General features: G+C 40.5%; 4 protein-coding genes across 4 annotated transcripts in view; 2 read left to right on the top strand and 2 right to left on the bottom strand.

Moving 5' to 3' along the window:
* Positions 1 to 39,254: 39,254 nt before the first annotated feature.
* Positions 39,255 to 44,828, top strand: LITAF (lipopolysaccharide induced TNF factor). Its single transcript, XM_054271015.1, has 4 exons — positions 39,255 to 39,312; positions 43,310 to 43,489; positions 43,867 to 44,023; positions 44,332 to 44,828. The coding sequence occupies exons 2-4, from the start codon at positions 43,312 to 43,314 to the stop codon at positions 44,438 to 44,440; spliced, it is 444 nt and encodes a 147-aa protein (XP_054126990.1). The 5' UTR covers positions 39,255 to 39,312; positions 43,310 to 43,311; the 3' UTR covers positions 44,441 to 44,828.
* A 2,545-nt stretch (positions 44,829 to 47,373) lies between these two features.
* On the bottom strand, positions 47,374 to 48,261 carry LOC128933964 (uncharacterized). Its single transcript, XM_054271170.1, has 2 exons — positions 48,225 to 48,261; positions 47,374 to 48,089 (listed from the first exon to the last, which is right to left on the bottom strand). The coding sequence occupies exons 1-2, from the start codon at positions 48,259 to 48,261 to the stop codon at positions 47,374 to 47,376; spliced, it is 753 nt and encodes a 250-aa protein (XP_054127145.1).
* A 1,279-nt stretch (positions 48,262 to 49,540) lies between these two features.
* LOC128933963 (uncharacterized) lies at positions 49,541 to 119,773 on the top strand. Its single transcript, XM_054271169.1, has 67 exons — positions 49,541 to 49,601; positions 50,052 to 50,102; positions 50,732 to 50,892; positions 51,839 to 51,909; positions 53,906 to 54,071; positions 54,634 to 54,771; positions 55,533 to 55,722; positions 56,738 to 56,865; positions 61,826 to 61,929; positions 63,430 to 63,595; positions 63,826 to 64,008; positions 64,702 to 64,854; positions 66,116 to 66,260; positions 67,691 to 67,855; positions 68,591 to 68,709; positions 69,753 to 69,944; positions 71,043 to 71,198; positions 71,642 to 71,826; positions 72,578 to 72,760; positions 72,894 to 72,985; positions 73,164 to 73,333; positions 73,622 to 73,781; positions 74,834 to 74,913; positions 75,426 to 75,606; positions 76,694 to 76,849; positions 78,051 to 78,184; positions 78,339 to 78,452; positions 79,023 to 79,203; positions 79,665 to 79,876; positions 80,399 to 80,587; positions 81,535 to 81,605; positions 82,921 to 83,083; positions 83,195 to 83,281; positions 84,308 to 84,427; positions 84,949 to 85,166; positions 86,816 to 87,009; positions 88,140 to 88,442; positions 89,132 to 89,361; positions 90,379 to 90,540; positions 91,190 to 91,540; positions 93,456 to 93,806; positions 94,287 to 94,418; positions 95,723 to 95,872; positions 96,332 to 96,448; positions 97,102 to 97,201; positions 98,098 to 98,193; positions 99,155 to 99,330; positions 102,032 to 102,169; positions 102,830 to 102,992; positions 103,658 to 103,779; positions 105,156 to 105,296; positions 105,752 to 105,865; positions 106,837 to 106,998; positions 108,633 to 108,797; positions 109,650 to 109,874; positions 110,207 to 110,237; positions 110,776 to 110,960; positions 111,517 to 111,609; positions 111,880 to 112,084; positions 112,913 to 113,100; positions 113,778 to 113,875; positions 114,279 to 114,463; positions 115,519 to 115,721; positions 116,144 to 116,333; positions 116,944 to 117,053; positions 118,923 to 119,042; positions 119,416 to 119,773. The coding sequence occupies exons 1-67, from the start codon at positions 49,541 to 49,543 to the stop codon at positions 119,557 to 119,559; spliced, it is 10,389 nt and encodes a 3,462-aa protein (XP_054127144.1). The 3' UTR covers positions 119,560 to 119,773.
* A 6,569-nt stretch (positions 119,774 to 126,342) lies between these two features.
* The window catches only part of RMI2 (RecQ mediated genome instability 2), a 5,623-nt gene continuing 1,288 nt past the window's right edge, over positions 126,343 to 130,677 (bottom strand). Inside the window, 3 exon segments of the mRNA XM_054271168.1 lie at positions 126,343 to 126,491; positions 127,057 to 127,348; positions 127,351 to 127,464. Coding sequence (XP_054127143.1) covers positions 126,343 to 126,491; positions 127,057 to 127,348; positions 127,351 to 127,464 — 555 coding nt within the window.

The following is a 130,677-nucleotide window of genomic DNA, read 5'->3' as shown; positions in this document are numbered from 1 at the left end:
ACAGGACATGTTTTCCAGACGTTGCTTGGTGGGTCTCGGGGCCGGCGGGTCCGCGGAAGGCTGAAGGGCTCCATTGAAGGGCCGCGCTCCTTCCCTGCGGCGGCTCAGCCCTCAGCCCTGAACCCCGCGCGGCATCAAGACGAGGGCGTGAGGGCACAGCCGCCCCCGCCAGGCACCGAGGGCGTCGGACGTCGCTGACCCAGCCCCAGCGCTCTTCTCGCCATCCCCCCCGGGCTATAAACCCTCAGACACCTCTGTGATCCTGCAAGAGGCGCCTTCTGATTTCACCGGGCAGCAGCAACAGGACGGGGCGCTGTTAGCAGAGGCCACGCCTGAGCCGCCGCGGTGTTGGTGGCACCGAGGGCCCGGCCAGCCCTCGTTCCGTGGCCCCGAGCAAACAGCGCCGGCCTCCCTGAGGGCGTCTGCCTCAAACCTGCAGAAGGGTCGCATTCCCACTATACCAATTTTACTCGGTAATTCATGCCATGGTGCTGCAGTTAGGAAATTGCTCAATACAGGGATTTGTCAGCCTTCGGCTGAGGTTGGTCGTTACTGGAGTAAAAAAGAATATCGCGACTTCTCTGGTGGGGTATAGTTAGTGGTAACAGAGATCCCAACTTGTTTGAGGCTCTTTTGAAGTCTGGCAGAATGAGTTTTGAGGGAATAGAAGATCAAGTTTGGAAGTCACAATAACTTACAGAAAAACTTATTTTACACACAGTTTATATCGTGGTTTAACTCCAGTCAGTAAACAAGCTTCCGATTTGCAGGATGGGGGAAAGAATCAGATGACTTCATTTTTTTATTCTCTTTTAATTATCAACCCTGCTTTCAAGGAAGATTGAAAACATACCCCTACACTAGCTACTATGAAGAAAACTCACTCTATTCTAACCAAAGCCAGCACGACTGCAAAATTTTCTATGGGGTAAAACTATTTTTCCTTCCTTAAATGCAGTGTCCGCCATAAGCATGAAACAAGGTGCGTGGTTTCTTTCCATTCTCGTTCACTGGAAAGCTAAATATGGCCCAGTACCCCCATGGATGTCTCACCTCCTCTACTTGCTCTCTAAGCCATCCAGACACAAGTCATCCTTTGCCTGGGAGCTGTACAGCCCCTTACCTATGTTGGTGTGTCAGGAGACCTTCCTAAGATGACAGGTAAGTCTGGACTGCTCTCAAATCCCATCTAGCCAGTTTACAGCATTAGTAGAGCAGCTGTTTCATGGTATACACTGCCCCAAGCACACCATCCTGTATTTTGGTTAATCAGAAATGTTTGGTGGCATGGCATATCTGAGATACCACAGCCAGGTAAGAACATTTTTATAGAAGTCATTGTTTAATGTAAGAATAATGGTTTAAGCTTTGGATCTAATAAGTGTAGTGCAGCATCCGTTAGTACTGTCTTTATGACTGAACTACCATAGAAAAGATGATAAAACACTACTAAACCTTAAAAGCTCATAATTTTTTTGAAAGAAGTGTAAGAGTAAGCAGACACTGTTTACTTCCCCTGTCGGTAGCCAATGGTCTGAATAGTCTGGAAAAGTACTATTGGCCATGGCTGTAACCTTCTGTGAGGGGAGCAGATGCAGAGGTAGCCTTTGGGCCAGTAATTTAATAAGATAGCTAAGTCTCATTTTGTTACTTGAATCTCCCCAGAGATGCCTGCCTTACTTACATAACCATGGATGGAGTCTCCACTGTATGTAAGTGTCCCAATCCATTCCAGGGAGAAGGGTCTTGCCCTTTTGTACAAAAATCATGAATGCAATTATGACAAAGCTGACTGGTAAAAGCCATCCAATAATAGCACAGCCTTAAGAGAAGAAGACTGGCAATCTCTTTTGGTATAATTTGAAAACTTTTTGCCTTTGAGAAAGTTTTAATAGTCATTTTGTATCTCATATTTAGTAAATGGCACAGAGAACAAAGTGGGTTCATTCACATCAGTTTCTTATCTTTGTAAAGGAACTGCTTTCTCTGTGCAGGCTTGGATGGGAAATTTCCAGTATGTTGTGGAGAAAGTACAGGGCTGTTAATCCTTCAAAATTGCTTTAAAAGCTCCTCTTACTTTGTCACCTTCACCCATCCCCAGTTAACATTTAAGGCTTTTAGCAGGGGCAAGGGTCTAATGATGTCAGATCCACACACGGGGAGCAAAGAACCCACTGTCTGCAAAGAACAGGAGCTGCTGAAGCATGCTCAGTTAAAGCCATTGAGTAATTTGATTTTCAGCTGTGCTAAGGATGAAAAAATTAAGAGTTTTCTCTCATTTATTTACTGTTGCTCCTTAGCTGTGCACAACTAATGTACAACTGTAAACATGCAACATGCTACTACAGGAGATATTTTTCTCTTCCTTGGAGAAGAATTACAAGTTTATCAGTACAATTTCTTCCTCAATATTCATAACTTACATAAAGAGATTTGACAATTTTCTGAATTTATGCTGTCATTTAAAGCACACACTTCTGCTTTGATGTTTTTATATCACAAGCACTCAAGAGTTTAAACCATTACATATGCTTATAGATTTCACTGGGAATTATCCACAGAACAATTCTGGGGTCACTTGTGGTTGCCACTGTGACAGCTACTCTGACCCAAGCATAGTTTCCAGCAGTGTTGATTTTAAGTGTTACTAATTATAGATATTCTTTGTTTCTCTTCAGGGACTATACCACTGTCAGAGAAATAAATGACTAGATTATATAAATGACATAGATTATATGATATGCCTGTATTTTTTTTTTTTTTGTTAGAAATAAATTGTTTCCATTGTTGCAAATTTACATCACACACTCCTTGTCTGCTAATGTGGCTATTTTAAAAGTACTTGGTTTTGGAGTTTCCTTCTGTCAGTTATATCCTGTGCCCTCTAAGTATATTCTTTGTATATTCATTATGCTTAAATTTTGAACAATTACTGTCAATATTTGTTCCTTTAATTAGAGGCATATGTTGTATTACTTCTGAGATGGTGGCCAGTAAAATAAATCATCTATTTCTACTCCCTCTATTTCCACTGGGAAAGACAAGAGAATATACAGCAGATGCATATTACACCCATAATATCTGTTCCATTTCCTGCTGTTCTGTAGCACTCCTTGGTGCAAAATGTGTTCAATAATCATTGTGCACTCTAGAAAGTTTATCAGGGAAAGAGACCGCACAGAACAGTTTTGCAGGTCTGTAGGGGGATTGTTAAAAAGGACAAACTGCTGCTGTCTGTATTTGAGGAGGTGTAAATAACATCTTGCACCTTTACTTACAGGTCACTGGAGAGCACCTACACAGAAAATGGGACCAAGCTGACCCTCTCCAGCTACTTGAGCAGGTTTTATATTTTCTTATTTCACCTGGGAAAAAAATGCACAAGAAATTATTAATCCAGCTCTGTGCATGAAGAGAAATGAAAGTATATGAAGAGTTTGTATGGGTCAAAGTTTAATTATTTTTAACTTTTGCAAAACCTCAGGGTAATACTAAACCAGGATTTGCTTCCTCTACCAGAGTATGCTGTAAATGCCCCCAAATCTTTTCTTGCATTCTTCTGCTATGGAACCCTACCAGCTTTCCTTAGCCTTCTGCTTAAGAAAGCTTCTGTTGGGTTTTTTACTCAGCTATTTGTAATTATGGGTATGACTCTTGAAGTGTAAAAGCCCTTTTGAGATTAGTGTGAGAATAGCCTCACTGTATATCTGAACACTAGAATCACTCCACATCTGCATTAGTGCTAGGAACACCCACCATAGCTATTTAAAAGAAAACCCTCAGAAGATAGATAGTTTTTATATGACAGCATAATTGAATGATGCATTCTCTAATTCCGATTAGTGCTGTAAGTGGTACTTCATGATGAGAGACTGGGAATCCAGGCCAGGGAAAATGGATTGTTTAAAAGCCATCTGAGCATAAGCTTTAATTTAGGATTCTGAAGGCTGAAGCCCTTTTTTGGCATCGAACCTAAGCTGGGACAAGAGGTGTTTCTGCTTGGATGCCTTGCATTGTGCCCTGAAAATACAGCTTTTATATGTAACTCCATAGATGATAAAAGATGAAAACAGTGCTATACATCATATTCACAATGAAAAGGATGATCTTTATTTTGCTGCAGTACTAGGAGATAGCTGCAGCTATATCCTATTCACTTCCACTTTAAAATATGTAAAAATATGAATTTGCTGTGTTGCACATCTTAGTCTCATGCTTTGGAGACTGTTTTGGTACTTGAAAACTGATGAACAAGGTACAAAGCATTTCCTTTGTGCAGCAGTTATTTTTAAAGCTCTCTGCCAGAGTTGTGAAGCCTACTGAGGACAGACATCTGGAGAGTGCCAGCATCTCAGGCTCACTCCGTGGATCTGGGGGCAGTCAGTTCCCCATCCCTCCAGGTTATTACTTAACATCCAACATTCATTTTAAAACATGTTATTTTAAATTGAGAACAGACAGGTTTTAGCAAAATCAAATGTTGCTCTGTAATTAGGCTGCAGGCCCAATCTGTAGGAGACAGGAGAGGGGATGGTTTCCTAGTTAAAGATTTGGCAGCGTAACAAACTTCACTTTACAGGAACAGTGTTTGCTTGGCACTATAGGTAACTGTTATGCTGAAAAACACATTCCTTGATATACATTTGGAAGGAACATTTGTTAGAGTGGTTCAGCATTTCCTGCAATTTAACTTTGCCACAAAGAGATTTACAACAAGACTGGAAGCAGAGGCTAAAAGTTTTTATTTTCATTCCTTCTCTCATCCATGGATAAAACCCCACATATTTTATGTTCCTGTGTGTAGCAGCCTTTTCCTACTCTGGATGAACTTAGAATGCTCTTATTTCCTTCTGTCATCAGTAGTGTGGCCCAGAATATGCTTTTCCTTTGGCAAAGCAGTCTCTTAGGACAAACAGTCTGCAATCAGCTTCTGACTGGTTTCTTAGTAGGAATCTGAACGGCTGCAAAAATGGAAGATTAGATAAGCACAAGCTTACCAACCTTCATAGCCTGCAGGTAGTCCAGAGGAGCAGGGACCAAAACAGAAAAATTGTCTTTAAAAATGACATCGCTGACCATTATGTGTGTGGTTAGATTTTTTGTTTTCTTTATTTTATAAAGAAACATTTAATGAAAAATTGAGTGATTTAGTGACTTTCTGGAAGAGTTGGTCACATGAACTAGTTTTATTAAGTAACTTCTTTCTTCCAGGTATTAAAAATCCAATTGTAAAGAAGTCTTTAGTGTTTCTGTATGGATCTTGTTAGACCTTGGCTGATTTGGAGATATGGATATGTAAGTACTCCATCCTGTACATTAGAACTGAAGCTTTCTTTTTCAAGTTTACCATTTCAAGTGAATTTGATCAAATTAAAAAACTGTGGCTTTGAAAATTACCAGATTTTTAGCCCTCTCCTTGTTTACTGCTTCCCCTACTGGAGCCATGTTTCCTGTCTCCAAGACATGTATTGGATGTGTTAGCTGGGGAAACCCAAAGAAAATCTGTTTAGGTTGCAAATTTGTGCATTTACAACATTCAGATTGGAGTAGGATTGTTTTGAGACTGAGTAGGCAAACGTTTAGTAACTTCTTTACAGTCTTATTAGGCTTTATCATCATAGTCCTGCTTTTTACAGCAAGTGCTTCCTGAAACTCTGTAAGAGCAGTGACACAAATCAGTGTCCCCCAGTGCATTGCATTTTCTGTGACAGATTGCATTGCAGTGAAAATCTCTCCAGATAAAGCCTAGTTTGAACCTTCTCTACCTTAGCAAAGAGAAAAAGAAGTCCCTTGTTATCTCAACATTTGTGCCAATTTGCCTGACTTAGCTTTGAATTTTAGGAGCACTTCTGCAAACAAATCACAGTAAACAGCTCAAATTGGAAGTGTCAGCTCTTGGGGAAACCAGAAAACACTACCTGGCTATACCTACCCAGAATGGAAATCTAATGAAACATTTGCTTCTGCACTTTAGGATGAACTGCCTGGTGCTGGCAGAGAAGGTAGGGATGGTTTAGAGACAAAATGGGGGTTTGAGTGATGTAAAAAGGGAAGATGGAAATAATCTGAAAAACTAATCCCAAACTGACAAATCAACTCAGACAGCTTCATCTAGTCTCTTGATAACTCTGGTCATCATATTTTCCTGCAAGTTTCCTGGTAAATTTTGCCTGGATGTTGTTTACACCTCCTGTTTTCCTGGGAGTAAACACAACCTATGAAACCCAGGATAGGAATACTGCACCAGAGCAATCAGAACATTAAATATGGGCAATATTTAACACATGAAGGAGCTGTTTTATCTGCTAGTAGGGAAGACTATTACAGCAGTCTGATTATGAGTAATTGTTTGAGTTGCAATTAAGATCTTCAGATTAATTTCCTGAATACCAGCAATTACTCACTATACTACAAGCTGAGTCATAAACTGTTCTGATGGTGTTGTTTAAAGGCCTTCACTCTCCTTCAGATTCCTGCAACTTGATCTATCTGTAACTTTCCCCTCTTTCATTTACTTCCATTGTTTCAAGTGTCAAGTAAAGATTTTTTTCTCTTGATTAGGATTAGGTGTACTCTCCCTCTCAATATCTGCAACTGGACATAATTTGGGTTTATTCTGCTACAGTAGCTGCATTATGCTGTGCCAAATCCTAAATGTCAGATTATGTGCTTTTTGCTACATTTTAATTGTTGGTAACATTCTGTGACCAGTTTAGACAGGGGAAGCAGAGATGAAGAGGGTATGAAATGGAAGTTGGTAGTGGTAGAGGATGCACTGGTCACTGTGTGAGGATCACATCTGAAGAAGGCCACAAAGCTGCAAGGATCAGAGTTCAGGGTGGGCATCTTGGGGGAGTACTATAGCTAACAACATATGCAAATCCTTAGGGAAGGGGGAGTTTGAAGATCAAGGAATTCAAGGTGTTAACTCTGCATGGTGAGCAGTGCACAAGAAGTGCATTGGTGCTTGAGTAGTTTGCAAGTAAAATTTTACATCCTTGTTTTATCAGCTATGATGCCTATTTGAGCAGTGCCAAGTCCCTCCTGGGAGGGCAGAGTTAGGAGTGCCTGTAAACTGTGAGGGGATCAGAATAGCCTTTTCTCCAGTGACCTGGCTGTTTTGTTGACTCAGCTTTTAGAAAATTCTGGTTTTATAAATTTTTATCCTGAGAAATGTGGGTTAAGTTGTATATGTCAAAAGTTCAGTATAAATGTGATTTTTTTGTGGTGCTTTTGTTTGGAATAGCTCTAGTTTAGAAAACCTTATTGCAGAATTTATGCAGTGCTAAAGCTTTTCCTACAAAACAGTTTAGAGTAGCTGTCAGCATCAGATGTTTTCTAGGCACTACATTTGCCACCTAGCAACCACAGTAGGGTAATTGTGCTGCAAGTCATCCATGTGTGGAGTCCTGTCAGATAAAGAGACTCTGCTGCAGGATTACCCACCAGTCATTAGTCATTAATGACAAGATATCTTTCTTACAGTGCAGAGTGCTCTGGAGATTCCCCAGGGTGAATGCACAGGGCTTCAAAACAGCCCTGCATTTTTCTGTAAAATAAAACCTATATGGTATTCCTTGTGGTGAGGTCTCCAGTCAGCAGTTATTCCCTGCAAGGTAACTTTTATAGGAAATATTTCAATTTTTTCTTGCACTGCATTTCAGAATTCCAAAACTGGACATGCATATTCTTTGAAGCTTATGTTAATTGCTGGAAGAAATCAGACTCACTGTGCTATGTGGAAAAAGATATAACCCTTTAAATAGAATGACACATTCTTTTTTTCCCCCGTCTGTTCTCTAGATGCTCTTACACCCCATCTGAATACCTGCTCTCCATTTTAGAGACCTCCTTGTTTTTTGAAAAGTCTCATGTCTACTGGACTTTCCTGTGAAGCTTCTCTGCTATTGCTCATTACTGCAGCTATACTAGTGATGGATATTGTGGACAGCCCAGACTGTCCAGAGTTAGACACTGTGGCTGTTCCCATTTTGGCAGCTGGCCATGGCACTGGCTGAGTGCTGGCAAGGACAACATGCTGTACTGGGGCTTGTGGGATATTGCAAATTGAGTAACAGGACTTAGAGTGAATGCTGCTGCTGGGAGAGCAGTTACTGATGAACACAGGGCAATTCCCTTCATTCCTTTAGTCCTCTGAATTGTCTGAGACTCCATGGTAAGAATATTAGCAAGAAAAACAGAGAGCAAGCAATCTGGAGGACAAGAAAAATGCTTTAAAAGCTAAAGGAGAATACAGAGCCCTGGGAGGCAGTGTGAGTATCACCCTAGACACTTGTGGGGATTATCCCAAACATTGCTCCTCTCCATTTTACTTGTTGTTGAAGCACTGTATGGACAGACTGTAGCTTCAGGTGGGATATAGGATGTCAGACATGAAGGCATTCTGGGAATAGTCTTCCAGATTTAGGTACACATTTTTTTTAACAGAAAAATCAAGAAAACATGTAGGTATTCCAACATGAAAGTATTACTAGGGCACAATTTAGATCTGCTTACACTTATAGCAATGGCTTCTCTTGGAGCTTTTTATCAGATATCTGGATAGAGATGTAATTAGTGTGATTATTTGAATCTCATATTTCTATTTTATGTAGTCATGATTACTTCTGTTTGCTGGAGTGTCAGTGCATAGCCAGAGTTCCTTTTCTTTACTTTAGTTCCCATCTCTGCAGACCTGTCTGTTCCTGGCAGAAACACTTTTGTTCCAGTGTGGGCTGGTTGTGTTCCCTCAAATAAGCTGACTTCTTTCCTTACATACAATTTTGTGTATGGCAGAAAGGTGATAAAAGTGGAAACTTTGCCTGCACGATTTCAAAATAAAAGAGGGATTTTTACATTTTCAGAAGATTAACAGCAAGATTGTGAAAGTTTTTCACATGTTTTGATAGAATCCCCTTTCCTACTGTATTAGATTACTATTGGCCATGTGTGCAGCTCTAGAGATTTGAATTTTTTCTTCTACTTCCCTCCAGACCTATCCTTCCATTGAAGCAAAACCAAATCTGCATTTGTATTCTGATTACATAATACATAGCCTAATAAAAATAATCACCACCACCTGTCACTGTCTACACAGCAGCAGCCAGTGACAGGAACTGTGGCACACACTCCTATGTTAGTTAATTTACTGTACTGAAAAGGAAAATCCATTAGTGGAAGTCATGAGAGGGTATTCCAGTGAAAACCACATTTAAAACTAGCTAGTATAAACCTGTTTTTTCTTTCTGTCTTTTTTTCCCCCCTCCTTTTTCCCTTTCCTTAACCCAAAACTTTGCTCTTACTTTGTGAGGCTAAGGTAATGGTGGCCATGCAAACAGGAGAAAGAATTCAAAGCTTGTTTGCCTGAGGAGCAGTGGGTTTTTTACTCGCAGTTTTGCACTGTCCAGGTCACTGCTTGTGGCCCAGTTTTGTTCAGCTAGAGATGCTGAACACGATGCTGCTTCAGGTGGAGTGTGCAGTGCTCTCCAAATCTTGGTTGCCAACTGAAACCTTGGAGCTATGCTTAAGTAAGGGTCCAACCAAGAGATTCCTTGGCAGCAAGGAATAGTCAGCTTGAAACACTTTAGCTGCACTTACTATGCAGCCAGCCGTCCTAGCCTGGTGTACCCAGAAACTTTATACACATTTATCACATCAATTAGGGTGTTTTTGTGAAAATTAAACTCTTCTGTAGGAGGAAGCTTGCTCCTATTCTGTTACACTCTTTTCAGGGCACATTTCTGTTCTAAATGAGTTTTTTTGCTCTCTTTAATTTCCAAGTTTTAAAGGGACTTTGTCATGCCAATGCACTTAAGGCATTTTCACTCTTTGCAGATATTACATTTGCCCTTCCTCCCAGTTTTTGCATCACCTCTCCCTTCCAATATGCAGAGAAGTGCCTATAAAAAAAAAGGGAAAGAGCTGTAATTAGGACACCAAATTACTGGATACACTTAACAGCAGAATTAGAGATCAAGAACTTGGCACCTTAAATCCATCTTGGCTCCGCTTTCTTGGTTGTTGCTGAATCAGCTTAGGGCACAGCTTTAAAATTCAATCAGCAACCTTATTATTATAAAAGGGAAATTTTGTTGGGCTTTTCATTTGGTGTTCCCTCACAAAGACCCATCTCTTCTGGAAAATACCTTATACAACACCCACATTTTCTGCTCTTTATGTGTTCTTTAAGAACAGTTCTTTTGGGAGCTAAAGGAGTCACATGAACTGCAGCAATGGCTGGAATCATCACAACTTTACAAAGCAGTGCTGGCAGAACTCGTCAAAAGGTCTTCAAATGCTCATTTCTCCTCACAGCAGGAAAGACTCTGCATAATGTGACCCATTCAAATACAGATGATAACTGGGTTTTTTGCATAAAATAACAGAAATTTCCAACTTCCATGTCCTGTAACAGTGACCTTGCCTTTACCTTGTGTCAAATGTTAAAGGTGTCCAAGCTTCTCTGGGAAAAACTTTAGTGATTTGCTGCTACAGGAACTTGAAATAACCCAGCTATTTCCAGCCATGTCTGCATCACCAGAGACTGGAGTGGTGACACATGCAGAACAAAGAGGTGGGAGAGAAGAACATACCACACACAGGACAAGTGCAGTGCCTGGAGTTCCCTTTGGGATCCAGAGACTTCAATGAGGGATTTACTAACTCAAGGCTCAGATTCAGGTCATAGTGTAGAACCCTCAGTTCAGTTATTATTGCACACATTCATATGAATGAAATGGCTTGACTATTTAATTCTAAAGACCCCAACCCTCTTCATTTGTGGAGCTGCTGAGCTCTCTTAGCTCCCCAGGCAGGCACTGACATCTCTGTGTGCTCAAATCTTCTAGAAATCCATCCCACTGCAATGTAATTCTAAACCAGAATACATCCTTGTTCTGCATGACATCAGACACAAGATTCCAGTTGTTTGGCCTCCTCTGGAAGAATACACATAAAACTGTCCCAGCCATTGCCCCGTTTTACATCTTCAAAGCAAGTTATTTTTCTTCTCTAACACTGAGCATAAAAATAACACTGAACTCTCTCATATGCTACTAAAAAGAGTGAGAGAGAAGATTAAATATAAGGAAAGTAATTGACTCCGTAGGAAATGCCTCAATTCCTACAGCATGACAGGTCTGAATGCTTGCACAATCAGGAAAGCAAACACCAGCATACAGAGGGAAAAAAGTTGAAAACCAAGATTAGTATTTTGTGGAAGGGAAAGAAATGCAACTTACTGTTTTCATTTCACCACAGTTGTTTAAACAAAATGGAAACATGAAGAAACTGTGAAATTTTTATATTTCTAAAATGTGCAATAGGATTCAAAGTGAATAGTGTCAGATTACTATCATGGGGAATGAACTTGTTGTGCTGCTGTGCCTCACAGATATGGTAGACTGCTGACATCAAACGAAGAAATGCAGTGAAAATATAGCATTTATGTGCTGGATGAAAAATGATTAATTTATGACTCTGCAGCTTTGAATGTCCTGACTCTCTTTGAACTGTCAGTTTTCAAAATGCTTTCCAGAGTGCCTCTTTTATTTATCCTTTCTGCACTGAGAAGAGTGTGGAAGTGCTTTCCCTTTTCCCTGAAACTTGCATCTGATTGGAGGTGTGAAGACCAAAGAGAAGCAAAACTGTTTGAAAGAGTCTGTAGCAGCCCAGGAAATGCCACAAGGGCACTTCAGACACTTCTGCAACCTCTTCATCCTGATAAGCCAAAGAAGAAAAGCCAACTCAGAAGCTTGAAATTTAAACTTTTCAATCTTTCTCTTCATGTAAATAATTGGTTTTTGTCACTTCTACCAGTAGTCTGGATTTACCTCCACAGCCAGTTCAAATTAACTTTATAGTTCTTAAGCACCTTATTTCAAAATAATCTAGATAGTGGAACAATGCAGAGACACTGTCTTCCATATGATGACAAGCAAAATTATTTTTTCTCATCATTTGATGTCTACATAACAAAAGGACAGATTTCAGAAAATGTGTAGTGTTTGGACTTGGTTTAGATTGAATGCCTTTTCAGATGGAAGCAGCAGAACAGGGCATTTTAGGGTATCCTCAGTGACATAATGTAGCAGACTGTATATATAAAAGAGTATCATAAACCAAACAGAGGAGGTGGTTCCTTCACTCAATAACAGACATACAGTGGCAATCATTCATGCTGTGAGGTAGCTCAGAAAGTCTCTGGTCCAACCCACTGCTGAGAGCAGGGCAGATTGCTCAAGGCCTTGTCCAGTCAAATTCTGACTATCTGCCAGGCTGGAGATTGCACAGCCTCACTTTTAATATGTTCCAATGTTTCCCCCTCACTGTGAAAAATTCTTTTTAACGATTTAACAGAAATTTTCCTTGCTGCAACTTGTTAATTCTTATATATCTGGTTTTTTCAGCCACTCTCACAGTTGAATGGAGTGTTTTACCTTGGTAGCATGTCACAGCTCCATGAATAGCTCTGTGCAAGCAAGCAGCCCATCTCCAGGTAATATATCCACTGCAAACCCTTAGTTTTTATTTATCTTACTTACCATGATCCTTTAAAAGAATGCAAAACAGGAGGGAATAATGGACTCAATAGGTTTTCAGAAGTCTGCTAATTCATTTCAAAGACTGAGTATTGCAGTTATTATTTTGACAGATGTTTCCTTGTTTTGTCCTACACTAACCATTTGATTGCTAATTTTAAAAGATTCTCAAGTTAATAGCGTGCTGACAACCTCAAGGGAGGAAGTGAGAATTGTGATTTCTTTTTCTTTGACAGGAAATTCGTCAAGGTTGACACACTGGCAGTTCAATATGGCACATGTTCTGGCTAAATATTGCTGCTTATTTCTGTTTCTCCTTTGCATGCTTCTGTAAAAGGCCCCAGCAAGTATACAAACACTGATGTTCTCAATAACTATGCAGTTATTAGTAAGCATTTAACTGATTTGGCTCCCTCTTTGGAAGTGAAGTACACATTTATGAGAATAATTTGGAGGTTTGAACTCTTGTTCAGCTCTCTCTGAACTCAGGTGGAAAGGCAGAAGAATCTGGTTTGAGATTCTGTTCAAAAGCATGTCTTGTTTAATCTAATATTAACTTCTTTTGTACCAAGAAGTAATAGCAGGGTTATTCTGTCCTGCTAATAGTGTTATTTGCTGTGTTTCTGGTGGCTTCAGAAGGTCCACACATGAATCTTAAATGCTGTAAACTCATGGCTGCCCCAACTTCTTGAAGGCAGGAGGCAACAGAGGATAGTGAGAAAAGAAAGATCAGTACGATAGGCAGTGGTGTGGGTGCAACAGCAGCAGCTGTATAGACTGGCTGTGGTTTAAAACCACATGGTAGAATTTTAAGTAAATGTTTGGCAATATCCATTGAAGAATTTTTAAAGAATCCTTTAACACAAGGAAGGAAACAGCAGGCTGCAGAGGTGAACAGTGAAACTTGCTGAACAGCTCAATATGAGCAAACAGCAGATCAGCTCTAGGAGCACATAAATTGAGAGTATGACCTGAAAATAAGGTAGGGGTAGATTAGGAAAGGTTTTGGAGAATGAAGGGAAGAGAATCAAAAAAAACATATTTCAGGCAGGTTTTGACAGAATCATTTAAAAAATAATCAGAGTAAAAAGTGTTGTTGAAGGAAGTCAGTAGCATAAAGAGACTGAAATGACAGTTTTAATTACGCCCTTAATATATTAGGGGAAAAACAAAAGTGAAGAAAAATTCAGTAAATAAAGTAAATCCAGAATGTTTTAAGACCACTGTACATGGGAGGTTTTTATAATGCTGCTACAAGGGACAAGGAAAAGAAACTGGGAGAAATGAAAACATTTGGAGCAAGGTGATTTCAGTGTTATGGGTTTATCAGTAGGACCTGAATAGTGAGATCAGCTTAGAGAGACTGTGGAAGCTCCTGTAGCAACAAAACAACTGCTAGAAGCAATTGAAAGTGAAATTGATTGCACAGAAAAAAAAATCAATGCACAGAAAAAAGACTGAGTTGTGAGAAGGAAAAAATCTACACATTCCTTTAGACCTCATTAATCAATTTCCTTCTTTGAGCTATACACATAAGATGTTATGCACTTTTCTCTGGGCTGTAGCAGTGCTTGCTGCAGGGAATAAAGGCAGCATCTGGGCTTGTATATCCAAACACTCGTGGTGGTGTATAAGGGAGTATTGAGGAAAACTTGTTTACCAGCATTTCATCTCCCTTTCCATTACCTTTTTTTTCCCCAGGAGGTGAGTCACTGTAAGTTTGACCTTTCTTCTCAGTGGCTGGTTCCAGCCAGTCCACCACAGGAGTTGGAGTGCTTTCAGAATTTCCTGCTGAACAATACCTGGTGATCTGATTACCAAGTATCCAAAGCAATCTGATTAACATGTATCAAAATTAGCAATCTTGAATGATAAACAAGTAATAGCCAATACAAAAGCATTCACTGCCAAAAACTATAATATTATCTTTGAAGCCTGAAGAATTTCCTCAATATTTAAATTTATTAATGACTTATTTCTTTCTGCTGATCCAACTGGATTCAGTTTGTCATGATCAAAGTTCTCTGGGTAAAAAGAGAATGAAAAATGAAGAGAAGCAAGCAAACACTTTTTCTTTCCAGAAATCTGATCTATGTATCTAATTTGTTTAATGTATCCTTCAAAAATGTTTATAGGCTTTTATCATTCCCCTCTGTAGACTTTTTACAGTGAAGGATTTTTCTGTCCTTATTAAAATAACAGCAAATTTATTTAAAAAAATAGGAAATTCTTCAGGGGGAGCAGACTTATCCTGGGAAAAGCAGCTGCTTTGCAATCTTTACATCATCGTCAGAAAGGCAGAAATTTATTGTATGAACAGCGAAGTTTTGTCTAGAAAAATATACTATGTCAGAGTATCTGAGTGTTATTTCTGGTCAGAGTCTTCTGAGAGTGTAGGATTTCTCTGGACACTTCCTCTACACTGGGGGAGGGTAATGAGAGGCTCTTCTCTTAAATAATGCTGTTCACTGGTTTGATTAGGTTTTTGCTTTCTTTAATTTGGGTTATAGGGGACACTGTAGAAGCTGCATGCTTGGCTCAGACAGGGTGAAGCAATGAAGACTTCATTCCAATGGGTGTTTATGCAGGATTTGGCTGCTGGTCCCAGTGAACTGGGGAAGGTGTTTTTGCAAAGACACTGCCAGGATCCCCCAAACCCACACAGAGAACACAGAAGCATGTGGCATTAGCTCTGCATTCCATGTGCTCCACTAAGAAATTCTGAGCTCAAACTGCTCAGGTCAGTCCCTATGTGCAGCAGGAGTCAGGTTTTGAAAAGTCCAGGGAAAATGATTTCCCAAAGGGACCGATGGTTTGAATGCCTCTGTTTCCAGAAGTGAATGTGATGTACCTGAAATGAACTTATCCTTCAGCCCAGCACTCCTTGTCCCTGGCCACAGGCATTGGGGGTGATGGTATTGACCCAAGCAGGGTGGCCCACAAAGGTGTGGATGTCACACCTGGATTCCAGAGGATGCTTTCCTGAGGATGTGTGTGTGAGTTCCCTTGGGTCCAGTGGGCTCAGCCATCCCCTCCCAAGTCCCTGTGCACCCACAGCTTCCTCACTGGTGAGGAGGTACAAGAATAGAAAAGATTGTTGCTCCTGCTGTAATGTTGGAGAACAGTGTGATCCTTCCTTGGGGCCTGAAATAAAAGTGGAAGTAGGTCACTTCTCTTCATTTGGATAGCTACTCATAGGCACATTATCCAATTAAATTATTTTCTTATTAAATATTTCCAAAAATTGTGACCTAAATGGATCTCATTCATAGATAACTGGAAAAAAGCCTCCCTTTTGATGTATCCAAGAGATGTTTTAACTTGACTCTCTTACAAGTGTGGCAAAAGGCAAGGACACACCCTTCCCTTCTGCTGGAGGCATCACTCTTGGCTCTTGTCTAACACTGAGGCAGAACAGGTGTTCTCATTTAGCTCCTAACACAATCTCTATGTGACCATCCATGAATTTAGCTGAAATCAGGTGATCCATCAGTGCTGCCTTTTCCTGGAGTTGTTGTGAGGTGTTAGTAAACAGGTATGTTTATTTGCATAGAAATTAGAAATGTACAAAACACTTTGTTAAAAAATACTGATGATAAAATAATGGTTATTTTTAAAGTTTCAGATTAAAAGTACAAAGTATAGGTTTACTGGTTTTGTCTTGTCAGTCTACCAACACTAACAGATGCATGAAATGTGAAAGGTGTATTCCTACTGCTTTACAGTAATTTCAGTGAACATGTATCTGGTGTTTCTTGTGAACATTAAGAATATCTTGAAACTCAAATGCTGATTTCATAGGTATCATGAGGTAACATCCTTTTATGAGCACATAATGACTGCTATGACTATATAAAATATGAAGAATCTCAATTGTTGTAAGCTTCAGAACTCTCTTATTCCTTAATGACCAGCAGATCTGAATAAATGAATTATATTGAGCAGCTCTTTATTATAACCCTACCTATGGGGATTAAAACCCAGGGTGAATAGAGGAAAAATGCCATCCAAATAGATGTGAAGATAGTTCAGTCCTGAGCACAGTAGATTAATATTTTTTAAATATTCTGCCTTTTCATGCATCATTTCCTTTGTTTTTAAGCCAATTGCACCTCAGTTTTTCAGAATATTTGGTGCAAGCAGGGAACTGGACTGGATTGGAATCCAATAAATATTGAGCTGTGTTGTTCTGATGTGCTTTCTGGTTGTATTCCCCCTACCCTACACACAGAGGGTAGGTCAAGCTATATTGGCTCTACCAATATAGATACTGTGCTCAATAGACCTTCATGCACTCAGGCAATGGAGAGGTTTTTCATTAAAACATATGATCATTCAAATCAAAGACAAACTAGTAAAATAAAATGCAAATTTCAAACACAGTTCTGTAGTTCTGTTAGTTCTTTTTTCAAGAATGTATTTTAATTCCATCTTTTACAGGACTTTGCCTTTTTGAACAACATATCTTAAAGGTTAACTATTTTTCCTTTTCCTCTCTTGTCTATATAATGTTTAATTCCAAATGTACTGAGAAGTCCAGATCACAAAGAACTTGTATGAGATCTAAACTTCTGTAATTTACAGAAAAATAACTACTTGGTTCCTAATGCTTAGATCTACCTCTCCTGTCATATTATCCTTCAGTTGTAAAGATTTATTTTGCCTGAACCAGTTCCAAACTAAACCTTAATGTTGCAGTCTCAACAGATGCTGATATTTTCAAATAAAAATTATTCATTTGTATTTTTAGAGAGCATCTATCTCTAGATTTTATATCTAAGTTTGTAAATTTGGAAGGGAGACTGTCTTGTGATGATAAGTTTCTAAAATACTGCACTGGATCTGACCATTCATTTGCAGAGTCCAGCTCTTGGTCATTCAGGTCAGGTCAGAGCTGTAAATACAATCTGCACTAGCACAGTGAAAGAGCAGATCTGAACTGTTGTTAATCAGTCTGTGACTGAAGACAGTCATCCCTACCCTGAAACTTGATGGAGGGGAGGGAAGGGCAGCAGAAATGAGGGGGAAGGAGCAGAAATGAGGGGGAAGGAGCAACATGGAATCTACTGCTAACATTGTCTATGTGACACAGGAAAAAGCCTGATTGTTCCATAAGATTCCTAGAAAATTTGGACTTGGCCAGTGTAAAAGAATTGGCTTTCCTGGGTTAATACTTGCCAAATTAACCCTAAAATATGTAGCAAACCCAAAAGAAGTTACAAAAAAATAGGTGTGAAAGAAAAATATTTCATTTTTTACATTTTTCTACAGAACATTTTAAAGCCTGCTGTATGACACTTTCACCTTTCAAGGACTGGGATAATAAAGCTATTTTTATTGTCTTCCCTCTCCTCATCCACTGCCTAAAATATCCCAGGCAGCAGAATGGATTAGCATTTTCTGCTCCACAGAAAATAACTTGATAAGAGAGCGTTCGGTCTGCAGAAGGTGCTGAGAACTTGCCTGGCCCTGCTTTACAGGAATCAGAAGTTTAGGACTAGGGGATTAGGCAGCAGAATCAATATATTTGTTCTATTTTTGCCATCCTACAAAGGAGTCTAGAGTCTTTTAAATCAAGGAGAAAATTTGCCATATATTTTTGGTACTATCACTGTGTAGTTTGCTTTCTGTGGAAAGTAATATCAGCCCTGCACTTTGCTTTCAGTCAGTGCCTAAAGGGACAATATCTTCATGTGCTCCTTTCTATTTATGGCATGGCCAAGGGCAGCCCTTTAAACCACTTGCCAAATTGTTTCTAAAATCACAGAAGACCTGCTCAGCTTGTTGAAGTTTCCTTTATGAGTTTCTAATTTTTTGAGATGTGGAAACAAAATTTAAAATTGAGTCCATTATATTATATCTTCAGCGAAATAACTTCTATGGGGAGATTTTCAACTTTTTTTCCATTAAAAACATTTTTAAAGTATCTTTTCATTTAAATGAGGCTTTCATTTTTAAATTATGTGCATAGATCCAACATCATATGTATTGCTTTTAAAAAGTTAACTTCTCAGGTCATGCCACCTGTAATAGTGCTTTAGGTGCAAATGGACTTTGGAACTTGCCAAGGTATATCCAGGATGGGCCTCTGCCTGAGAGCCTGTGGCATTCAAACTGTGAAGTGTTTGGAGGTTGTTTTGGGCCACAGCACCTGGAGTACAGATAAATGCACACTGAGTTTGGAAAGCCTCACTTCCAGCCTGACTGTCCAAGATCAGGGTGAAGCCATCTTGCACTTCAGATTTCTGACAAAACTTTTATAAATGATGAGTAGATATCAGAAGTGCTGGTGCATTATGGTATCAACTTGTTTGACATTTGAAATATTTTTGCATCCAAACCATCATAGCCAGGTTATTGTGCTTAAAGTATAAATATGAACCATCTTAAAATAGATGTATTGATATAAATTTACTCCTCAGATAATATGAAGAAGCTCATTTAGTGCAAGAGAGAAAAATTAATTGGCAGTTCTTTATGGCTCCCAAGTGGCAATAATTTCAGCTGATGCAAGCAGATAGTGGGTATCTCACAGATGGGCAAAGGATATGAAAGTTGCTTCATCTTTTGAAGAGGATAACCCTCACACTCACAGCTGGGAATAACTAACTTTTGGCATTGCTTTGTTTCAGTGAATAAACCTTTGTAGGAATGCAACAGACCAAATCACAATGAACAACTCTAAATTAGACACTTTGTACTCTACACTGAACATGTAATTACAAATAATAGCTCTGCTGCTGTTTGAATCTTTCTCAGATAAAGTGCATGTGCACACATTGTCATGGGATAATTACATATAACATTGTAAATGCCAGCTGCTCGAGGGATATTATGCCATTTTCTGGGTCTGTTTCTCCACCCGAAGCTAAGTTTACCTGTGGCACAAGCATGTTATGCAGCTTCTGTATACAGCCAATGCCACTTTGGCTGTCTTGTACTGTGGAGAATATATTTCACTGCTCTGGTTTAATCCATTACTCTGTGGAGAAAAATGTAAAGTCAGAAAAAAAAATAGCATTTGTCTTTGAATACAATTCTTACACTTCCTTTGTACATGGAAAACTGCATTTCAGGCTGGGTAAAACAATTGTCTTAGTTTCTTCCTAATTATCTTGAACTGATTGCAACATTTTTTAATTTAAAGTGTAGTTGCTTTTCTTCATCTTTTTAAGTGTCCTTGTTCCACTCCTAGAGGGAGATTTTCTGTACTCAACAAGCCTTAAAAAAAGTATTGCCAAAATGTGATTGTGGAAGATAACCAGTAAATGGCAGTGTGTGTAGCTGCAGCCTGCAGTGCTCAGGCTGGTGTGTTGGTGCTGCACTCCCAGACTGCCTGAGGCAGGAGTAGAAATGTCTCTTTGACCCAAGACTAGATTAGTTTTTCATTCTCCATCCTGCCTATTTTGGCTGTTTGGCATTAGCCCCAGTGGCAGGAGCAGTTTATCATCACAATGTCTCAAATCCAAGTTCTGATGTTAGTTGTCAGCACTTCTAAAATCTTCTGCCTCCTGAGTTTGTCACTTCCAGTATTTGCATCAACACTCTGGAGTTACTGCACAGATCATGAGGCACATAGGTAGCTGCCTCCTTTAGGCAGGACAGAGTTTATCTTGTGCTGGCAGGTCTGATACTGGCTGTAGCTGTAGATTTGGCTCTTGTCCTCAAGAGAAGGAATCCTGAGTATAATTTATAATAATAATTTCTGAAGCATAAGAATCTAGTAGCTGGTGTAGTGCAATAAGGTCTGTGCTCACAAGATTTTGTTAATCTCTTTAAGACTGCATTAGCATCCTGTTCTATATGTGTTGGTAGTTTTCAATGTGTGAGGACTTTCACCTGACAGGTATTGAAAGTGCTTTGTCAGAGTAAAACCAAATTAAAGGGGAAAGAGGGGACACTCTGTCAACTTCACCTGTACTTAGTGTGAAGCTTCTAAAGCTTCTTGCTTGGCAAGGAATTAAGAAAAACTTCACAAACATAAGGATAAGATGATATCTAAGTACATCAAACAGCTAAGTGCAGGGGATGAAAGTTCACTAGTTTTTTCAAAGCATTTTGAAGGAACTCTGAGGCAGGCTGTCTCCAATACCATCTTTTTGCTAATACTCCTGTCATTGCGGCATCAAGCTGAAGATCTGAGCAGTCGTGCAGGAGCTCCTCAGGGAGAGGAACTGCAAGACCCCATTTCCCAGCCTCTCTTTCCAATAGGTAGCAGAGATTGAGGCCTAATTTAGTGCACATTGTCATTGAACTAAACTGCTGTTTTAGTAGTGATTTCAGTGGAGCAGAACAAGGCCTAGCAGTTCTGACTGCAGTTATAATATATGGAAACTGAATAGATACAGCTGAGGGCAAAATGAATTCCACTATTTGGAGAGAGGGAGAAAGTTGTACATTTGCAATTACGAGGAACCAAAAATATTTTGAATTAGTCACAGGACATTCAATAGCACAATTTAAGACTCTAACATAAATAAACTCTGCTTGTTCAGAAATTTGTATGCAAGACAGCAGTAAAAAGGCTGAGCTAGCAGTCCTGTAGAAATATTTGCATTCTCACCAGTTTCAAAGCATTGGTCTTCTGCAATTATGTGCTTGTAATAAACCACTACTGAAGGCTGAATTTGAAAAATAAAGTAGAAGATTATTTCACTGCCGACACAGGACTAGTTGTATATCCAAAACAACATCTACTTTCTGTAAGTGCATCAAGTGTTACTGCTTTAGTAAGAAAGGGATAGAGAAGTTTGGTATTTTGAGCAAACCCTCAGCAGCATTCCATGGCTGATATCTGCTTTTGTCATACACTTTCAAGCACAAGATGCAATAAATAATTCTGAATTCAAAAGTACCCTTATCAGGAGAGAGCTGTGTTTGTTCTACTCATCACACAGTTCTTGTGTAAGGGGAAAACTCATGCTGAAGTTTTGTGGAGCTCCAAACACAATTATTTGAGAAAACTATTCCCAGCATAGTGACTTTCTTGCACAGAACTGATGTTTATTTATTTACTTTTATGATTTTGTAGATATTAAAAATTTCTGCAATTTTGAAAGAGCTCCAAGCTATTTCTCCAATTTTTCAATCACAATCTCTACATTTAGGCATTAATGCTTAATTGAGCATCTTGTGGTGGCACTTCAGTGATTTAAATAATTGCACACAGATTGTCAGCATGCTGCAATTGCTTTGAAATTCGCTTCCCATAAATGTTTTTGCAGCTAAATAGAGTTCTTGGTCTTGCATCTGTATTCAAAGGACACACAGTCTTCCTATAGCTTGTGACACAGCTGAATAGTCAGGAATTATTTAAAAATAATTATTTGAGCAATCCATTGTATGATGGAGCACAAAATAGGATCAGATCAAGAACTGAATGTGCAGTTCCCCAGTGTCCTGAAAGCCCTAACTAACAGCAATTAGAAACTCTGGCAGCAGCAAATTGCAAATGTGATTAACCTTAAATGGAAATAATTTTATTAAACTAAAGATCTGATTAACAACTGAACTGCACAATGCAGATTTTCCAGCAGGAGTTACAATACTACCAAAACCTACAATTTAATGCTGATATGAGTTAATTTGTTTCTTTGCATAAGTACTGTTGTAAAGAATTTTTTTTTTAAACCAGACATGTCCATCCTTAAAATAATTCCTAGGGGATCTATTGTTGCTAGTCAGGGAAAAAAAAGGAAGATGTGAACTCATTCCCACTGATGGGCATCTCTTGCTTTCTGGGGTAGATATAGCAATAGGTATTGATGCCTCTCTTCCACTCTCTGTAGTGATATTACAAAATGTCCACAGTTTATTTCCAGCATGTTTTCTTTCTGCCCAGCAGAATTAGGGAACAGTCCCTGTTTGAAAGCTGTAAGGAATTCTGAGGTCATGTACAACACTGTTCCATAAATTCCTTGCCTGTTTTTTATAAAGCTGTTTTTACATTCCGAACTACCCAGCCAAGGTGTGAAAAACAGAGGCAGACAGAATATCTTAGCCAATGTCTAGTGCAGTCATTGCTTTTATTTGTTCAGGCTGCATATTAGGCTTCTCCAGAGAACTCATGACACACCTGGAATCAAACTCTTCTGTAAGAATCCCCACAGATCTAAACCCACCATGCTCAGTTTTATGGAACAGGGAATGAAGGCACAGCTCATGGGCAGGGGAGCACCACAGTCTATGTATAAATACCAGTAAGAGGAGACCACCTTCATTTGTAATTTCTAGGGATGTTATTCAAGTGTTCTTCCTATAGCCATCTTCTGTACAGTTGAAGAAGAGCTCTACAAAGAAAAGATTTTACCATAAATTGGTACATCCTCACTTTTCCTGTTGCATATGGCCAGTTTTCTGTGGAGTTTAGTGTTTATGTACCAGTGTTTATGAACGTGGGTGGGTGGAAGCAAAGTCCTGTTTAGCATTTCATGTAGGAAGTGAAATGTTTCTGCAGTCCATCAGCAGAATAAAATGTATGTGCCTTTTGAAACTTCAAGGCTTGTTATCCCAGTGCAGTGATGTAGATTTTGACATACACTGAGCTTTTCTTGTGGGGAATCCAATTTTTGTTTTGTGTTTGGGTGAGAGTAGTTGATTCCTTCCAAAGGAATGAATGGAGCACTGTGTATGTGGTGCAGGGATGTCCAATCCTCACTTGTGAGACTTCTGGCATTATAACAGCCTCTTTTGTGAGGGGAGCAATGTCCCTCTGCCACTGCTTTCCCCATTCCCTGGGCAGTGCTGCAAGCCATGCAGTCTTTCTGCCACTGCTGCCATGTGTCTGCTGCCTCTCCACTCCCCAGCATTTTCTATGGGAAAGGAATCTTGTTCCTCATTCAGAAAGCTGGGAATGCAGCTCATTAGAATCTTGGCAGCATGAATGAAGCTTGTCATTTAACATCACATCTCATTATGGCTCAACAGAAGATATAAATTGCCAGATAGGGAGCAAACCCAGTACATTATGGATTTAGTAGTCTCTTTTTTTTCTCCCATTTTAATATTTTGGATATTAAATACAAGAGCTTAAACCTCTCACTGAAGTGTTTTTGAAAATTATCTCATTTCTTCTAGATCTCCAACATTACTGTGCTGCCCTCTTTCTGCCAGAGAATCCAAATGGCTTAAGGAAGTTAAGTGCTGCAGATATGATGCAAGAGTTGCTGAATGGCAACTCCCTTGACTCATTTCCCTTAAGGAGAAATGAGTTATATTTATACATTTTTCTTCAATTCCCAGAGAGTATGTCCCTGACATCACATAAAGAATGCCACACTTCCTACCAATTCTGGGGTGAAATTCTTTGAGCCTTAAGGAATGTGCACAATCCTCCTGTCAAAATCCTGTGCACATTCTGGAAAAAGGCACAATTTGCTCACTTCCCAATTGATAATCCTCTCTAGTATGTTACTGTTGAATTCCTTTGATTTTGAATGATTCCATGTTATGGTTTTAGGCCTGTTTTACACCTCTGTGTGGTGTCATCCCTACCCACATACTCCCACTCCTGTGGTCAGACTTGCTGCTGTACTTCTTTTTTGCCATCTTTTCTAACAGCACACATTCTCTGTATATATAACTATGTATATTCTCTATATATAAATACATGCATACTGCAGTTACCATTGGGGAAAATGCTGTGTTGCTTCTGTGTAGCACTTTTTCCTGATGAAAGCTAAGACTGCAGTTGGGTGGGGTATTGTTAGTGGCAGAAGATTCTTATGGTACAAACATTCATTCCCTTCCTCAATCCACGCAGATCTCCAGGACAGGCTGGCCCTCATTCCCCAACAATTCCTGCCTCTGGTGGGGGCAGGCAGCTCCTGTCTTTCATGAGTCCTGCACATGGGAGGGAAGGTCTTTTGGGCATTCCATTAGTCTTTAAAGCCTTGCAGAGGGAAATCTGCAGTAATACTGTCAGCACTAGGAGAGCTATCATTGCACATTGATGCAATCAGGCACAATCTTTCTCCTCATTCCCAAAATGAAGGGATGAGGAGAGAAAAGAATCCTGACACAATCTGCTATGACCATTAGGCAGGGGTACAAAGAAGGTACTCACTGCCCCTTTTAGTCTCTGTTGTAGCCAGTTCACTGAGTTTTAATTAATATGAGGAAACACAATCAGAATCAAGTAAAAACCAAAAACATGGCGAAAACTAGCAAGCTGAGGTTATATCATTGAGAGAGAGAGAGGAGATTTATCCCCACAGTTCAAGTTGCAGGTACGGCTATGTGATCTATATATAGATTTTAATTTCCTGTTAACTGTGTCCATTTCTGCAATACCTTCTATTTTAACAGGTATTCTTCTGCAATTATGCTGTACATGAGTCTGTACTCATGTCATCCATACTTACAGGTGCAAAGTTCACCTTTCACAGTAAATTGAAATACTGAATGTCTGTGAGTCAAGTGACAGAGCTTCAGTAGGATGTGTTTAAGCCAGTGTTGTCAGAAAAACTGGAAGATCTTTTAATGAAAAAACACCAGTTATGATTTTAGTTATTACAAGGAATAAGCTGTTTACACTTGTTCAGCTTGTAATTTTTGAGCATTTCAAGTACCAGAAGGTGTATTGATATCTATAGCTTAGAATAAATAGAATTTTGAAATTACTCAAATCATACTGAAATAAAAATTTTAAGAGTCTGAAGCAGCTTTTAATGTTTAACCATGAGTATCTGCAGTAGCTGAGCTGCAATGAGACAATCTGTAGAAATTAAATTAGCATCCTTGAAGTGATTTCCACTGATTTAACTAGATTGGATATGATTCATTTTGTTTTAATTAAAACTGCAGTTTAGACTCTGTGGCTTTCCTGTGTGAGTGAGGCCTCAGAACTGAAGGTACACCAGAATGCAATCTCACCCGGCCCAGCACATTCAACACCACTCGTTTTTAAATCACATTGTTCTTCTTCCAGGATGAGGAGGTGCTAAAGAAGTGCCAAGTCACAACACAAGACCCATGGTTAAGTCATCTCTACAGTCTGGCAGGACTGAAACTGGCAGTGTCATCTGTCTTACTCTGTTTCTTTGCAAACACACTCAGGTTTTTCCCTGAAGCAAACTGTGCTCTGAGCATAAGGCTGGCTGTGCTCTCTTCAAGGCACCTGTGTTTTGTTGGAGCACAGACTTCAAGTGCTTTTCACACCTGCCAATCATTAATTAATGCAGTAAGTTTGACTGCAAAGAATGGAACTGCTGTAGAAAAGTGTGGCTTCCCTCCTTTATTAAACAAAACTCAGAAGAACAGAGTTTGTTAAAGGAAATAACAAATTACAAAGCTGAGCACTTGCTAAAGGATGCTGTCTCTGGGCACCTGTTCTGTGTAGTTTGGGTGATTGTATTAACAGTTCAGATGCCTTAGATGCCTGAAATTAGGTGGGATGAACAGGGGGTCTAAACCTGTTTCAGCCAATGACCTGATTTGTTATGGCTTCTGCAGCTCTTAACACATCAAATAACTGTAGCAAAGAGAGAGGCTCCCACAAATAAGCCAATGTTTAAGGTTTATGTCAAATCAAGAGTCACTACCATTTTCCCTGCATGCTGGATCATTGCCTGAGGTCCAAGTGTTGGTGCAGTGTGAGCACTGCAGCAAGTGCTGTACTGTCAGCACTGATTGCTGTGGGAGGGGAATGCACAGTGAGTTCTGACTGAACAGGTACTCGAACTGCCTGAGAAGGGGAAGCAGAGCCCTGCCATTACCATGGGTTCTGTTAGTAGATGAGTAAGTACTGGTGTTTTATACAAGTGCATGCACTCACAGCAGAACTCAATCTATCTGTGCAGTGGTGGTGGTTGTGTGAATGGGGACTGATGTCAGAAAAGCTTCAACCTTTTGATGAAAAGCTTAAGTAATTTCTCTAATCTAAAAAGTGCACCCAGCCAGTAATGCAGCCTTGTGATTTCATCATATGCCATGCTGCCTAGCTATTTTGGGCAGAATCAAAAATGTTTGCAGGCTGTAACTATGACGTGGTTTATACAAATAATCTGATCATTTAAAAAAAAATCGATAAGACTTAAATTGATTTCATTTATCTACTGTCCAAGCTGTAGTGCCATCATCTGTTTTTATTAGAGCATCACTAAAAATGCTATGCCAGCAATTCCCTATGGTCACCAAGCATTTAGTAGAGAGGACAGGTTATTAGAAAAAGTTATTTTAGCTATTTAGCCTTGGGTACTGGGTTTGGAAGTGTAGCTCTTCCTTCTGCTTTCAAATGTTTTGTTGGGCTATTTCATGGAGTGTTAGTATTCTCTAACTCCTGTGTTCAGAAAATGCATATGAAAATGTTCATTTTATGGCTAAACATCTGGAAAGGGTACCTGTATATAACCAGCATAGCTGTATGAAACATAACAGAGTATATGAGATGTATATAAGACAGGTATATGAGATGTCTCTGTAGTGTTCTTTCTGGTTTTTGTATTTGACAGTATCAGCTGAATGCTATGGGTATGAAAAGAGACAACTCATCAGGGCTTTGAAGTTCTTTTTAAAAATTTTGTCAAGTCTTCCTAATACCAAGCAAACCTAGTAGCAGATGTTGCTTTTCTAGGCTAATACATATCCAGCATATATTTTTGTCCCTACTGATGGCAGCAGAGATCCCTCATGGTGTGCTGCTTTCAGTGAGGTAGGGACAAAGGACAGGATCTGATAGCCCTGCTGTAGGGCTGACTCTTCCACATTCCTTGAGATCCTGGAGATTTCTGCCCTGAGATTTGCTAGCACAGCTCATTCAATCCAATGTTGTCTCCTGTGGGAGGAAAGCAATGCAGGGTCTGAAATTTAACATACCCACTATAAGGTATTCTGAGGAAAGATAATTGCCAATGTTTTGTTAAATTTCAAAGAGATTGTGGCTCTCTGGTATTTTTAAGTTTAAAGAGGCTTTTAATACATTAAGCCTAGTTTTCACATTATGGAAGGGTTTAAATGTTATTTAAAATATTGCTAAGCAGTTATGTCCTAGATACAAACTACCCAGTTCTCCCCTTGCATATAAGCTCAGCAAAGCTCAGTATGTTGTGGTGCTGCTGGCTGCAAGGCATTATCTGGGCATGTTTGATGGGGAATTACATGCCCTAGAAAGGAAATTAATAAAGATATCTGCTTTCAACTCCTAAATTCTCTTCCTACTTCTTTCTGTGATTAAAAAGCACACATTTTAACATAGGCAATCCTAACATTTAAAATTGCACAGTCCTTTTTTTTTGTCACGTCCAGGACTGCAATAACTCAAACAATTCATGGGAGAGTGGGAACATTTGTATTATCTCTTCCAGATGAGCTGAAGCAGAGTAAATAGGCTGTACCCAGCTCTGAGAAAGCAGCTTGTTTCAAAGGGATCCTTTCAGCTGCAGGCCATTATGTCATCCCCTCTGAAGAGCTGCCCAGGCCTGCAGCTCTGGGGGAGTTCAGAGTGTGTCCTGGGCTGGCTGGACAGACTCCAGGGTTTGGCTGCAGCTTGGGCTGCTGGGTGAGTGGCATATTCACACTGGAGCTGCAGGTGAGAAGCAGAGTTGTTAGTGATGCTGGCAAGGTGGCTGTGAAAAAAAACATTTATATTGCATCCTTTCAGAACCCAAGGTGGTTTTATCCAGCTGCTCTTTGTGGCAGTACAAGCAAAGTCCCACAGAATGCTGTGTTCTCATGACTCAAAATACATCTCCTGCAGTCATTTGTTTGAGCACTCACCACTGGCGTGTAAAGCTTGCTGATATTAAGATCTGTGATGAAATGTTACTTCCATTACTTTTGATACATGGGCTTCATCCACTTTGTTCACTGTGGCATGGTATTGGTAAACATCCATCAGTGTGTGATACACAAATTCTTTCCTAAATTGGTAAGTATTTTTCACCCCTACATTTCTTAACTCTTTATTGTACCTCTTTGAGTAAAACTTGCTTTTTTTTCATCTTCATTTTAACTGGTGATTTCTCTTTCATCTACTACTGTCATGTGGTACTTCCAAAATAATTTTAAGGTTCTAAACATTGGCAATTTTTTTTTCTTTTGGACAAATTTTTAGTTTATGAGAATGTGTATTTTTAGTATCTCTTTACAATGGGGTTTCTCCAAATTGCTGTGTCTGTGGCGTCCAGACTACCCTACAGATTTCTAAAGGGAAAGAAGGACTAAGATATTTGTATGTGGTTTTAGGAGAATCTAAATAAAAGATTAATAAACTGAGATTGAATGCCCTTAGTAAACAAATGGGCCACTACCATGGTAAAGCCTACTTGTGACTATGTTACATTCCCTTTCAAACTATTTATTTTTTATCTACTGGAGGTTAATCACTGAATTAACGTTCAGTTATATGCTAATCAGGAGAAAAACAAGGCTAAAAATTAGCACTGAGTTTAGATATGGTCAAGCAGCATGCTGAATTACTCAGAAGCATCTGATGAGCTTCAACCACTTTGGAGGATAATATTCTGTATTACTGGCAATCTTGAATGCCTTTATGTGTTAACTTTACTTATATATTATTTCATGGTCTTAAAGCAGGTCTTGAACTTTGGTGTATTTAGTGTCACTTTGAGAGAAGACTGGGGAGCTGTCAGAGTAATTACTGTGCAGGAGCCACACAGTAATTTTCTGCAAATAGGTTCTTTAGCTTGCAACCTGTGAAAATCCTGTTGACAGCAGGGATCCTTGAAAGCATAAATTCCCTTCAGAACACGCATTTAATGGTTTGAAGAAACAGCAGTACCTTGTGTAGCTCCAGGCAGACCCTGTGAAATGGAAAAAGAAGATTGGTGCTGTGAGATGAAGCAGAACAAGGCTGCAGGGCCAGGGGCTGTCCCTCCTGTGGTCCCACGGCTCTCCCACAGCCAGCCAGGGAAGAGCTGCTGTGCTTCCAGGGCTGGGATGGCATGGAAGCTGAAGGTGGAAGCGAAAGATGGCTGGAGAAGCTGGAGTTGATGAAAGATCTTGTCAGGAGTAGGAATAATATCTCATGGATAGTGAAAGCACTGAAGTGGAATTAGGTTCTTTTCTTGCCACACTCTAATAGTTATTATATACTTGTGTCTGATTAATAAAGGAGCTAAAGGGAAAGAGGGTGATGGTAGTTCTGCCATCCTGATGCAGATGGAAAGAAGGAAAGCATAACCAAGTTCACATAGAGGGAATAGCTTGAAACATCTGGAATTAATCTATTTGTAAAAGTTTAAAATATTAAAAAGGAGCATGGATGATATGGAAGAGAACAATGTTTTGAAAACATAGATCCCATTCAACTTGGAAAGGTCAGAGAAATTGATTTTAAGAGTAATATGTATAGTAAAGAAATAGTTGCAGGAATCCAATGAAATACTGTCTGTCCTAATAAATCTTTGCTGTCTATAGGTAGTATTTTGTTTGTCTTTCTTTTGGAAGTTCATTTCAAATGCAGAAATAACTGCAAGTTTCTGTTATGAAATGAACTTTTGCCATTTTCTGGTGCCTTTTTTTTTTTTTTTTTGTGAGCCTGAAAAACCTGGATCTATTTCCCAGTTTGCTTTTGCACAGTTGCTGAAAGAGCAGAATTGCAACTGCAGCATTTGTCACTTACAATTCTGGCAGGGTTGTTATCACCTATCCACCTTTCCCTGTGTAATTGGGAATTCAGTGCAGCTCTTGCTGAAGAAAGTTGGAGTTTTTTGAGTTTCATTGAGATTTCATAAGTGCTTCAGATAATCACAGCTAAAAGCATCCAGTGTGCTTGTACTGAAGCAAAGACAAGCAGGTTTTTCCCTTTTTTTTCAGGTCAGTGGTTCCCAGAATAATAATGTATGGTTGAACACACAGCCTCAGTTCCAGAAGGATGATATTGCAGCTGGAATGTCTGCTGTTGAATTCTAGCCTCAAATAAACAAATTCTAGCCTCTACGCAGGTTTGAACTGGAATAAACGCAATATTTTGGTCTATGCCATGTATTCAGAATCTGAAAATTGATTCATTACTATAATAAAAAGATAAGCTTTAATTTCTCAGAATGATCATTGTAGGGCACTGAGAATAAAAATCAAATGTGTCAGCAGGAGTTTAACCAATTTGCCCATTTTAATTCCATTTTATTGGATATATTTCAATTCATAACTAATCTGAGAAATATCGACAGGCTGACATTTAATTAAAAGTATGTCACATTCCTCTGCATCGGGAAATTAGATGCTGATTTCACACTGATTTAACATTGCTCTTCTAGGCTGCTCTTGCAGCTGACATTTGTGTCATTCCTTTGGGTATCCAAACCCAGTGTCTGAACTAATCAGCAATGGCTGAACCTTCAATAGTTTCTTCTGGACTGTCATTAATTTTATCTTCCTATGAAGCATTGTTGCCTTCACTCTGAGTTTTTCAGGTTTGGTCAGTCCTTTAAACTATCAGCCCTTTCCACTCTTGCCTGCTTCTCCTAGGGAGTAGGCTGGTAAAAACCAGATGTTTGGTAAGGTCGTAATATTTCTCTCCCTGCTATGCTTTGCCTCTTATGTATGACTTAACCTGGCTCCAGCCCCCTGAAATCTCAAAGAGAAAAAGCAGTTCCCTTGGATGACAGGCATTTTCTGTTTTCCATCTGAACTGAAATCTGCTTATCTCTGAAGCAAGCAGATTTTTTTGATTATATAAACAACCCAAGAAAATAATTACAGACATGTTTTCTTCTGTGCTTGCCTAGAACGACAAAGAAATTAAGAAGGATAATTACCATGAAGGTTTTTTGCCCCACAGATGTTACAAAGCACATTTCTGTGTCTGCACCTTCTGGATACAGTGCCTGCCATCTTGTGGACAAGCCACACTCTGAATCCTTGAGATGAAAATTTAAAGACCATAATATTTTGTGTATGTGATATTTGTAGCTCAATGCAAACAAATCTTTCTTCCTGGGGACTTATTTTTCAGTTGAAGTTACTTGAGTTTGCTCGGTTCTCTTACTTTTGAGGATGCTTGATTTCCTCTGCTCCACTTGTTAAAACTATCAAATGTAAAATTCTCTGCAGTTTTCTATTTAAGTAAGTTTAAGTCAATAACCGAAAATGTTTATCTGAGAACCAGTCAGAAGTAATTCCGAGAAATCTGTCAAAGCAGCATAATTGCTGCATGCCAACAATAAGGAGAAAACAATTTTAGAAATTCCCTTGCTTCAAATCTGAAAGCAAAAATATTCCTCCTTATTACAGACATAAATAACTTGTGAAAATATTATTTGAAATTAAGATAACTATATTCTTTATTGACCTATACTAACTTGATACTTTCTTGGTAGAATGCAAGTGACAATTCTTACATAATTCTTTAGTGAGTGAAAAATCCTTTCCAAATGCAATAATGATTCATTTTATGGGGAGGGCTCTAATCCCCACTATTTGTCAAAATATTGTGCTTGCTGAATGAGATCATTTCCCTTTTGTAAAAGTCCTTTGGAGACAGCCCACTGCCTGTTTTTCTAAAATTTGTAGTAAATGTTCCCAAAAACAAGTATGCAAAAGTTTAAAAAAATTGTTACAAATGTGATGTTTTTGCTGTTAGATTGAAAGTACAGTTCTAACAAGAAACAGCTTCAGCTGTTGGTCTGGCTTAAAATCTAACTTGGACTCAATTTTTTGTTTAAAATCAAAAAGACTGTAATTCAAATTTGATTAAATTGATAAAAGTTAGTGGATGGACTGTCACTATTGTCACTCCCATCTGATTAAAGAAACATTAAGGTTCATTGTGCTGGTAGCTGTGTCTGCCCTGCAGGTGGTCAGAGCCATTCCTGGCTTTAGGGCAGATTTCTGAATTCAGTTGTGAGCTGCTCCTGCAGAGGTGCTGGGAAGGTGGCTGATTCCCAAGCCCTCCCAGCACCCAGGTGTAACAGAATTAGTGCCACAGAGGTGGCAGCTCCTTACAATGGATTTGGGAGGCAACTCTGGGCTGCTGAAAGCTACCAAGGAAGTGGCAAAGCAGCTGGGTCAGATATACAAATGAGGGTAACACAGCTGCTCAGAGAACTGATGACTTATTAAACAATCACCTGGGACTAAACACACGTGTTGCAAGTGTTTGAAGGTTCTAAAAGAGCTGGCTCTAATGACAATTAATGAGGCTGTGGACAATGTGATAATCATAAGGAACTGTGTTTGCTGACCAGCGCTGGACAGTTATTTATAAGCTGGACTAAATTGAGCCATCAATTTCCAGAGAAGCAGTTTATTTTTAGTTACTGTAGATTCTGTTGTGATTGTGTCACAGACCACATGATTTTGCAGCAGGGCAAATTCAAGAGGAGCTGTGCATACAATCAAGACTTGCAGAATCTCTGCACCCAGCAGATCAACCAACTCTCCCCAGCCTATCTGAGGCTTTCTAGTTCACTTATCTTTATTCCAAGTCTTTGTAAACATGTTCAATTGTTTACTGATTGCTTTGTTTATCACAAAGGATCAGTCTGAAAAGACAAAGGTTTCATTTCAAACAAGGAGTGTCCCAAACATTTGGCATCCAGTGTAACAAGCTGCTCAAGGCTGTGCAGCAAATTTGGAGAAGTGTTTGCTTACTGTGTAGCAATGGCTGCCGAGATTGCATTTCACCAAGATTAGTCATGTTTGGTAAATGGCTGTCAGTGCTCACACTGCTGTTGCTGTTTGAGCTCTGTAGCTGTGACATTTGTGCTCAGATGATGATAAGCTTCCTGGCTTGCTGCTTCCTACAGACAATCAAGTGACAAGATACAACATCTAATGTGTGAGCTTCTGAAACAGGAACTGAGCCCTTCCAAGCCGAGACTTGAAGGATTCACTGGATTGGTTTCAATGAAGGCAGTCCTGCAGAGGTGGGCAACTGAAATGCTAAACATGATGTCAAAGCTATCCTTAAATCATGGACCCTAAGTAAAAAAACCTAGAAATTACAACCCAATACATAAATCAGTATCGATAACTCATAAAGAGAGAGAAGCACAAGAAATAAATGCTTACAGACATCTAGCTTTGCACATAATGTGTGAGGGATGCTAGAAACAGACTTTAAGGGAAGGGGGTATTTGAGGCCTGAAGGAAAGCCTTAGTGGATAACTATGAAATTTTAGTAATATGATCTCAATCTTTATACATATTTCTGTATTTCTTGGCTATATCCCAACTAGATCACAATAATCCTGGATTCCAGATGACAGCTGTGTGAATATTCTATCAGAATTAAGCACAAGAGAATACTGTATCACTCCTTACTCACTTTAGATCCACAGAGTTGGATCAAAGCACTTCATGAAAACATGTCTGGCTGCTGCCTCAAGCAAAATAGCAGGAAGCTTCACTGTAAGATTTACATCAGTGATTTCAGTGTCAGATACAAGAGCTGGCAAGGCTGATTTATGCCAGTCTTATACCACAGCTTGGCCAAACAGCAGGTCAGGCATTATTCTGGAGGAAGGGTAAGAAGAAAGGATTTTTTCAACACTTCGTTCAGCAATGACATCAGAGCAGTGGAAATCATGTTTCAGTTCTGTCTACAGGAAAAATAATCAGGCAGCCTTATTTTTAAAATCACACCATTCCTGTACCGTGTCAAGGGAGTAGGAAGATGAATTTGAAGGGTAAATGGTTGGAGAATCATAATTTTCCTCTCTATTTTGTCATGGCATTAATAGATAATCCATCAAATAATGGATAATTTCATCAAGACAGACCTGCTGTTTTTAAAGGTGAAGCTTTTCTATCATAATAATTTGTTTTTAGTTGTTCATATTAGGAGAACCATTACTGGCAGTGAGTGGTTATTCTCCTCATAATCCTTTACATGCAGTGCCAAGTGTTCTGAGAAAAAGAAATCTATCATTACCTCTTTGACACCACACTTCTGTTTCACTCTCTAGGGGAGATAATAGGATTTACATGCTTAAATATTTTGTTGTACTGTGTTTTGCAGTCTGGCAGCTGATATCAGTTGTTGTGATGGCCAAAAAACACTACAGGAGTTGGTAATTAAGAAGGAAGCAGTACTAGAAGGACAGCAAAATACTAATATTCAGGTTTGGATTAATTTCACAATTCTGTCAATCAGTTGCAGTCTTGGGGAATCATCTGCAGTTTTAGATTAGATATATTGCTTCTGTTTAATGTGATAAATGACACTGAAGTGTGAGATCCTGTTGTCATCTTTGAGGTTTCTCATGTGAACTTCAACACTTGTATCATTGTACTAACTGTTGAAATTGTGTTGGAGTTTTTGTTCTGTTTGCTTAGCAACTTGAATCAGCCATTGCAGCAGTGAAGAAAAAAACAAACATGCTTTCAGATTATTTGACTTAATATATCTACCTTGCTTCTCTTTAAATCTCTCTTTGTACATTGATTATTGCTCTGAAACTGCATTCTGGTACAACTCCATAAGTATCTAGTATTGCTGAAATGATCAAAAGTCATAGAAATTATCTAACTTCAACAAATCAGTATATGCAAAATGACATACACACATAAAAAAGATTTATTTGTATGTGTGCAAGTCCTGTGATTTCCAGGCAGGAGAAATTAAAGGTGAGATGAAGGTTTACTTTTTTATATGTTATTGAGACCATATTATAGTATGTAAAATATGACTAGCAGGCTTTTAAATGTACATCAACTTTTAAACTTCAATTAGCTTCATTTACAGAAGCCTACTGCTGTAAAAGCAAAGGCTAGTAAATCCAGCATGCAATTATTTTTGGGGTTAAACTGACATCTGCTGGTGTTCTGCAATAGCGTGTGTGCAATCAGTGTGATGACAAAACATCCACTGTATGCTTTGTACATTTCCACGGTGCTGTTAGCAGCCCTGGTGATGACTCAGTGCAGCAGAGAGAAGCTGAACAGTGAACAGTGCAGAGCAGGTGTGGCTGCTGATCACACCGTGCCACGGGACTGGGATGGAGCAGAGCTCTCGTGGTTACATCCTGCTGCATTTGTGTGTCAGGCTTCTGAAACTGCCACAGGGCCTTTTTATGTATGACTTTTTAAAAATGAGTTATATTTACAATCTTCAGGTACACAGCTCATGGGGAAGCAGGGGTGGGGGTGAGATAAAAAGCTGTATCAGTTTCTAGCCACATTTCCTCATGCATGCCTTGAGCTGGCACTGGCTGTGGACCCCCCAGTCACCCAGTGTGCTGCAGGAAGGGAACTTCTGTGGGTGCCAACGCGCAGGCAGCAGCTTTGGGGGAGCTCTGTGGGCTTCCTGGGCCTCGCCCAGGTTGGTTGCTGGGCTGCAGCTCTGTTCCATTAGACTAAGAAATTTGGCACAAAATAACCCCACCTGTGCTGGAGATCAGAGGGGCTGAATGCAGCTGGTCTTAATTTCTGGTTATTATCAATTTGGCACTCTAGTCTGTTTGTGTTTTTTAAGAACATCCACAAGCACAGATTCACAAATAGTGCTACTTATTGAAGCAACAGGAATACAGATTTGGAATTGCTGTTCATAAATGCTGTTAGTGCATTAGCACCAGCCAATGGTAAATTAAAAATTCAGTTTTTCATTACACTTCACAGTTATTTAAGCTTAGTTTCACCCAAGTATGGTCTGACACAGAAACACGAAACTTACTAAAGAGGCATCTCTCCTTTGGGGAGGAGAGAGGAGCAAAACCATTCACTTGTCTATGAAATGGGGTCATATTCTCATCCTCTACATGGAGGATTCCAAATACCAATTTTATACTTTCAGATAAATAGAGGTGAGACTGTAGTCAAATATAATTGGTTACCTGTTGCTTCCATCTTAGATAGTGGGGAGGAAGGCACTTTCTCAGTTGCATGCTGGTGGATGTTTCATAGCTAAATGAGGGATAATGAGGATTTCAGTTACCTTTGGTCAGGCTGAGTGGCGATTAATGGTTGAATCAAAAGCAGAACAGAGACATGATACTTCAGTATTGCTTCCTCCTCCACTCAGCTGAGGCAGCAGTAAAGGTCATCCGACCTTAGCTTGATCATCTTCATTCCCATCAACATTTTACAACTGCACATCACCATCACAGAATCATAGAACAGTGTGGGTTGGAAGGGACCTTTAAATATCATTTAAAGTCCAAGGCCCCTGTAATGAGCAGAAACATCTTTCAGTAGACCACGTTGCTCAGAGCCCTGTCCAACCTGGCTTTGAATGTTTCCGGGGGCATCCACCACCTCTCTGGGCAAACTGTGACAATGGTTTACCACCCACATTATAAAAGTCTCCTTTTTTAATATCTAATCTAAACTGACCCCTCCTTCCATTTAAAATCATAATATCTTTTCCTGTTGCAACAGGCCCTGCTAAAGTTTGTCTCCAATTTTCTTATAGGTCCCCTTCAAGTACCGAAAGGAACAGTAAGGTCAGTCTGAAGCCTTCTCCAGACTGAACATCTCCAGCTCTCCCAGCCTGTCTCCACAGCAGAGGTGCTGCAGCCCTTGGCACATCTTCATGGCCACCTCTGGATTTGCTTCAGCAGCTCCATACCCTTGTTCTGCTGGGGGCCACAGACCTGGATGCAGCCCTGCAGGTGGAGTTTCATGAGAGTGGAGCAGAGAGACAGAATCCCCGTCCTTGACCTGCTGGCCACGCATCTCCTCGCAGGACCGGATTTCTACTGCTAATACAGCCTGCTGTGTGTGGATAAGGGGGCTGAGGCCCTGTCTCCATACCATGTGTGAGTACACTCTCTACTTCACTGAGGCACTGGGCTGGGAGCTCTACACTTTAGCCCAGACACCATGAAGGGCTTAAGCCTCCCTCAAGTCAGGTGTAATATAAGCAAGTGCCTCAGTTCATCCTTGCCCAAGCAGCGTCATCAATTCTCCATAGCAAACCTGCCAATTTTCCACAAGCTCGTCACTGAGAATCAGGAATAAAACTCCTTAACACCAATGTAGTATTAAGAGGCAGGGCTTTACTTTTGGTACCTGATGGACAGGATAACTCTGCCTAAGGTGCACGCTTGGCTCAAGGTGGTACAAGTATTTACTAGCAAGGATATACATATTCCCCAGGAAAGTGATACAGTTTGTTACTTTAGGTGGTCACAGAGCCAATTGCCTGTGTTGGGCCGACTTGTTCCACTGAGCACTACACAACATTCCATAAATTGTGACTTCTGTGTAATTGTCCACACACTCCCAAGTGCTGTGGTGGCCTGGTCAGCCACAGGCTGGCTAAAGCTGATGCTTCTTTCACCCAGTGCCATCCAGCAAAAGGACAGAAGTAGCAGATGGTGAGCAGGGTCAGAAGGAGGCTGGATAGTGAGAGGAAATACACTCACCAGTAAATGGATGCCAACTGCCTACTTGGACATTTGGGGGAAACAGTAGTAGGGCAAAAAGGAAAAATGTTACTGGGGTCCCCAAGGAGGAGCATGGGCCAGCCTAGACTAGATGCAAAACACAACACATGAGAGAGCATTGGCAGCTGGAGTAAGAAGGCTTCCAGTTGAAGGCCATGCCTTATTTCACCCTGGGAGATGTGTTCAGTCATTGCTTCTCTCTTTTGTGGCTCCTAAGCTGCTCATAGCCACCTGGAGAAGGGGGTTTAATTAGTAAGAGAACAATTATTCCAATTTGAGTTAATCCAGGCCAACAAAGCCCAAATTACTCAGGTTCTGCTCCTGAAAAAAAGAATATATTATGTGGTTTCTTGGTAATGGAGTAAATTTATTCACCTCTAAGTCTAGTTCTAATCCCTGTACTGGTAAATCACACTCCACACTCCTCTCCCTAAATCGGGGGGACTGGAGCATTCATGCCCTCAACACTTTCAACCTCTGATGACATCCCCAAGCGCCCATACTTGCAGGTGAATCAACAGATTACTGTGACTGCAGAGCTTCCTGTTGGGTTTATCATCACTTTGGGTAAACTTCCTTCATCCTATAAAACCTGACTCCTTGCTCCAGGATGGATTTGAAGTTTTAAGTGTGTTCCTTAGGGCAAGGTTCAAGAAGATACTTAAATACAAAACTAGGTCTTGGACGGATTTTAGATGTTTTCAGCCAAAAGGCCTTATGAACTGTCCCTGCTGATAACCCGCAGGGGTTAGTTATCAAGACCCTTCAGTCTAAGGTAGATTCACACAAACCAGCATGTGAAGCAGTCCCTTTTGAAGCCCGTTTAGGGATCTGGCATAATTTACTTTTGTGTTATCCTGCAGCTGGATAGAGGAAGGATTGACATACTCTTGCGTTTTCCAAAGACTGAATCCAATTCAATTGCTTCTAAGGCACTACCTAAAATCACTGAATCTTGAACTTGAAAGTTTTGTTGATCATTTTATGTGTTCTTGTATGTTGTCTGAAATATCTGATCTGGTAAGGTAAAGGGCACTGTAGAATTAGTGATTTCCTTGCAGTGTTACTGAACGTGGTGCTTGGCTGCGCTGGTGATGGGGCAGTTGAAGATTACTGGTTTAATGTGAGCGAGCTCTTGGCGAAAGTTGCGGAGTTCCCGATGGCCGTGACTGCGAAACGCGCCAGGAGTGCCTGTACTTGCACAGGCTTTCCCCGTTCCCTTCCCGTCCTGCCCAGACACGCCGCTCCGGGAGCCGATGGCTCGCGGGAAGCGGCCGAAGCGGCCCCCGGGCAGGGCCCGGCCGGGGCCAGCGGAGCGCCCTCCCGAGCAACCCCCGCGGCGCCTGCTCTAGGGGGAAGGGGAGGAGGAAACGCGGGTGGGGACGGGACGGGACAAGCCAAGCCCTGCTGACGGTGGCCGCGCCCGTGCGAGCGCAGACGAGCGGAGAGGCCAGGAGGGCTGGCGGGCACGGCTGGGCACGGTAAGGGCTGCCCGGAGCCTGGCGGTGCGGCGGGCAGGGCAGAGCGGGGCGCCGGCGGGGGCTTTGCTGCTCCGCCGGGGCCGCTCCCGGGCCCGAACGCTGCCCTCCCCGGGCCGCTCCCAGTGCTCCGGTGCTCCGGCCCGGCTGCGGGGAGGAGGAGAAGCCGCGGCTCTGAGGCTGGTCCCGCCCTGCGGGAGCCCCCGAGGCACCGAGGGCAGCTGGGGCTTCGCGGGCCAGCCGTGCCCCGAGCGGCGCGGTCCCGGTCCCGGTCCCGGTCCCGGTTCCGTCCGGGAGAGGCCGTGGGCAGGGGCCGAGCGAGGCCGGAGTTTCGCTTTCCCGAGTGTGGCAGGCGGAAGGTGGCCCTTTCCTTAGGGAATGCTCTCGGGATCCGCGCGGCAGCAGCTCCTCTCGGAGCGGCCCTCCCTGCCCCGGGGAGGGGGTTACTCACAGGATGAAGCCACTCACAGGATTATTCCAAAACTTGACTACTTGATAAAAGTAATACTCTGGCCTCTGAAATCGCTCCTGCCGGCAGAACACACCGTGCTTCTTCTTTTACTTTTATTTCTACTTTTATTACTATACTTCGCCAGTATAGAATTCAATGTGACCACAGTGCCGTTGGTTCTTCCTGAAATATGTCAGAGGTTTTTGGTTTTTTTTTTTGTTGTGATTACTGGATTTTATTCTCTCACAAATGCCTGGGAAATTTAAACAACTTTGAGATAGTATTTCTTAGCAGGTTGATAAACTTGGAAGTTGTCCAGAGTTCAGACAAAGTTGGTGGTCCAAGAAGGTGCTGTGTTAGGGCTTTGCACTGCATAACTCCGAGTGCTCTGATGAACCTGTATATCCTGCTGGCTTGTTAAAAGCTTCAACCTGTATTTCATTCTCCGTGTTGCTGACCAGTTGCTGTCTTAGACGTTGATGTGCAGGGAACCCTCAAAACCACCCCTGTTGTTAGAGGGCAGCTTGGGATTTCTAGTGAAGAGGACTGCATAGGAATTGTTTAATTTAAGGATTAAATTGTGCCAAATTTTAGCAAGAGATTAAGGGAAGGGCATCAACAGATTTGTTTGGCCAGATTAGGTTAGGATTGCTGTAATTGTAAGCAGCTCTTTACTAGAGGGGTTTTTGGTTGGTTGGTTTTTTACATACCAAGGAGAGAGGTGGGCTGTTATCTTCTTTTTCTCTTGTCCCCAGCCTAATTTTCAAGACCTGGAGTGTGAAACACACTTGCATATTTGCACTGACTGTATGAAGTGATGGTTCAAATATCTCTTCAGAGCTGACATTTAAAGCAGAAAGGACATTAGAAAAATGAAATTGAAAAGCTGAAGTTGTGGTTACATCTACAATATTCAGTAATTTTAAGAGACTTTTTTGTAGTCCCAATGTCATCTTGATGTTTATTAGGAATTTTTGTTTAGATAGATAACTTCAAGGAATTCATACATGGTTTTAGTTTTTTACCATTCACTGTAGTACTTTTTACATGTTGTTTGTGCTACAGATTTGAAACTTAAAAAAAAAAAAAGGGATTCCACAAAGTGCTGTGAGGACCTGAAACCTGTTCATGTTTGCCTACAGAAATAGAAAAAAAAAAATGAAAGTGCAGAAAAAGCGCCGTGATCTCTTTTAAACTGAAATGATTGTTCAAAACCATTTGGTGGTAAGAAAAGATCATGCAATGTAATTCAAAATAAGTAAATATCAAGACTTGAAGTGTTCATGCTGGAAGTTATATAACTTTGAAATCTGTGAAAAGGTGTCATTCAATTTCTTACAACTTGCTTGTCAGTGCAGCAGAGCTGAGCAGCTGAAGTAGCTGTGTGTTTGAGCCCGCCTGGCAACTGAGCACCACACAGCTGCTCACACACTGCACCCCTGAAGAAACTGGATGGCTGTGAGAAAACTCATGGGTTGAGATAAGAACTGTTACATTGAGATAAAATAATAAGAAAAGTAATAATTTAATAGCTGTAATGAAGAGGAAGCTAACAGAGGGAAATACAATCCAGCAAGTGAAGCAAATGAGAGCAATTGCTCACCAGCAACCAACCATTGCCCAGCCAGTCCCTGAGTAGTATTTCTCTCCCAAAAACCTTCCTGGTTTTATTGCTGAGTGTGATGCTCTATGGTCTGCGATATCCCTTTGGTCAGCTGTTCTGGCAGTGTCCCCTCCTGGCTTCCTGTACACCCACAGCCAACACCAGCACACCAAGTGGGGCCAGTAGATCGTGATTCAGCTCTGCAGTTTAGTCACAAGGAGAAAACTTCTCTTTTCTGAAGAAATCAGAAGATCGGTGTTTTTTAAGGGTATAGCTGTGAAATACTTGTTGCTACAAAAACTTACTGAGTTTCAACATCTTGGACTGCTGTCCTGTTTCCTCTTCATTCTGCCAAAGCTGCAGTGTGAGTATGAGAAAAGTGGGAAGAAGCAATGTTTGTCCCAGGCTTACCACAATTACTGCTCCAGCACCTGTAGGCATGTCTGTTCTTCTGTACCACTCCTGGCCACAGGGTTACTATAAAACCCACACTTGACTGAGTACACAATTCCCTTTGTAATACACCTTTCCACATTTCTGCTAAATCTGCTGGGAAGACTGTGGGACTCCTGAAATTTATAAACATTGGTGTTTGCTGGTGTATCCCCATGCCTCCAGTGCAGCTGATTAGTCCTGTGTAGCCTGGAAGAGTGAACAAACCTGTGACAAGTTCTTTATGGAAGTGTTTATAGACTTCACTGAAATCCTGATGAAAGCTGTATTGTGTGAGGAAGGTAATCACCAGTATTCCAGGGACTTTTCCATGCTCTGGGAGAGTGGAAGGGCTTGTGTCATTGTTGGGGACTTGTGTGCTGGGTCTCACCCAAGCTTTGTGTGGATGGAGTGACACCAGTCCTAAACAGACACACCCAAAATTCTTTTTCTTGGCATGTTGTCTTTTGAACCTGCAGATTGCATCAGTGCAATTTCCCTTATTTTATTCACAGTAGTGCTGTGGGTAATTGGAGCTCCTATATAACTTTCATAGCACCATAGAATTAATATTCCAAGTACAGGTTGCTTTCCCAGACAGTACTGAGTGAAAAGACATGCATATGTACAGAGGGACCATGTGTGCAGCAGCAGAATGGAGTGTGGCTCTTGGAGAGCTGTCTGATGGTCCTTAGGGGGAAGGGGGAAAGGGAGATGCTTGGTCAGCATTGATGCCATGAGACCTTGTTCCACAAAGAAAATGGTGGGCAGGCTACAGGAAGTGGGTAGGTGGGGAGGAGGAGAGGAAGTCTGCATTGAACTTGCAGTAGTTTCTTGACAGCAGTCAGCATTCCTGTCCTCTGCAACAAAATAACAACTGGTGGAGGAAAATTTGCCCTACAAACTCATTAAAACATTGCTAAGAAGCAAAAATGGCGAGGGTAGATATAGTAGATATATTTGACAGTTATAAAAGCTTTGAGTTCAGTTGGACATGCTTAATTGTTTGGGTTTCTTTTTCCTTTAATACAATTACTTCTTCTTTCAAATTACAGCAGAGGTAAATAGTATTTTTAAAATATTGAAGTTTTACCACAAACCAGGCTTACATTGGTTAGCAACTACCATGTGGCCTATCATATTGTTCTGTTTTTCAGGAGAACAAGAGGGATTAGAAATAGTGTTCTTGGAGAATTACGAGACTTAGATTGTTTAGTATATTAATAAAGCCCCATCTCCCTGCTTTAGTATTTTTAATTTATAAAGGAAGAATTGGTGTTGAGTCAAAGTGTAAAAAATTCGCAGTGAAAAGGAATTGGGTATTAGGCAACAACAGTGAAATCAAGATTAACATTTAATACTATCAGAAACAAATACCAGCCAATTAATTTTATGCTGGTAAAAGTTCCTTTTAATTTAGTTATCTTCTTGCTGTTGATTTGAGCCTAATTATTTGTCAATTGCCATTAATAAATAATACCTTCTGTTACAATTTTCTCTCTTTGATGCTTTAGATATGTCTGCTGCAAGTGCCAAACCTGTCCCATCTGCACCACCTTCTTATGAGGAAGCTGTAGGAATCAATGTGAACTATCCTCACCCCTATCCTGTCCCTGGCCCTGGACAGACACCAGATGGGAAGGGAACCAACCTTCCCCCACACATGGGACAGCCTCCACCAGCAAGTAACCCCAGTAAGCCTCCAGAACTCTTCTGTACCTCATGTCAAGGTGGTGTCAAAGTGGTTGTATAATAGGTGTTGTTAGAAGATGAAAAATTGTGGTTTGCAGGTGTTCAACACCTGCCAAAAATACTTTTGAAGAGCTTGTTTTCTTCTGAATCCCTCAGTGTGCAGTGATATCAGTAGCATCATTTGGCTTTCTGCAGTTTTTAGTGCAGCTTTATTTTAAGACAGTGTATTTCTGCATTAGGAAATGCCATGGTTATTTCTGTCATTGTGTATTTCATTGTTCTGAGCCGTGAATATTTCAGTTGTACCTGGTTTAGAGGAAGTTGATTGCTACTCTTTTTTCCTGTTCCTCATGGAGTAACCAGCCATTTCTCTGCTCAGTTACTGTTCAGACGGTGTACGTGCAGCAGCCAGTAATGTTCTATGACCGCCCAGTTCAGATGGTCTGCCCTTCCTGTAACCAGGTGATAGTAACCCGTCTCTCGTATGACTCTGGAGCTTTGACCTGGCTGTCATGTGGTGGCCTCTGCCTGCTGGGGTAAGTCAACTCCAATTTGCACTTTTACCTTGACTTTTTTTTAGCTCTAACATAGAGCTAAACAGAGCTCTCAGCTTCTTTCTCTGTGTGGGACCTGAGCCTTCAATTAGCCTACATCTGCATCTGTGTCCTACTGGACCTTAAAGCAGTTCTGGAACATTTCAGTAATGGACTCCATAGCCATGTGTGTTCTTCCCAAAGCTTATGGCACCAGTTTTACTGATTGCTTTTGAACAAAATACATTTTACCTTCCTGTGTGTATAAAAAGTGGTAAAGCAGTGTTTTTCTCTTTTTTTTGCCTTTGCAGGTGTATAGCAGGCTGCTGCTTAATTCCCTTCTGCATTGATGCCCTAAAGGATGTGGATCACACCTGTCCGAAATGCAGTGCTCTTGTTGGCTCTTACAAACGTTTATAGCCAGTGTTTATACATTGATTGATGAAGTTGTTTAGCACCTCTACAAGCCCTCTCTGAAGCTTTATGGAGACTTTCCATTTTTCTGTGCATCCTGTCACTGGAAACGAATAAAAAGTAATCTTTATTGCTAGATGGTTTGAATACACAATTGCTTGAGAGGAGGAGTCTCACTTAGGTCTGTGAAAAGCATACCTAGTCTGTATGGGCCACTCAGTCCAGCACCAATGGAGAGCAATGGAGTGTTTCCCTTTTTGCTTAACACAGAACAGGTTGGTGATATTCTTCAGTTAATCTTGTCTCAGGCATGATGCACATTGTGCTTGCATTGAGACTGTAAAGTCTCAGCACAGAACAAGAGGAGGACAGAAGGACATGTATGGAGAATTATTTAGGCTCATGCTTTGGCAGCAGCACTGCTTACGAACTTGCGGGGAGTTGCCTCAGAGACAGGTGCTCCTCTTTGAAAAAAGAAATCCTGTGTTGTCATCTTTTCGTGACCACTAGAATTCATTTTAAAACTTTTGTAGTTTGAAGAGAACCAAACGTGAAAGCTTCTTCCTTCTTGGACGTAGCTTTTCCAAATGGACAATTCAGGTGGTCGTGCAAAAATAGTGAATGAATCTGGTGTCTGAATTTCCTTGCCAATTTCAAGTCTAGTCATGTCTCTAATCTGAAGTAAAGATGTTCATATAGAAGTGGTTTTTGTTAGGCTGGAGGCTTTCTTACTGCTGATTGAAAGTCTCTGAAGTGTTTTCTTCATGCCGGTGGAAATGCCCAGAGAGCCTTGGTTAGAGCATTGGAAAACTTCCTTGTACATTTACGTAAGTCAGCTGATTGACCATAAACAAACCTCAGCCTTAGCTTAAGGCTCAAATTCCACCTGAAACATATAAATAAAACATCCAGGCTTTTAGTTGTTGATCTGCTCATTAATGACTGTTTCTTTATCAAGAAGGTAAAATGTGTGTTAAGGAGTTTCTCTGATTTTTCTAAATTAAATAAAAGATGAGTTCTGTTTTTAGAAACTTAAGCTGGATATGCTTATTTAAGATGATAATCACAAAAAATTTGGGAATGAGGCTCTGAAGGTTGAAGTAATTTCTGTGTCATAAGCAACTGGATCAAACAACATTTTGATGCATATTACAGAATCCAAATCACAAAATCAGCTGGGTTAGAAAAGGCCTTTGAGATCCTCATATCCAACCTGTGTCCTAATGCCACCTTATCAACCAGACTGTGGTGCTGAATACCACACACAATCTTTTCTGAAATACCTCCAGGGACAGTGACTCCACCATGTCCCTGGGCAGCCCATTCCAACATCTGATCACCCTTTCTGGAAAAATCTTCTTCCTAATGTCCAGCCTAAATGATAACTGTCCAGAAGAGGCAGACAGGTGTTTAAACAAGGCTGTGTTGGTAACACTGTATTAATACCTGTAAAAGTAAAAAGCTAAAATAAATACAAATAAAAATACTGCATTTACTCTTCTTGCCAAGTGTGCCTTCTGTATATATTTGGTGTAAATTAGTTTTTCAAAAGTCTTTCAACACTTTATGTTTGAAATCCAGTAATTTTGTAGATCATGTACAATCTCTAGGCCTTGTCTTAATTAGGTTTTGTAAACTGATGCTGCTTGTGAGCCCATCTGCAAGTGATTTAAGAGCTTCCTTGTGTATTTGGAAAAGGTTTCTGGTCTCCTCATGCCATAAGAATGTACATCAGGAGCTACTCACTGGCAAGAGGATGATGGAGATAAAAAGCTGGTGGTTTTGTAGCTTTCCATGCTGATGATGTGGTACCAACAAGTGCTTTTCTCTGCTGGTGCACCCCCATAGTGCACTCTGTGTTCCTGAAGGGCTTGGGTGATGCTGCATTGAATTTTCTGTTCTGGTGACATGAGCAAGTCCTGTGCCTTACTGGGTGTCACAGAAAATGTGCTTGTTGTCAGTTTATTGTCAGAGCAAGACGGAAGAAATGAAGCTCGCAGTGTTTCCAAAATTGGGATTTGCTTGCATGGTACGAAGGATTTTAAATTCTTTTAGTACCTTGTCAGTCTGGTCTGGATAATCCTGCTATATATTCATTTGGTAAGTCTTCCAATTGTTATTACCTTAGCTCCCCTTGTCTCTTCAAAGTGATGATTGGAAAATCTGAGGTGGTGGCACCAGAATGCAAAACACCAAAAAAAAAAAGATTTATGTGGACAGTCCATTGATTCTCTTTAAGTTCCTTGTATGGATTGAGAATAGGACACACAATGTTGGCAGCTCTTCCTTCCAATTCAGCATTCTGCAAGGCTTTCTGCTGCCCTTCTGTAGTTGTGTTTCCTTAAATGCAAAGTGTGTTTGTTCTCTTGTGTATGGAATAATCTACACACTGTGCCAAAGTAACCTGCTTTGTTAAACCTACCTTGGACAAACAAATGCAGGATATAACTTGCTTTGTGTGAAAGCACTTTGTGTTTGATTATGTTGAAATTACTGTTTATTTTTAAAACTGACTCTATTTAAAATAAAAGCTTTGTCTTTCTATCTAGTGCTTGTAATTGAAAAATTATAATATTTGGAATGTTTCCAAACACATGGATTGCTGAAATGTTAAAATAAGAAATGTAATTACAGGGAGAAATTTTTCAGAGTCTCACGTGGGCCAAGTCTCTGATAAATGGCACCGTCTGCCTTGCAGGCCGACTGTCCCACACAGAGCCACACTGAAAATGTGTTGTTTTCCTGCAACCCGGGCCCTAGAAATATTTTTTCAATTAAAACTTTTGGGTAAAACTTTCACTTGCAATGCTGAGATTGCAAGCTGAGAAGGAAAGGTCCCTCCTGAGACTCCTTTCCTCAGGCCCCCCAGCTCCCTCAGCTGTTGCTCATCAGTTTTGATGAGGAGCTCCGCTGCACGTCTCTGGTCACGCTGCAGCAGCTCAATGTCTTTGTAGCGAGAGGCCCGGAACTGGACCCGGACTGGAGGTGCAGCCCATCACCCTGTTTGCCCGCAGCCATCCCTGACTCTTTTGCTCTGCCCGCCCTCGCCCCGGCTGTGCCCCGGGCTCCTCGGTGCTCGGAGGCCGAGTTTGGGGCCGGTCCGCCGGGGAGCGGCCGCTGCCAGAGCCCTGTGGCGGACAGGTGGCCCTCCATCGCTTAACTTCGGCTGGGAAAACGCTCTGGAAAGTGTTGGTGCTTCGCAGCGCCTTCTCGGCGTTTTCCCCACAGGTGGGGGGCGTTCGTGCTGCTGCCCCGGGCGGTGCCCGGTGCTGTGAGGGGGGCTCCGGGACATGCCCGGGGCTGTGAGGGGCCCCCGGCCGCGGGCTCCGGGACGTGCCCGGTGCTATGAGGGGGCTCCGGGACGTGCCCGGCGCCGTGAGGGGAGCTCCAGGACGTGCTCGGCGCCGTGAGGGGGGCTCCGGGATGTGCACGGCGCCGTGAGGGACCCCGGCCGCGGGCTCCAGGCGGTGCCCGGTACTGTGGGGGATCCCGGCAGCGGGCTGCCGGCGGTGCCCGGCGCTGTGAGGGCTCCGCGGGCTCGGTTCGGGGCCATAACCAGGCGGAGCTCCCGGCCACGGGAGGGCTGCGAGCGCAGGAAGGCGGAGGTGCGGAGAGCACAGGTGGGTGTGGGACCCTGGCCAAGGGCTCTTCCCTCCTGTCAGTGTTACGATAATATTAATTTAATATTGTTTGTGGGGCCTATACAAAGCGGACTTTGCCAGTTTGTAAAAGTTCAGGCTTTCTTGGCAATAATGGTGAACAATTCTCTGGTGTCCACGGACAGGCTTACCTGTTGTGTGACTGATGGTACTTTTTATTAAATTCATTTTCCATACTTGAGTACCCTATCCATTAAAATGGATGAATGCTTTTCTGAGACTTACAGTCAGAGTGGGTCTCTAGTGTGTCATTAAACAAGTGTGTTTGCAGCACATGTGTCAGATTTTCTTCCATTTTTTAATATTATCTAGGACAGCAATGTGCTGGAAACTTCTCTTCAGGAAGTTCTTCTTCTGCCTGTTTTGGGGGTGGTGTTTTGATATTTTAGAAAAAGCTCACCTGTGTTAGGTAGGAAAAAATGGTTACAAGATGTCGAGTCTTGGGCTCCATCCTGCACTTGCCAATCACTACATGAGAGATGTCACCTGAGTCAAGTGCACAGGACACTTATGTGGTATTTTATCTTAAAAGTTTGACTTCAGTGTGCATTTAGTACCTAGCAGCTATTCAGGCATTTAATTCCGTATTTAGATGTTTCAATAAAAACTGCCCTGGTTTGCAGTGAGCAGTAGCTCAGCCTAGACTGGAGGGTTTGCAGCAGCAGGAAACCAATGTTTGCCTGCCCACCCAGCTTCCCTTGGGAGGTGCTGGCACACAGGCACAGCTGAGGTGTGGCCATGGCTCAGGGGTACATGGGCTCAGAGTGCATGGGCAGTGTGGGAAGGGCCCTGGGCCAGGAAGAGGGGTCTGCCTGGGAGGCCTGTGTCTGATGTGTTCTACAAACCTGATTGGTACCAGAAGGATGGTGGTTCAGTGGTTTTGTGTGTTATTCACACACAATCTCACCCATTTGAGGTTTGGGACTTTGGTGGGATGAGCTGCTTCCCATGAACTTGCTTGGTCCCAATGGAAACCCCTTCCCTTTACTCCCAAAGCTTTGGCTTTCATCCTGTGTGCTTTTTTGGTTGATTGTCAAGGAGTGAATGCTAGGGTGGCTTTTACATTTGTTAATTTAGTTTAAACTCACTGCATGGGATTGTTCTGAGCATTTGCTCCGTTATGATGCCATATACCTAATTTTTTTCCTTGTAGTTTTGTGGGATTTCTAATAGATTAACTTCTCTTTCTCTTCTTTTGTAAAAAGGCTGAAATGGTGTTGGGGATGGGATCAGGGGTGATGTGTCTGTCTCTCCCCCTTACCACAACCTCCCCCTCCCCTCTGCAGGCTGCCCCTGCCAGAGCCCCTCCTCTGGCAGGAAGAGGGGAGTTGAAATAGTGAGCTCCTGCTTTGTGAAGGAAATTTTCTTTCAGTGCCTTGCTCAGAGGTGCCTTTGAGAGCAGAGCTGATGTGTTTTTGTTAACTTCTGCTCTGAGGAGGTGATTTCGATGGCCACAGGGTTGCTCACCATCATTTTACTCTGTGCTGTTGTGGCTGGAGCTTCAGGGAGTAAGTAGAAGAAATTTTGCCTCTGCTAAGATTGATCTCTCAATGCAGAATACTTCTACTAAGAAATGTTCTCACTGGCAAAACTTCAGAGAATTATGTTACAGCTTGTATGTTTGTAGTAATTCTTGTAGCAGCTTTGTCTGGGTTTTTAGTGTAGTGTAGCAGTTTGCTTTGCTGAGCTCTTTGGGTGGTACTGGGCAGGTGGGAGAGCACCCTCCTTGGAGAGGATGCATTAAATAGTGCATCTTCCTTCAGCATCCTGGGGAAAACAGCAGAAATAGTGAGATTGTGTCAGTCTGTATACGTGATAGAAAAACTCTCATGGGTTTAATTTGTTTTGAGGACCATGCTTTGATTTCAGTAATTTCACTGAAGTTCAGAAGCAGCAGGTCTGTGCTGAGCTGCACACAAATTTGCAGCACTTCTCTGTTCTGTTACCTGTCATTGCAGGATCCTCAGAGAGGTTAAGTTATGGAGCTTCCTGTTTTACAGAATGTGCAGGTGAGTAAAACAAGATAAGAAAAGAGGAATTTGAAAACTTGCACAGGGATATTGTGTTCTGAGAAGAATGATACTTATCTCTGAGTGATCAGCATTCATGGAAGTAGCAGAGAAGTTCCACCAAGATTTACTGGGTCCACACCTGCCTGAAGTTTGCATTCTGTGAACTCTGAAAAACTCCTAAGCATTAGAGCTGAGCAAAGGACTAAAGCAGTGTGGGACTAAGCCCAGCCATGAGCACAAAAAGCAGAATCTATTTCATTGTACTGTGCTGAAGGTCTTGCTTTGCTGCACTCTGAAAGGTGCTGAAAGAGGATTGTGCTGTAAATGCATTATATTTCTGCTCTGCCCTTGGAAATTGACTTCTTGCCTTGAAGAAAATAGTGAGGTTATGTGCTTGGGAGAGGGGAAGTCTTTTCACCCTCCCTACAGGAGCTATGGCTGGCACACAGGGTGTTCTCAGAAATCCAATTCTTTCAATTGAAAGTCCAAGTGGGAACAATCTAAATATCCATCCCTTTACTTAGCTGATTTCTATGGCTGAAAGATTAAAAGATAGAAAAAAAAAATAGAGAGAAGGGGAAGTTTAATAGGCTTAAGAACACTCCCTGTTTTTGTTTATTTCCTAGGACACAGTGCATCATACTTCCCCAAAAGAGCTAGATACAGCTACAGGTACTCAGCAGTCACCAACACATTCCTGCAGGGAAATAGTTACAAAAGCAGTGGCATCTCTCTGGAGAGCACAGTGATCATTGAAGTATTGGGGAATTGCCAGATGGTTTTGAAAGTAAGTATTATCATAATTGTTTGAGTGATTGAGAGGAGCTGATGTGGAACCTTATTTTTCTTAGGGATTATTACTACATTTCAAACATTTGTTTTTCCTGTAATTGAAAGCCAGTTTGATTCTGGATCTCATAATTAGAGTTGCAGTATTTCTTTGATGCACCACAACTTGAAATTAGGTATTTGCCAGTTTTAAAAGGCAATAATTGTTTTCTTTTCTAAGTGACACAACAGTTTCATGGTTTTGTGTTATGAAGTACAGAACTGGAGGTGAAGCCAGTCCTTGAAAGGAGCTTGTTTTACTTTAAAGCACTTTGATATCTGTAGTAATAATTTTAAAATAGCAAGCATTTTAAAGAGAACTTGAGGAACTTGTATGATGTGCTGGATTGGTGCCATTCCTAGCCCAGTGTAAAATTCAATCTTGTACCACTCCATTCATCCCAACAGGAGATCTGTCTCAGTGACAGGAGCAGCTTCTCCTAGGGTTAGCCCTGTGGTGGGCCAGGTGGAGAACTACAGGGCCAGCAAGGAAAATCAACTCCTCAGCTGCCTGGGCTTTCCTTCATGTTAACAGAGGGGATAATTCACTGGTTTTGCTTTAGTAGACATATGTCTACTAAATACACACCCATGAGGCCAACAAAGAAGAGCAGATTTATACCTCTCCTAGCACATGGATAAAAATTAACTGGTTAGTGATTTGATGGTAAAAGGGATATAATAGTGCTGTGTAAAATGGGTTTAATAGTGAATGAAACTTCTTCACAGAAGAACTTTCTGGAAACTGCCTCAGATATGCCACCTGAAGATAGGGCTAATGCAGTTCTATTGCAAGACTGAACCTTTGTTCATATTCTGTGATGTTTGGTGTGGATATCCTGATGTGATAAATCCACAAATTCCTCTTGACAATGAAATATATTGCCTATAATCTTTGCTCCTAGGTGCAAGATGTACAGATTAAGAAAAGTTTTGCATCCAGAGAGGAGTCTCTGATGGAAATGGAGAGTCTAAGGTAGAAAACCTTCTAATTGGTCTGTTTTTTGGGTTTTTTTGAAACTATGTGGCTTAGCAGCAGCTTGACTGGACACTGCTCACTCTGCTTTGTACTCTGCTTAGTTTTAGGGGTTTTCTTTGTTTTGTTTTGTTTAGCTGGTTTTTTTAGATGAGGATCCAGATATGAGCACCATAAGCAAAAATGAGAGAATGACAGATGTTTGGTCCAAACAGGTTTTTCCTCAGCATAACTTTCATTCCTTTGTATGTAAAACCTTTTGGATAGTGGACAGTTCAAATTATTTTGAGTACAAATCACCAGACCTCTAGCAGCATGTGTGGATCACAGCTCTCAGAGCTGCAGATGTTACTTCTACAGACTCTAGTGTGTTGCAGTACATTTCAGAAGTTCTTGGTTTAAAAGATTCTCATAAAGCAAAGCTTTGTGGTTTTTTCACCCAAGGTATTTATATTTCATTTATTTGTCCAATGAGATTTTCTTCCTTTTCTGTTTTTGGGTTTAGTAGCTCATTCATAACATATGTCAGTGTTTCTCATTGACTTGCCAAGGTATAGTCTCTAGTATAGATGGCTATACAAAAAGATCTCCTCAAACTGTGGAAGTCTGGCATTTTCCCAGAGAGCTGATGCTTCTTGTCTCATCAAAAAAAAAGCAGTGCTGTTGTCTGATGAAGCTCAGCCTTGTAATCTTCCTCTTTGTCCTGCCACTTGGATTCTCAGCCTTTAAACAACACTGAGAGCTGAGGTAATTGACTCAATTCAAAGGGTCAAAAAGAGCAAGCTTGGGGTAAATGCATTGCTTTTTATATTCATCAGGAAGAACTTTGTGTTCTCTCTATGGGCACTGGTATCAGAGTTCAAATGAGTGTACAGGCACATCTTCTGTCAAGTTATTTGCAAGATTTTCATAGCAGTAAGAGCAGTTGTGTATTGTTTGCAGAGAAGCCAAAAAAGAGAGGTAGCAAAGAAAGCATTCAGTGAAGCTTGGCTATTCAGAATAATTATTCAGACAAGTGAGCCTTATTAGCATTTGCCTCAGCCTATTGTGAATATACAGTAGTCTAGCTTGTCCTCTGAACATGCATGTAATTTCCACAGATAGTAGCAAAAACAGACTCAGTTGCCTGGGAGTTCAGAAACCTTTCTCTTATATGCCAAGTCTCTTCTGGAAGGACTCTATCCAGATGTTGTATATTAAAGTTTTATCTCTTACTTTGTGACTGATTGACTAGATGAATAGTTAGTGTCCCAGTTAATGTGCAGATGACCTGTCTAGCTCCCTGTATGGGAGCTGACCATTGGGCTACAATAAAATTCTTCCTTTGGATGGTTTGTTTTTCCCCATTTAGAGGGAAAATATATGATTAAAGTATGTTACATTAGGAGTGAAAATCAATGTTAAAAAGTGATCCCTTGGAAAGGTAGAAAACACTGTACTCTCAATCTGAGATAGTAAAAGCCATTAGGAGGTGTACTAACAGCAGAGATTGGGGAATAAGTTAGGGATAGAGCCTGAGTATTCACACCTAGCAGAGCAGGAAGATATGGGTTAATTGGGAAGCAATTGTTCTTGTGTGCATCACTGCTGAAGAGGCGTGGTGCAGTGACTTTGCAATTCAGACATGCCTACCAAAGGCACCCTGAATAATAAAATGGAATTTCTCTCTTAATTAAACAAGAATCATTGCCATTAAGTACATTTACTTGTAAATAATTTGACAGGACTGCTTTTATTAAGTGTTGCAGTTATGTTGAGGATACTGTAATTATCTTGAGCAGATTTGGTTTTTGGGTTTCACAGGGTTTTTTTAAGGACTCCTTGGGTTAGGATTAGGCTGAGTTTATGAAGAATAGAGGCTTGCTGTAAAGAACAGAGATAGAGAGTGAGACAGATGCATTGTAGAAGAACAGCTCTGTTGAGGAAAGTCTGAGTCTAATGTCATAAATTGACTTGCACTCTTTGAAGCAAGAAATGATAAACTTTTTTATCACAGGGAAATACTAGAACAGCATCCTCTTCATTTTTCTTTCCGTGATGGGAAAGTTCTGAAGCTCTGTCCTGTGAGGGGTGAACAGACCTGGGCACTGAACATCAAGCGAGGCATTCTCAGTGTGCTGCAGACAGCACCAGAATTCTCGGCTGGTGCTGTTGTTGAGGAGGTGAGTCTGTCTGTCCTGCTCTGAGGTGACTCCTAGCTCTTGTACATGTTAAGTCTACTCCATTTGTAAATAAATAAAGGGTTTTGCCACTTGGTTCAGCAGACAGTGGCAGTTATCTGATTGCTTCTTGTGAATGTTCTAAAATTGTCTCAGGCTACTGCTGCGTGTCGGTGCTTACCGAGATGTTCTGCAGTAGGGCTTGGCACACCCATACATAATTGAAGTTACTCTGCCTAGTGATGCTCTTCTGAATTAATGCTTCCCTGCATGCCCACAACATTTTAAATGGAAGAGCATATATCTGTAATTACCTGATTCAGAATAACACAGTGAAATTAAACAAACCAACAGAGCCTGGCTACTATAAACTTGACCAAGGTCTTTAAAATTATTTGCCTTTTCATAGCTTTTCTGGCAAAACTGGTCTTCTGCAATGGAGAATTTAGATCTCTGTTGTTATTACAAAAAAGGTAACTATTAAAACTAATTGCAATAACCTACACTATCTCCTTGAATTTTATTTGTGTGTGTGTGTGACTCAACAGTGTGTGTTTGTTACTAGGTGGATGTCCTGGGAATCTGCCCAACCAGGTATCAGCAAAAGGGTCCCATTCTTGTAAAGACAAAGGACTTAAACCTCTGCTCCCATCGCTCTTCTGGTTTGACTTCTGTGCAGTCTGTTGTTCTTCCTCATGTGTCAGTAAGTTTTGGAGAATGACGCTGACTCTTGCTTTTGACTCATTTGAAGAGAGTGTCTGCCCAAACTTGGGTTCTTAGCAAAGAAATGGTGAATATTATTTTCCCTGTAATGTCTGTTATTCACAGAATTTGTTTCAATGCAAATTTGCATTGTAGTTGATGGATGTTACAGTATAAATGCAAGAGGCTGTTAGGCACCTGGATTAAACTCTCATTAAAATACTTTACAGAGGTAAACTGAAAATACTCTGTGGAAGGGGGGAATCGAGAGATGTAAGAAAAAATAAATTAGAAAAAGAAAGTTACTATTTGTAGAAAACTTTGGAAAGATAGATTTTCTAAATGCCAGACTTGCAACTTTCCACTGTTGACAGAAAATACAATCAATGTTTGTATCTTGTGCTGTTTTTATTAGGTGAATATCACCTGTTTCTTGGATTGTAGTAGCTATTCATAATTTACCAGACTTTTGCTTTTTTCTACTTTGCTGACCAAAAATATCTGATGAACTTTGAGGCTTTGTGAATTGAAATGAATTGACACCATTTGATCCTGGCAGTTAATAGCAGTTTTTTACAGTGTTGAAAAACTAGGCTAAAATTAGGAGTGCATTAACCTCCACAGGCTGGGCACTGTCAGAGATGTGGACAAGAGACTTCTCACTATCCCAAAACTGGAATCCTCTGTGAAGTTGGGAGAGGAAGGATTGGGTAGACTGACACAGGTCATCAAGAATCTTCCTGAAGTATCTGTTTTTCTCAGTCTGAACAGCAGATTGTGTCCTCCCAGCTGGAATGTGTCCAGAGCATCAGGGATGGGGTCCTGGAGGAGGCCAAATGCAGCGAGTCCGAGCGCGTGAGGCTGTTCCCTCAGCAGGGCAGCGGGGCAGAGACACAGACCTGGTCTGTGCTCACACTCATGCATGTGGAAACAGAGACACTCTACAGTAAAGGTAACTGTGCTTCTGCTAAAGTAAAGTAAATTCATTTCATAGAAAAATATTGTGACTTTGCCTTGCCTGTGAGAACTCTTTGCACCCATGATATTCACCTTTAACGGAATAAACTGCTTTAATGTGGATGTTTTTACAGGCTGCCTAGCTGTCCCTTTGGGGCTTGGGCCTGCCATAACAGAACTGTGTGGAACTCCAAAACTGGGTAGGTTTCCAACAGTGATGGTCTGTAATGGCTAGCTCCCCTTTATCCACTTTACATACCTAGTCCCCTTGTATGCAGAGCATCAGCCTTCCCAGGTCTGTGGACAATTCCTAGTTTTTATATAAATGAAGCCTAAATAATTTTATGTCCTAATGGAACTAAGGACATGCCATGTCTGAGAACTGTTTTAAATTTTGCTCCTTCTTTGCCCTGTATGTTTCTCCTTAGGAAAATTATTTTACTGAAGTCAACAAGGGGCTTGCCTGAGAAATGATTTCCAAGTTGAACTCTAAATGCTGAGGAACATATTTTTGTCTGTTTCTAAATAATTGTTTGGTTCTTTTTTTAAAGGCACCCCCAAATTTCCAGAACACTTTGTTTGTAATTATACAAATATAAGATGATAGAATTTTTCCTCAGGAAGAGGTTCAGAGCCAAGCCATTTCTTTCTCTTTGCACCTAGAGCTCCTGTTCACCTTTTGGGTGGTTGAAGTGTGGGACTAGTGATTTGATGACATTGGAAAAGGTGACAAATGTAAAGTAGCAGGGCCATAATAAGAGATGGATTGGTGAAAAATAGGGCTTTTTATCATGTGTATCTTTGTCTTATTTCTCTCACTCTTTCTTTGGGTTACACTTGTCTTTGTTCTGTTGTGTTCTTAATTTCAAGCTGACTGCACTCCTGGTAATATTCATACAGGGAGAAATAAAGGCTCAGAAAGGAGGTTTCCCCTTGCATATGGGGTTAATGATAGCAAATGGCCAGCAATCACCAGAGATGTGATTTTTCCTTTATGTTCCTTATTCCAGGGGGCTCTGAGGATCTGTATGTGACTGACATTCTCTATGAAAGGGAGGTAACTAAGAGGGAGGTCACTGGAGCAGAAGTGACTGAACTGGTGTGGAAGCTTTGCTTAGCGCACAGTGCAAGTTATGAGGTAAGCTGTACAGCCTCTGCTTCCTTGGGAGGCTCTTTGTGGGCTGAGAATTCTCTTGCACAGATAAGAGGTGACCAGGAGAGCAGCAATTTTGAAATACTGAAGCCTTCCATTGTTTTGGACATTTTTAAATATGGAATTAGAAAAGGGAAAATGCTTTGCAATGTTGTTTTCTTATATAAACAGTAAATACACTGAGGATTTAAAACACACTGTAGCCCTCTGAATATTAGGCAAAAGCATTTTTGAACTGTTTTCTAAATTAATCTGAAAGAAAATGTCTCAAGTTTTTGTTTTGCTGTGAAAAAACAAAAGCATATAAAGTATCTGGTTTGGGTTGTCACTGGCAGTTTTGATACTTTATAGTAAAACACGTCTTTTACAGCTTTGGTGTGTAATACTACCCCTGGCAGTGCTGTTGTCTCCATGTTTATTGGAGTTCTGCCATCCTTATATTGCCTCATCCCCTCAAAACAGTTGGCACATGAAGCCCTTGCCTCTTGGTCTTGGCTGGCAGGTTCCTTGTGCTTCTGATGAGCTCTAACAACCATGGTGTTTTCTGGGGCTGCTGCTTGGGTCCAGAGGGAATCTCTGCCCCCTGAACCATTTTCATTGGTGAATGCTGCTAAGATAGGGTGGAATCTTCTGGTCATGTGGAACAGGCAGTGGCTTAAATATTTTTTTATGATGACAATCATTCTAGATGTTGATACTGGCAGCAGCTGAATCAGTCAGTAATTGTCTCTGTGTTTGAAATTAAGATCCCTGTCTCTGAAATTCAGAGGTTTTCAAGAACACCTGGTAGGTTATAAAGAGCACCTGTTATGCACAATACAGAAGGATCAACAGATGATGGTGCTTAATCACTGTTCACCTGAGATCAGCTGAGGGCAAACAGAGGACACTTCATATCCCATATCCTTCAAATACCGGGGTTCTTGCTAGTAGTGAAGCTCCTACAGAGAAAAATAAGGGAAAAATGTAAATGTGAAAACAGAAGAGAACACTCTTTAGGTAATTTTTGGTCTGGATATTACTAGAAAACAAGTATGGTCTGATAGGAAAGGCACTAAACAGGGCATCGGTGCCTCCATGAATTTGCCACTGATGAGTTTAGTCATCTCATTGCTGATATATTCCCTGTCCTCTGAGGTTCTGGTCAGATTGTTTTACTTTGGAGCAAGGTTATTTCCTGTGCAGAGAGGCTGAGATTTCCCCTGTGAATGCACATAGGTCCAAGTGATGCTAACAGAAGGCTTCATACCCAGCATGGAAGGCACTCACCTTCCTTGTTTAGATTAAGTCCCATGTCAAAGAACAGAAGCTCTTCCTGTCACTCCCCTGGGCTGGACACAGATACTGAGGTTTGGAGGAGAAGCTTTATGGGGACTGGAGACAAGTGCAGTGCTGGATTGCAGCTCTGCAGTGATGTCCTGGGTGTGTTCATCCTTCTCTTGGTGTCCCCTGTGATTCATGAGCACAGGTAGATGTTCATGTTTTGTGTGTGAGACTTCAGGGCAAGGCACAGGGTGGAGCAGAGAAGTCACAGCTGCTGAAGCCATCACCTGCAATCAGCTGTGATAAATTCCAGCCCCAGACCTTACTCCCAACCTGTTAAATGGTGATCATAGCTGACCTGGTATCACAGCCTGACTAAAGCCTGGGCATGGGGCTGAGCAGAAAGCAGCAGGTGGCCTTTCTGGATGTTGCAATATTTGGGATAAGCTTTTTTCTCTGAGTTATAAGCAGGTCTCCCATCTCTTTTAGCTGCATGCTGTGGAGACTGGGGCTGTGGAGGGCTAAGAGAGCCATACTATAATGGTTGGTGCTAATAGAGAATAAGAGCAGACCTTCCTCTTGGGGAGGGATAATGCTTAATTCCATGGGATTGTCACTGTACAGCAGTATGAAATGGCATTTAGGCACAGACTAGAGGGTCATATACTGCCTGGAAAATATTGAAGAAAGAAATTACTCCAGGAGACCTGAGAAACCGTAAATCCTACCTTCTGTGGAACACTCTTAATTCAATGTCTTTGAAAGAATGGGAGATGATTTTTCCCAGTAACAGTGGGATGTCACTTCTGCCTCCAGAAAGGCTGACTGGCTTCATGTGTGGGAAATTTTGGTGTTTTTTTTTTTTTCAATCACTAAGATTAGCACAAGTGGCTGCTGTCTGTGCCACTGCCTAGAAGAAAAGTGAATTATTCATCATGTGCCTGTCCCAGCACAGGGTTTGATTGGTTGTCAACCATTTTCACTGTTTCAGGGTGTTCTTTCTGTGTGACCAGACATTTCAAAGAGAATCTTTATCATCCCTCATTTCAACCAATGAAATGTCCTTTGGGCCAAGAAAGAAGTTATGGGAATGCCCACAGTGTTGCTTGGGAGACAGCTTCACTGTTATGCATGTAGAGCTTGTTTGTCCCTTTATTGTTTGGCTCTGAATGAAGTGAGATTATGCATTTCTTTCAGGACACAAAACCAAGAATAAATGGAAGGGAAAATCTCCAACTCTGGGGAAAACAGTGAAGGGATGAGAAAATGGAGGTGGAGATGGTGTCAGTTCCAAGGAAGCGATGTTGTTGTTTAATTTTTTAATGCTATTATGAAACAAGATTGAATTTCAATGTGGATGTAGATTAGCTAATGGACCATTAAGTGAACAAGCTGCCTGCTGACAAAGAATGGAAAAAGGGAGGGGGAGAAGGGACCCTCTCTTGAGAGAGGCTGGAGAGAAGCCTGTCACAGCACTTCTGCTGGGGCTGCATTTCCAGCGACTGGCTGGGATTTGGTGCTTGGGCAGTAGCTCTGGTCAATGTGGCTGTGTATGCAAGAGTAGTCAGATTTGCTTTGCCTTGCTCCTGGACCCCAGTCTGACCCAAAAAAGTTTACTCTTAGGGCATGATCTTTCATTTTTGTTTGGTTTTGGTTTTTAGTTTTTTTTCCCTGTAGGGCATTCTAATTGCTTTCTTTTACCTAGTTTATTATTTTAAAATATGGCAGGTCTGCAGGTAGAAGGACAAACTACCTTCTATGTAGAATAAAAGCCAGGCTTTCTTGTGTTTCTATCAGAGGTGGGAATGGGAGTGAGATTTGAATGTAGTTTGTTATTATGATACTACAAAGGGAGGAATTTACAATGACAGCTCAATTTCAGTGCAACCAACCTTAAAAAATGACAACAGCCCACCTGGTCAGACAGTTCATTCTAAAGATTTATTATTAGAGAGTAAAAATAGCTGCTTGTCTGCAAAATTTTGCATTGAGTTATTAGAGGAGAGCTTGTCTAGTCAGCAGGTGTGAAGCAGAATGAAGTCAGTTTACAGTCTAAAATTGTATCACCTGAAAGCAAATCAGTCTGGCAGTTTTATCTTGACCTGTGCTGCAGCTCCAGCTGATGGGACACCTGGGCAGCAGCTGCACACACACCTCCTTGTGATGAGATCTGTGAGGATCCCCTGCCCCCAGTAGATTTACCTGTGGAGAAATGCACATAGGGCCCAGGCTTTAGAAATGCTTTTAAAAAATTATTATTATTATTCACTAGCTCCATAGTGTCCAGGCTTGGAATTTCTTTTTAAGATAGATCTCAGTGGTAATGAGGGAATGGAATGGAATGGAATGGAATGCATGTGGATCTATCTGAATTCTAGGTATGGAATTATAAATGTTAACAGAATTAATACATAGGTGGGGCTTCATGTACAAGAACAGGTTTTAATTTGATTAAATTATATATTATTTCTAAGAATAATATAAATCCCAAAAGATTAAAAACATAAACTATATCTAGATTGGATCTGACAAATTGCTCCCTCAAACAAAATAGTAAGAAGTTACTCAGGCTTCTTACTGAAAGACAGCTTCTTGTTACTGAAAAGGGCTTGGCAGTCTTTAATTAAAATTGAATGCTGGCACTGGGTTATTCCATGTTTTCATTGTTTTTGGGAGTGGCTCCTGGAAGGAAGGTCAGAAAGTCAAAGTAGGTCTGTCCCCAAACCTTTGGAAATGTGACTTAGTGAAATTAGACTTTGTTTGTATAATTTTTATGTAAAGAAAAATGTTTTCTTTGGAACCATAAATTTAGTCCTATGTCTAAGCCTTTCACATCTGAGGTGAATAAAGCATTGAAGTGAATCTGACATGGATCATGTTTAAAGTTTCTACATTATAAAGTTCAGTTAACATGAACATACAGGATATTGTATTGAACATTCTGCTAATTTTTCAAGCAATGAGACCTATCTTCTTTCTTTAACTTTGGATCAGGTCTCAGAGGAATACATCCACGTGCTATTTAGCATTTAAAATGCAGGCAAAATAGCTGCTGTATGATGTAGCAATTCCTCTTAGTGAAACAGAACAGCTCTTCTGCCTCTGTTTCCAGCTAGTCCTGTGCTGCCTGCAGAGGTAAGGGCAGTTCTGCCTGGGCTTTTCCCCAGTAAGATGGAATCATTTCTCACAGCCCAAGGGTTCTTAAGTGAAACTTCTAAGTGTTGCCCAAATCTCTGTTAAATGATCTTTCACATAAACCTAAGATTCATATGCAGTTAGCTTGACAATTTTTTCATTTGTGTCAAAGCTGTCAGCAGTTCTGGTCATAAATCAGGATCTTGCCATACAAACTCAGAGAAGATTGACTTTCTCTTCTGGATTGTAGCCACACTGTTGCCTTTTGGTTTATTATTCATTTGTATGCCTGTGGTATGTGTGGTGGTCGCTGAGAACTGTTGTCTCAGGGACTGACATCCAAAGCAAAAGCCCTTCTCCATATACATTTGCAGTCTGGAGAGAAAAGCAAATGAGGAAGGAATGTAAGGACACAGGGAAGAAAGACGGTTCAGTCTCGGGTTACATTGTAAATCAGTGGCAACGCCAGCATAACCTCATGTGCTCTGTTCTCTGAAGCTGGTTTCTGCACAGCAGGAATATTACACTTGTGGTTGTGCACTTACAGACTGCAGACCTTTTCATGACTCTTGTGTTTGAGCTTCGACACCTTTCCCTTGAGGCCTTAAGGGCACTATGGCAAAGATCATCATTCAAGTGCAGAGACAATTGGTAAGTCTTCTTTAGTAATTGCATTCAAAAATATACAGGAAAAAATATTTTGCAAATATTTAAATGTTTTCAATCTGTGCCCAAATGTTGGATTTAAATTTGGAGCATTTTAAAGGAATAATTTGTATTGCAGATCTTGTTTCTGCAATGGGATGACATTCTCTCCTTACTGAATGAATGCTGTGTACAAAATAGATTTACCTATTCCCACAGCCAGATTTCCTGTTTCCGAAGCAATGTGAATGGGAAACCTGAGTCATGGCTTGGATGGAAATCAGTTCTGCTGCTTTTAAGCTTATGTGGCCATTTGTTATGAAAAAGCTTACCTGGATCTGTACCTTCAATGCCCTTAGTAACCATGGGGCAGAGGAGACAGATGTTAGGCTGGAAGTATGGATGTGGTGGAGCTGCATCTTTCAGTAGCAGCTCGATATCAGGAAGGTTTATGTCAATTGTAGAACTGTGGCTTTGGAGATCAAGACCCTTCTCCTCTGCAGTCAGGAATAGTTCTGATCCAATGGTTTGAGACTATCAGGAATACTAATCCAGTATTATTAAAATCAGTACATTTTTCTCTCTTCATAAAATTGAAAATAATGAAGCAATTCTTTCACCTGGTTTCAGTACAAAATGTCATGAGCCTGTTTGAAATTAATCTAATGCCAAGGTTTGTGTTTACAACAATATCTTTACTTGATGCACAAGGGGCAAATTTTATTTTGGGTTAGGTTTATTCTCATCCTTTGATAAATAGTCAAGCTAATATTCTTCAGTATTAGATAGTAATTAAACTCCTCTGCCTTTTTATATTACCTTTAAAAAGAGTCATTTTACTCAGGACATGGTTATTAAATTTAGGAGTGAAAGAAAATCCCATGCAGATCCCACTCGGATGCTTTTACCCTATCTAGTTTAACTGCTTTCTAGTTAATGCAGAAGTGTCCTTCCATCAGTATAAGAGGCAGGCACAGAATATTTACATTACAGAATATTTACTCTTAAGATCTGAAATATGTATTGTCTGTCATGCTGGTGTAAGCTTTCCCCTTAGATAAGGTCTGAAAAAGCTCAGGAAGTAAAAGCTGGTCAATTTAGTTTTAATGTTTTAATATTTTAATTTGTTACTCATGTTACAGGTGAAATGAAAGGTAAAAACCACCTTAATAAAAAGTCAGTGCTTTAAGGTACCTCAGTCTTTAGAAGTCAAACCAAGGATATGATGTGGCTTAATTCTCAGAGAAAGCAACTGAATATTTTCTTGAAAATCTGCTTAGGTACTATTGAAACACCAATGCACTTCCATCCCATCCTGTCTGAAACATATTTCTTTAAGGCCACTATACCAGAAGGTAATATTAATTTCTGTGGAATCTGGAATTTGTTAAGCCACTGGACATTTATTTACTTTGAAAGAAGCCCAGTCTCAATGTACTTGTTATGTGATCCTTAAGTATTTTTGTCATTTTAGGGGTTTTTTTGTACTTTTTTCTTCTGTTACAGGCAACCGTTAATAGATGCTCTCCCATCTTGTGCCACAGAGGCATGTGTTGTCCTAATGAAAGACCTCATAGCTTCTGGAGAAGTTGAAGAAGACAAAGTAGAACATTTCTTCTGGTCATTTGCATTCATTCCTAATCCCACTTCAGGCATGATTGAATCTCTTGCTGTGAGTGGATGCTGCTTTTCTTTTTTAATTTGTAATTAATCTAGGTGGCTCATAGTTTTTGTGTTTTACAGTAACAGTCTTTTTCATGTATTTATACAAAGCTCTGTCCAGATAATTTTGTTGAGGCTGAATTTGAGTTTGTAAATATTTTGATACATTTATAATCTGTGGTATGTCACAATTCTCATTACTTTTCTGAAACATCTCATTCTTTTTATGGTTGTTTACAGCCTTTGCTGAAGTCACCTAGAGCAAGCCAGAGCTGCTTCTTGGGAGTAACTGCTCTTGTACATAGGTTTTGTTCAGCTCACAGCTCCTGTGGTGTTGTACCTGCTGTGCAGAGTGTGATAAGGACTCTTGGGAAATTTTTGGGAGGAAACTGTACTGTGCAAAATCCAGAACATCTCAGCAAGGTATTGGTTGTACAGAGGCACATGATATAGGGCTTTACTTTTCTGTTCCCTTGATGATCTAGAACTTGTTTGATGAAAATGGTAATCATTGGATTTCCAGACAGCCATGAATACAAGCTTAGTAAATGAATATTTCTTGCTAGAATGAGCTGATAAAATTTTGTAATCTGACAAGTAGAACCTATCAAGTATGGGTGTTCTTGTGTGTGGAAATAAAGAAAAGCCTTGGCTTTCCTGATGAAGCAAACTTCATACCATTGAGCAATATGAAGAACACATATCTGTTGACAAATTAATATTTTAATTTAGCTGTTGTGTCCAGAAATCTATGTTGAATCACTAAAATGTCAAATATCTGTGATCAAAAGGGACAAAATATCAAAGTACTTGAAAAACCTTTCCAGTACATAAAATTTGTGACTTTTGCTTTCCTGTTGCAATGTAGTCTTTTAAAAAATATTTTTGTATTCCCCCTTACAAGTATACTTACAAGTGCCACATGGTCCATATTTGTCTTGTCCTTCCTGTAAAGCCAGGATATTGGTGGTACAATGGGACCTGCAGTAAACTCCCCAAATCACCAGTAATCATTTTAAACAGATTTTTGCACAGAAAATGCTAGTGCCATGAAATTCAATGTACAGCTACCAGCACTTGGAGAGCTTTCTGTTCTGCCTTGCTCTGCATTTCCAGCTGCAGCTGGTGCTGAAAGCCATCGGGAACGCGGGGCTGGCAGCGGCTGCGCTGGCTCCTGCTCTGAGCTCGTGCGCTGCCCTCAGGAGCCATCCCATGGAAATCCGCCTCGCAGCCGTCCAGGCCTTCCGGCGCATTCCCTGCTCCCTCAGGGTGAGTGATTCACTGCCACACGTTTGGGACTTGTTGGAATAGTTACAGAACACACAAATGGATAAGGAACAAGTGTAGACATGTTCCAGCAGAGCCCCTCTGCTATTGGAGGAGAGGGTAGAACCACCCAGATGAACAAACCTATAATAAGGTTTGCTACAGTTGAGGTAACACATCCAGTGTCTGGGACTTCTTAATTAGGCACTGCAGTTGGGTGTCTTCTGTCTGCAAGGATGATGGCTGAGAACCCATAGGATTTGATTTTTCCCATAGACTGTTTCACTGTTTTAATCTCTGAAACATAAAGTATTAATGTGAGAAGCTTGTTGTGATTTGCAATACACTGCCACAGTTAGAACGTTTTGTTAAGTGGTTTAATGGAAGAAAGTTCAAGACTTGTTTATCTTTAATACCTTGCTACTTAGAAGAATGGCAAAGCCAGGAGTGCTGGTCTGGGCCAAGCTGGATGTCTTGCTCCAGATGAACGAGAAGCTCCACATGGACTTGCACTTGGAGAAACACCTTTCTATGGCTTTTTAAAATTTAATTTCAGCATGGATTGGTGTGATTCACTTGTTCTGCAGTTATGAAGCTTGGTGTTGCTCATTAGACATTTCAAAGTATCAAGTCTGTATGTTGTTGTGTACCCCATCATTGTCTGGCAAATGAACTGAGTGGACTGGGGCTGTTAAATGCTAATAAAAATGTTAGTAGTATCAGTCACTAGTTTCTTAATTTTTTTTGTGAACTACCAGGAATTATCTTGGTTGATACTGGGGAAATATTGAACAGAATGAATTTATTGCTGGCCTGCTCTTTGATTGAGACCAAAAGTAATGATCTTAATAGTCTGTGAACAATGCCATGGCCATTGTTGTCTGTGTATTGGCTGCAGCACGTGAGAGGTACAACAGACACATCTCCCATGTGGTGGGATAAAACCATCCTTAACAGTTGTGCTGTTAGGGGAGGCTCTGTGTTGCAGAGTCCTGTATAGATTTGTCTGTGTAGGATTCAAGGTCATAATGACAATTTGTTCAGGAAATTTGTGGAGAGGGTAGTATAGACAATATGTAGATACATTTGTATCCATGTTACATGAAGTGGCTTTGTTGGGTATAAGGCTATTTAAGGTATAAACGTAGCAATAGCTCTTGGAGAACAAAAAACCCACCAACACCTGAAAGTGGGTTTCAGTGGGAAAAGGTGTTCCAGGGGAGGGAATCATAATTGTCCTTATCTTTTTGTGCTTTTCTCTTAGAATGCTATATTAGTTCAGCTGTATCAAGCAACCAGCGAAGATGTGGAAATAAGAATTGCTGCTTATTATATAGCAATGAAATGTCCACATGAAGAGTTATTTAAACAAGTACAAAAGACTTTGCTGAAAGAAACATCCAGCCAAGGTCAGCCAAGCCTTGAAGTCTTACATGTTCCTAATTGATACTTCAATGTGACATTTACTTTGCAGGTGTAATGGTACCGATCTATGTCAATTTTTATTTAATCTCAATGCTTTGTAGATTGTTTCTAAATAATTGTTTGTATGATTGTAACATTTTATATTCAAATTGTGATACTGTTAGTTTAGCAATAGTAAGGACTGACTTTTCATAGAATTAGTTCCTTCTACAGGCAACATTTCATTCTCTGAAGGCTCCTGAGAAGGATGTATAGATGCTCAGTGCATTAGAAATACAAATTCATGACTGCAAATTGTATTTTGTTAAGTTGAGAAAGAATCAAGTGGCAGAAAAAAATGTTACGATTTTCTAAAATGGTTTCACCACATTCAGTGAAGGGTGCCTCTAGACTAATCCCTTGCATTTCCATCTGCCAAGAAGAAGCAAACATGAGAAGGGTATCTGTAAGATTGTTTGCAGGCAGATGAAAGCAGGCTCTGTCTGCACTGTGTCTGGATCCTGGCCAGCTCTGCCTTGGAGCTGGGATCCATTTCCCAGGATGTTGTGTCCAGACCAGTGTCTCCTGCAGTGATTGTGAGTTCAGGCTCAGCATTGTGTTCACCTGCTGATGTGGCTTGTGGTTTGGAGGGCACTCATTCCCCTCTGTTCAGAGTTCAGATGGAGAGAAATTGCATCCACCTCCAAAACCTTGTCAAGGTGTGCCCTCAGTGACTCCTCCTGGGGACTCCATGTAGAAAATTTAATTTGTCTGATTTATGAAGGAGCTCTACAAGTCCATCCAAAATGTTGTGTGTTACAAACAATTTAATGCAGTACTCATGAATATTCTTAATTTATTTTCTTTGTCATTTGTTGATGTGACAGCTAAATAATTTATATAATAAGCTTTTGAATAACGAGCGCTTTTGAAGGCATGGGGCACATGTTAGCTTTTAGTTCCACAATCAGAAAATGAAATTTGAAAAGAAGTTGGGTTGTGAAAAATGCAGTTACATCAGTATTCAGTGTCTGTGCATTGAACTAGCACTGGAGCCTAATATCTTTTATCTTCAGGAGACAAAAAAGCCTCTATTTAGGAACTACACTCCAGAACATTTGCCCCCCATCACACATCACATACATGGTCAAACTGGGACTCCACAGTGTCATGCAGAAATGCTAATCCTTAATCACAATTGTTTAATTGTATGTGCCTTTTTTATTTAAGGTGCTGTTGCAGTTGGTGCATCAGACTGATTCTAATTATGCTGAAAATGAATGGATTCTGCTGTGGTTAGGGGAATGGTGAATTAATGGTGATATATAAAAAATAGAATTTATGGTGGTATCTTAAAAAAAAAATTGCTGTATCTGTTTTTAAGACTCTTGTCATTTTCTCTGATTTTTACATGCTTTTCTTTGTTGAATTTTAGTGGGCTCCTTTGTTTGGAGTCATCTCACTCAGCTCCTGGAGACAGATGACCCATTGAAGGAGCACCTTCGAGATTCTATTCCTGATGAAATCCTTAGCAAAGATTTTGATGGGGAGATGTGGAAACACTCCTCATACTCTGATGTCACATTTCACTCAGGTATGTGCAGTTTTAGAACTTAATACTTTGTAGCAAATGGATTATTAACATCCCACATGGCTTTTCTGACCCCTTACATATTGTTCCAGAGAACTTTGATTTTTATGATTTAATATTATCCAAATATGCAAATGTAAGCTTGATTCTGCTCTGACCTTAATTGGAGCATATGAAATGTATTTCCAGCAAACCAGATCCATACACCTTTGCCTCTTGTGAGAGAGGAGACTAAGAACCAATGAACACTTAAGATTACTTTTGTGAACATCAGCTTTTAATTCCTTCCTTAGTTAACTTCCTTTGCAGCCACTGGGGACTGGGTTGTTTTTTCTTCTCCTAATCCATGTGCTGTCCTTGGTATAAGAGAAGAGACAAACTAGTTCCTTTCTGTTTTACTATCTGTTCATTTGTTTTCAGTGAAAATGCTAGATGTTGTTTTACAGAGTTACATTTTGATTTTCTGTCCATTTCCTCCAGTGCATTTATCTATCTCTTGCATTATAAATACTTTCCTTTTGATGTTAGTGAGATAATACCCAGTAATATCTAGTAAATATGGAATTCCAGTAACTGGAAGTTACTTACAGTAATGCCTTTGCTGTATTAAAAAGTTAAATATTTTCACCTGTTGACAATGTTTCATTCACCATCTTCTTATTGAGTGGAGTAACAGTTTCCAAAGAATTATGAATTTTGCAAAACATATGAGAACAGCTAACAGACATCTATTTTCTGTTGCAGCTGGTGCAGGTGCAAATATGGAAGCATCAGTGGTCTTTTCTCCTACATCTTTTCTACCACGAACAGTCGTGACAAATTTGACTGTTCACTTCATGGGACAGGCTATAAATCTCCTGGAGGCAAGTTTATGGATTTTTTAATTGTGGGAGTGTTTTATCCCCCTTCTGAAGTGACACTTGGAATATTGAAGTACAAAGCATTTTCTGCTTTCCTGTTGTAGTTCCTTTAGCAAAATGTGCTTTTCACTGCTGTAGCACGGTTCTCTCGGACTGAAGAGTCCTTTGTGTAATGGGCTTAGTCAAAATAAAAGCACTATTACTCTGCTGGTGCCACGCACTAGGAAAGTGACTTCTACTCAGCTCTTGGGGATTCAAATGAAACATTAAAGTCAGTGCTTTCTGAGACACTGCTCCTGTTTAGGATGGTAAGATTCCTTTTCTTGGTGTACAGTGGGAAATGGATTGCCTTGGGTACACCATTGCTTTAATTCAGAGGTAGATTCATTTGTACTTAGCTGAAGTCACTGGTCCAGTGCCATTGACCTTCCAGTGCTTGGCACATTTCAATGACCTGCCTGTGACCCCATCATCTTTACCTGCTGTGCCAGGTACCAATGTGCACATGATAAAAAGAAAGTATTTAATGTAGCCTTCAGATCTCAAGTTTAAGCTTGCAAGAGAACAAAACTTTTTTTTCAGTGCTACATACCCTGGATTTATCTATGTTAGTAATTCTGTTTTAAGCAAACTTCCAAACAGAATCTTATTTCAGAGCATGAAAAGGATGTGTTATTTATTGTTTTCCAGCCAAAATACAGTTTTTAACATGCCAAACATGTTTTACAGTTTTTTTAACATGCCAAAATAGCAGTATCCCCTTTTGGCCCATTATGGTGTAAATGGATCTTAATACCTGAAGGAAAAAGTATTTTTATTTTGGACTGAGCTTTGCATATCTAATTTTTTGGGGAAGATTTAATACTGGAATATCCAGTATTGAATACTGAAGGAGGTAGAATGCTAAACCTCGTAGACTGTGATCTTGCCTTGCAAATCTTTTGTGTTGGTTATATCTGGTTGTATATTTGATTTTCTGCTTTAGAACTGACCGTGGCCTATACATGTCACTGTTCGGCTTTTCACTGCTGCATGCTTTTCACTAGGTTGGTGTACGATTGGAGAATGCTGAAACTCTCATAGAGAAGGGGTTTGGGCCGAAATCTTCTACTTTCAGTGACTATTTTTTTGGAAACACCAAAGAAGGAAACCACAAATCAGAAACTCCAGTGGAGACAGCAGAAGAAGTCAAGCAGAGGAACCCGACTTTGAAGCGATACAGCCCCACTGATCACCTTGTGAGCAAGTCTGGCAAGCCAAAGCTGAGAAAAACAAACCAAAACTGTCTTGGTAGAAAATACAGTAAGATGAATGAATTAGTCAAAAAGGTAACTGAATCTGTAGATCTTGGAAAAATTAATGACGTTTTCCAGTCAAACACAGGGCCCCATCTCACACTGGGCAAATGCTCTGGATTACTGTGACTCCTTTGCATAAAGCACATGTAACTCGTTCTGCTCACTTGCAGAGAACTTAACAGCTGCAGAAAATACGGAGCAGCAAAGAGCCAGATTTTTAGGGTTTTTTTCAGATTGTTTTATTGTCTTAAAACAATGACACTCAGCCATGGGATTATGTTGCCTGTGTTTTGGGCTTCCTCTCATTATTTTGAGCTCTGGTTCCTTTATGCTGATGTCCTTTTGTTGATTGACTGCTGTGGCACTGTAAACAGCTGCTTGATGTTGAGTTCCTGAGTCCTGTTGTTTGCAATCTGACTTCCCAGTTTGATGTCAGATGTTACATTGATGCTTTGTGAATTTATTCATTTTTGGAGAGAGCTATATTTTATGTACACAACAGGGAAGCTCTGAGAATTTACTTCAGTTGTTGATGTATTAGCTGGAAAAATCAGGAACTGTGATTCATTTAGTTTGTCTTAGATGATCTCTCTTCTTGGACTCATCTTCTTAGGGTTTCTTCTTAGAGAGTAAGCTCATGATATTGTGTTGCTATGGTTTTGTAGAATTGTAAGGACAGAAAATGTAAAATTTTTACTTCCTAGCAGGTTATTTAGCAATCAAGGCATCCCTAATGTTGTTTTGAGATTGTATTTTTCAAAGCTTCATCTGTTTGTGGGAATGTTCCTTTGGCTGTCCTCTTAGCACTGGACAGGACCAGTGTCCATAGTGACAGCCAGCTTGTGTGCTATGGAGCTGAAGGGTAGCTGGAAAGAGCAGCTGCTAATCCAGGGTCTGAAGTGGTCTCCAAAGTACTTGTGAAAGGGAGCATAATGTTTCTTTACGAATAGCATAGCCTGCATTGAGGAATTGTTTATTGTGAGTTTGAAAGGAAATTATAACACACTTCCTTTTGATTTCTTTTTTTTATCTTGTCAGTTCACTGAGAGAACAGTAAGAAAGGAGGCGTTGAAATGTCAGCTAAGCATGAAAATCTTTGGAAATGAACTTAGCTTCTTAAATTGTGAAGATTTAAGAAAACAAATGAAACATTATTCCTTAAATCTGGCTGAGTTGGCTGTCAAACTTCTGAAGGTAAAAGGAACCTTTTTTCTATTCCAAAGTAAATATCTTGAGAAATTGCCTTCTGACAGATATGTTAAAGATACAAAATATTGCTTGTTATTTCTCTAAATTGAACTCTAAAAGACACCAGTGTATATTTGGTTTAAACAGCATTCAGTACATTAGGCCAAGATTTGTTCTGCTGTTTAATGGTTCTTACTTCTTTCATTCAAATCCATCCATGCTTAAATGCAAATTCTTTTTTTAACTAGAGTAGGACTGGTGTCTGACTCATGCCATGGCCATAGGCAGGCTTTGGGCTGCTTTCTTCTTTGTGTCCCAGATCAGCTCAGGTAAAGACACTTTTAGAATAGATAGATGCAGTCAAAAGTTATATCTGACAAATTTATTGAATGCTAACTCTATTATGCAAAATAATATTCTGGGTTTTGTTTGGGTTTTGTTCACCACAGGGGCAGGAGGTCCAGTTTAATAAAAGGATGAGCTTGGCCACTGAAGAGCTGCAGTTTCCAGCAATTTCAGGCTTTCCTGTTCAACTGGCAGTCAATGCCTCAGCAGCAATCAACATAAAAATCAAAGGGAATGCTGATTTCAAACAACAGTCCAATTTCTTTCTAAATGGATATATCAAACCAAGGTATTAAATGCTGCAAATGTGTCCCTTTCACATGTCCCTGATGTAAAGTATTAATTCCTGCTGTGAAAGTTTTGTGCCTATTAATTAATGAGGAGATTCCTGAAGAACAAAAGCAGTCATCATCTTTCTGTTGCTGAATGGTTGCCATGGTGTAAGGGCAGCAGTGCTTTCCTGTCCTGCCTGTCTGATTTTGAGCTCTCACTGTGTTATTCCAGTACTAGTCTAAGCTGACTATTCCTCTCTGTCTCTAGATCAGACTCCTGAATTGTTGCATGAAGATGATTTTTTGGAATGTTTTACATGTGACAAGGGAATTTTTATTGGGATCAAATAATGCTCTTACAGGTTATGGATGCACAAACCAGTAGAGCATTCAATCCTGTGTTTCCTTACCTGGCTATTTTATCTTTTGCACATACTGAATAAGTTACTAAACTTTACTAAGTGCTGTGCAGAGAGAAACTTGCCCTGTGATACTTAATTCTAATTGTTTCCCCTATCTTAATATTTCATGCTGAAAGCTGCATTCAAATCTCCTCCTTATGAGACATAGTAAAACTATAATCCATGTTAGAAAGTGTGTGTTGGTGCACATTCAGTCTTTTCAGTTATTTCCTGAAACAAAATAGTTCATGATTTTAATCACAGAATATACTGTGTTATAGCATCAAATGCTGTGTATTTATTGAAGAGGTTTAAATTAAGTGCTTTAAAAAGAAACTGCATTTCATGTACATGAATCTTTCAACAGTGCATTTGTTCAGCTTTCTGTCCAAATGGGAATTGTGGGGACTCTGGGACAAGCTGGCCTAAAGTGGTTAACAGGAATGAGGACATCTACTAGTCTTGATGGGGGGATCCAGGTGAAGAAAGGGAAAGAGCTCAAAGTTTTCTTGAACACTCCAGAAGAATCTATGGAGATAATTGATTTCAGGTAAGATTAAGCACGGGCATCTTCAAAAACAGTAACTGTTAACTTTCTTGAATATAACTGACAATTTTGTTTAAATATTGCTGTAACTTTAGCATAATTATTTTAAGTTATTGTTCAAAATTCTTGGTTGTAGCTCTAAACTCTACTACAGAATGGTGGATGAGACAGAGGATATAGATGTCTTCCAAGACCACACAGAGATCAGGTCTTGCACTAGGGAGGAAGGTGAGTCCAGCTATTATGTTTGTCTTAGAAAGGCATTCTGAAATATCCATAACAGATTGTTTTATTCACTAGAGTTTTTTTTCACATATTATTTCTAAAGTTCTACAGTGCAATGTTAATTTTTGTGTTTTCTTTGTTTGCTGTTCTAATTGAATGTTCAACTGTTGTCTTCCACTAGTATCTGAGATTATTGGCTGGCAGCTGTGTTCTGCAATGTCCTATCCTGACCCAGCCAGTGGTTTGGTTTTCCCCCTCAGTGGACCTTTGAGAGTGGCTGTGACATTAACTAAGCAAGACAGAGGCCTGCAGCAGTACGTGGTGGAAGCTGCCTATGACCACATAGCTCAGGTACCACTGGCACACTGGGCTCTGCCTTTAGCTGCAGTTTGCTGTTCTGCAAACTGCATCTCAGTACTACATATCCAACCCTCTGCATTCCAAGCTCTGTGTTATTGTTCATTCCATTCCCAATATATGGGAAGATATGTTGGACACAAATTGCTGATGCTGATAGGAGGTGTATACTCTTTTTATCTACAAAACAGCACACACAAACAATCTCTTGTCTCAGTGTGAGAGATTTGTTTTGTAAATGGTGTGCCAACGAATAATGTGATTATCCTTTTTTTCTTTCAGGAGAATTCATGGATCCCTAGTGAAGCTGTCTTTCACTTCTTCCTTGGGACTCCAAAGTCAGACTTGAAAAGAGATATTGGTGTTGACCTAAGTTTTAGTGTCCCACAGAGGAGATTCAGAATCCAATTGATACAACCCAAGAAAAAAATTGAGATTGATGGTAGGTTTTTCAACTAAGAGCCTGATCATCAGCTAATATCAGTTAGGAGAACTGCATTACAATTAACTGAGAAATATCAGCATATTTCACTCACTAACCTAATGCTGAAACTACTATGTGATAACTGTTCAGTTTACTGCTTTAGGAAGCAGCCATTCCCAATGGGGTTTGCATCTTGGTTAAGACTATATTTTGCACAATCAGAGGTTCAGTACCTGGTTCATAAAGTCATGTTAGAGAAGAAATCTGTTACCAGGATTGATGAATTGAAGGCTAAAGAATATGGTGCATTGTTCTGACATCTTTTACATATGCTGATCTTGCCTTACTGTTTCAATTTGCTGTGTTCTGTTAGTTGTGAGATGAAGTTAGTTGTTGCTAAATCACTGAAGTACTGACTATGATATTGTCATCCATTATAATAAAAAATAACATTTTAATCACAGTGTACCATAGAATTCAGAATCTACAAAACCCATTGAGGAAATATAAACTGATCAATTAATGGTAATAATATAGCTGCAACATATTGCAGCTTCTTTGGTGTGCTGGTCAAGTGATGTTTTGTGTTGATGTATTCCACCATATCATGTATTTAAAATTTTCCACTCCGATTTTTTTTTTTTTTTTGATCCTGGTTATTTCCAAATGGATTGCAAGGATGCTTTACCAACACTGTGCAAAGCTTTGTGTGCACAGTGTTCTGAGCTCCTGAAATGTCTCCACAGCACAACACAGCTTACAAGTTTTAGCACAGGCCTAAAGTGCGTAAATCAATTCCAGAACTAAGCTGGTTTTGTTGGAGACAGCTTCTTTACCTCTTCTCAATTATTCTCCTCAGAATATGTTTTCAAAATTACTAGTTTATTCTGAAGACACTTTGCAAAATGCCAATGCAAATTCTGATCCTAACTTTTTTTTCTTTGAGCTGATATGTTTTTAATCTCTCTGTATCTATTGTTTATAAAAAGAACAGCTATCATTTCAAGTTCAGTCTTAAGAAGCATCACTGAACAGTAAAGAAAATGTAAAGAGTTTTCTTTTTCTCCAAGGGAGGATTGAGTTCTCTAAAAGTTCCCGAGTTGGACACCTGGAGCTGATAGTGGATGACCGAGATGTGTATTACATTAAGGTATGTTTGCATTTCAGGACGTCTCCTTCTAGCATGAATACTTACATAAAAGCACAGAAAAGAAAGGCAGGGAAAATACACATATTGAAAAACAGTTTTGTGAGCAATCCATCAGAGGAATTACCAGTTCTCCTTATTACATATTTTTGAGATAGACTCAGTGCTAAATTTCAACCTAAATCTCTGTGAGACCGCCAATATTTTCAGTAACACCCTATTAATTTCTGGCCTGGTATTGCAACATTCGTAGTGATTTCAGTCCTAAAACCAGCAGAAGCTGAAGGAAGTAGCATCTTGCACCACTGTGACCTCTGTGTAACTGGAAAAACAAATCCATCCTTCCTCCCCATTATTTATCAATGGCAAGTTTTAGGCTTTGAAAACATGTCTTTTCTTCCTCCTCTCATCTCATTTCTGAAACCCCAAGTCTATACTATTGCTTTCTTAAAACTTCACTTATGTTGTTCAGCAGCTTGAGGTTTGAGGTTTGCTTTTTGATTTGTTTGTTCTAGGGAATGGCAGATTTGCAGATGCTGAGTGGAAAGCAGAGATACATGACCCAGCTGGAGGTAAAGCTGATAAAGCAAAGCAGTCCTATCATTTTGTCAGGAAACATCACTAAACAGCTTGGCAAGAAGATAGCTTTTTCAGTATCTCTGAATAATTTGTTGAAGGATGCTGCCTTTCTTTCAGGTTAGAGGACAGTAAGTATTTGCCATATAAATGCAAGTTCTGCAGCTGTTATTTGTTAGAGTTGCATGGCTTTGGACATTTATTCCTTAAATTTCTTTCAAGTCCATAAGGACTCCTTTTTAAAATTACTATCCTGCATAAATTAATACAAATATATATATTTCAGAATAAAAGAAATTTTAAAATCAGTCTGTTTTGAATTACTGTTGGAAAGGGTAGAGGAAATAAGATGAAAGGAATTACTTGATAAAAACATGCCAAAAAATAACAGCTGTTTTTCACTTTTGTTAGTACAAAACAGTGCAGAGACACATATTTGTAGCTGAATGTCTCTTAAGACCTGCTGTTCTAAAAATCTTGAAGACTTTTTTTCTCATAAATAAGCTAAGAGGAAAATACAAGAGAAAGTATCAGAAAGAGAGCCTTAATATTTGTATAACATCAATACATTAAAATTAAAATAATACAGTGAAATAAACCAGTAATTTATGTCTAAAACTCTCATTTTTGACTGAAATGTCATAGGGTTACATGGTACTTTCAAACAGAACTAACTAACAGAACTAAGGAATGCAGAAGGCAGTTTGTGTTTTGGTGGATGATCTTTTGGTGAAGTTTTCATCCTTAGCTTTCACATGGATTGCCAGTGACTGTATCCAAGCCAGTTCTGGTCTGATTTCAAACTCCCAGCACCTGAGAACTTGGCTGCACCAGCTGTGCTGCTGCAAAGCCACAGGCTGCTCTGACTTTATTAGAGGTGAACATCCGCATGTTCACACGTTAGGCCTTAGTTAATTAAAAGATTTGTCTGTCTGAATTTGTTTCCTTTGAGAAGCAGCTTTGGCTGCATGCATTTCAATAAGCTTGAAGCAGGTTGTGAGAAGTGTGGTCTGCAGGCTGTCTGTGGAGATGAAGAAAGACACTTTCTGAACATCCAGCTCTGTCTTTTTATCTCTTCACTACACAGGGAGTTCATAACGGTGGAGAGACTGAATGCCCTTTTGGTTTCCCCACTGTAGTATTCCTTTAACTAGCTGAAGTAACTTCAAGCTCTATCACTGCATAATCATTTCTATTCTTTCTATAGGACTTCTGGAGAAAAAGGTTGATGATAAGCAGAGACAATACACACTGGAAGGGGAGACTCACCTGCCAGGTGTTCTTGGAGTTCATGCCATTGCTCTTCTCCAGCAGCGTGAGGGATTGTGGTCTCATGGTCTGCAGATTAAATATGGACTTCTAGGTACACTGAAAAACAGGGAAAGTAAAAGTATTCTGAATTACTTATTTTTCCTACAAGATTTGCCTCTGTGGTTAGAGCGCAGTAGAAAGATTTCAGTTAATTTTTAAACTGTGATCTGACACTTGGGAATGAGTTTCTGTTTCAGTTGGATATACTTTACTCTTTGAGTCTGCATATAAAACCAATTTTTTCAAAGTGGACTTTTCACAAGCATTATCCATCATTAGATTAAAAATCACTTTTTCAATGAGAATTGCTCCTAATTAATTTGTGTTTTCAGATGATTGCATGCATGCACTCAATAATATGAGGGGTGGTTTCTAGGAAGCAGCTGGCTTTGCTCCCCTGATTGCAATATAGGAATTGTGTTAGTTTTGTGGGACAAAGCAGGTGAACATCAGTGCAGTTATATCAAAGTATTGAATGCTTGTAGCAGCTAATCATGATAAATGTTAGAGGGAGATTGTTTATGCTTACTCTATTGCACCTTCAGAGAGTACGTAGCAATATGAATAATAAAGTTTTCTTAAACCTATGCAGGCATGGCCCCATAATTTTGCTAAAAAATGGCATACTGATCACAGTATTTTATAAAGAGCAAAGAAAACATACCTGAGCACTTGGACACTACCTTAAGATGCCTGGCTGTATCTATGTAATTGTGCAGTTAGATACTTGGAGCATAGTTACACTTTAGTTTAAACCCAGTTTGACAGCTATTCCACCTGAAGTGTTCAGCAAATACTTCCTTGCAGAAGTACTGGATTTTTCATTTTAAAAAGTATTCCTAGTTATTAGTTGGAGCTTCAAATTCATTATTGCAATTTTCTTCTCAATGTCCAGAAGGGCTGGGAGTTTTTTGGCTTTTTTTAAAGATGAAATGTCATGTAATGTCATGGTGTTGGGAGCTAGGTGGTAACAGAAAATCATCAGATATTGTGTGATACCAAGAAAGCTGCAAAGTTTGATTGTGATTAGTTTGTAGTTCTTTTACTTCAACCAGGTAAAATTCTGTTTAAGTAATGAAGTTTGTGCATTTATAGGATAAATCAACAAGGATACAATTGTAAAAATAAACAAATCTCACTTTGATGTTCTGAAAAGTAGAAGTCTTGAAGCCAGTGCCAGATTTATACTATTAACACTTTGAAAGATTAATTCTGATTTACTTGAATAAGTAACTGTGATTTAACTTGAGCAGGAGAGGCAAAAACCCCTTGCCACGAGTGCAGCACGCAGCAGAAAGTTCAAGTGGAGATGGGTCCACGGGGCTTCTACAGCCTGGAGCTGGGCCATGAGTTTCACTGTGTGCAGGCTCCCTCCTACAGCCACCAGGTGGGTGCTGAGCCAGGCACTCTGTGCTGGGCACCCCTGTGGCACCTGTACTCAGGGCTCTCAGCATGAGCAAGAGATCACAGCAAAAAGGCAATGCCCTCTTCTTTAGGTTCACCTGAAACATGAAGTGACTGCATCTTGGATTTCCTCCCAGATGGAAGTGAACTATGGGAAACATTGGGATGAAATAAACAACAAGAAGAAAGTGCTGATCAGCCAAGCCTTTAAGAACAGTTCCAGTTCATCTGTAGTCAGCTATTTCATGGAGGTAATAGTGATGCTGAAAAGTAAGACCTTCACTTCAAATATTTAACAGACAGACTAAGAATAAATTTTGTATTTTTTTTTATTACTACCTTTTTTTTAAAGTATGATGTGTACTCATAATATAAGGCAAGTACCCAGACCTAATAATTTTGAGCTTGCTGAGGTTTTAGCTCAGAGACACTGAATCTCTGACATTTGCTGGAAGATAAATTTTGCAAATACTGGAAAAGTTGGGGTGTAATTTGCTCTGAGGTTTTTGCATTATTAACTCATATAAAATGATTGTAGAGATTTATGAAAGCTGCTTTGGTGACACAATGTGGAAGGAGGGCACAGGTTATAACAACTCAGAATATTATAGCATTTTTCTTTTTGAATCTCCTGTAGTTGTAACGAATGCATATTAAAGAAACTTCAGTCTATAACTGGTGAGCATGCATGAAAATCTATAGAGTGAATGGCAAATGTGCAAAGGCAGAAGCTGTGACCTTCCTGCTTATGTGTGTGGAACTTACACAGCCCTGAGAATGGGATCTTGTTTTTGTTTAAAGTTGCTTCACTTCTTTTCCAGTTTACCATGCAAGTCCTGGAAAAACAGATGAATTACAGAACCCAGCTGCAGCACTTGCACACCTCTCAGGTGTATTTGCAGAGCAGCACCAACTTTGAGGTGCAGTATAATGACCATGTGCCATTTGTGGCTGGGCTGCAGTGGAAGGATGCATCCAGAAATGGCCTGAAGAAGTGGGAAGGTGAAGTACCACAAACCATTTCCAGTCTGTGATTAGAAAAGCAGGCATTGGAAGCTGCTGCCAGGTTTCTCTGAGCAGTTTTGCGTGAGTGCAACAGAATGATAAAGATGTTTGTTGGAAGAGAGAGACCCTGGAGATTGTCCAGCCCAGCTTCCTGCTCCAGTCAGGGCTATTTCTAGCAATAGATCACATCTGTTGTGGCTTTGTCTAGCTGAATTTTCAAAACCTCCAACTTATCACAGCCTGGCTGGCCTCTTCCAGCAGTTCCATTTACACTAGGGAAGGACATTCATTTCATTATATATAACCCAGAGATTTTAGCAATTTCAAGAGAAAAGGTTGTTAGTAGCATTTTAGCTTCATTCTGGAACCTCTGGATCTTATCAGCCTTGAAGTGGAGTTAGAATCCAGGTAGTCTGAAATCTCATGTTTCTATCAGCTTTAATATATGTCCCTTGCAGGTGGGTTCAGTATAGACACCCCATGGCTCTACCTGTACACAGCTCACAAACTGCACCAGCCTCAGCATTCTGCTTATTTACTGACATCCCAGCTGACAGCTGCAAGAGCTCTCTCCATTAAAGACCTTGTACTGGAACTATTCTATAAAGATCAAGGCAATGAGAAGGAAGGAAAAGTTCACATTTACACACCAGCTACCACATACCTGCAGGTGAGTGACATGGTGCACAGGGTGTATGGCTTTGGGGACAGGGCCCTGGGATATCACTGTGCCCTGACTCTGTGGTTTCTAAGCTTCCTCCTCATTTATTTTAGACTGTGCTATGCATAGAGATTTAAAACTAATTTAGTTGCTGTTCATTAGACAATGGGATAGACTTCTGTCACTATGGAATTTGACTTATGTTTATGATTAGGATGTTCCTTTATCAGCTTTTCCTCCTTAGGTCACTACTGCTTCAGGCACAGTCATGGAGAAATGTGAGAAACATTCTTGAATGAGAAAAAAGTGTTAAACTATCAACTATTTAGCTTTTTGTCCCACCTTTTTTTGGAGGAGATAAAATAAACTTTGAACTCTGTGTGGTAATTTGGGGTATTTTGATAATGGAAAAGATGGCACACATTTCTAATAGTTCTTGTAAGTGATCATTCTGTCACCTCTGTGCCGTGCTGCTGCACAATGGAATGCTGTCTGTCCTGGCTCAGCCAGACTAATGTCTTTGTTTTTCAGGCATCCACAGTTAATCATCTTGGGAGGAATGTTCTGCATAGCTATAATGAAATGGTCTCTCTGTGGAATCAGCTCGTGAAGAATGAGATTCATTTGGAGAATAATGAACCAGCCAAACTTCTCTGCTTTAAGATAAAGAGTACGAAACAGGAATTCAACTTCACAGCCAGCTATCAGAATCTGCCAACGGTGAGAAAGAGAAACAAAAGCAATTTTTTTTGACTCAGCACTCTCTTCCTAAAAGATGTTATTGCTAGTGTTGAAACTTAAACCCTTCCAGTACTGCATCGATTTCTGTCTGTTTTGACAGGCTGCAGTGCAAATCTAGGTTCAAAAAGAAAACAAAAACTTGTGTGGCATAGTCTGGGGTACTTCTCACCTATTAGAGAGCCCAGTCAGTCAGGGAGGAGAGGGTGTAGAGAGACAGTGTGACTAGAAAGAAAGCTGGAGATGTGGTTACTCTCAACTTGATGAAGATGTATGAGAGGTGTAGGAGATTCTGCTGTCCTGGAGAATCAGAATCTCTTGTCTGCTAGTGAGCATGGTAACAACCCAGGTTTATAGGCTATTTTAATCTCTACATCCCTTCTAGTCTTAAAATAATTTTTGCTTTGCTTGATGTCTGTGGCACAGGAAGGATAATCAGCAGTTTCTCCTCAAAATAGGTTCTTTGATCAGTTACTTTGGTCCACTCACACCTTGCAGGAAGTCTTAAAAAGTGTTTTTCTAAACATAGCTTTGAAAATGCTTTTTCCATGCTTTGAAAATCCAGTTTGGTTTTTTATGTACCAGAGCTTGCCTATGTTGCAAGTAGGTGCCACTCAAGTGATACATTAATGGGCATTTGTCTTCTGCTGGAGTCAGTTTTCTACTGATGACACTTTTAATCCTCTGAGAGATTAATGGAGATCTGGACTTAACTGCAGCAGAAATGGTTTGTCTATCAAGTGACAGCCTTGCTGCATCCTGTTGAACAACATGGTTTCCATACTGAGGTTCCTGAATATGAATGCAGTAAATCTGATGCAATTGTCCTTTCCTGTTCTGGTCTCATGATCTGAGTGCAGCCTAAGAAGACAAACTTTTCTGTGAAGATTGTATGGAAAGATTATAAAAGTCAGCCTGTTGTACTGCAGTGTGAAGGTCAGATAAAGGAGCTGAGGAAGGAGAAGATGCTCTATCAAAAACGTGCAACCCTTCATTTCAGGTTTAGTATTCTTATCTCTATCTTTTAAGAATGTTTTGGCCTAAATTTAATGTGCATCCTGATGCTCTTAGGAAGTGTTCTGGGCTTTACAAAGTGTGGCACATGCACAGAGTCTGTTCTTTGTCCCATCTGGTTCCCTGAACTTGCTCAAGTACAGCAGCTTCATGGGCTGTTTTTTTTGCATCCATTAGGTTTTGGCCTCTTTGTTGAAATGACAATGAACAAAGCTGTTCCAGGCAACAGACATGCTTGCTGGCAGCTCAGCCAGGCAGATAGCCTCCTTTCCTGAAAACAGCAGGATTTATGGTGTGTCCAAACTTGTATGTGGTGAGGAGTTCCAAAATCCCGATCTGATTCTCTCTGCCATCCTTGTGCCTTTTTCCTAGTCCTTAGGCATTATATAGCCATTCTAAAGCCAGAGGTATTCTCTTAGAACATGTAACAAATGGTCTTATTTAGATTTTGGAATATAATTCCATTTTCTGATGAGAATGAGTACACTTCTCCTACATATTGGCTGTCCCTGAAATTTCTCTCTTCATTATCCATTACTAAAGCCCAGCCTGAGGGTTTTAGTAAAAATGTGTGCTCAGATTAGAGACATCTGGATCACTTCTGGGGACATCACAGCTTTCTTAAGGCACAGCAGCATCAACAGGAGTGCACAGGAGTGCTGTGCAGCATAGAGATAACTAAAACACTGGGAGGTGTCTTTTCATTAGAAAAATATGTAAATGAAGAGCTGTACCAGGTATTCTAACATGTGTAAAGGCAGTCCAGTGTCTGCTTATAAGGGTTTGTGCATGCTTCCAAGAGGTCTGACTAAGTAAATGTGCAGAAATATTTAATAAAGTCCATAAACCATTACACTAAAGTAAACTACTCCTAGAGCTGTGTAGTGCTGAACATCTGTTGCACAGGATTCTTGGCATGTAGATACTATTTCTGCATAAAGCATAAAATGTGGATAGGTGAAATTTTCAAACCTGCCAGGAGCTTTTGAACACTCCCTATTTGAAATGAAGTCTTGGCCATGTAGGTATAGAAGGTGTATGTGCTGGTTATGCATGTCAGAACTTCAGAGCAGAACCTTCTCCCATGCATTTACCAAATCCAGGACTGTGTGGAGTTTGTATCAAGTTGTCATTATACTCTGTAGTTTCCTAAATGTCCAGTCCCATGTGTTTTGCTTCTGTACCTGACACCCTGGTGGTAACTGAGAATTTTGGAGTTCAAGTTGAACTCTGCATAATTTCTTTTTGTAGTTGTCTATTAAGATCTTTTACACTATGTTTATTTCTTGGATTTTTTCCAGGCATCCTTTTAAAGTGCCTTTTCTGCAGAGCTTCTTTCTGCAGGAAACATTTACTGTTGACAAAAAGCAAAAGCACTACTTCATGGAAACAAAAGTTTTAATAAATGGAGTGCAGGAAACAATTCAAACTCTCATTCTTGGTTACCAACCTGAAAACCCCTATGTGAGTTATCCAAAAACTTCCTTTAGTCTGATATACCAAAACAACTTGTAAATGAGCGGTTTACTGCATATTACTTATGTGCCTTGCATTTTCTCTCAAACTTCTTTTTAGATTTGTGCTGGCTTAACTCATCCTTATAACTACAGCATGTTTCCCAAAGATGTTGAAATGTGCATTTTAACTCTAAGTCATCAAAATGTGAGTAAATTTCCCATTAGATTAGTTAGGAGACATTAATTACCTGTTTATTTACACTTTGTCTTTTCAGACCTCACTTGCTATAGGTCTTTAGTTTCTCACCACAGAGTTGCTGCAACCAAAATGTTCAGAGGGTGATTATGTGCTTGGTACCTCCTTAATTTTGTATAATAATGTGTTGTGTAGTAATCCATGATAAGAATACTTCAAATATTATTTTTAGAATGTTATTATGCATGAATGTTATTAATAAAACAAGTACTGGGATAGAATGGATTCAGGGTTCTCACCCTTATCTAGCTGTGTCTATTCATCTTTCTTAACAAATGTATTTTTTAAGCTATTTTTCCTCATTCTCTTGTTTTTCATTCTGAGCCAAAACGTAATAGCTGGAAACCTTCATTTTTCATGATGTGTAGGGATGACTTCTCTGATCTTTCATAATACACAGGGGTAATACTCAGTGCACTTTGCTTACTCCCATTCTTAACACACAGGTGAAGCATGAGCTTGAGACTGTCTTAAAGGTGAATAAGGAAGATGTTCTCAGTTTTCTAGGGAGGTATCAGGACAAATCCAGTGAGGCAGATTTTAGACATCTTTTACACATGGATGTGACACACTCATTCCAGGTACTGGGTGGGTTTAATTTTTGGTATTTTTTATGTCTCTTGCTCACTGTTTTACTGTGTTGTCTTTAGAATTATAGTTGTTTGTTGCTGGTAAATGTCCTAATCCAATCAAGTCCTGGCCCTGACAAATAACTGTAGGGATTTCAGCAGGTTCACTTATGTATAAATTGTTTGTGTCAATAATACTTTGTAAGGCACACATTGACCTTTTTTCATGCTTTTTTTACTGCTTTCAATATATTTTTCAGTATCTTGGGATATAACTGGTAAAATTTGATATTCACATTTGCTTATGTACATCACCCACTTCATGCTAGAAGTTGAGACATTAAATCAGATGAGGCAATTGGGGGGAATGTAATGTTCTGTTCTGATATTTTACCTTGTCAAATAGCTTGAATTTCCACAAGCAATGACTCTAAGTGGGGAGCTGTTCTCCAGGCAGACTAAACTGGAACACTTGGACTGTGGTGTGAGTGCAAAAGTCATCATCAACAAGAACGTGTCTTCACAGGTCAGTCCTCTGGTCATTACAGTCTTGTTGCTTGAAGCTTTTGCAGTTTGTACACTCAATGACTGTAGTGGAGAGGTGTCACTTGTTAGGGAAACAGTTAACTTTTGATAGGTAGATTTTGTTCTGGCTAGATAGCTACATGGGGTTGGAATAGTTGGCTTGTATTTCGACTGAAATTCAGAAAACTCTTAATGTCTAATTAAATTGTACTTAAAATTCAATGTAGCTCATATTTTGTTGTGACAGGGTTGGAATAAAGACAGGGAGATCACTTACCCATTACCTTCATAGAGAAAACAGGCTCAACTTGGGCATTATTAATTTAATTCATTGCCAAATAAAATTAGTTAGATTTTGAGAAACTAAGATGAGAACTAAAAGCTCCTTTCCCCCTTTGCTCCCCTCTCTGCTTTTGTCCACTCCCAACTTGTCTGCAGTCTCATTGCTCAGACTGGTATTTCAGTATTGTGAATGATAATCTGAGATCCTTAATGTCCTGCTCTCCTTTTCTGTGTGTGCAGGCCCAGGCAGCCCTGAAGAGCTATGGTGAAAACAATGTCAATGGCTCCCTTCACCTTCATTCCAATGGAAGGGAAATGCTGATGCTGGAGGTTGATATGAACAATGAAAAGAGGAGGAATGCCAGAATTGTTGAACTGAGGGCTTTTCTCCATCAAACAGTCCTGACAAATCCAGAATCAGTACAGTTCCAGCTCATGGGCAAAATATTTCCATCAAGGTAGAGAAATCAGAATGTTGGTTAATTGAGGAACTTAAGTGTGTTCTGGGATACAAAGTTAAATGTAGTTACTTTCCTATGGCTGCAGCAAGGCCACTGAGTAAATGCCAGTTCATGTGTTATCCCTATTATTGAAATACTTCTGCTCCTTGTGTTGCATAAGTTGGTGTAAGTTGTGTTAATGTGTTCTAGATGCTTTTGGAGGACTTTGTATAGAGAACTTTGAGTGAACAGATAGTACAAGTTATGCCAGTGGAAAAGGGCATTTCCCAGTGTTTACTATAAGGTTTTTCAAGTATTGGCGAAAGCTCTCAGGTGGCAGAGATGGGAAATAGCAATTTGACTCTCCAAGTTTCAGCTGATTTTTCAAATTTCACAAATACAAAAGTATGCAATGAAGAATTTTAGAACTTCTGTCGAGGTCCCAGTGTTTACTAATTGGATGGGATAAGGAGAATGAGAAAATAAGAGTTAAAGAAATCAGAAGTTACTACAATTTAGATGAAGCACATTAGATTTACTAGTAATACTAAAAATAGATAAAATATTCCAAGAAGGGTATTTCATGTGGCTCTGCAGTATGCTTGCAGTTCTGGGTTTCCAAAAGGGCATTAATTTGTTTAAATACCAGGGTAAGCCATAAGAGAGCAATTTATTGCAGTTCACAGGAAAGAAAACAGAGCACTTAAAATTTTTGGAATGACAGTTTGTTTAGGGTTTGTTTTACAGGGAGAATACAAACAAAAATAAACTTTGTTTCTGGAGAACAGCTAAAAGGATGCAATCTGTACAGACTTCAGTTACTGACTGATGGAATGAATCTTACTTCCCTGAACAGTGTAGTTTTTGTTCTTCCCATGGAGTGGATTTTCACTGAGGTTTTACTTGTCATCAGTCTTTCAACAGGGTTCCAATTTCTAGGAGGGATGTCTAACACTATGAAAACTGGAGTGATTGCCTCACTTTTAGGTATTTTGTGTAATATACTTGAGTCTAGAAAGTCAGACAGTTTAGTGGGTATTTTGTTGAAGGCCACGTGAAAATTGTGTCTCAATCTTATACTTACAACACTGAAAATGGAGCTTTTTGTTGCTCCAGCAGGTTTCCCTAAAAAGCTGTGCCATGTTTCTCCAACACCATTCAATTCAGGGCCAAGATGCAAAGAAATATTGTTGGTTCATTTACCAAACTCAAATGATGGTGACATTTCAGATTTTTTAAACTGAATTCTCAAAAGCTGCTTTTAAATCAGCACCAAAGAGATATTTCATATTGTGACAGAGAAGGCTCCATTACCAACTCAAAGTATCTTCAGCTCTTTCTTTTATTAGGAACCATAACAAAAGTATTTAAAGAAATTTAAAGAAAAATTAGTCTGCCAATCTGTGAAGCTTTACTGAGGGATTTATAAACACCTGGTGAATAGTGTATGCTGACTGCAAGGCATCTGATGGCCTGATTCACAGCACTGGAACGAGTGTCCAGAGAGTCTGTGGAGTCTCCATCCTTGGAGATAATCCAAATCTGACCACGCACACTCCTGAGCACCCTGCTCTCATTGATCCTGCTTTGAGTGAGGAAGGCTGTCTTGACAATCCTGAATCAACCATAAAAGTATCTTACTAGCAATTTTATGTCTGTCTTTTTAGACTTCTGTTGTCTTCCGACTTGAAGCTTAATGAAAATAGTCTACACATGGATTTCATGGGAGCCAGGGAGCAGAAAGTTGGTTTTGTTTTGTTCCTAAATGGAAGAGTCCAACACACTTTTATTGGATTAAAGGCCATACCTCATCTCCTTTCTCTGGATGGATTACTGAAGTGCAAAAACAACATTCATGATGGTACTGTGTTCCTTTGCGTTTTGTTCTAACCTGCAGCTATCTAAGGACACTGCTTAATTTTAATGGAATCCTTCCTGAGCTGCACAATGTATTCAGCTCTGGGGCCCCCAACAGAAGAGCAATGTGTACCTGTGTACCACAGAGATGATCAGAGGGCTGGAGCCCCTCTGCTCTGCAGCCAGGCTGGGAGAGTTGCAGTTGTCAGCCTGGAGACGAAAAGGCTCCAGGGAGACCTGAGAGCCCTTCCAGTACCTAAAGAGGCTCCAAGAGAGCTGGAGAAGCACTTTGGGCGAGGGGCGATGTCTTCAAACTGACAGAAGGCAGGTTTAGATTGGATATTAGGAAGAAATTCTTGTGTGGGTGATCAGACAATGGAACAAATTTTCCAGAGAAGCTGTGGATGCCCCATCCCTGGAAGTGTTCAAGGCCAGGCTGGGCAGGGCTTTGGACAACCTGGGACAGTGGAAGGTGTCCCTGCCCATGGCAGAGGGGTTGGAACAAGATGGATTTTAAGGTCTCTCTATCCTGAGCCATTCTGTGATTCTGTATAAGGCAGAGCAGAGTACTTAACATGCAAAATGAACCCTGGGTCATTGGGTTGAGACTATTTTTCAGTGAACTAACATAGTTTGGATTTTTCATGTTTTCATGGATTAAAGGAAATAGTGGGTGGCCTCTTTCCTCTTCTGAAATGTGGGGGCTGACTTGAGAGTCCCACTCCTTTGAATGGCTCCATGGGTGGAGTAGGTCACTGCAGAGCTCTGGAGGGATTGATTAGCCTGCAATTACACAAGTACTAGGTCACAATCCACCTGTAAATTTTCCTTCAGAGGGAGTGCAGTATAGTACAGGGCCTAAGGGCACAAGAAGCTTGGTGAATAAAAAGGAACAGCTGCCAGAAATACTATAATGTAATTTATTTTAAACACAGACACTCACTAGTAGAAAGACCCTCAACACTGAACTGCTTTCCTCTCTAGATTAGGCAAACTTATCTAGTGTAATAAATGGAAATTTTTCTACTTCCTCCTGGTATTAAAGTAATGGTTAATTTATACATTATTTCTAAAACTGTGACTATTTCTGTCCCAAGAATCTCTCTCCACAGTAATAATTTCTGCCTGTTACAGGTAACGTCAATGTGATGGTCAACCAAAGACTGTATGGACTGCAAGTCAGGAACAGGAATGTGTTTGGGAATACCACTGTGCACAATCTCACTGTTGCCATGGTTCAGAATGGCAGTCAGGCAATCCCAGGGGAGGCAAGACTGAAAGGACACCTGGAATTGAGTAAAGAGAAGAAAAGGGGGCTAGCTAGCTTCCAGGTGGATGAGAAGGCTCTTTCTGTAGATTTTTTCAATATCATGGATCATGGACACAGCAGAGTCAGTGGGACTTTCACACATAATGTTGACTTTTTAAAAGATGCAGGTAGGAACAAAATTTGACTTGATGGTGTGTTCTAATAAGGTGAATTTATCTAAATGACTTCTGATCAGTGGAAACAGATGAGTTGTGTTTGTTCACCACCAGAACAAAATGTGTTGTAAACTTAGCAGCATTCTTTTGAATATTGTTGAGAAAATACCATTAAATGGACACAGAAATAGTTCAAAGAGTTTTGAATTATTTCAGAGTAAATTATTTCTTTCTTGTACATCTGCGTTCTTGCACAGCATCTAAGCTGACCAGTTCCTCCAAGTGTAGTTTTATGCCAAGTGTGGTTTCCTAAGCAAAGCTGTGGATTTTCATGAACTGGAGTTGTCAGTAATTTTCATGGGTTCCTTTGGACAGAATAAATATTTTCTGAATTTTTCTGACAGCTGACTACTGGAGTTGGACACAATACCAATTGGTAAATATCCTTTATCAAAAGAAGGAAAGCTCTTGATTTCCAAAGTACCTGCCACATTTTAATTTAGCAGTCCCTTTTTAATATGATTTTCACCTGGTAGGTAATGTCCTTCTATAAATATCAGTAAAGTGATCGCACTTTATATAAAGGTGTGTATTTTCTTGCGAAAAATTACAGAAGGCTTCTTTTGATCTGTAATACATTTGTAGTCTGTAATGACAACCCAGAAGTTCTGTGTTGATTTTACTTCCTTCCCTGTCAGTAGGGTTGCCTTTGGATGGCATTCTTACTGCCACATGTGAGCATGGCACAGGAAACCACACCATTGCCATAGCCCTGCAGAGTGGCAGTGAAAGGATGGTTGCTGTGTTTGAGGGGCACAGAGTGGCCACAGAGCCTCCAACATCCCAGCTGTCTGTGAGCTTAAAGCACAACATCTCAAAGATCAAGGAACATGGGATCCCTTTTGTTTTAGAAGCTGCTGGCTATTATGAGGTAAGAAGAGTTCTGCCTGTGAAAGTTTAATTTCTGGCAGGACAATTTGTGTATACATAATAACTCTAGGCTTTTCCTATGCAATCTATATTTTTATTTTAGAAGCTGCTCTTTTTTTGAGATGTACTAAATTACTGAGTGAAAGAAAGGTGTTGTCTGGCTCCTTGTCATACTGTGGACCTGTCATCTGAACTCTTGGAGCTGAATCTAGACTAAATGAGATGCTCCATTCAGTTCTCATTTAAGTGAAATGCTTTGCTGCATATGAACATATGTCTTGTCCAATTTTATCTTTCCCCTATAAATGGGAAGTGGACCACCAGGCCTAAATCTTGCATCTGGTACTGAATGTAACTGGTCCTGGTGTCATCCTTTGGACGGTTGCTAAAGATCAGAACAGTGTTTAGCATGGCTTTCCCTTTGGAAATTCCTACCCCCAGAAGCATTATGGACCATGGTTCCTGGCATGGTGTTGCTTGGCCACTCTTCTCTGTATCTGCATTTCTGCTATAGATCTGTGAATGTTACAGCTCTATTGTATTGCAGATTATCTTTTCATAAAAGAAGAGTTCAAATACTTTGCTGTCTCAGACATCCACTGCAAGGCTCAAGTCACTCACATGCTTATATTTGGGTGGCTTCAACCTCTGTGGTAGGGTGAGACACAGAGATGTGCAAAGAATTCTAAACATTTCCTCTGCCTTGCTTTTTAATAGTTCCAGTGCTTTAATTGTTTGTGCCTAAGGGCTCAAATCCTTCAGGGTACTGAATGCTCTCAGTATGTTTTGGAGCCAGAAGGAATTATTGATACACTGCATTTAGAAGGTCTGGCATAACACTACAGTCTCTATTTGAAATGAGTCTGTCTTGATGAATTTACACTTTTATTTTACCAGTGCTGCCACCCTGACACAGGCTGTGATGTTTAAGCACGGTGCAGCACACTCTGCCTTTCCCAGTTGTTGTTGGGATGTTGTTGTTTGTTTCTTTCCATGATTTGCTTTCTTTTGTGCATAGCATTTCTCCAGAAAGATTGCTGCAGGGATAACAACCACAGTGGAGGCAGAGCAGCTCAAGATTGACATAGAGAAGAAAACCACTGACACTGCTATAGAAATTTCTCTTTCACTTCACCATGATGTGGGAGGACTGATGGACATTGTTCCACATGTACTAGAGGTTTGCAGAAATCCTGCCATTTATTTTAATGTATTTAGTGCACTAAACACTAAGCTGTTTATCTTTTTGAAACAGAACTCTAACTTTTAGTCTATGTTTTGGTGCCTTCATCCATTTGATCCTTAAAGCAGCTTTGTAACTTGCCCCTTTGAATTTTAGTCCTACCTGCTTTTCTTAATTTTCTGAATGTGCTTTGTTGACAACATCAACAGGTTGCTTGCAGTGGAGAATCTGCTAACAAACAACTTTCTGGCCTTTGCAATGGTGCAATTGCATTCCATCATTTTGAGGTACTTGCTTCATTTATAAACTTTGCTCTCAACAGCATAGTGTCTTACCTACTGTGGAGGGAATAAGTACTGAAAGTATCAGACACTTAGAAATGGATTTGAGCTTCCTGGAAGTTTTGTGTGCACTTTCAAATATTTTCATTAATAATTGATTTGGGTTTTTTCCCTGTTGTTTCTATTATGGAACTCCAAAATAAAGATTTGAGTCCATCTCTCCGTTTGTTTCAGCATTTATAATTATGTAGGATGAATACAAAGTGGTGTAGGGAACAGTTCTCTTCTAGTAATATGAGTTTTTAAAAACAGTATGTGACCTGACAGGAAAGCAAACTTGACCACAGTTTTCTGTAATTTTTCAGACTCCAGCAAGAGTTTCACTGAATGGGTCAATATTTACCAGCAACTTTACTGTCATCCTCTTTGGACATGTTTCTTTTCATGACATATTTGCCTGCCTACAACTCTATGCCACCAGTAACACCCATCCTCATTTAGAAATTGACTTCCAGCATTCTTTGCCTTCACTTCATTCTCTGGGAATTGCCAGAGAGAACCAACTGAAGGTGTCAGCCATGAGAAGTGACAAGTACAAGGGCATCCTTGGTATTGTCCTTGGGCCTTGCACTTTGGAAGCTGATGGGGAAGTGAGCCTGGCAGGCAATGAGACAGGATGGGTGCTTGCTTTTACAAACAAGTGCGTCAGTCTAGAGGTAAGCCCAGATTGTTGTTTTCTCCATGCCCTTCCAGTCTGTGTATTTCAGATCACTGACTCACAGAAAACTGTCTCCTGATACATTTATGGATAGGCCAAATTTGGTCATTAAAGTTCTTACAGAGCAATGAGTCAGAGCATTTGCAGGGGGAAGTGGTAATTTGGAGTGATACAATGGTAGGTGTTGCCATAAAAATGTTGCTTAATAATAGTTTATTAATTAAAATAAACTTTTGTCCTAAAATCTAGTGAAAAGCATGTCCTTTCAGTGTGGAATTGGGGAGGTTAAGATTTTTCCCTTCTGTATTAGTTATGAAAAGATTATTCAAGGATTTATTCTTCTTTCCCCTCTCCCCCCCATGTAGCTTTTTTTCAGGTTTTTCACAGAGAAATTTCTGAATTCAGATTTCTCTCTGAATCAAGCTGCCTTGTATGGTTGTTTCCAAACACAGATGGTTTCAGAAAGAAGGAATGCTTTCTCATGAATTAGGAACAAATGAGAAGACAGTTGCTTTGCTTTGTGTGTTTTAAATAGTGTAATCTTTTCTGTTGCAGAGGATGGGATTGCCTCGTGCTGCAGTCTTGGGGGGCTCATTTCAACAGAACATCTGCAACGTGGGCTTGATAATGAAGCTGCAGTGTGATGGCAGAGCAGTGGATGTGCAGATAGACACCTCCTGCCAGCATGAATACACACTCCAAGGGATGCTCAGGCATTCATTTCCCTGGCTCAGCCAGCTTGGGCTGCCTTTTGAAAACTCAGTCCTGTTCTCTGCAGCCACAGACTCCACCACAGAGGGCATTTTCCTGCTGCAGGCTGGCAGATGCAGACTGAGGGCTAGAGGGGATCTCTGTATTCAGAATAAAGCTGACTGGACACTGGAAACAGAAACAGAATGCCAACTTCTGCAGGTAGCTCTGGGAAGCTTTTAAAGATGGTTTGGGGATCAAATGAAGGCGTTGTGGGTTTTAGCTAATGTGGCACTGCTGGAGTGTTGGGAGGGCACTCTAAAGGCACCCCTGTCCCAGCATTAGGCAAAGGCAGTGTCTGTCACACATCCTGCTCAGGTGCTCGCTGGGACTGAGATCAGTTCAGCCTTTGCTGAGTGTTGCCTTCGCAGGCCGACACTGCCCTCTAAGGCTGAACAGCAAGATCAGCCTGAACTCTGCCAGAAATACATTCCCTGGTCTGTCAGCATTCTATGCATTCTATCAAAAGAGAACTTCCTTGGTTTTTCCAATTAGCCTCACTGACTACATTGGAAAGAATGACTATTGCAAAATCAGGGGGTTTTCCTAGATGTTCATAGGCATTTATATTTTGCTTTCAAATCCTCAAACTGAGTAACTTCCTCAACTACAAAGTGGCAACATAAAAATGACAGCAAAGTTGTAGTGAGAAGGGAATGAACACCCCTTAAAGTATTAAAAATAGTAGAATTTTCAGTGTTTGTAGAAATCCTTTGGCAGAATGGGAAGAAATCTTTCATTTGGGATGTTGCACAAGACAAGCTGGAAGTTTAATTATTATAAAAAACAAACCTTCTACAACCAGGTGCAAGAATATCTGTAAGGCCTATGATTTTTTGTACATTAATTTGTTTGAAAACTGAGATTGGTGTGGTCTGGATGAAACATAGAATGTTTAGTAAACTTTGCCAGTCTGAAGAAATATGTATTTTATGGTTTTTGTAAATGTAAAACTTCGTAAAGATGCAGAAGTTGTGAATTCTGCAGGACAGTCCTTAAATCATCAGGTCTTATTCAGGAAAAATCACCATCTTTCTTGTTGAGGGGGAGAAAAATGGCAGCTTGGAGACTGTAGGTTTTGTCTCTGATAGTGTATCATATAATATACACTGGTCTTAGAGTGTTTGTATATTCCAAAGGATTTTTTGTTTAAATCTTGATAGGATCTCAATTTCCCAACTCAATCCCGGCTCACAGGATCCATTCAGAAGGACAAGTGCCAGGCAGAGCTGCTCTCTGTCCTGGAAACAGGAGGCAAAACTGCCCATCTTGAAGTGAGAGCAGAGTGCAAGCCAAAGCTGGCTCTGGAAATTCAGTTCAGGCATGACCTCCCCCAGCTGAGGGAAATCCCAAGGGAAAATGAGCTGTCCATCACTGCACGGAAACACTTAAAATATCTCATTGGAGTTGGAATAAAACTGGGGGCCTGTGAGCTTCAAATGAATGGGGACTTTGACCCTGAAAAGAACCTGCAGTGGAAAATGCTTATAGAAAACAAATGCCAAACAATTCAGGTATGGAAAAGAATTTTCTCCTTTAATGTTGAATTTATACATCTAAGCTAGTATAATGCTATGCTAAAGTCAAAAGACAATGATCTAGGTACTTCAAAGAGGTAGCAGAGAAATAATAAAAACATTCTCTTTAAATGTTGCATCTTACTTCTGGAGCCAGTCATTCACTGTATTTTCATATGGCATACACCAAATTTTCTGTTAATCAGTACTTGCAGATAATGGACTTCCTTGTACTAGCTCTGATGTGTTTTCTAAAAGATGATTGAGAACTCTGAAGGGTTTTTCTGTTCAGAAATTATGATTATTCAAAGTTGTCTCTCAAGATTTCTGAAATATCCTGTGCCTATGCTGCCTGATATACTTGATTTACAGCTAGGTGATTAAAGTTACTATGAGGAATTAAGTTTCAGAGCTATAATGTATTTGTGGTTAAGTGCTAAAGTGGTGATTTTTAAAAGTTTGTTCTTTCCTTTACAGGATCTTGGAGCACCAATGAAAATTGATGGCTCAGGCTATCTTTTGATGGATGAAATGAACCTAGATTCACAGACACTGATCACTGTTGATGAAAGTAAATTCCGAGGACTCTTTATACTAAAAGTCACTGATGTGAGTACCCTGCAGACTGTTGGAGTGTGTGAACAAAGTACTCAGTAATGTACTCTAACCTATGTTATTTAGAACAAATAGTCAAGCTTAAGTAATAAATGCCAGAATAAAATTGAAATAATAAAATCTTTGAAAATCTGGCACCTTCAATGTGTAGTAACTGATGCATAGGATAATAGGATATAGGCTCTGGCACTTCCTGAATAATTTCCTTGTTATGCTCTTTATGTGTAAATTTTTGTTGTTTGTATTCTACTGTTGGATGTTCTTACTTTTTGTTGTTTGTATTCTACTGTTCTTTACATCACTGTGATTTACCCTGCAAAATAATAGGCAGTTGTTGGATTTCTGGGCTGTTTAGATGGTCTGGGAAAAAGCCCAAAGATGGCCTTGGGCCCCCGGGTTCGAAAGGACGAGAGGAAGCTTCAGATTTGTTCTCGGTCTCGGTGTTTATTAATTGCTTATCTAAAAGATTTTCTCTTGGCCTGACAGAGTTCTGCTCAGCAGTCAGCCATGGGCACACACTGAAAGCCCCTGGGGCGGTCACCTATCTTTATACCCGGAGTTACGTATACAATATTTATCATTTTTCTCCAATACCCTCTACCCATATTAACCAGTGTTCCCCTAGTAAGGTCCAATCCCGGAGTGCCAACATCACCACAGAAGATGGAGGCCTAGAGGAAGAAGAAGAAGGAGAAGGGCACGCCCCAATCCCTCCATCTTGCCTCTCTAGACCCCCTTGTACAGGGATCTTAAACCCTGTATCTCACACTCCAATTAACTTGTCCCTTCACCATTCACCCCAGTGAAATCCTCCCGTCCTCATACTGATGTCATCTCCCATGTGGGATCAAAGTCCAGCCACCAGACATTTCTGGCAGCATTCCAGGACTCCCGAGCCCCCCAGGGGGGGTCTTGTTCACCCTGCACCCCAGTTCTGAGAGACTGAGATCCCACAGGCAGTGATTAATGGAGACACTGCTGTTTGTTTATTCAGTTAGACAGCAACACAGGGAAGGCTGTGAATCTCTTGCTTTTCTGTTGACAATTACAAGTTTGGATTCTCTTGTCATCAGAGCAAGAGAGCAGAGAGCAACACAAGTACCTGTTTCCTCAGGTGTTTCACTTTCCTGCCATAACTGGTAATTCCTGCATGTTTCTGTGCCATAGAGAAACAGCATAGCTAGTGGGAGTTTAATTCCTCTTAAATGTAGGACAGACAGATTTCTGGTTTGAGCTCTGTACTGCAGTGATCTTTGGGTTCTACATGTGCTTTGCTCTGTGCTGTGAAATGTTAACAGGAAAGACAAGAGCTGGATGCAGTGCTAACCCATAATATCCAAGGAGCTGCTGATATTGGCATTCCCATGAGGATGTTACTTGATGTGATATCAGAAAAAAATAACGAATTTTATAAAGGATTTATCAATTTCTGTGTGAACAACAAGCAAGTAAGTGTCTTCTCCATATCAGTATTATGTGAAATAGAAGTTGAAGTGAGCTAATTGATTTGGTAAATACTGTTTCTGCAGACAATCCAAATGCAATACTTAGCTGGGGCTGGGTTAGTTCTAAAGGCCTTCATTAAATGAAGGCAGTATCTTCAGCCAGTCCTTCTGTGCAATTGCTCCCTGCAAAAAATTTGACATCAGCAATGATCCTTGACTCTCATTTGTAAATGATCTCAAACCTTCCTTATCAAGAATCTCACTTGGTGCAGCATATTCCCTTTTACTGTACAAAGCTGTGACTTCTAAAAAAATTAAACAATTCTTCACTATAAAGTTTTCACAGTTTTCATAATTTTATTCTAATGTGTAATTAGTCCAATGATTATGGTTATTCAGAGAAGTCTTCATGTCAGAGATGTGCCACAGTTAATTTTTGTCATATTTACTTGAACTGAGCAGATTACAGAAGAACTGAACTTTGTCCAGAAGTTGGATGTTGTGTCTCTTAACTACAAACTTACTCATAACATAGACACATTGAAGACTTTGCAAATAAAAGACAGGATTGAGTTGCAGGTAGGTTATGAACCTGGAGCCATGGCATGAGGGGAGCAGCTGGGGAAGTGAGATGGCAAAGGGCAGTGGGTGTAGATGGGACTTTACACGTTTGCTGTTTTGGTGAAGGGGAGTCCAGGTGCTCCCTTTGTTCTTGAGGGGAGTCCAGAAGCTCAGTTTGTTCTCATGGGAGAAGAGTTCAGACCAGGACTTTCCACAGGCCTGGGGCTGGAGGTGGCTCCAGTGTGGAGTTGAGAGGAAGGCACTGGATCTGTGTGTCTGACAGAGCTGCAGCGTCCCCTGCACACACAGGGCAGAGGGGAGCACTGCTGGGATTTCACTGAGTCCTTTCCAAATGGTATTTTCCTTCTGAAATTACTATTACCATTGCCATTACCTGGCATATTTTTTAATCTGATAAACACAAGACTTATTAACCATGTAACTGAATAGCATTAAAGCATGGCCATACTTGAGAATACATGTTAAATGGTTGAATTCTAAAATAAAAGGGACATTTATAACTATGTTGTGTTGTGTTATAAAATGATAAAAGATGCATCTTTGACATATCTTTGAGATTATACTGTCTCAACCAAAGGAAGAACCCTGACCAGCAGGAGCTTTAACTTTTACAATTCTGTCTTTTCACAATTTACTTCTGTTGCACGCAGGCTATCTTGAACCTCAAAGTCACCCGGAGCTTTGGTTTGAAAGTGCTTTATGGTGCTCACCTGACAGTTCTTGAAGGACAAATTCAAGAGTTGGAAACAAGTACCAACATAACAGGGAATTTCCATCACTCTTTGCCATGGCTGCTACAAGCCAGAGTCCCATCATCTTTACAGGTGATTTTGGGGTTTTGTTGTTTTGTTTGTTTGTTTTTAATTATAATTATTGTCCTGTATAAGGATGTAATTCAAGCTCACGGCTTGAATGAAAATTCCCATTTTGTAAGGCACAGGATGGAAGCTGAGATTTTCTGGTATTTAAAAATTGTGGATGCCTAAAACCTGAACTACTGAAAGTTTCTCCTTGACTGCTTTCTGAATGAGATTCTTCCATTCTGGTCAGTGGTAGTAGAGTGGGTACTGTTGATGTTGTAACTCTACAGGACAACTAGAGCACATTGCACCAGGGTCTGGAGTATTGCTCCTGTGCTCTTTAATGGGAATTTTATACTGAAAGAAGTGTTTCTTTGGGTGCTATTTTGAGAGAAGTATTGGAGTAGCTACTATCTGGTAAATATTGTCACTAGGTGTATATTAAGTATCCTTTACAAGAAGGAAGTTGTGTTTGTGGGATAAAAAAGAACGTAATGAAAATTTGCTATAGATCAGTGAGGCTGGCATGGCTTGACATTCATTCAGTTAAATGAGCTTCATACTTGAAAGTCAAAGATGATTAATGAAAGGCCAAGAGACATTTTATTAATGGATAGATTTTGACATAAGTGTAAACTAGACAGAACTTTCTTTCAGTTCCATTTTCTCCTGTCTTAAAACTAAATACTACATAAATATTGTTTTGAGAACTTATATTTACATGTCATTTTTAGATAGATGTGGTTTTTCAAGGGAGAAACACAACTCAAGAGAGATATGTGCACATTGCAGCTGGAGAAACATCAATCACATACATAATAAACTCCCATTATGTTGGCCACCAAGTGGATCTGTTCTGCCAGAGTGTGCACAGCAGTGAGGTACTCCAGGCTTCTGGCTACCCTAAGGCAATCAACTTGATTTTCAGTGTACAGAAATCAGGTGGGTACCTGCCATTCCTGGCTGGGTTTTTATTGTCTAATAGCTCTATGAGGATGTTTCATCTGGTCTTTCAACAGGCTACAGACTGAGTAAGATTTGCTGGTAGTACCTAAAAAGAGGCTTTATCTTGTTTGTAAGTAAACCTGTCATTCTGAAACTGCATCTGTGATTAGTTGATTGAGCCAGTCTACCCTCAGAGTTTGCCCTGGCATAAATCCTATCTGCATATCTCTCTTACACTGTGATCAGGTACCTTAAGTGCCCCCAGGGGAATTTATTCATGTTAAAGAAAACTGTGAGAGCACCAAAGGGCAGGAATTACTGAGGTTAGCAGGCACTGAATCAATACTGATGTGAGTGGCATCAGATCCTTTCACCCATTCAGAAAAAAGCAACAGGAGAGGAGGGAGAGGTTGTTCTCAGGACAGCCACAGTCACCATGTGATTTCCACCACAAACCCACCATTTCTGTGGGTTTTGTCTTACCTTAAAGAATTTGCAGGGTTTCACATCTCTTATCTCACTTTGATATTTTAGCAGTCTTGTTTTTTCCTTTTCAAAAATGAGAAGTTGTAGGACAGTGGGGAAAGGTCTTCAGGTCATGCACTTTGGGCATTGTTGAGCTGCTGTAGCTGGATGCACAGGAGTTCCTGGAGGTGAGAACAGCTCAGAGCTCTTCCCTGGGAGAGGCTGCTGCAGGCCTGGGATGCAGTTGGCTGTATGGACTACTCAGCTCTAGCTGCACAAACACATTCCTGACAGGAACTAACTTGCCACTTAACACTGATGTGGGTACACAAGCTCTGTTATTACTACAAGACTTTGTAAGGACAAAGTTCAAGGACATCCAGAGAAACTCTGCCCTCCTCCAACCACAGGCTGAAGTTCTTGTAATCCTGGATGATGACTTTGTCTTGATGAATGTATTAAGCTAAAAGCTGTCTGGGTTGATTTTATGCAGGCAGTACTGAAATTTCTCAAAAATCAGCTGCTCAAATTGGAACTGCTTTGTCCCTTCATATAGAAAACAAAGCCAAGACTGTCTGTGAAATCCAGTATGATGAGAAAGATATAACTGTGACTGTGGATGTTGACACAGACTTTGAACTCTCTGGTATATTCGTGTTCATGGCAGAGGTGAAGCATTCAATATCACTTCTCCATCACCTGGGACTTCCCTTCTCTTTTAAGGTAATGCACCTCAAAACTTTTGCTGTGCTTTGATGAATGCTGTCACTTGAGTTACATTTCCATTAATCCAGAGCATTTCCAGTGGCCTCAGTGAAATTACTTCAGGTTTATATACAAGTGCAGCTGAGAGCTGACTTGGCCCAGTTTATCTGAATCCTCATTTAACTTAAGTACAAAGCTAGTGGTCTGTTTCTAAGGAGCCTGGTCAGATACCTGAAATCCCCATTTCCAGGGTTAATCATTTCAGGAAGACAGGTATTTACTGTCACTTTGCAGCTGATAGGGCTCACAAAAGTAGAAAGAACTTTTGGTAGAAAACAGCTGTCCTTCATACCTAGAGAACTCCTTGCCTTGGTTAAACCACTTGTAGCACAAATACCTAAAATTATTCAGTGTTGAATAAACAGAAGTAGATTTATATTCCAAACTACTTGATAGGATCAACAAAGGCTGTGTCTGTTTATCCCTTGGGAGAAAGAAGCATTACTTGAAATGTCCCCTTCCCTTGTGAAGGGTAGTACACAGAAAAACACTTCCAAGTGATCCACCACCTTCTCTTCAAATAACAGGACATGTAGCTAGGATGCAAGAGTAAAAGTCAACTTTCCTGAACATAAACATTAGATCAATGTTAAACCTGCACATTAAGTGTCAGTGTTTCAAGGGAATATTTACTGCCAACCTTTTATTGCAAGGTATAAGGTATTTTCCCTGCTTCTTCCCCATTAATATTTAGCGAAATGTCTTTTATCCTCTAAATGTTTGAATGAAAAAAAGAGAAAAGCTGAGGTGGTAATTCTTGAGGTGCCTTATTCATGTATAAGGTATGAGTATAACCAGGGGACTTCAGAAATTACTGTTCCCACAGACTTTGGCAAATACCAGAATTGCTATTGAAATGTGGGAAATGGCCCTCATCTCTCCCAGAGTAGTTCTTTAGCATTTTCAGGATGAGGGTGTAGATGATGCAGCAGTTGTGGGAGGAATGCCCTGGAGCAAAAAATTGGTGGAGCCTGATCTGTTTATTAAAAAAAAAAAAAAAGCACAATTTCTTTCTGGTAGATGAAACATGAGATTGTGGGAGACATAAACAAGAACCAGTAGCTTTAGACTTAAACCAGATAAGGGTACATGGAAAGTAACACTAATATTTGTCAATAATGCAAATAGATAGCTATGGAAACACACACAAGAAAAAGGAAAACCTCTCATGAGGCTCTTGGTTTACATCTAGCAAGCATCCAGAAGGCCTGTCTGGGAGATAAACTCCAGTCAAGATGATGGTTTTAAGTGAGTCAAAGATTGTGCTCAGTTGAGGTGAAATGATTGGTAGAAGTTATGGCATGTGATTTGTTTATTTTCCCCCTCCACAGATGACAATTCAAGAAGTCATGACTGAAAATGAAACTGAAGGTGCTCTGAGGCTGACCTATGAACAAAACAAAAACTTCTCCTTTTCCATCAGTAGAAAAAAAGACCAGCAAGGGTAAAAGGGTCGTTCTGAGCACTATAAAAAATGTCATTAGGCCACTGATTTCCATGGAATACAGTTACTGTATTCATCACCAAATCACTGGTGAAATGGATAACAAAACTTGGGTAAAGTGAGTAGTCACACCACACACACTGTAAACCTCAGGGAGTTTCTGAAGGGCTGCAGACAGATTCTTCCCCTCACAGCTTGGGACCTGTCTCTGCCTGCCCACACAGAATCCAAGTAGCAGACAGTGAAAGAGTCATAAAACTCTAGGCCTGGACCAGACAAGTACTTAAAAATAGAACTTAACTTGACATAAATATTTAAATCTTATTAAATTGTTTTGGCACAGTTGAAACTTATAAAATTATGGTGACTTGGTTTTCTAAGTTGGTGTCAGTATGGCTGAATCTGCACAAAACTGTAGGCTTTTAAGGGTGTTTACAGGTGTGACATTTTTAGCCTTGGGGTATTTCAGGTATTTCTTAAGTTTCTAGTGGAAGACCTTTGCACTGAAAAGTCTTGCAAGTTCTGTTAAAATCTTTAATAATTGTAAATTCTAAGTTTATAAACCATGACAGTGCTTGCAAAGTCAGATTCCAAAATACCTTTCTCATTTTTAAAAAGCTGATGCATTTGGTATGGCAAAATGTTTTCTGGTCCAGTGGGCTATGTTCTGTCCCTGGGATGCATACACAGATTTTTTATTAAGCTCATTTTGTGTGACTGTATCAAAAACTGGGAGCTGGGTAAGCGTTCAGTGGCAGGTGCTGCCATTTTAACTCTAAAAGCTGTGGCAGACTTGGAGCTAACTCAGATGAACTTGTGCTGCCGGCAAGAGTGGACTTTGTAAAATATTGTTGAACAAGAGAACATTTCTTCCCTTTAGTGAAGAGTTGAATATAAAAGCACTCCAGACTCATCCCTTCTTTCTACAGTACTTCCCCTGTGCAGCACAACTGTCTTCTAAGGTAACTATCTGCAAATAATCCATGGCATACATCACTGCAAAGTAGACTTGTCTAATGTGTTAGGAGTCAAGCTGCTTCATTTCTAGCACTAGTATCTCTAACATTTTTTTGTTATTGAGGATGTTCCTGTTTTTAAAGATGTTAACAATTCCAGTTTTTCCTTTTTTTTTTTTTTTTAATTTAATGGGAACTTGAAAAGGTAAATTATGATATGAGTGAAGCAAAAGGCAAACTCTACCTCAGGATGGAAAAAAGGGATTTCAACGTTTCAGCAAAGCTAACTTTGACTGGAAGCAGCTACACCAATGCCATTGAGGTGGCACAGACCATGGCCCAGGTTGGTACCATCCACTGCTAGCAAAGGCAGGCTGTGACAGGAGGGCACTCAGGGGGTGGCTGCCAAACAGGGAAGGACAAATGCAGCTCCTGCTGTGTGAGGTGTTCTGCCCTTGATTTCTCCAGTAGCATGAGCAAACGTTTGACTGTGGATTAGTTTGAGTTTATATTTGTTTGCTCCTATAGATGGAGCACTCATATAGGATTTATAGGAAATAAGAAAAATAATGTGCTACAAACTGAACCAGTTTTTGTAATGCAGGGACCACACATCTCTTTCTCTAAATAAGAAAAGACATCACAAGTACCTATTGTTGTTTGTGCTGTCTGCTGGATTTATTTTGTAATAGCAGGACTCTTGATGGTTTATTCTGTGAGATAAAAGAAAATCAAACTGAATAATAATCAAAGACCGTTGTAAAGGGAGTACTCAGTTGTTTATGTATGTTCCATTATATGCAAAGACAACTTTTGTAGAAATGAAGACAAGTAGAAATGAATAGCTGCTCGTATGAGAGCTGTGGGCTTAGAGTATCCTTGTACTAGACCTTTAAAAACACATTCCTACAGACCCCACAGGACTTTGGGGTACCAAAATTACACTCAGGTTTTACCTTCTCAGAGAACTTGGGGTTTAATGTTTGCCCTCTTTTATTTTTAGTTAAAAATTCTTCCAAGGCAACTTATGTTTATGACAATTTACCAAAAAGGCAACAGAACTCATCTGCTGAGGCACATTGCCCTGTGGGATGGCAAAGAGCTAAAGCTAACAGGCACTTACACTGGACTCTTCCCAAAGCTGCTTGGAGGCCATGGCATTCAGGGTAGGTTTATCAAGTCTTTTACAAGTGTTCAAAGCAGGCTATAAATAAACTCCATAAATCTGATTTCAAAATGCATGTTCAAAGGGTTTCAATCCTGGTTTCAATTTAGGGCTTCTAAGGTCTGATTTGCTTTAAATTCATTATAGGGTCTGGCTGTTAGAAACATCCACTTCAGAATTCTCTTTCTGCTTGGTGAATATGGAACATAAAACTTGAGTGCTGGGTGCTGAAGGGAGCACTGGTCACAGTGGCTGCTACCTTGAGGTGTTAAACCCTTATGATGTGAAAATAGAGAAGCTAACTGCACTTACCTGTTTGAGTGTTGTGAGCTGTTCCTCTTCCAGTGTAAGGCCATCTCAGTCTCACACAGATTATTTCCCTGGTTGTTGTTGCTGAAGTTGCTCTGGGTGTAGCTGTCAGTCTTTTGGTTATTGCAGGTAACCCCTGTTCTGCTGGTAAACAGAGAGAGGGTTCTGTTCTCACATCTCCTCATGTTGAGCAGACATCAGCACATTGAATTCCTTGTGGCTGCTGGGTAGGGGAGTGTGTGTGAGCAGAGACCACGTTTCCCTGGGAGCCAAGGGATGTCCTGCTGCTGTGGGAAAATGTCCTGGGAAGGGTCATGATTCCTGATAGGAAATGTTACTTGTTTGTTTTCCTTATAGTGGAACTTTTCCATCCCCTCTCCATCCCTTTTCCACGGCATGCCTGGGCCAACTTATACGTGAAACATTCAGCACGCAGTCACCAGGATGTCCTTACTGTCATTTGGAATGAAAAGGACAAGGTACAGTGGCCCAGAGCAAATAAATGTCAGGAGGGTATCAAGAGGGTTTTTTGGTTTTGTTTTTTTTTTTTTTTTTTTTTTTAATTAAAAAAGGAACTAAGCAAGCCAGGGAATTTGACTATAATGCAAACTGTCCCCCTTCCTGGATGTATAAAAAGTTCTGACTGTGAAAGCTGAGTAGCTGATATTCTTGTAGGAAGTATTTTCAGGCCATAGGATTTTTTTGTCTGCAGTAACCCCACACCTTGCTGCTTAACCAAAGGTAATGAAATGCATCAGCTTCAAAGCACTGGGTAAAGGCCTCTGAGGGTAAGTGGGAAGAATAGCACAAATGTCATGCTTAAAGCAGCTTATGGACAAAGAAATAAAATCTAAGACAAGTGAGCAAGTGTGAGCATTAGTTGAGATTGAGAAGGATGAAGAATTCATTGCATGGGTATAATACTGGGTTTACCCACACAGAAGAGGACACATCCCTTGCTTAGCATTTTCAGCTTTATTGATTCAGTCAAAGCTCTTTTGTATTTCATTCTTTCACTCTCCTCCTTATTAGCAAGACTTACAAATGTGGAACAGTTGAAACCAGTCTGTTTTCATAAAGTAAGTCATCACTATTTTTTAAAAATATAAAAAGTGGAAAAAAACCTTGGAGAACATAGGGTAGGTTGACTTTCAGATGTGGTTAATTTGGGACATTTTCCGGACTTGCTGCTAACTGTGCTATCTTTATATGTACATCTGAAATGTAGCACTTTGGCTGAGTATTACATTATTTTCTGAATAATGGAAAGATAGAAGACAATGTATAAAGTATGCTACCACACATAAACATAAATGTGCCTGCAAAGAGCACAGATTTTTTTTATTTCTTTAATAAGTATTAAAATTCCAAAATTTACTTTAGCAGTTGTACTGAATGTATTTTTTACTACTTCTTAAATCACCACAATTATTAAAATCCCACCACTATCTATATTACCACAAAAATATTTTTCTCTCAATAACTTAGCAGAATTTAGTTCCTGATGAAGCAAATGCTTTTTCTTGTGCTTTAAGTTTGCAAGTTATGTCCAATGATTCTGTGGCAGTACAGCCTGCAGTGCCTAAAGATGAGATCAAAATTAAGCTTCAACAAACTTAAGCATTGTTCATTATTTTAGTAAAATACAGAGAGTAGTTCTGCTTTGAATTCAAGCAGCAAAAATTGTTCTAATTTTACCATTAATTTACCTCACTTCTTCAGAAAGGACTTTACTGTGCTTGTAATTCATCTGAGGACAAGGTAGAGGGAAATCTTAACTGGGTGCATGTTTGAGGTCAGTATGTGAGAGGTGTTTTATTTCACAAGTTCCTTTCCATCTGTTGATGTGGCTCAGATATCAGTGTCATCTTCTCTGAAGATTGGAAGGCACCGGACAAGCTACAGAGCCACTGCTGCCCACCCATTTAATTACACTCTGAAGGAACTGGAGGTGCATTCCCTGTCAGAAAGAAGGGGCAGAAAGTACAACCAGCAGGTGAGATCATGAGGCTGGGCTGCAAAACACACAGCTGTGATACTGCATTGACTGTGAGTGTGCCTTTCATCCCTGAGAACTGCAGAACCAGGAATCATCCTGAAAAATGTAGAGAGCACTGAGTTCTGTTATCTCCTTGTGTCCAAACCAGCAGCATTGTTTCCTAGCCAACAGTCTTGCACTTTTAGTATTGACTCATTTTGGATGGGAGGAACCCAGAAGTGCCCAGGAACCTGCCAAGCAATGAAAATGAGACAATTTTTGTCCATAAAGCAGTGAACAAACTTCTAGTCTGCACATACAAGAAAAACAAAACAAAAAAGCCCAAAACCTTACAATAAAACCAAACCAGAAGCCCTTTGATACCCCTGTGAAAAAAATGTTTGCCTCCACCGCATGGGGATCATTCTGCTGGTTCTGGTCTTGCCGCTGGACAAATCCTTCTCTGCTTTCAGCTGCAGGTCTCAGGGAATGCTGGGCAGCCTGCTCACCTCCAGCTGGGGCTGGAGGATAAATCCAAGATGGACATCACTGCCTGGGGTGGCTGTGTGACATTCTCTGCAGGCCAGGTATGAGTCTTACATGCCTTGGAAAGGATGAATGTAGCTGAATTTCTGTGTTTGATCCTCACAGAATGATTTTTTTTTTTCTGTACTTGTTACCATATGAAAGCCTTGAAGTCAACCATTTTGTGTCTTAGAGGAAGAAAAGTAAATGCTGTGAAAAATTCTGTTTCATGAGGCCAGACATGGTGGTACTTGGGCTGCAGGCTTCCCTCAGGACAGAGCTGTCAGCCCCTTAGGTTTCCTGGCAGAGTCTGAAGCAGGATTTCATGGGTAGAGACCGTCCAGGGTTCTCACAGGGTGTGCTTTTGCCCAGGAAACCCACTGCCTGGAGGGTATACTGAACACTTTTAAAAAAATTACTTATATGTGTTAATTTTTTCCACTTTTCCAGCTTCAGAGAATATTAAGCATGGAACACCTGCATGCATGTGGGTCTCTAGAGCAAAGACCAACATTGTTTAGTGAATACCTAGATCTGAAGTGGGATGACAAAAAATTCAAACACAATTTCACATATGAGGTAAGAGAAGGCAGTTGTATCTGTTGACTCACCATTTTTATGGAAGCTGTTCTCAGTGAATTATTTTGGTTTTAGATGTAATGTTGAGTGGATTTTAAGAAAACTTCTATAGAGCACTGTTTTTTGTGAAATATTATTTCACTTTACCTCTTACATTTTTCTCTACACAGGAAGAAAGCTAAATGGAGCATAGTTAAGAAAGAAAGGGTTCTTCCAAACTAGAGGCTTCATCTGTGCCCTAAATTTGCAAAACTTGTAGGATGGGGACTGGTAACAAGGCTGATAAACTAAAACATTGTCAAATGGAAATCTTATGTTCTGAAAATGTTACATTAAAATCCTGAAAAACAAAAAAAAGCCAAATAACAAAATTTTAATAACAAAAGCCAGCCCAAGGATGGGATGAGTAGGCTCCAAGGAGTGTCTAAGATCTTGCTGTCATCTTTCATTGCAGAGAAATCAACTCTTGTATCCTGATACGTTTCAGTTAGAAGCTGTTCTGGAAAATATTTTCCTGACCCCATGTGCCAAACAGAAGATTCTGGGTAAAATAGAAACAAACTACACCTCCTGCCTGGATTACTATTCAAGCTTTGAGTTCTGTGACCTTCCAAATGTAAGTCTCACTTAAACACACTGAACCTATTTCAGTTTAAATGCAATTACTCATTTGGAGACTTAGTTTTCCTCAGCTGCAACTCTTCAGAAGACTTACCATACTTCTGTAGCTTAAATAAATAAACAGTGTCATTTGATGGACTGAGGCAGAAAGGTTCTGTTTGCTACTATAGTGTATTCTATAGGTTCTTTTATGGTTGTAAACTCTCACTTCCTCCACGTTCTTTCTTTCTTGTTCCTCTTTCAGAGGTATCTTAATTTTATGTTTCTGGAGAATACCAAAACAGGCTCATAAGTGATCAAAAAGGAGACTAGAGAGGAGTAAAAGTGCTTTCCTTCCCCTGTGGGTAAACATCTGCTGGTTTTTATGATTGCTCTGCTGGTAGTGATGGATTTTTGAACCAAAATGTAACCTTGTTTTTCTATTACACACATAAACTGAAGGCCACCCATGATCTTCCTTAGGTGCATGCTGGTCCTCAGAGTTGCTTGTAGACACTCACACAGAACTTGGAACCTGCAATAAATATCTCTCTCCAGTTCCCAGTGGCTGAAACACATCTTGGCTTCCTTATTTAGTGTCAGAGCAGCTCATGCTCTGTTGGCAACAGGAAAACTTTTTCCCAGACCAAGGTGTGATAGAACCTGTTTACAATGCCAAGGTGTATAACCTGTCACTCCAAAAGCAGGTACCTCTGTACTTTTGGATCATTCTCTTCAAAGGTATCATGGTTTAAGCCTAGCTGGAAATTAAGCACCACAGCCACTCATTCAACCCCCTCTATCCCTACCCTCTCCCTGTGGAATCGGGAGGATAATCAAAAGTAAAACTTGTATCTTGAGATAAGAACAGTTTAATAATTGAAAACAAAGTAAAATACAATAATCATACTTACTACTATTAGTGAAAAGGAAAAAAACTAAATGAAGTGATGCACAAAACAATTGCTCGTCACCCTCTGCCCAATGTCAGACCCCCCTTGCCAAACCCAGGTTTGCCCATTCCAGGTAACTCTCCCCAGTTTATGTACTGGACATGACATTCTGTGGGGTGGAAAATCCCTTTGTCATGTTGGGGCATCTGTCCCAGGTGGGCTTTTGTGCACCTCCTCACTGGCACAGCAGGACAGACACACACACAAAAAATTCCTTGACTTAGGATAAACAACTGAGCAAAACCAAAACATCAGTGTGTAACCAACCCCATTCCCATTCCAAATCCCAAACTGTACCAGCTGTTGAGAAGAAATTAACTCTATCCCAGTAGAAACAGGACAGTATTCACCTCACTTCCCATGTATCCCCAGCTTTATCAAAATGTCTGGCTAGAGCAGTTGAGAAGAGTAGGAGCAAAAAACATTGGACATTTTAACAAAATACAGTTCTCTGCAGCTGTTCCTCTGGTCTTAGGGTGTAGTCACTGAAATGCTTTGTTATAGCACAGAAACTGAAGATGTAATGAAGACAGTGCTGTGAGGAACAGGGAGATGTGCTGATTTTTGAAACTACAAGTTCTGTTTGTGGTGTAATTTAATGAGAATGCTGCCACTGTACAACTTCTAACTACTCAAAGCAGAGTCCATTTGTTTGGAAGAATTTGGAAGCTTTAACACCTTTTTTGTGCATACATAGGTAATTATTTTATCTGGAAAGCACCAGCTCAACAAAGATGACATCATTTTGCACTCAGAGGGCAGATTCCACCTTGCTGATCATGGGAGAGATGAGGGGCTGATTGGAATATCCATAAAGAATCAGAGCACTGCTGATGCGAAGAACTATTCTCTGGAAATTAAAGTGAGTTTCTATTTTATTTTACTGGCACTGGGGTTTGGTTTTCAAAGGCCTGCTGCCATCTATTTCCCAAAGAGACCAGGTGCAGGCAGTGACTGTAAAACAGCAAGCAACAAAACACTCCTGGTTTCTGTAGTGCTCTCTAAAGGAGCAGTCAGGCAGTGTCCATGCCTGTGACCGACAGACAAAGGAAGGCACCAACAGGAGTTCTCTGTAGAGCTGTCACAAATAAAGCAGATGTGTTTCTAGTGGAGTGTTTCCTTCTTCGTTTTTCTCTCCTCCGCCCTTGTTTTGCATTTTAATTTCCTGTGACATTAAAATGGTGGAGACACCGATGGAGACAACAGAGCGAGGCAAAAAACTAACGGAGTTGGCACCATCCAAATTCTTCATTAGCAGGAATGTAGGTAGTCAGGCACTAACTGAGACAACAGATCATCCCTTAACAAAATTATGATGATGATTTAATCAGTAACAAATAGTAAATTTTTTTTCCATTCCTCTCTCTTTAGAGAGGAGAGAGATGAAATGAGTATCAGCTGCTCTGCATGAGCTTGCTTCGTTCTGTGTTTTGGAATAAATGGCACAAATCAGCAGCTTCACAGAGAACTGACTGGGACATTGTTTCTTTCATTGCTTCCACTAAAATTTTGTCCACAAGTCTTGTGCTATCCAGTCATTCAGCTCCTGGGCCAATCACTCTGATGCTTGTGCCTCTCTCAGTGAAACTCCTGCACAGTGCACAAGCATTGGGAAACATTTCCCTCACCACTTATCCTTTTGTGGGAAGCACTGATATTTGAGCACCATCTCTAAATGATCATTAATTTTGTGTGGTGGCTTTGAATAAATGTTTTTCCTTTATTGCTGCAGTTAAGAGCCTTTGAAGATATTTGGCTAGGCCTGACAGGAACTGCTGCTTCCTCATCTGTCCAGAGCCAAATCCTGGTGGAGGGGATTATTGATCAGAAAGAGAAAGTAAAAGTAGCTGCTTCAAAAGGAAAGGAGTGTTTTCAGTACTACATGGGCTATCTGCAAGGTATGTATCTCACTGACCATGCTCTCAGCCACAGGACTTTGGTTTAGGTCATCCTGCAAACACAAACACCAGGGAGCTGGACTTGATGATCCTGCTGGAGCCTTTCCATCTGGGGGATTGTCTCACAGCAGTCAGCTCTGACTGACAACAGAGAGGAAAAAAAAGGCCTTTGTTTGAAGTTATGCCTAAATTCTAGATTAGTAAAATAAGGTGAAATGAGCTGCAAGAGGTGGGGCTCATCCACATTTCAGCTGCAGTTAGAGTTGGGTGCAAACCAAATAGGTTTGGTGGTGTCCCAGTTGTCTCAAACTCATGTTGCTGACAATCCCAGCCCTTGTTTCACTTATGGATTTGCTATTCCACCCTTCTGCAGGGAAGTTTCTCTCAGGTTCATGTCCTCACCTGTAAGTGCTATGATGTTTTTGAGATTAGGACCATTAGTTTGTGAATCACTGAAGTCAGAAGTTTGTAGAAATGACTCAACTCAGCTCTCTCAACCCAGATTCTACGTGTACCCTGCCAACCACTTGTTTATGCTCATCAGTGCTTCTGTAGAAAAGACTTGTGTGTGTGGTGGGTGGAACTGACAGGCTTTCATTTAAGGGCTGAGCAGTTTTGAAACATCTGCAACAAAGGACACTAAAGTGAGTACTAAAGTAGAAAAAAAGGCCTTGTAAATCAGTATGACCGAGAGATTTAGATTTACATTAATCCAGTGCTTCCTTTGCAGTAGCAAATCTGTCTGCGTAATTCATTAACAAGCCACACAGAAGAGATCAAATCCTGACAGAGATCTAATTGTCTCTTGTTTATCTCTTGTTTTTTCCTCCACACCTAACACACTCAAGCTATGTTTATCACCTAAGTAATTAAAAGCTGGCCTTGAAACAATGTCTGTCAATGTTGTTCCTATAAATGAAGGCTCTTTTTTCATTCCTTAAGGGGATTTGGAAGAAGGAGTGGAAGTCAGTGCTTGTTCTGATGGGAAACACATGGCTGCCATTAACACCTATCTCAGCATCAATGGTAAAAGGCAGGAAAATGTGGGACAATTAACTCTAGCAGCTGCTAATGGAAGCTTGAGTCTTCTGGCCCATGGATGTGGGGATCCAGTTCTTAAGGCTGAGGTGAGACCCTTGAGTGGCTGTTAACTGCAGTGTGATTTCCCCAGAATTTTTTTTTTTATTTTGATGGAGCACCTTCCATGCAGGCGAGTTGGTGAGTAACCAGGCAAAATGATGTAATGTTTTAATTATTTTCATGTTGATGTGAGAAGTTACCACGGTGAGAACTAAGAAATTCAGCCATGCCTAGAGATAGAAAGTACAGGACCCTCTTCTAACGGGTGGATCCTCTGAGGAGGGTGAGTAAATAAAGTGAGAGCAGCAGTAACTGCTCAGCCTGATGGTTACAAAACTGATGATCAGAATCCTGAACATACTTTCACTTTTATTAGGGTAGGGTTTCACATACTCTCTACTTGGGGAAGGTTTTTTGCTTTTTACCGTTTGTCTTTTCTGTTCCCTTGTCTGCATTGAATAATGCAGAAGTAGTTTTCCCTAAGAAATGTGAGGCCACTGTGGGTGTTTGCCGGCCTTTAAACTAGTACAAACTTTGAACGATTTGGATCCAGCACAAGCAAATTTAACTAATGAATTCAGGGTTTTAACAATCTCCTCACAGAACAAGCTTAATGAAATTGGGAGCCTTTTGAAAACCACACTGAGTGAGAAGATAAAGAAGTTTGATGGATACCTGTGGAGATTCAGGAGATCAGTAAGTGTCTGTACATGATCTGTGAAAACACCATGAAGTGTTCACGCAGTGTTAGTTAAACATCATTATATTGCCTGCAGCTGTTTTGTTTTGCTCAAACATTTCGGTGATTACTCCTGTGCTGACCTGCACACAGAGACAAAAAGCGTTTCACGTATCGTGCATCTCTGCACCAACCCTGCAGAGTCAGAATTGCCTCGCAATGATGTCAAAGCTTTGCTTGAGAGCACTGTGTGTTTTTAAATCGCTTCTTTTTTGGAACCACTGTAGGTGCAGCATGTTGGTTTCCTGTCTGAAGCAGCTGGCTGGCCTTCAATGGCCTTGCAAAGGGCAGCAGGATTCCTGCACAGCGGGGCCACGGCTGTCACCCAGGTGTGGAAGCAAAGTGGAATTGGGCACGTTCTGAGAAGCAGGATCCCACTATACCTGGAGAAAATTCAAGATGTTGTCCAGCAAATGCAGAACGAATTACAAAGTAAGCAAAACGGAGCAAAGCAAGAAGAGGGACGATGTCAGTGCAGGTCAAATCAAACTTCAGTGTAAACTACAAAACATACTGAATAACACAAAGGTTTCTATTTTGATCTAGGAAGAAGTGCTGAGCTTGGCTCTTAGTGTACAGAGTGGGAGTCTTGATGCAATAAGCTCTAAGAAGGCTCTCTGTGAGCACCTTTCTAATGAAATCAGTGGTGAGGCTCTTTCTTGGTCACAGGAGGCTGGGTTCAATTGGATGAGAAGAGAGTCCTTAATTCCTAAGCTGAAGTATTTCTGCTAACAGTTCCCTGGCAAGCCTTTCCTCTCAAAGGACTGTTCATATCCCTCCTTGAGTTTTTAATGCTTTTACTAATTGGATTTCACTTGATCTGTTTTTTTCCAAGCCTATCCAGTAGCCACTAATTCACTGTTCAGCTGGACTGTGGCCCATACTGAAACCTTTGAGAAATGTGGTCAGCTGGAATTAGCTGTGAGAACCTTCAGTTCTCACAAGGGTAAAACCTCACTTAGCTCTAGGCTATTCCCTCTCAAAAGTTAAATTTGGTTGATATGCCATAACTGAAATCAGTTGTGACCAAACTGTCCTGTTGCTCAGCAGCAGTGTATTTATAAGGGGTCAGGGTCAGAGCTAAATGGCTCTTTCAGTTCACAGCAGTGCAATGTGCCTGACTGCCATGGAGACACAGCTGCCTCTTGTACTTTTCTGTGCTCCTCCTTCACTTCTGCTGCAAGCTGGGTGGGAACAAACAAGCAAACAGCCATTTGTACCAAACCAGCTAAGGTTGTCTCATTAATGTGCTTGCTTCAGAGCCATTAGCAACTCTGAAAGATGCCTACTACGATGTAACCTTGAAGCCACTGGATGAAGTCTGGAAAGAGAAGACAGAAGAGCACATGAAGAAAATCCTGGCTTTCTTACCCAAGATTGTAAAAGATGTGTGGCTAATGAAACCAATTCAGATGGCATTAAAGGTTGTGAAAGCAGGCTTGGATATGGTTAGTATAACTCTGTTCTCCATTTCCAGTTCAAGGCCTACAAATTTAAGTCTCCGCTTTGAAATATGGATGCACATACACATTTTTGTTTATGGAAATAGTGCAGTTGTCTTTCCACATAATAGGTTGTGCACAGCTGATTTACTGTTCTTGCAGTATTTGTCCTGCTTTGAAAGAGTACTTTTCCAGCTAAAGGACATGGAAAAGTCTTCAACTAAGTCTGGCTGAAATCACAGCAGCAGTATTCTGTCATTCATGTAGCTTTTACTTTTCTTGCATAGAGAGGAGAAATTGTGATTCCAATAAACAAGTGTACAAATAGATCTAGGCTCTTCTAGTTGAAATGAAAAGCATAAAAGATACATCATGAGGCTAATTTATATTATTAAAGATACCAGTCCTTTCTAAACTACTAAAGCACATTAACTTAGTGAAGCATTGCTACACTTTAAGTCATGTTATTTAGGAGGAATATATTTCTGTCCATTGGTGCTGTGACTAGAGTCTGTCCTCTGGATATTATTAACCTCTACATGACAAGATGCTGTCAGACAGGAGGCAAATGTAAGAGACACTGAAGTAGTATTTTGCATTTCTTGATTTAAAGCTCATTTGCAAGTACTGACCCTGCCCTGAAGTCACACTGAAATTGCTTTCATAATCTGTGATTCCAACAGGCTACCCAGCAGGTGCTCAGGTGGGCAGAGGCCACGTTTTCCAGAGCTGTGAGCAAGATCCGGAAGCCCTTGCTGCACCTGTACAGTTTTTCACCCAGGTAAGTGGTGGCTTTGCAGGATCCCTGCTCTGGGCAGTGCTCCAAAAGGATGTGTGCATAGTTACTCTTCAGGTCAGTGTGCAGCTGAGGGTTCTGGACAGCCACCCAACCACTCTTTGCTTTGGTCACATCACATCCTAATGTTTATTGCTGTGGGCTGCCAGACCCACTGTGTTTGAAAGGAGCTACTGGGCAGCAAGCAGGGTATCAGTAACTGATAACTGGCCTGAGGTGACCTGGGGAAGTGCAGCTCCTGGCCAGAGGAGGGTTGTTTTTGTTGTTCTAACCAGACTACTGTTCTTATGAATATTTTACTTCAACATGTCTAATAATAAAACAACGGCATTTCATCAGTTCAGCAGATAAGTATTTGTATTCTACAGGAATTCTTTGTATTCTACAGGAACTGTTCAGTGGCAGGAAAGCTGCCAGTACTACCTAAAGCAGACCGGTCCCTGCAGCTGGCAAACATTACCACTTACCTCATTGGAGAAAAACTGATGAGGCCTCTGCAAGACCTTTACAATCTCAACATCCTTGCAGAGTACTACAGAATCAAGAGGAGGATGATGGAGAGCCCCTTTGAATGTAAGCCCTTTCAAAGTGCTGCTTTCTTTTGTACCTGGGTCTATTTCCACTGTATAGTACTGTATTCTAAAAATTGTATCTGGGATAGGAGTTTACATAGAGATGGTCACTAATTAATAATTTTCTTACCACCTTACATATACTCTTGTAAGATGATATGTAGAAGATCAACACTCTGGGCAAAGCTGGCAGGCAGTAACACTGCTCTACTTAATATTCATGCAAATTTTGTAACTCTACACCTCCTACTCTGGAGACTAGAAACAGCAGGTGCTATTTATCTGCCTTATCCATATGCCCTTGTGAGCTGATGCTATGGTTCACTGCCACTCTCACCTGCTGGCTCTGTGTCCTTGGCACAAAGGCTTGGAAACTTCAGCTCTGCTGCCTCTAGGATGAGCAAGCTCAGCCCTACTAAAGCTTCATCCACAGTACTGCCTGTAAAAGTATTGCTACATGCTACAGGAATGTACTAACAGTCCCAACTGTCCCTTAGAGAGAATGCCTTTTCCAGAAATCCCTTTTTAATGGTTTCCTCCCAGTACAGAGAGACCCAACAAAGGGCTGTGAAAGCAGCTCCTAGTGACCCAATAATCTGAGTCATCTATCAGCAGGGTTTCCTGGATTGCAGCTGTTTGATGCACTGATTTAGAAGGGTCATTTTTAGAGACAATTTTTGAGAATTAATATTCTTGTGTTTTCTGCATAAGAATGTATAATGTGTGTGTGTTTATAAATATGACTGTCAAGTACTACAATGACAATCAAGATAAGCTCTGAATCCCAGTTCAAGTTTATCAGAGTTTTATGGTACTCAGGTAAATCTACAACAAAAAATTAATCATTACATTGTTTTGTTTCTGAGAAAAGTTTTTTTTTTGCAGAGCAACTACATTGTAACTAATTAAATTTTAAGTGTAGTAATGTCACTGTAATAATAAGTTGAGAAATTATTTTAAGAGTATGACAGCAAGAAGCTGTGTGTTGCATTATGTGCAGCATTTACTGCTCTGTGGAAAACTCACTGATGTTTCTTCTGAAATACCATTCTCCAGATCATGCAATGATAGTTGGGAGTAAGCATCTTGTGACTTTTGATGGAAAAATGTATGATTTGGCATCAAAGTGCAGTGTTCTTCTTGCCAAGGATTTTGTTCACAGTGCTTTCACTATAATACTAAATGAGGAAACCAGGAACTCCAGATCACTGTATGTGGAGATGAATCAGACTGTGATCACCATCTACCCACGACTAAAGGTAGGAAGATCAAGTCAAACATTTTTTATTTTTGGCAAAAATTTTCTTCAGCTGACAAAAAAAGTTTTTAAAATATTAATGCTCAAAATATAGATCAGAAGCACTCTCAGCCAATGGCTTTAAAGTAACAGCTTCTTAAAAAGAAAACACCTCTCCAAAACAAAACCAGTTTACCTCAAGGGCTGCCTCTTTGCTGTCTGTATATGACAGAAACTTTTCAACTTCCCTCTGACATGGTCTAAGAGAATGGCACTGAGAGGGAGACTTTGTGCTTTTTGCTCTTTCAGAAGTTTAACACAGCCCTGCTCTTATTCCCTGAATTCTGGACTAAGTTGTCTCATTGCACCTGCAAATTCACTGTGCTTGCCTGTGACTGAACTTTCCCTATGACAGGTGTGAAACTGCATTTTCATTTAAAACAGATATCCAAGATGTATAACTTCTCCCTTATGGAAGAGAACTGCCAAGTCCTGGATCAATCCCCTGAAAACAGTACCATGAATTCAAGGCAAGGAATCAACAAAATAGAAGTATCTGATCAGAAAGGAGTTTCTGTCTCCTGTGACTTTCAGTATGATCTCTGTACTGTCACTCTGGCTGGGTGGCACCATGGTGAGCATCAATCATGCAGCTGTTAGTCATTTTGCTATCTCTCTGAATTATCTGTATTACTGGTAGTACCAGCATCTGTGCTTTCACTTTTTTTTCTCCCCTTACACCCTGGAAATGGCCCTAAGCATTCCCAGTAATTGCCAAATAGAGCATGGAATGCACCATTCCAGGGAGAAGAGCAAGTTCTGGGTTACTGCTGATTCAATGCTATAAAGCAGATAGAAATCAGAGGCACTGCAGTCAGCCCAGCCCCAAAACCTGGCTGAAATCTGCTCTAGAGCAGCTCTAGACCTGCAAGACAACTACAGAGGGAGGCCCAAAACCTCACAGAGTTTTTTGTATACTTGGAATGTATTCCTGTAGCATCCATGTACCCTACATTATTGTAAAAGTCACCCTCCAAAGATTAGCAGAGAAGGGATGTGATGCTGTGATGTGCTCAGGAGCCCATGAGCAGCTGAGATACAAGATGACAATGCAGGCTGGGCAGCTCCTCCACAACAGAGCTGAACCTGCTGGCAGAATAATCAGAGCCCAGAGACAGGTGCTGTAATAGTCCTGCACCTACTCCTGACAATTCCTATTTTACTGCATTTCAATTTTCTCCCAGGTGTTTCAGCTGGGCTTTTTGGTACCAATGACAATGAAGCTGGAAATGAATGGATGGTGCCTAATGGTTCCTTCACTGACAACGTGAGAGAGTTCACCCAGAGCTGGCAGGTAAGGAGCTGAGGGGCTCCTGCGTGCAGGGCTGCTGCCAGAGGGCACTGTCTGACACGCTGGGCTGCCTTAGATGAACCAAAGCTCAACAGTGAAAACAGCAGCACACTGCATTGTTTTGCTGTGTCTAGCCAGGGAAAAGGTTGCACATATTTGCTAAAAACTGTTCAAGAAATCCCTACAAATAGGCATTGAATATTTTTGGCCTAGGTACTAAGGTAAAACATAGAGGTGGCTGTTGCTGATTTTAGAAGAAACGGATATTGGAGCTAAGTATCTTTGATGTTTTCCTCCTTAGAGCAGCCTCTCCTGGAATGCAAGGACAGGGGCTACTAGGTCTGGTCTAAATCTGTACATTCATCACTGAAGTTTTCTTCAGAGCTGTTAGTTCTAGCTGGGTATATTGAGCCTCTTAATTTTCTTTGTTCTCATGCTTTACATCTCATCAATAAACAAAACTTTAGAAACAAATCTGTAAGTATTTGAAAGCAAATTTGTTCTCCATCCCCACACCACTAAGTATTCAGACCTTTTTGGAAGGTTAGCTGCTGCTGTCAGTTACTGACTTGCATAAAAAGACTCCTATAACTACCATAAATAAATGTTGTAACAATTTTATACCAGTACCATTATAGCTCTGCTTAGTTCATGTATTCTGTCATCAGCTGCAAATCATCTAAATACACAAACGTGCAGTTGTACAGAACCATTTGTGAGTGCAACCTACCAAGTAAAGTAGCCTTAACATGCTCTCAAGTCATGTTGACAGGATGCTCTAAATCCCTTCCAAATCTAATTTTAAGAATCTATTGCCAAAAAGAAAAGGAACCAGCATCTTACTACCACAAAGATTTTGTCACTCTTCCATTTAACCTGTCTCACAGATGTCTCAGTTCTGGGAGCAGAAATCTCATTTTCAGTCAGTACTTTACTGTAAAAGAGAGAATTGCTTCAAGTACCTTGCTGTGGCAGAGATACAGTTAATGAGCTTGCAGCCTATGTTTATGATAATGGGGCAGGATCCCAATGTGACTTGACTGACCATAGGCACAATTTTTTTTATTGCTATAAATATTAACTTCTAATATAATCATAAAAATACAAAACTCCCCAGAGACATTGAACAAAAGAATCAATTAAAAACAATAAATAACAAACTTAGGGTGATACAGAAGCAGGGCAGTCCCGAGTGCCCAGAGGGGCAGAATGGCTGCCCTATTGATTGGAAGGGCTCACACTGCACTGTGAACTCTGACTGCAGCTTGTTCCCAGGAGCTTTATCACAGCCTCTGTCATGCACTGACCCTGCAAAGGACGTCAGCAGAGCTCCACCATCACAGGGCCAAGGCTGCACAACAGGAAGTGACTGAGTGACTCCTGCAGGATGAGGGTTGGCACAGAGTAAACTGCCAGTTCATTTTCCTTAGGAAGTAAAGTTAACTACAGTTTACACTTGCTTAAAGAACTTCTTGGTGGTGTGGTTTTACTGTTCTTTTTTTTAAAGCCACCTTTACCTATGAGTAATCCAGCAAGGGTATGAAGCTTTTCTTTTCTCCATGAGAAATATCTTGTAAAAGCACAACTTTGACCTGTCAGACCTATACAAAACAGAACTAGCCAACTACCTGCTATGTCAGCAACTACACACCAAAATCCTTCAGTGAATAACAGAATCAATAGCAAAAGGAAACAAGATCTAATCTGTGAGGTGCCTTTCAATATTAATGAACAATAAACATTAGAGCAGGGTACTGAGCTGCCCATATTGCCCTTCAAACCAGCTCACACTGGAAATCTGGAGAACTCATCCTACCCTGATGTGCAAAAAAACCCCAAAATACACCAACTTCAGTAATTCTGTTTTCCCAGGTGAATAAGTGCAGTCATGTACAGAAGAAAGAGAAGCCATGCCCAATTACAGCTAAGCAAAACATCTGCAAAGTGTTCTTTGAAGAACCACATTCACTTCTTAGGAACTGCTTCAAAGTTGTAAGTAGAACTTCAGCCAGAAGCAATGTCTCAATTATGTGTCATACTTCCAAGGAGGTCACATAACCATTGCAAGGATATAGAAGTTCAGTTGCAGAGAACTTTAGAAGTAATCAAAACAGCAATCCAGACAGAAAAGGTGTTTTTATCATTATAAATATAAATGCAGTTTTTTGACATCCACAGAGTAGTGGCGTGACTGCATTGCTCTTTAGGGTACAGGTCTAGAATTTGGAAAGAGAAATAACCTCCTCACCATTAGGAAGGAAATAAAGGTTTATGAATGGTCCTAACCAGGCAGGGGGGAGGGGACACAACCCAAACCTCTGGGTTTTCCTGCAGGTCCCCCCCTAACCCCTCCCTTTGTGCCCAGGTGGAGCCCGAGCCATTCTACACCATGTGCACACAGGACACCTGTGACTCCCCGGCCCTGGGGGCTGCCTGCAGTTTGGCAGCAGCTTTTGTTCATTTGTGCAACCGGAATTTTGTCCCTGTGGAAATCCCTCCACAGTGGTAAGTTTCATTTCTTTCATCACCCTGAATATTCTGACTGCATTGCTCCAGTACTTACATGTCTCTGATGCAAGAACACACAAGAAAATAAAACTAATGGACCTGACTGTGGCCATGAGCAAAACTGATCCTATTCCCAGAAATGCTCTTCTTGCCTCTTGGCTACCTCCCCTTCCTGCTGCTCGCTCACGAGCACACCAGAGCCCATCCACTGCACACCCTCTACTGCCTTTCTAATGTTGTCCTCATGTGCTGTGCAACAGAGGCAGAAGTACCTGCAGAATACTGAGCTCCTCCTCTTGGATACTGTTTCTGCTTCCATCTTTTTTTGGTCTCAATAGTGCATTTGGATTCATTTTAACAACAATACAAAATACTCAGGGACTTATTTTTGTACTTTTCAGTATCTAATAATGAAATTTATCTATCTTTTCAACCTGGAATATCCAGATTATCAATACTTGTGTTTTAATGCAGCTGTCATCCAGACTGCATTGTTAAGTGGATTCCTGGAATATAGCCAAGGAAGATGAAAAGCCTGAATAGAGCAGTAGCACTTGCTTGAAATTTTTATAATTACAATCCTTTCCCACTTCTGTAGTTATAGTGCCAATTTGTGTATTCCAAAAGTGACTGGAGCCATGTGTGTTGCTAACTGGAGTTCCATTATTGATACTCTTGCCCAAGTAGTAACTCACTGAATTTTTACAAGACTGCAATGGAAACATTTACCCTAAATAAATGGCAGAATCATGCAGAAGAGCTAATTATGCTTTTGCTTGAAATTAAGCACTTGGGTTTACTCATTTTATGCTCCATGCTTTGCTAAGGCTTAGTAATGAGAAGAGGGTGGAGTTTGTTAATATATGTATTGAAGCATTATTTATTTGCATTTGTAAACTCACTACTATCTCAAAGGACTGATTTGGTGACTATAAACCCATTTGTAGTATGCCTTGAAAAATTTACAATTATTACTTGATTTCTTACCCATTAAGGAAGGGAGTAGTATTTGCAGGTGGGTTTGTTTGCCATAAAATAAAAACCTAGAATAAGAACACTCACTGTGTCTGTAAGAGCATCACATCACACTCCCACACACAGAAACAACATTGCCTGTCAGTATCTGCCTGAGCTGTTCAGGTCACTCAGCTCCTAAGCAGTGGATGATCAGGGCATTTCTGGGCAGCAGCTTGTAGGCAGCAAGTGGTTTTAGCTCCAGCAGTTACAAAAACTCTTCAACATATGAATATGAAATACTGAGACAAATTTTGTGAAATCTGAGTTGACAGAATATTCAGTTGAAAATAAAGTTTTAGAATAGCTTGGTAGCTGAATGATTGCAGTCAGCTAGTGCTGCTAGTTTGCATTGTCCCATTTCTGAGGAAAAGGACTGGAATGAAGGCGGACCACAATCTCAGTTAACGAGAACATGCTAATAAAGAAGCAAAATACATTGGGGATGTACACATGAATCAACACATTGAAGACAAGAAATACTTTTTATCTATTTAGCTTATTTCATATATCCACTTTTGGACACCCTGTTTTACTTAAATTGTGAACCAGTTGAGAACAGTCCTGGGGAAAAAATGGAAGGGCTGAGGAAAGACATGAGTTAAGTCTCTAAACATGTAAACACTCTAAAGAGAAGGAAGCTGAACAGACCAAACAAAGGGAGAATTAGGTTTGACACATGAAAGAGTCTGTAATGGTTGGGTTACTCACACACAGTAACTGATAACCAACAACAGTCACGACAGCAAAACAGAAAGTGGCTGTCAGCAGAAACAACCTCTGCACTATTTCCTAGAAATTCATGCTTGTCAAGGATCTTCCACTGAAATAGCTGAACTACTCAGACCTCATAAACTTTACAAATAATGCTGCCCTTTTTCTCCTAAATGTGAATTTATCAAACATGAGAGAACCTTACATCTTTATTTCGGTTTAGCAATCTAAGATAAAACTGCATCTACAATGCTGGAGTACTTTCCCCACAGTGTTTTGATGTCATAAATATATCTGATGCTATTTTCCCTTCAGAGATTTTTTTTTGTATTTCACTGTAATGAGAACTTGCATTACATGTGATTCATACTTACTTATCACTTACCTGGAGTTCATCTCTTCATTTCAGCTCGAGCCAGTTCTGAATGGCAGATAGCAGCCCTGAAGATGGAAGAACCCTTTCAGCACCCAAACCAGAACAGTTATTTTAGGCAGACAAGCTAGAGGCAAGAACAGGGAGAGAACAGTAGAAGTGTGAATGCATTAGTGTTAACTGTGAATATAGTGAAGTATATAAGGTATAAAAGGAAAGATTTCTACCGAGAACCCCTGAGGGCAAGAGAAATTATTTCAGTATATTGACAAGAAACTATAATCAACCAGAAGAAATCTGACAAGAAAGTATCAGTTACTCTAAAAAAATTCTCCCATTCGGTGGCAAAATTGCCTCTCCACAAGCCTTGAACCATAGCACAAATACACTGAAAAGCTGAGAAAAGCTCTCTTCCAGCTCAGATTAGTACAAGTGGACTACTTTGTAAAAGCAGCATCAACAGCCTAGAGTCAGCAGAGATTGCTGACTTCTTTTTCTCCAGAAATGAAACTCCACCGTTCAGCGGTTCTGGAGAAAGTTATCTATCTTTTCCAGGGAAGTGCTCCAACACACAAGAAGGCTAAGATAGAAATAAGATGGGTAAATAATGGAAAGCAGTTAACAATTTTCTTATTTTTATGCTGGTTGATTTTTTCCTTATTAATGTACACATTGTTAAATGAGAAACAGCCTTCTTGGTTTCTGTGCACCAGTTTCACATTTTCTCTTTGTAAACCCCTTGTCAGTTGATGCGTTGGGTAAAGGTGACCAATATCTACCCCTACCCATGAAGTAACCTTAGGGTGTTATTGCTGCTCTTGTGTGTCTCACACATGGTGAATCCCTTTTTGTGTTGTAGGTCACTTGATTTAAAAATTGCATCACCTTTCTCCACACAGTGCCTGGAATGCAGCCATTCCTTGGTGAAAGGTAACGCTGCAAATGCAATGTTTGCGTAATATGCAAACATTGAAATAATGGTGTTTGGTACTCTGACATCATGCTAATAAACATCTGACTGCCTTAGTTTTACGCTGGAGTACATTTTTATTGATTATTTGTAACAACAAAGTTGCACCGACCTCTGTAGAGAGTTGGCACTGGCTGGGTTTGGCTCACAGAAAAAGCAAGCAGCTGCCTCTTATCTTGTGTGTGCTGCTTGCAGCTGCACTCGCTTTCTGAACATTTACTCTCTAGCTTGATACAAATGAAAACATGATTCCTACACTAGTCAGGAAAAACTCCTGCAATTTTTAGCATTCCCACACACATCAGATGCTAGAAATCAAATATTCCTCTGTAATAATTTTATACCTGCACTCTTGTAAAAAGCCAAAATAGTAATAAGTATTTCTGGAAACTACAGAATATTTATACCAGTTACTGATTAAAAAAAACACATAATTTTCTCCCCAGTCACTGAATGTCTCTTCACCCCCTAGCTAAGCACACCAAGCATCTCTGAAAAATGTCCTGTGGTGACAGTTTCAGAAACAAAGAAAAATATCAGCAAGTAGAGGAAAAGATTGAGAAGAGCTCAGTCAGCAATACAGAAATACAGAAATTTAACTAAATCTTAACTGCAGACAACACTGAGCTGGCTGCAGACACCAGGTCTCCTCTAAAAGCTGCAGATAACTTATCACTCGTAATAAAGAAGCCATTTAACCACCAATAAACATTTTTAACTGCAGCCATGTCACTCAGTCCAGTGTTGGGTATCTCTGAGCAGTTCCTAGGTTCTCCACATGCACAGGGCTGGGCTGGAAACCCTGCTGACCCCATGGGCTGGGCTGGACACCCCACTGACCCAGGGCACCTGCCTGCACACAGGGCATGTATGAGACATCACCTGAACAGAGCAGGGCTAACAGAGCCACCATCAGGGGTGAGGGAAAAAAAAAACCCAAAAAAACCAAACTACTCCAAAAGACCCCACACTTAAATGAAATGTTCCAGGTCATGTTCATAATTGGAGCTTAGCACTGAATCACAGCTGCCATAAATAAAGCATTATATCCATGTTTCTGCACTGGGAGCTGTGCCTTTCCTCCCTGTCTCTGCTGTTAATGCAAAGGCAAATGCTCTGTTCACCAAATACCTGCCACAAACACAGCAGTGTCACAGGCCACAGGGTTCTTTGACTGAACTGTGTAAACCTTTTAATGAACCACTAAAACCATCCAGCCAGACTTTTAAACTATGCCTTATTTACTGCACGGTAATGTCTCACCTAGGGAATTAAAAAATGGAGCCCACACATCACCCTCCTGCCTAACAGAGGAGAGAGAGAGATGGCAGCTCCTATCAGCAAACACAACAGCAGAGAGACAGGGGGATGTGGGGAAGCCCATTCCAGGTGTCCCTGCAGAGAGGGACAGCAGTGTCCCTGCAGGGCAGTTGCCACCTGCCACCAAACAGCCCTTGGGCCAACTGAGAGATCTTTGTGATTTCTCATGGATGTGAACCTCTGGAGAAGAATCACCTTGGAAAGGTTTGACTGAAGCATTTATCAGATCAATCCATCAGCTTCAGTACTTCAAAACTGCCTTTTATCTCTGCACTAGCCCTGGCTTTCTTTACCAGGACTAAACTTTTAGTAGATAACTACTGGCAACACAGCACGTTATTGAACACCTTGACTGAAGTAATGCAACTGTTTATGCCTCAGCTGCATCATGCAGTATATAAATATGTTATATGGCAAACACATACCATGCACTGCCTATCTCATGGGTCTCCCCACCACACCACACCCAGGAATTCCTGCCCTAACTGCTGCTGTGAGGGTACTCTGAGCACACCTGCCCACACCAGCTGTCCCTGCAGAGCACACACAGCTCCAGTGGTGCTTCCCAGTGCAGCTTTAGTGCTTACAACTCACCTCCAACATGTCCTTTATAGAGAACCCCACGATCTATAAAGTTCACAGAATTTCAACACATTACACCAACCCCAAAACACATGTAACAAGAGCTCAGCTTTGACCTCCTCCTCAACACAGGGCTACAGAAGCCCCTTATCCTGCAACTCCTCAGTTACATATTCTGCTGTGCAACAGCAACAAAAATCACAAACTCATGTTCTAACTGAAGAATTTGAGACACAAGATGAGGAAAAGGCAAGACTTCTCAGTACCCAGAAATAAGGCCCTTCAGCCCAGCCTTAAACAGCCACCATCAGCCTCTCACTAGGTGAAGTACAACAGAGCTGGGAGTCAAAGCAATCTCCAGCAGCCTTTTGTTTAGAAATACAACATTCACCCTGGCTACAAGTGTCTTTTGCTTTGAACTCCTAGGAAAATAATTTTTAATATGAACTAGTCACCAGCCAATAGGGCAGTCACATGAATTATTTCTGAAGGCTACAGCACTCCACAAGCAGATTTTTTCCAGAATTATAAACAATGAATAAACCCAGACTGCCAAAAGTCTTTATCTTTGTATGCCTTGGCATTTCATCAGCAGGATCTCAAGAGCACAGGACTTCCACTATCCAGCTGCCTGTGATGTGATCTGGTTTGGAACACCAAACTCAGGACTGGAATTGTACTCTGAAATCCAGCCCTTAGCCTGCAAAGAACTCAGATCTTTAAAGGGTGCTAGTTAATTTCCACATGCTTTGAAAACCTAGTCCCACAATTAAAAAATTTAATTACCACAATTTGATTTTCATCCTCAATTGTAGAGCATTCAATCAGAGTCTCTTCTCTTCCAACATGCATTCCTAATTAACATAACTCTATTGCTGGACAATACAGTCCCCAATCACAAAGCCATTCCACACAGATACTCCAATGCATTTGTCAGGACCCAAATTCTCTTTAGACAAGATGGAAAATAAATAGTAGTAACATTTCTACTTTTTAAGTTTCTGGATGTGATTTCACAGTTTGATTTTTTCAGAAAAGGAATTATAAGAATAGAATACAATTTCGAATGTTAAAAATAACAAAAATAGCATACACTGGAAGAAAAAAAAACCTTCAAAAAGAAAAATGCACTTAGGGATAGAACACTTGTTTCTGGAGGTAAAAAGAATTTACATCTTGCACCTGGAGAATCTATTCCAAGGAATCCAGCATCACATCTTTTCATTCACTTCACTGGAACAGAGGGGTCATTACCACTTTCAGTACTTCAGAAACTAGAGAGGTATTTTAAGTACAAGACACTGCTAATTGTTACCAAGAGACACCTGTCTTACAAGCAGTTTACAAACATGGTGATTACTGAAATAGAAAACACAGGTGAAAACAATTCTTTCCAAGCACAGCCTGAATGGATTGAAACACATTTTGGCTTGATGCCAGGTACTGAGTTCACCCTGGTAGCACGAGTGCTGTGCAGCCCTTGCTGCCATGAACACCCTGCTGTAAAACACCTGCCTCAACACGAGCCCCCCCAGACAGCAGCTATCACACACAGAAACAAACATACAGCCTTTTTAATGGCATGGACATCTTCATCAAAACATCAAATAGGCACTGCTCAAACGTTGGTATAAAAACACTGGGAGACATGAACTGTGATTATTATCAGATAAGCATTGGTCCCTACGTTTCACTGAGCCCAGCTTCTCACTGGTTTACTCCAGGAGCGGTTACACAGAATAGTCCAATGTTCTGCACCAAAAAGCAAAAGAAAACAAATTTCCAGTTCTTTTAGGCAGAAAGTAAAAGTATTAGGGAATGACTCTGTGCAAATCCTCCACTTCAAGGTTCCACATATTCTTATGAATGGGGTTTTCAGAGAGATCTGTCATCTTTATTGCTCGAAGAATGGGCTCCGGACTGCAGGACCGCACCACACCCATCACCATTACATACTTCCCTAAAAAACAAGTAAGCATTACATTTCATTAACCTTTGTATTATCATTTAAATTCATAAGCCAAACTACTTAAAGCCAAGTAAACGGTGCAAATTGAAGATGCTAATACTTGAAAGAAAACTCAAGGAATGACGATTGCTTAGAACTAAATTTCAGAAAAAGGCTTTGTTATCTGTACAATCACTTCTACGGCACATTCAACTATATTTCCACATAGAGTTAAGAGCCAAAAAACCACAAATTTATCCTGGTGTGTGAGTGGACTGAGGATAGGTCAGAGGACTGAAGTTTTAAGCAACGGGCCTGTTTTGTACCACAGTTTCTGCAATACTGCAGACCAACACTTCTCCATTTGAACGGGCAGTTCTGGTCAAGGAAAAAGAAGGAAAAGAAAGCAAGATAGCGAAAAGAAAAATAGGAGAAGAATCTCTCTCCTTGTTCAGGGCCTCCTGCAGGGGGCCAAGCACGGCGGCCGGGCCTGGGATGAGCCGAACCGCGTTAGAACGGGCACGGGCAGGGACAGGGACGGGGCCCGCTGCCCGCGGGGGACCCCGGCCCGCGGTACCTGCGCTGAGGCACGGCCGGCCCTGCGGCACCTGCTCCACGCCCAGCACGGTGAAGGCGCCGCTGCCGTCCTGCAGCCGGGCCGTGCCGCCTTCGGCGCCGCGCTGCACCTCGAGCACGGTGCCCTGCATCCACACGGCCCGCAGGGCCAGCGGAGCCCGCCCCGCCGCCGCCCGCCGCAGCTCCCAGGTGCCGCCCGCGCCGCGCTCCGCCCGCCGCAGCTGCGCCGCCAGCACCTTCACCGGCGGGCCCGGCGGGCCCAGCGCCGCCCCGGCCATGCTGAGGGCGCGCAGCCGCTGAGGGCGCGCAGCCGCTGAGGGCGGGAAGCGCAAGGGCGGCCCCGCCCCTGGGCGGCGGCAGCGCTCCGGCTGCGGAGCGGCCTGCGCGGAACGGGAGCTGCCGTGCGGGGCTGTCAGGGTGCGGAGCGCAGGGGGTGCCCCCGCCGGTTCACCCGCCCCGTCGCCCTCGGCTGCACCGTGTGCCAGCGCCCCTCACCTGGATCAGCCCAGAGCCTGAGTGGCCGTCATTTTGCCTGGTTCCAGTTCAGGAACGGCCCCCTTCGTGCAAAAGGCAGTGTGAGCTGGGCTCGGTGCTGGTTCGAGCCGAGGGTGCCGCTGGGCGCTGCCCCCGGCCCCTGCCGGAGCCAGCCCGGCCCCCCCCCTGCTTAGCGGCACCGGGCCGCGGCGTTTACGTGCGAGTTGAGGGAGCTCCGGTTTCGTGAGAAAACAGGAAAATGCACTTGCTGATTTTCCCAGGGATGCTCTTCTGGGGAAATCCGGAGCATAATGCACTGAAACCATGGGCAGTTTAATTATGGGAGACTTGAATTCCAAGTCTTTAACCAATTTATTTACTGTCTGTTTATATTACCGACAGGCTAGTTCACTTTGCTGCAGTCTGGTATTCTTGAAATGTTATGGTTTCTTTTGGACGGGTGGGTTGACATTTCATTTAGAAAATAAGCCAAGAAATAAGCTAATGAAGAAACAGGAGGATGGAACAAAGACAAGAATCAGGAAAACCAAAGGGATGGCTTCATTACTTTCACAAGTCCTATTACCTACAAAAGTGCAGAATGGGTAAAAATACACTGATTGCAATCATTCTTCTTTAGAAGAGCTTTTGTTCTCCATTAAAATAGGCAGTTACTTTATTTTAAAAATCTGGTTTTTCCTGAGTAGCAAAATACATCAAAAGACCTTTTTACCTACTCACCCATCATGTTGTGAATTATTTATTCAGGTCTTTTTCCTTTCCAAATATATTTTCTGTTTGGAGACATTCTGTAAATGGGACCGTATTCTTTTTATAGTGTAAGGAAGCAGTTAATTTTTTGTTACCACTTACAGTAAGAATAAAACATAATATTGGTAATAACAATAAAAACACTGACATCTAAGCACAATACAGAATCATGTAATCTGGCAATCAAATCATATAGCTTACAGGAATAGAAAGACATTAGATGGTTCCTGTATATGAATGCACGATTTGAGCAAGGCTCACAGGAGAATATTTGTAATTTATGCCCTTAAGCTGCAGTCACTTGACAGCATCAATATTTAGTTTCACATAAAAAAAAAATTAATTGTGCCAAATATTGATAAAAGTATTGTATTCCTATTTGTTACTGCATAATAGGAGTGTCTAATGCTTATTAAGCCATTAAATCTACAGATCAAGGCAAGACCCCTACAAGAGTGTAATCTTCAGGAGAGACTAAAAGGTCCCTTTTAAAAGATTTGCCTTCAAGAAACGGTGTTATAAGAAGGGCAAAAGCACTGGCAACCTGCATCAAGAAATGGATTTGTTTTCCTAAACCAGAAAATCCTTATCTTTCAGTAAAATGCACAGTTATGCTGAACTATCTGCAAAGCTCTTCCCCAAGACCTGGTGCAGCTCAGCACAGACACGTTCTGCAGCTGCAGGGAAAACGTCTGAGGCCTCAACAGACTGGTCTGGAGGTGACCCCACAGTGTCATCCTCTGATTTAAGGGTAGCAGAGGAAGCTCAGCACACAGCTGGAAAAGGCACAGAGTTGGTGGTAGGCAGGCACTAATTTACACTGGATTAAACATGAGCAGATTTTTTGAGAGCACGGAATGCGAGAGTTTTGGTTTGTACGGATTAAAAGAGAAGGAATCAATTTCCTGCCTGCTATTACAATATGCACCTCACTTCAAAGCAATCCTCAAGGACATTATTCCTCAGGCTAACACACACATGAGATGGTCACAGTGTGGGTGAAGAAAGGTCAGACTACACCTAGACAGCACAGTCCAGATGAGAGCAGGAGTCAGGGCTCCCTCAATTACACTGGCAGGGTTTTGTTGGTATGGTGCCAAGAGAGCTTAGAAAAGAATTTGACCCCAGATCTCTGTGAAAAGAGATTTCCAAAGAAGCAGCAACTTGAAATTTTCTGTCGAGCTCAGACTTTTTTTGTGCTGCCACTGACGGTACTACTTAAAATGGAAGCAATTCCCTGCTTCTCTCCCTAATTTTGCTAAAAGGCTGATATTACAGAAGCAGAAAAATCCTTCTTTCCCTTGGCCAGGAAGTCTGATCTTTTACAGCCTTTCATTATACATGAAAGAGTTTTTAAAAATCCTTCTTTCCAGTCCATTGGCCAATGTGTACAGAACAGGTTCTTCAATTTTATTTCTCTTTCCTAGTACTGAGAAGTTACGAAATGGATTTCAAACAAATTTTAAATTTTTTTTCTAGGATTTGGAATCCAAGTAATCATAAATTTGGGGTTTTTTTAAATTTTATTTTTAGTATTTTGTATGCACTTGCTTTAGAAATAGATCTAGCTAGGAGCTCCACAGCTGACTGCAAGAAAAGTCACAAAGTGTGGAGCTGAAAAATAAATGATCATAATGGTAATGTCTGAATGGCCCACAAATACCCATAAAACAGATCTGTAAAAAAACACTTGTCTCTGGTCAGCCCAGAAACTCACAGAAACTCATAGGATTGAGAGGATTCAGAACTCAGAGGATGTGACTGGAGCAGGCCAACACCTTCTCTATTCTGGCATCTCCAGCAACAATGCCTGCCCACAGTCACAGAGTAAACTGCAAATGATATGATTGAGCCTTTCATATCCTCATGCAGAAAAAGGAAGCAGCACATGGGAGCTCAGCATCACTGAAGGAAGATGTGAAAACAATCTTTGCAATAATTACTCTGCAAGTGAGGGTTCTGAGACTGTCTTCCTTTCCCTGGTATTCATATTTGACCTTTAAGAGATCTGTCCTAATTTAGACTTATTTTCTTACCTTGCACACAGAACAATACAACACAAACACAAGAATATAAAATTCCATTCTTCCTGGTGTTTGTTTTGTATTGCATAAAAGATACAGTGTGGGCATATTGACTAAGTCTGGAAAAACATCCTTCAAGGTTTTTTTTTTTGTTTTTAGACTATCTCATCATCACTGAATTTAATTAATGATTTGAAACTAATGGATCAATGAGTTGAAATTAATGGATTAGTGGGTTGGAAGTCAGTTGTATTTACATTCCTAACATGAGCATCAGCTGCTTGTAATTTGTGCTTTGGGGCAGAGCAGTCTGGCAGATGGATACTAAATTGTGTTTGACCAGGAATTTCAAA

The sequence above is a fragment of the Melozone crissalis genome, unplaced genomic scaffold (assembly GCF_028551555.1).
Source record: "Melozone crissalis strain CALT ecotype California unplaced genomic scaffold, PUWL_Pcris_2 ptg000012l_1, whole genome shotgun sequence".
Taxonomy (NCBI): domain Eukaryota; kingdom Metazoa; phylum Chordata; class Aves; order Passeriformes; family Passerellidae; genus Melozone; species Melozone crissalis.
This window is presented reverse-complemented; position numbering and strand designations above follow the sequence as displayed.

Bases quoted from the DNA above. Each gene is read 5' to 3' on its own strand.
- LITAF (XM_054271015.1), top strand. From the start codon at position 43,312: ATGTCTGCTGCAAGTGCCAAACCTGTCCCATCTGCACCACCTTCTTAT. The intron at 43,490-43,866 runs GTAAGCCTCCAG...TTCTCTGCTCAG, and splicing joins TCCACCAGCAAGTAACCCCA to TTACTGTTCAGACGGTGTAC. The intron at 44,024-44,331 runs GTAAGTCAACTC...TTGCCTTTGCAG, and splicing joins GGTGGCCTCTGCCTGCTGGG to GTGTATAGCAGGCTGCTGCT.
- LOC128933964 (XM_054271170.1), bottom strand. From the start codon at position 48,261: ATGAATTTAATAAAAAGTACCATCAGTCACACAACAG. The intron at 48,090-48,224 runs GTAAGCCTGTCC...TAACACTGACAG, and splicing joins TACCATCAGTCACACAACAG to GAGGGAAGAGCCCTTGGCCA.
- LOC128933963 (XM_054271169.1), top strand. From the start codon at position 49,541: ATGGCCACAGGGTTGCTCACCATCATTTTACTCTGTGCTGTTGTGGCT. The intron at 56,866-61,825 runs GTAAGCTGTACA...GTGCACTTACAG, and splicing joins CGCACAGTGCAAGTTATGAG to ACTGCAGACCTTTTCATGAC. The intron at 74,914-75,425 runs GTATGTTTGCAT...TGTTTGTTCTAG, and splicing joins GAGATGTGTATTACATTAAG to GGAATGGCAGATTTGCAGAT.